The 126,405-nt window shown below is 35.5% G+C and overlaps 2 protein-coding genes across 3 annotated transcripts; both read right to left on the bottom strand.

Moving 5' to 3' along the window:
* Positions 1-56,230: 56,230 nt before the first annotated feature.
* Positions 56,231-88,543, bottom strand: LOC121429274 (dual specificity mitogen-activated protein kinase kinase 7-like). 2 transcript variants are annotated; one of them, XM_041626266.1, is made up of 12 exons: positions 88,376-88,543; positions 81,627-81,735; positions 80,403-80,469; positions 73,706-73,819; positions 71,968-72,087; positions 70,013-70,120; positions 69,163-69,214; positions 66,735-66,862; positions 65,457-65,537; positions 64,410-64,552; positions 63,096-63,141; positions 56,231-62,468 (listed from the first exon to the last, which is right to left on the bottom strand). In XM_041626266.1, exons 1-12 carry the CDS (start codon positions 88,455-88,457, stop codon positions 62,352-62,354), a joined length of 1,167 nt encoding a protein of 388 aa, XP_041482200.1. In that variant the 5' UTR covers positions 88,458-88,543; the 3' UTR covers positions 56,231-62,351. The 2 variants fall into 2 exon arrangements, with proteins under 2 accessions (XP_041482200.1, XP_041482199.1); XM_041626265.1 differs by lacking the exon at positions 88,376-88,543 and adding an exon at positions 84,832-84,999.
* Positions 88,544-98,537: 9,994 nt separating this feature from the next.
* Positions 98,538-125,742, bottom strand: LOC121428480 (probable medium-chain specific acyl-CoA dehydrogenase, mitochondrial). Its single transcript, XM_041625107.1, has 11 exons — positions 125,601-125,742; positions 119,166-119,256; positions 117,632-117,729; positions 112,903-112,972; positions 109,538-109,638; positions 107,822-107,902; positions 107,373-107,612; positions 104,605-104,745; positions 102,033-102,128; positions 101,195-101,443; positions 98,538-99,301 (listed from the first exon to the last, which is right to left on the bottom strand). Exons 1-11 carry the CDS (start codon positions 125,631-125,633, stop codon positions 99,221-99,223), a joined length of 1,281 nt encoding a protein of 426 aa, XP_041481041.1. The 5' UTR covers positions 125,634-125,742; the 3' UTR covers positions 98,538-99,220.
* Positions 125,743-126,405: the final 663 nt, after the last annotated feature.

Genomic DNA, 126,405 nt, shown 5'->3' with positions numbered 1-126,405 from the left:
GCAAACAGACTCCAATGGGGGTAACTTCCTTTTAAAGTATCCTGGCGCCGACTTTATTCTACTCTCGGAGAGTTCCGTACCATCATTATTTTGATTCCTTTATTTTCAGCCGTAAACTAATTTTAGAAAGATATTGATCAAAGTAACGCGTATATACATTGCCAGGTATGATTTATTGAAAAAGTGACTAAACATATAATTATTTTCTTCTAAAAAGCAAGGTTTCTAAAAACTAGGTTTTACTACCGAGTCCATAGCGCTGACTTCTGCGCTGCGCAATAGCCCCCTTTATTTATTCAATAACGTTATATGCCATCAAACACGCTAGTTATTGCTTTTCGCTCGACGAGACTTATTATGACATCATCGACTGCCCTCTTTTACTGCCAGACAGACTCATGGGTAAATGAAATATGAGAAGTCCATTATCTACAAATACAAAACGGTCCGTGAAGCAAAATTAGGTGGGTAGTACCCCCAACTCGATAGCCAAAGGGATTAGATGAGCAAAATGAGCTGACTTGGGGGAGGGGAGTGCGCGTGCAACATATTCTTCGGGAAATTAGGAAAATCAGGGATAGAAATAAAAAAGTATGGACAATATCATTCACCTGAACGCACACCCACGTAATCAATTAGTGCATTGAGAATGTTTAATCTTCGGAATATATTTTCATTTCCACTCATGTACACTCACAGCAAAAATTGTGGTGTTAACCGGTGTACATAGAGGACCACACCAGTTATTTTACACCGATGTTAAAATGGTGGTGTTAGTTTTATACCTATAGGTGCTATCACAACCTTTTTGTTGTTACATTTACACTGTTTGGTGTTATGTTTAATCTCTAGGGTGTAATTTTAACACCTCAGGGTGTGGTCCTCTATCAACACCAATTGGTGTCAGTTTTAACAATGCAGTTTTTACAGTGCTGTAAAAATATGAAGTGCTAATTTAGCACTTACAGTGCATTACGAGTGCTGATTTTCTAGTTTAAATTTGAACTAGAAAATCGGCACTTGTAGTGCAGTCACTATACAAGCACTGTAAGTGCTAAATTAGCACTTCATTTTTTACAGGGTACAACTTGGTCACTAAACATTCAGAGACAACGTTTCATTTGCTTTCCATGCTTCATATTTTTGTTAGATAAGGTATTAACAATTTATATATGAATTCTTCTTTCATACACTTACTTGGACAACTTTTTTACTTTTTCAAAGCATTTTCACAATATTCATTATTTAATTGCAACCGAGAATACGGCACTAACTCCATTACAACTGTTGTAATTTTTTCATTGTGATAACTACCATGGAAACCTTGATTTTGATTGGCTGCTGAGCCCTGTTGCCATGGTAGTTGGCATAATCGCAAAGTTACAACAGTTGTAACTCTTTATGAAACGGGCTCCTGATCTAAATTAGATGTGAACATAGAACACAAGAAATATTATCGTGCAGTCAATCTCCGGCTGGTTGTGACGAAAGACAGCATGATGTGGCTTTACAGTCGAACTGGGGTGGATGGAAAACAGTGCTAAAAACAATATGTCATTTTTGGGCAAAGGGCGTTTTTCTCCGCTGTGTCCCACCTACTAGATCCGCCGCTGCTTCTACAGATAAATTTCAGTCGTTCTTTTGTGTGTGTGTGGTGTTGTTTTTTTAATGTCGCTATTCACTCTCATTCGTGAGAAATCATAATAACATGGATTCCACCTTAATTTTACGAAATTTTGCGGTATCAATTTTTTTTTAAATGATTATCCACTCGTTTTGAGTCAAAATACTTTAGAAGGGTCACTTTGATGGGGGTTGATTCGGAAACAAAATTGACTCGCATTTTAAAGTCATTTCAAGCGAAATAAGAAATTCACTGGTATTTTTTTCTCTTTCATTCATTTTTAATCAAAGGATTAGATCCGACCCCTCACCCTTTTCACAAAATATATACATATAAACATAAACACAACAACCCACACACCCTCACACACTGCGCCGTGCTTTGTGGTCAACTCCAACATCCGATATTCTTGACCTGTTTGAATCTCATCTTTATTGTTCAAAATGGGGAAATGTCTGTAGTTACAGTCGCTTGGTCATGCTGGTTGGGCACTGGCTTTTTTCTGGGCTGCCGTGATATCCGTGCATCTCTGTTACAATTTCCTTGTGTACCTGAGCCCAGTATCATGCATATATATGCAATAATCGCAAAATGTTGAAAGTCACAACACACCATAACATATCGTATGTCTGTCGGTTCAAGCAGTCATGTCTCGCATGAGTCAAGACAAGTTTGTACTTTATTTAAAAAAAGATCATTAATGATTTATGAATAGCGAAGCTATTATCAATATTATCATACAAAGCATATTTCATCGAAAATGGATTTTGTAAGGTGATTGTATGGTATATCTGTCGTGGTCGGAAGAACTTTTTTTACAGAGAATTTAATGAAGGTTTCTCCAAATATGCCTCTTGTAGGGGAAGGCGGGGTAAGTTGAGCATAGGGGCAAGTTGAGCCACCAGCCCCAGGCCAATAATGAATGAGTCAGACATTGTGGTGGTGTCATGTATTGATGACCCATAGCATAACCCTTAACCCCACCACATTGTTTTCTACTTTGAAACAAAAAGTAGTTTTTTAGAGGGAAAAGTATGAATTTCAGACAAAAAAGTAAAAAAGAGTGTGAAATAGATAAGTGCTTTATTAACACACACGTCTTTAAATATAGTAAAGACATGACAACAACATTGTTAGTCCGGGTATGGATCTTCATTCTTGTCATAGTCTTTTATATGATGGATGCATAATAAATGTGTGGATACAAAATTATCGCACTAAGTTCGGACTGGAGTAAGTTGAGCCAAACAGAATGGGGCAAGTTGAGCCATGGTAATTCTTACGGTAATGTATCTTAAAAAACGAACAAACCATAAAAATCGATTGAAATGCAGGCTGAAAGGAGTAAATTTACATGACTGCTTCTTTCCTTTTAAAGGATGTTAGTATTTATAGAGAATTAGCAAGTGAAAAGACTTTAAACAAAAAATTGACATGCTGGTTCCCCCCCCCCCATACATTTTGTACGCAGTTTTTGTAGCTCAACTTACCCCAAACGGTGGCACAACTTACCCCATATATGGGGCAAGTTGAGCCATTTGACATCGGTTTTTTCAAAGGTCACGATGACTTTCAGTGTGGGGGAAGAAAGTTAAATGTAGGTGAAAAACATTTCCCAAGAATCAAATTTAAAGGCAAGGTACTTATTTCTACAATAGTACTAGTCATATCAATTCTAGCATGCAAAATGCAAAAAGTGTCACAACTTACCCCGCCTTCCCCTACAGATTTGGAGACAAGTTTGTCTTTATTACGACATCGCAAATATTCCACCGATTTTTTTTAAGGAATGAACATTCAATGATAATACCATTATGATTTTCTTTTATTATTTTAATGCATTTGATATACAATGGAAATCATTAACCGGAAGTTTGTGAATTTACATGTTTCGATCGGTATTGTCATCTGGGCCCCGTAACTCAAAGATGAGCGATTAGTCGCTAAATAGAATGGTCTATCAAGATCATCGCACATTTTGCTTGTTATACTGGCGAGGAACCAATAAGAATTGCTCTCTCAAATTAGCGATTAGGCCTAATCGCTAACCTTTGTTTTATGCCTGGGGAAAAGATGTCACTTTTCTGTCTCTGTAAACGAAATTGTTTGTCGTCAGTCGACACAGGAATAGAGCTGATCAATTCAGTCAATGCCGAGAACTTTCATGAAATGTTCCTGGTCCCCTGTACATCCAATAAATACATTTCACCGAAACAAAAATCATTTGGGATAAGCGCTCTTCCGTCTGACGCATGAGATAAGATTTAAGATAAAATAATATTTGAAGGTGTAAGCAATGGTTTAGATGTTATCATTTCGTATGTACTTGGTATGATTACGATGATATCACATCACATGTACAATGGCATTAATTTTCAGATCATTATTAGAATACTGATAATGGGAATGGGTTCAATCATTCTGAAGGTAATTGCCAGTCTACTTTCTTTAATCATCTTTGTCAGGTTCACCACTTGTGTTTTATTTTATAAGGGAGAAGGAGAACATACAGATCAAGTAATATGTCCCTCTCGATAATTTCCTCTTTTTTTAAGCGTCTGTTTTTATTCTTAAGCATTGGCTTATACTTGCAAGGTTTTCTTTTAGAATGTTTTATAATATATCATTTTGTAACAGATAATACACATCCCTTTTCATTTCATTTCCTTTTCTTCCTTTTTAAAAACTATATCCTGGGCGGAAATCGGGTCGGAAGGAAGCCATCTAATTGTATGCCATTGAAAACAATATTATCATCGTTATCATCATCACCATCATCATTGTTAGAGTTATACCTAGGTTTTTTACCTGACTGCTAATAAAGCACGAATGCCTGTGGGCAAGCCACCAGGGAACCAACGACTACCGACTGAGCTATCGCGCTTATATCCACCGCGCTCATAACCACTAATGCTAACATCACCACCATCATCACCATCATCATAATATCCAACTCCAAATCAACATCTTCATCATAACCATCACTCTATCAATACCACCATTTGTCACCATTGTTATTGCCATCAAGCTCATCATCGTCTTTGTCAATGGCATCATCATGAACATCATCTTCATTGTTCAATAGCATCAATTAGGGGATGTCATTATGACAGCTGAAAATTTATACCTTTCTGCGTTAGGCTATGACAGTCTATGCTTTCAGTCAGAAATTTGATTAAGAACTGCCTTTAGTTAACAAAACATATATTATTCTTCACATAAATAATTTGAATTCTTTATATTTTATATTTTCAACAGAGGTTATATGCTCCGTTATCATAGCTGATCGCGAGCATAGTGATTCAAATCAATTCAATTCATCTTTATTTCACAAGCCGATTAAGAACTGAATTTTAAGCATTTCCTTACCGGTAATTGGGTCTCTCCATGGTTTTATTTTTTGATATTTTGTCTTGTTGTTTCAGAAGGAAGCCACACAACGGAAAAGGTCAAGACTTAATATATCTTTCGTCCTCTGAAAAACATGACAAATTATTTTCTCGAAATAAATTTGGAACAACCAAGGTTCGGTTATAAACAAAAATCATAACTTTCAAGGAAAAAAAAGTCAGCATTTAATTCTCTGTTTTAAAAAAGTTCTTCTAAGCACGAAAGACATACCACACAATTACCTTAACAAATCCATTTTTGATGAAATAAGCTTTTTATATAGTTGATAATAGTTTTGCTATTCATTAATCATTAATATTTTTTGTTTTAATTAAGTATAAACTTGTCTTGACTCAGCCGAAAGATGACTGCTTGAACCGACAGAAATACGATATGTTATATTGTGTTGTGACTTTCCACATTTTGTGATAATTGCAAATACTTATGACATTGGGCTCAGATAGAGAAGGAAACTGTAACAGAGATGCTCGGATATCATGGCAGCCCAGAAAAAAAAAGCGAGTGCCCAACCAATATGACCAAGAGACTGTCACTATAAACACTTCCCTATTCGAATAATGATGATGAGGCTCAAATAGATCAAGACTAAACGGATGTTGGAGTTGACCACAACAAGCGATGCACTGTATGGGGTTTAAGTGGTTGTTGTGTGTGTGTGTTCCTATGTAAAGGGGAGGGGTTAGACCCAAACCCATGGATTAAGAAAACATAAAAGAGTAAAATTTCTGCGAAATCCCTTTGTTGTTTGAAATTACTTTAAAATGCGAATCAATTTTTTTCCGAATCAATCCCATCAAAGTGACCCTTCTAAACTATTTTGGCTGTAATCGTGCGGATATCGCACAATTCCGTAAAATTAAGGTGGAATCCAAGTTAGCTTGATTTCTCGCGAACGAGCGTGAATAGCGACATCAAACATGCACACACACACAAACAAAAGAATTACTGAAATTTATCAATGAGCAGCAGCTGATCTAGTGGGTGGGACATATAGCGGAACACGCCCCTTTGCCAAAAATGACAGGTTTTCTTGTGCATTGTTCGACTGAGATAAAGCTACATATGCTGTCTTTCGTCACAACTAACCAGCCAATTTCTGCACGAATATTACTTGTGGTCTATGTTCACATCTTCTTTAGATCAGGGGCCGTTTCACAAAGAATTACAACTGTTGTAACCTTGCCATTATGAAAACTACTATGGTAACCCTGATTTTGATTGGCTGATGAGCCATGTTGCCACTGTAGTTGCTATAATGGCAAAGTTACAACAGTTGAACAGTTGTAACGTCTTTATGAAACGGGCCCCCAGATTTAGATTTCTTTCTAATGCAGGTTGTTGAGTTAATTCATTTATTCTAGAATATTTAAACAGGGTGGCCTGATCAGCATTAAAAAAAAACAATTATGTAAAACATAGAAACAGGAAATTATGAGATACAAAAAGAAAGAACAAATAAAAGTAAAAATACGAGAAAATGTTACGAGATACAAACGGCAAGATTTATACATGCGAAATACAAACATTAAAAGCTGGTCTTCCTCAGGGCTCTATATTCCCGATCGCAATTGAATAATGAATTATGTGAACATGCTATGAAAAAAGTCCAAGTAAGTGTACAGAAGAATATGTTAATAAATTGTTGATCTTTAATTTAACAAAAATATGAAGCATGAAAAGCATATGAAACATTGCTCCTGAATGTTTAGTGAACAAGTTGTACATGCGTGGAAATGGAAATAATAATCCGAAGATTAAACATTCTCAATATTATTATTTGGGTTTGTGTTTAGGTGAGTGACATTGTCCATACTTTTCTTATTCCATCCGTGATTTCATCAATTAATGTTACACGCACCCCCCCCCCCCCCGACCCTACCCATTCAGCTCATTCCGCTCATCCATGCATGCATCCCTTTAGCTACAGGGGTGGGGTACTACCCATCTAATCTTGTTTAGATAACAAAATGGCGACCAGTTGTATGGTTATGAATGCATAGACATAAAAGATTCTTTGTAAATTGAGGATCTGTCCCGCAATCGATAAAAACAGTAATAAAAGGTCTGTCTTTTTATGCAAATAATAATGTAAATTATGACCACGCATAAAAATTATGCTTATAATTTTGGTAATTTGATTTTTTTTTTTTTTTTTTTTTTTTTTTTTCAATCTAGCGAAATTGAACTCTGCTTGAACGAATGGTAACTCTTCATAAAACCCTGTTTAATGAACGTTTATTTTGTACTAACTGGCTTCAGTGGATATGTGAGAACATATAGAAGGACATAAAGAGGATTTTGCAACATGGAATTGTGAACAATATCAGAAATATGAAGTTTCTCTCCTGACAGAATTATACCAGATTGCTGTCAACCATTGACTGTGGTCCCATGTATGCAGAATTTGGCTGGATTCCCCTTTAATACTGCACTGTACTGTAACCTGGAGGAGAAAGAAAGACATTGAAGTGGATATACTGAAGTCTGTTACTGCACGTAGTATATATATGGTTCTTCATCATAGTCATGGCTGGGAAAGGTAAAAAGGAAAGGAAAACAAGTGCTGCTACTCCTGTTCAGGATATAGAGAGTGATTTCTGTGAACAGATAAGTGAAGAAGTAAGAGACTACTTCAAAAGTTTGCAATTCAAGAAGTTATTCAAAACTTCCTTGGGAGAGGCTGTACATAATGAAATGATCAAGCTCCAAACTCGACTGGAAGAAGCAGAAGGGAAAGTCTTGGAGATGGAATGTAAAGTGGATGAAAAGTCAGCTATCATTGAGTCACTACAAATACAACATGAGCGTGATTCAGAAGACATTGAAAAGCTGAAAAGAGAAATGAACGATGCAGAGCAGTATTCGCGTCGTAATTGCTTGCGGTTGTATGGAATCACTGAGAAGCAACATGGCATGCATGAGGATACTGACCAAGAGGTGATAGACCTAGCAGAAAAGAAACTGAACATAAAACTTGAACGACATGAGATTGACAGGTCGCACCGAATTGGAGCTCCAAGAAATGCACGAAGTACTGAAGGGAAAGCACCATCACCGAGACCTATCATCGTGAAATTCAGCACATATCGTACAAGAGATGTCATCCTGAAAAGTCGAAAGAAGCTAAAAGGAACTCACATCGGAATAGAAGAGGACTTGACGTTGACGAACCGCAACCTGTTGAACAAAGCAAAAGATGAAGTGAAAGCAAAGGACAGATTAGTCGCTGCCTGGTCTACTGACGGCAAAGTCATCGTACTGATGAAGACGTCGAATGGATCAACTGTAAGGAAAAGAGTATCATCAATAAGTGACCTGAAGAAACTCTAAATGTTAACTGAGAAACTCGAAATGTGAACTTAGAAGTCAAACAATAGGAAAAGCTATGACTATGAATACCAACGTTTAGCTACAATTTCTTGTTGCACCCTCACTATATATTGTGGTATTATTATCTACTGATATTCTACTTGTTTGTAATGTCACGTGAATGTAAATGTTTTTTATGTCGCAGGCATCCAACTTCTACTTGTGAAAATTGTATATTGTGTAAGAGTACATTTCAAGATGATTTCTTGAATGATGACAATGATCATTGTTATGACTATACTCCTTATGATAATTATCGTCCTCAGATACATATTGAGAATGAATACTATACACAAGACGAATTTAAAAGTGATGTTTTAAAACATTACAACCGATCCTTTTTTAAGGCATATCACTTCAATTGTCGTAGCCTAAAATCTAACTTCGATGAATTTGTAAGTACGGTTGATGTCATACAAGACCCAATGACCATAGTAGGAGTGACAGAAATTTGGCTAAGGGACAACGAGACGTTATACTATGGCATACCCAATTTTGAATTTGTTGCAAACTGTCGCCAGGTCAAACGAGGTGGTGGAGTTGGATTGTATATCCACGAGAATATCAAATTTAAAAGGAGACAAGATCTTGATGTTCTTTGTGAGAGTCTGGAAAGCATTTTTATTGAACTATATGCTAAACATAAAAGATGTGTAGTTGGTGTTATGTACCGTCCACCAAATAGTAACTTTCAAGATTTTCTAGAGAAAGTTGTTCAAAACCTTGATACAATTTCAAACGAAAAAAGGGAATGCATTATTATGGGAGATTTTAACGTAGATATAAATAACAGTAACAACCCATTTATGTTTGACTTTCTTAATACATTTATTTCTTACTCCTTTGTTCCACAGATATGCAAACCAACTCGCATTACAAATACATCTTCTACAACTCTGGATAATATTTTTTATAATAATTCTGATATTGCTGTGAAATCTGGAATTATCACAACTGACTTCAGCGATCATTTAACACCCTTCATGGTCACTGAATTTGATAATGTACCAACCAATGACACCCATAGTTACACTAAGCTTGATCTAAGTGAAACAAATATTGCTTTATTTTGTACCAAACTGGATTCAATTAACTGGGAATTCTTGAACTCTATACAAGATGTAAACAGTATGTACGATACCTTTATACTCATATATAAGCAATTGTATGAAGAATGTTTTCCTGTTATTACAGTTCGCAATAGATTGAAGCACTGTAAGAAATTTAAGCCATGGATATCAAAAGAGACTAAATTATTGATAAAGCGTAAAAATAGGATATTTAAGAAGTTTGTAAAAAACCCTTCCCCAGACCTGCATGAAAAATACAAAAGTTGTAGAAATTGTGTGAACAGCAAAATAAGAAGTGAAAAGCGCACTTATTATTGTAATAAATTCGCCACCGCTAAGCGTGATATGAAAGCAACTTGGAAAATAGTCAACGATGTCTTAAACAAAAGAGAAACAAAACAGAACAGTATACGAGAAGTTGAAGTTAATGGGGATAATATTTCAGACAGACTCGACATAGCTAATGCCTTTAACAATTTTTTTGTACGTATTGGACAAACTGTCCAAGATAAACTCAGTACTACGTGTACAGAAACTGAAAATGATACGCATATTAATATTTCACAGTGGTTAAAAGGAAATTATAGATCCTCTGTATTTATCCAACCTGTTGCTACTAATGATGTTATATCAATCATAGATAAGTTAGATCCAAATAAGAGTCCAGGATACGACAATATTCATCCAAAAGTTCTTAAAAAATCAGGCTATGCAATTGTTAAACCTTTGTGCAATATTATCAATCTTGCCATTGAGAAGGGCGTCTTTCCTGACTCGTTAAAGATTGCCAAGGTGATACCTATTTTTAAAAAAGGAAACAGATTACTTTTAACTAATTATCGTCCAATATCAGTTTTATCAGTTTTTAGCAAAATATTTGAAAAAATAATTTACAATAATTTGATATCTTTTATTGATCAAAATGACATTTTATATCGTCGACAATATGGTTTTAGGCAAGGTTATAGTACTTTCCATGCACTTATTGATTTTACTGAAAAAATTGCTCAATCTTTTGAAAGGAAGAAATTTTTAACTGGTATATTTTTAGACCTTTCTAAGGCTTTTGATTGTATTGATCACGGTATTTTAATTAAAAAATTGTATTTTTACGGTATAAGGGGTATTACTTTAGAATTAATTACAGATTACCTAAATAATCGAAAACAGTTTGTAAATATTGATGATTTTAATTCTTCTTCCTTAGACATTTTACTTGGTGTTCCTCAAGGATCAGTACTAGGACCCTTATTGTTTCTTTTATATGTAAATGACTTGCCAAATGTTAGCAATATTTTATCATTCATCTTATTTGCTGACGATACAAGCCTTTTTCTTGCCAGTAATGACCCTTCAAACGTAGGTTTTTTAATCAATTCTGAACTAAGAAAAGTACATTCCTGGTTTCTTGCCAATAGATTATTGATAAATCTTGAAAAAACTAACTATATAATTTTTAAAACAAAAAACAGGAAAATTAACGAAGACTTGATTAAATTGCATATTAATAACAAAGAAATAAATAAGGTAACTTCATTAAAATTTCTTGGTGTTAAGATTGATAATAACCTTACATGGAAAGATCATATTAATGAAATATCATATAAAATGTCATGTGCTGTTGGTGTTATGAGTAGACTAAAGTTCACATTGCCACCTTTTATTCTCACTAATTTATATAATACAATGATCTTGCCTTATATAACCTATTGCAATATAATATGGGGAAGCACCGCATCTTATTTATTACAAAAAATATTTTTAATACAAAAACGTGCAATAAGAATAATCACCAATTCAACATTTCTTGCCCATACAGACCCATTGTTTCGAAAGCTTACAATTTTGAACATATATGATTTACATCGCTATTTTGTTGCTTGTTTTATGTATTCTTATTCTAAAAGAACTTTACCTGATATTTTTAATAATTTTTTCACCCTTAATAGTAGTATAAATATGTATTCAACAAGAAATATCAATGACTTTTATCTGCCAAATTATACATATAATTTTTCTAGAACTGTTATTGGATACAAAGGACCTGTCATCTGGAATGATTTGCCATCTGAAATTAAAACTTGCCCCTCATTATTGACTTTTAAACGGAAATATAAATCATATCTTGCCAATTCACCGTCAGTTTTTATATAAAAGGGAGCCTTGTGTTTTTTTTTTCTTTGTTTGTTTGTTTTTAATGTTTTTTTTTCTCTTTTGTCTGTTTATGTTGATGTTATAACTATTTAATCGCTATTAATTTGTTTTATTTTAACCAACGCGCGGAACCAAGGGGGATTGGCCTCGATAGGTCTCTGGCCTTTGCCAATCCCCCACATCCACCGCATGTTGGTCTTACTTTTTCTATTTTGTAATTATATTGATTTGTTTATGTATTGTTTTTTATTGTTCATATAATATTGTATGCTGTATATTTTTCTTTTAATGGATGTGAATAAATTGAATTGAATTGAATTGAATTGAATTTTAATCTTACATAAATTTCATCTAGGTTGCATCATTTCTTAGTAATAAGGTTCTTAACTCAGGTATAGCCCCAAGATATTTAACACCTTTGTATGAAAATATTCACGATATCGAATACCATGCTTTCAGTTGAACAAAAACACATCATCTCTATTTATAAGACTTTTTTTAATGAAAGGTCACACAGATAAGAGTTGTATTTGGGTTAGCAAAACTGTTTTAGATTGAATGGAAACAACTAATTGTTCGGGTTGCCCAATTCCTAACGCTCACCTTACTAGATACATGGCTTTTGTTTATAGAATGGCTTCCTCTCCCCCCCCCCCCCCCTCCCCCCTCTTTGTCACGCTCTTTCTCTCTCTCTCTCTCTCTCTCTTTCTCTCCCTCTATTTTTTTCCTTTTTTGTCTCCCCGACACACAAACACATCCCTCTTCCAAAAACCTTCTATCGTTCTCTCCCCATGTCTACTTCTATCTTTCCTTTTCTCTCACTTCGTCATTTCACACTTTCTCTTGTATATGAATGCGCCATTCATCACCTTCATCATCGCTGCCGTCGTCGTTATCATCATCAACAACTCCAACATAACGTAGAGTTCGCCTTTCTGGATTTCAAAATTGGCATACTATCTTTGCTATTCGTCCAGCCTACGGCAATGTACTTACCGCGAGTACTTAGTGTACCATCAATAGAAAATCGAATGAAAAACAAGGTCAACCGATGACCTTTTTGAGCTTTAAATTAGTTCACAACTTACTGATGCGAGCATTGCATCCCCTTAGTAATCATGATAAAGTGTTAATCCGTATCACACTTGTATCTTATTTAATAGCGCGTCCTCTTAGCTCATCAAATTGCAGAATTTTGACCTTTCTTAGAAGAATAATAATAAATAAATAAATATACAAACTAACCATCAAAAAGCGATTCGAACTAACATTACGGTCTATAAAGCACTTGGAACCATCAACAAGGCATTTTCCTACATCGCGATATTTGAGATGGGAAAGGGGCTTCAACATAGCAGGAGAATATTATCATGATTACGCATTATACATTTTAAAAAATTGTGTGTGTGTTGGTGCCATACGCGTGTATGTGCTCTGTAAAAAATACTTGCTCTGTTGAAGGAATTCAATTTAAGAACCATGAAATAAAGCAAATTTTGTATGCTGATGATATATCATGGTTTAAACAAATTATACGAAAAAATAAAATACATAATCTATAGAACGTCATCAATACCTACTTGAAGTATTCGAGAAAAACAGTGGTCTAAAGATAAACGAAGGAAAAGTAATATTTTATTGACGGGTAGGGACAATGACAGACCTCGGATTCAGTTGCTTGGGAACTTCGTTCAGTATATTAAAATCCTAGGTGTCTGCTTTTCTCTACGTACTATAATAAAAGAGGACATATGAATTTCAAAGAAACACAGTAAAATAAACAGACTCTTGGGATGATGGAAACAAAGGGACCCCACACTTATGGGGAAATTTCATTTGTTAAAAACATATGCATTGTCAAGGTTAAACTTTGTTTCGTCACTAATAGTGGTTCCTCAGTGGCTGTATACTGAGGTTGAAAAGATCATTTTATTTTGTATGGTCAGGAAAAGATCGGATAAAGAGAAATAAAAGATAAAAGAGAAATAATGTACCAGGAATTACTCACAAGGAGGTTTAAAAATGATGAATTTTAAGTTGTCTGTAAAGTCTCAACGTTTGATGTGGCTTAAGGATTACTTTATGGAGAATGGGATGCAGGATGGAAGTTGAATTTTTATTTTTGTTTTCGACCTGTTGGGTGAGATTTCCGTTTTTATATGACTTTGACACTTTGCCCCAATTTATTCAGAAATGGTGAAGACCTGGCAAGACTTGAGGAAATATCGATATTCTGAAGAGGAGGTTAATCCTAATGTATTTAATATTCAAAATATTTGTATAAGAGGTCAAACGATTTTTTTTACAATGATCTCTCTAATATAATGGAATATTTAGCGTGGATCAATTTTTTTATGATGGACACATGACACCTGTGACTTTTTTAATCAAAATCTTGGTATCACTGCAAATTAACTTCTCCAAATATAAAGATATCTTTCATGCTATACAACCAAGTTGGGAAACTGTTATTAGTTCAATTTGAAAAATCGATTTCGTAGAATTCGGGCTAAGTACATGTATATATGTTGGAAGGCAGGAAACAGTTTTAGGGGTAATTAAATAAAAAACAATCTATAACTTATTTATTATCAATTTTGAATAATTGTTTAGATTAACACTCAAGGATAGTCACCGTGATTTTAATTTTCCTGATGTAGAAATTTGTAAATTGTTTGGATATATCAGAAGCACAATTAAGACAAATGGAATTTCAGTTTAAGCTTTTACATGGAGCAATATGTACAAAAGAACTTTTTTGTAGATTGTTCTTTGGGCCTGATGGTGTTGCCATCATAAAATGATGAAAAGTAGTCCATGACTGCCACGGGAATGTGTTGAAGGGAAGTGAATTCCACAGCAGAGCCGTCCTTGGTATATATGAAGGTTGATGAAAAAAGTGTTTTGTTTTGGGATAGGGGTGGGCAGCTGCAGTAGAGCGCGTCAAACGGGGGCCGGGGGGGGGCGAATTCCAGACTCAAGAGATGGTTCCAGGAATAAGTGGCGGAGGAAGGTACGTACAAAGGTACAAAAAGATGCAACATTTTTCAAGTGCTCGAGTGGATAAAGCGCAACCACGGAATGATCTCCAATTCTCAGGTCGCGGAGTGCTTCCCGCTGCAACCTATCAAGAATTGTGAGTACACTGTTACCAGCCCCAGCCCGATTCGGGCATGAATATTCCTTTAAGGGCCTAATGTACACTTTGTAGATTGTGCCTCTTGCCTTGAATGAAAAGAGATCTCTTGAGAAGCTCAGGATGTACAACCTCTTCGCAACCTATTTGGCGAGGCATACGACGTAGGGAGCCCAGGTCAAAGTGTTGAAGATGGTGACACCAAGTAGGGCGATACCCGGGGGTGACACTCTTTGTTGGTTTTATGGCTGAGTTCATAAAGTAGAGAGGAGGGTGGTTCTGGTTTCGCTTCCTGTTGATGATCATATCTTCTGTCTTGCTTGCATTGAAGGTGATGAACCAATCTGTTGACATTTTTTTCAATTTTCAGCAAGTCACGTTGAAGGCTCTCAGCACAAGTGGTTCTGTCCCGAGAATTTTTTTTATAACAACATGTAGGGTTGAGTCATCAGCAAAGAGGTGAAGACCATTTTCTCATTGAGAAATCAGATCGTCGATGTACATCAGAAAGAGTTGGGGCCATAACACACTTCTCTGTGGCACACCAGCAGATGTTGAAGTGAAGCCTTCTAGAACAGCCTGCTGCCTACTGGCTAAGAAAGAAGAAATCCATCCATATATACGTTGCCACAAATATCAAAGGATGACAGTTTGGACAGAAGACCGAGATGCCAAACACGATCTAGCGCTATGAACCTAACTTCCTGTTGAGAGTCTAAGGAGTCGTTCCACCACTGAGTGATGAAAGTGTGTCAACGGTGGATTTTCTTTCCCCGAACCTATATGTATCGCTCAGTTCTTGACTTTTAAGATGTTTTGGTATTTGGTCGCCAATAATTGCTCTCCATTGCTTTTGAGATAATAGAAAGCAGGGATATTGGTATGTATTTCGATGCATTACGTTTGTGGCAATTTTGCATTGATCATTTTTGTTTGGTTGAATTGAGAACTATGAATTGGAGGGATATATGCTTAGGATCACCTTGAAGTTCTGATAGACATGAATGTTTTAATTCTTTTATTTTGTTTAATGAAATATGTTATTTTTAATTCTAGAGTTGAAGGCCGGGTACCTTCTATCATCAAAATACAGACATTTATCACGGGTTGTATAGAGAAAGAAAGTCGCCTGGTATCAAAGTCAGGCAAGGTTAGTTTACATATACAGAAATGGGATAAACTAAAGGAGAATAGAAATTTGAATGTGAACAGGTAGGATGTGTCTAGTGTGGTGCGAGTGTTTTTTTCAATGGTGTCACTTTTGACGATTGATTTTGTACTATTTATTTTCAATTTCCCCTTCTCTTGTGTCAATGTGATTTGCAGATTCCTTTTTTTTGTCTGTACCCTATGTCAAAATTAAATGTTCATGAACGTATTTGTATGTAAAATGTTTGTCTATGTGTGCGTGTGCATGGGTCTAATGTTAATGTACGTGCTTTTTTATATAAATGTGGAAGCTTAATATGAAATGGATTAGGGAACAATAACTTCTCTTTTTTCTGCAAATCATTTAATATCAATTTCATGTATTATTAAGTTACATAGAGGGTCAGGGCTAAGCTCATTTTTTTAATGTACAAAAACACATTTTTAAGGTATTTCATTTCATCCTTATTTGCTTCAGTATCTTAGTAAATATATTTTGTATATTCAATTTGTGTCACTGTTTTTTTTTTCATTTATCTTGAATTTATTTGAATAAAATCCTTACTAAAAACATGTTGGATAAAAAGCATGTGTGTTTGTGTGTGTGTCTGTGTAGTTGAAAGAGGGGAGAGAGGGAAGGATGGAGGACATGTTGAGATAACAGGTATAGCGAATGGCGGAAAAGGCAGCGCTAAATTACAAATACCTTTGATTCAACTTGTCATTGTCACTTGTATGGACATCCAGCTGAGAGCGGGTTATCACAGTTGAAATTGTGAAAACACCTAAGAATTTAATTGGCATTGTAGCTTGTGTTTGTTTGGTATATTTTTCAAGTATCGCATTTCCAGTATCATTTCATTCAAGTAATGTTTACGTCTGACTGAATATGCCCGAGCCATGTGTTTTAGGCAGAACGAGCGATTGCATCATTTTCTCCGTTTTACATCGAGTAGAATGGGCACTAAAAAATTCAAATTGATTTATCTCCTTTAAGAGAAGTACTACATTGGTTTTCCTGCAGTAAGAATAGCAGTGAAAAACATTTATATTGGTAACATGAGGTTTTTAATCCCATTGCCTTAGTCTTCGCTTTAGAACCTTTTTTCCAATTCAATTATTTTATTTCGTATTTGCATAATAGATAGAATACATACAAATAATAAAGATATACTTGTAATAGGCATGAGATGAATACATACAACTTCGAGGTATGTGAATTTACAAAGACCATGCCTATCAAATGCAAATCTCTAACGATTGATTACAGAAAATAATTTAAACGGCATTAACCTTGACAAAAAATGAACAAAACAATACGGCAAAGTCGGAATTTTATTTATTTAGAAGAACATTTTCATGGTAAAATGATAAAAAAATACTAATAACAACAATGATATAGTAATAATAATAATAATATAATACTTATGTAGTAAATATTCATGATCTGTATGCACTTTCAAATGAATTATTGAAGATCATGATGTGGTGTGTGAATGGCAAGATTGATGGTCTTGGGGGCAACTCTGCCGAAAGCAGATTTGATGGTGGTTCTTGAGAAGTTATATCCAAATCTTGTTAATGAAAATTGTCAGACTGGTAGTGAAATTGATGAGAAATTTCCTTTTCATAAAAAATAAGTCATTATAAAAGGGGGAAGTAATTTGAAGAAATAAGCACTCTACATAAATGTTGCAGTGTGATATTTTTGTTATTAAAAATTTACATAGCAGAACGTGATTAGGTATGTATAGCAATCTAATAAGACATCATCATAATTGTCTCACCCTCTCATTTTGAATTCTAATAAAAATATCAACACACATATAAATAGTTTTGTAAATGAATAACCGTTATAATAAGAATGTATTAATACAAACTTGTATTAATACATACCTGACTTGCCTAAATGGCAGTAATAATAATAATACACAACATTTATCATGCGCCATCTATCTAGTAAACTATTCTGAGGCGCAGAGGGATAGAGGGATTACGATGAGAAAAAGAACACAGTAGTAACAGCTTTGTTTGTTTTTGTTTTTGTATTCTGTCCAAATGAATTATTCAATTTTCGCAATTTGAGATAAATTGTGTTCGATTTTGGGCACATGCTTGCTGATATGTGTGTGGGTGAGTACACACACGTGTGTGTTAATTGTTAATGTACGGCTAATTTATACTTAAAGGTAAATGCTAGTTTTGGTAACGATATCAACATGAGTTCGTACAGATTCTAATGAAATGACCACCAAATTTTCTGTTTGTATAAATAAATTGTATGTGCCAAAGGGTTCTGGAAGAAATTGTGCAAATAAGCACAGGATTCGGGTAGAGCGTCGGGCCCGACATTCAAAGCAATAATTATACACTGTCCCACGTGCGCTTATCTGTGTTGGGGATCTTCAGTCTGAACATTTTTCAGCGTAGATTTCAAGATTTCACAATGTTCAGTTTATGTAACTGTACCAGTTCTAGATCCTCGATGATATACTGACAATTAAGCCTTGTTTTGCAGACTTTCTCATGAAATCAGTGTTTACTGCAACTACTGGAATTTCACAGAGTATGTTTGTAAGTCGCCCTGCGTGGCTGACACTTTTTTACTCTCTGAGCCTTGTGTATATTGTGCAGATATTTTGTATTATTGTGGAATATATACTGTACCATGTTATTTTGTAATAGGCATGGATGCCAGTAGACAACTTTGACCTAAAATTTTGCTCTATTTGGTGAGTTATCTCGATTCAACTTCTTGTTCAAGGTTTGATCAAGTCCATAGTAAAGCACAGAGCCATTTTGTACATTCTCTGTGAATTGGACTGTGTGTAGTATCCTCACCATTCATGTTTGCTCAACTTCAGCAGGTTGTCTTTATTGTAAGAGTGAATAGCTATCTTGAAGCACAATGAGTTCTGTGAAAGTCTTCCTTTGTACTCTACTCATCCTATTAATTTGTACACTTGCAATGTCATGTCCATGTATAGGTAGACTTACATGTAATAGCCTACATAGAGAACCATCTAAGACTGTTCATATCAAGTTCAGTAAATGTAGGATTTTATATAATTCCAACTCATCGGCAACGTTTCAACTGAGATTATTGACATCGGGGGATATCAACCCTAATCCTGGTCCAACATATGAACTATCGTCAAGCATCTATCGTGTTCCACGTCAACACATTAGACAGCCAATTTGTGAGCGAACTGTTTACGACAAGTCTTTTCTTCTACAATGCAACCCTGCATGGCAACATCTCAAGCCTGAAAAATTGCATTTGGACCTGGACAATATTGTAAACAGAACTAACAAGAACAGAGGAAGAGTCAGTGAGGAAACATGGAAAACAATCAAGGATCTTGGTATTCTGAAGTCACTACGTGCAAGGAGGGGAGGAAAGAGAGCACCCATGAACAGAGAACAAGCATCTAAGATATCAGTTGTCATCACGTCTGCAAGGAAGAAAAGTCATAAGGTTCCCGTGGGTATAAATTCTCACAATCTGAACTCTTTGGTTAAATGTAACTGGTCTGTGGCATCTGGTAATAAAGTAAATTTATGTCTCTGGAATGCCCATTCCATTCGCAACAAAACAACTCAGTTAGTTGAGTTCATATTGTTTAAGGATATTGATGTTATGATTTTAACAGAAAGTTGGTTAAATAAGGAAGATGATGTCGTAATAGGGGAGTGCACTCCACCAGGTTACACTTTAATCAATGCACCACGAAATTCTGCCAATCGTGGTGGGGGAATTGCGGTTGTGTTCAAAACACCCCTTAAATTCGTGGTCAAAAAGCTAGAAAATTCAGCACAGTATTCTACATTTGAATGTCTGCATCTTGTAGATAACTCTTGACCATTTTCTGTAATTGAGGTACCAAATTAAAGAGCAGATATTGAACTTTTCAGAAATGTGGTTTTCTTTTTGAAACCCAGATACCCCTCGCCAAATGAGTTTTTGGTATCCTTTCTTCAAATTATTTTTGCTCACTCATGCGTGAATAAGAAATAAGCTAGGTAATATCAGATGAAAGAGGAGATTCTAAGCTTTAAATTGGTAGGTCATTTGTCTATTTTATTTATGATTAAGTAATGATAAATGATCGCTAAATCTCGGTTTCGTTTATTCTGGGACGCACTGTATACAGACCACCACCCTCTGCTGCTAATGGGTTCACTGTACAACAATTCCTAGAAGAATTTGATGAATTGACATATGAAATATCATCATTTCCTGGTAAACTTATGTTGTTAGGAGATTTTAATCTACATTGGGAAAACCCTCTTAGGGGTGATGTACAACATGTCATGAAGACAACCAATGGGGTTGGCTTAGTCCAGCATGTACATGGTTCCACTCATGAATTAGGTCATACTCTATCTAGATTTGGTATTTTGTCGTGAAGATTGTGGGCTTAATGATTTTCAAGTACGTGATACCCACCTATCTGACCATGACATGATATTATTTACCCTTGAAGCAGCGAAACCTGCAGTTATGTATCATACTTTTACTCTTCGAAACTATCGAAAATTAAACAAAGATAAATTTACCAAGTCTCTGCAAGAGTTGGTATCCTCTACACCCAATGATGCAGATTATGATTCAATGTTTGAATATTACAACACGGGGGTCAGGAAATTGATCGATAGATATGTATGTTCCATCTGAAACTAAATCAAAGCCTGTAAAACCCTGAATGCCATGGTTCAATGAGTCTATTTTTGAAGCTCGCCAAGAGCGTCGAAGATTGGAACGGAAGTGGCGTAAAACAAGGGAAGAGTCTGATCGGAAACTTTATATCAAAGCAAATAATCATGTAACAGATGTTGTTCAGTCTGCCAAAGAAGGCTACCTCAAAGACAAGTTAAGCACTAGTTCAGTTAAAGGTGTTTTTACAGTCATTCAGTTTCTTCTAAATAGGAAGGTGGCTCATCTTCCAGTTTCTGATTCGGCACGATTATTGTGCTCCCAATTTTCCTCTTTCTTTGTGGAAAAAATCAAAATGATTAGAACAGAAATTGACTCCCTGGATTCTATTCCTGATCCAAGGTTTGAGGATATAGAAGTTTAGGGAATCAATTTGTTTACTTCGTTTACTTTACTCACACCATCAGAATTGCTCAAAGTGATTAAGTCATGCTCGAGTTCTACTTGCCGTTTTGACCCAATCCCAACTTGGCTCCTGAAAGATAACATTGAAAATCTGCTTCCCTTACTTACAGATGTCGTCAGTAGTTCACTAGCTACTGGCGTTTTTCCTACAGGGGCTCACACAGCTATCATCAAACCATCCTTGAAAATGTCTACTTTAGATAAAAACGAGCTAAAAAGCTATAGACCAATTTCAAATTTAACTTTTGTTGGTAAGCTCATTGAAAAGGTTGTTTGTAATCAAATAATCCAGCATATGGAATCTAACAGTTTACTTGATCCATTCCAGTCAGCATACAGGCCCAAACACAGTGTAGAATCCGCACTTGTTAAAGTAAAGAATGATATTATGTTTGCACTTAATTCTAACAAAGTTGTATTGATGGTCCTTTTGGACCTTTCTGCTGCTTTTGATACCATAGATCATGCTACTTTTTTATCACGCTTGTCCAGTAGAATTGGAGTCAGATCTGTTGCTTTGACCTGGTTTAAGTCATATCTAAGTGGTTGGTCCTCTCAAGTTGAAATATCGGGTGAATTATCCGAACCCCAAATGTCTAACTTTGGACTACCACAAGGCTCGGTTATTGGACCTGTAGGTTATTCGGTATATACACTTCCGGTGAGAGACATAGCAAGACATAATGCTATTAATTATCATCTCTACGCAGATGATACTTAGTTATTCAATATCTTTTGACCCTAAAACTGCAGGAGATCTTGAAAATGCCCTTGATAAACTGCAGAGATGCATACTTGACATCAAACAGTGGATGACCGTAAACAAATTAAAGCTGAACGACACAAAAACTGAATTTTTCATAGCTACCTCCCCACACAATTTGAAGAAATTACCTGATATTCAACTTGAAATTGGTGATCTTCGCATTACTCCTTCGGAAAAAATTAAGAACCTAGGAGTATATTTTGATAAACAGATGACTATGAATGATCATATTTCCACTGTATGTTGTATTGTCACATATCATTCGAGGAACATAACTAGAATTCGTAGGTTTATTGATCAGTCAACTGCTAACCATGCCATACGCTCCCTTATCCTTTCTCGTCTTGATTTTTGTAATGGCCTTCTGTCTTCAATACCATTGTCTCACATTAATCGTCTCCAGCACCTCCAGAATTGGGCTGCCCGTATTATTTTCGAAGTCCGCCGTGACACACCTCCTGAACCCCTGTTAAATAATTTACACTGGCTCCCGATTAGACAACGTATTATTTTAAGTTACTACTCCTTGTATACAAATCACTCTATAACCAAGCCCCAAAATACTTGTCTGATTGTTTAGAAATATATGTCCCAGGTAGAAGAACTAGATCCTCTGAAGACCCACTTAAATTAACATATCCAACAAAAAGAAAACAGACTGGAGATAGAACATTCACTGTTGCATCCTCAATGGAATGGAACAAGCTCCCTCTTGCAATAAGACAATCCCCAACAATCAAGTCTTTTAAGAAGTCACTTAAAACTCTCTTGTTCTAAGCAATTGCCTTCATTTAATACCGGTATGTCATTCTGATTTTTGTTTGTATCTTTTATATGGTAATTGAAATTGTGAGCGCTTTGGGACATTTGGGAAAAGCGCGTTATAAATATTGAGTATTATTAATTTCTCTTTAAGGGTTGTTATCCATCTTGGATCGTATTCTGGCTTTAACCTTCCACTGCTTTGACTTACCTCCATGATACAATCCATGAGACTAGTATCATCTTTCCAAATTCTTCACATGTAGCCGCATCACCATCCCACTTCTTTCATCATGCTCATCATCCATTTTCTTTTTATTTATTCATCTATTATTTCCCTTCTGTTTTTTTTATTATTTCTCTAATTCTATTTCTTTTCTAATGTCATTATTTCCTAGCTGCAAATGTCTACATTCTTCCCCTCTCTCCCCGTCTGACCATCTTTATCTATTCTATCATTCTCTTTGTCTATCTGAATTTTACTCTCTTTACTTGTTTGTAGTTGGGGTTTTTAACTATTTTATCTACAGTAGTTGTCTATTTGTTTGCTCTTTAACTCCTTCTTTATCCTTTTCATCTCTATCTCTTCCCTCTTTTTTATTTGTTTTTTTCGTGTGCTCTCTTTCTTCATCCACCATTTTCAATAACGTATCTATTTCTTATCAATTTATGATTTATCATCCCTTTTCATTCTCGAGCCTATATTGGATATTGCGCCAAAAGGCAAAATGGATTTGTTAACCCTCGATGGGTTGGAACAATCCCTGTTTTAATATTCGTTTTTCTGTTCCTTTCCCAATTTATTTCCTCATATTTTTTTTACACTACATGACAAATCAAAGGGCCGATCGCTGCCCCCCCCCCCCCCCACCTCGTGGTGCAGTCCCGACATGAGCAGGAATAATTTATATACTATACATGTATAACACGTTCGGAAATAAATTAAGAGAACCCATCATATCCTTGCTTTTAGAAAATACTGAAAGCTAGACAATAAACTATGATGGTATGAACCCAGATTTAGACAGGCCAGCTCGGGGCCCAGGAAGGGTCATGTGTTCATGTTTCATCGCCATGTAGTTTTTAAGGCTCTGACAGATACTCGAGAAAAGACTCTTACCCGAAAACTTGACACCACGACAAGGTTAAGAAGAGCCGTTTCTTTTCCAGCACTCAAGTGCCCACTCAACACCACATAATATGCTCAGGGGCAGAACGAGTTATACCCCGGGTGCACTCGATTTTTTCGCATCTTCTTATCTCGAAATTTATTTCTTTTATCCTCCTTTCCTTGTTAATTTTCTCTTTATAGGACAGACCTTCAAATCTCTTTTCTTCTTTTTCTATATTTTTTGTGATTTTCTTTCTTTTTTCCAAAATCCCTACCTCTCTCTCTTTCTTCTTACCATGATATCTCCTCTCATCTCTCATTACTTTACTTCGTAACAAGTCATAAACATTTCGGCTCTCATCATATTGGAAGACTATTAAATAAAACGATCAAACTTGAAAATTATTCTTAAATGTGTCATGCACTATAACTGGTACCAAACCTCCATTTTGTATTAATTGAAATGTTAATTTGTGATTCTCTTAATTTGATTCTACCCATCCCCCCCCCCCCGCCACTTCCCAATGAAAGAAAAAAATCCATTAAGAAGCCAAAGACACACTTTTTTATTCTTATCAATTGACAAGTGATTTTTTGGGGGTGGCATTACAAATCATAATTACAATTTCAACTTGAAAAATATATTTATACGTATATAGTGAACAGCAATGCCTCTATACGCTAGGACATAAGTTTGTACGTATAAATACAGTACATGCAAAATAGCGTGCGATCATTTCTATATCCGTAATATTTTTTTCAGAGTAGGCCATTCAAGATTATTTATCATCTCCAGTGACTTATTGACTCCACCACTGGTTCTTCGATGTCGGGTGTTCATGATTTTACCTCTCTCCCTTTCTCTCTCTCTGTCACACACACTAGCCTTTCGCCAAGGCCCTTGGTGCTCTTATTTCACTAAACACGACCTAAACTCGCCTCAAAACATAGACTAATCGTGTTATGTACGACATGCGGCTTCTTTAGTCTATATATCTTAATTCCCTGTTCGGTAGACCACACACACACACACACATTTTTTTGATAAGTACACACCCAGTTACCAATAATGCATATAGCATTTCTATTTATTTAAAAGCAAAATGAAAGAACATTGTAGATTAAACGCCTAGCTCACGGGCATAGGTGCCATGTAGAGCAGGCGCCTTAGACCACTCGGCCACGGCACCTCCACACACACCTTTTTTTTTTAAACAAGTGCACACCTAGTTATGCCATGGTCACATTTGTTCTACGGCGGTCGTAAGGCGAGTCGAAAACAGCCGTTTCAACATTTTTTGTCCAACTACATATAGGTGGTTTGAATCAAAATTGATAAAACGGCTGTTTTGGACTCGCCGTACGGCCGCCGTAGAACAAATGTGACCATGGTATTACCAATAATGCATATAGCATTTCCATTTATTTGAAAGCAGGATAAAAGAGCATAGTACATTAAATGCCTTGCTCACGGGCATATAGGTGCCGCGGCCGGTGATCGAACTCCGGACTTTCCATGTATAGCCAGGCGCATTAGACCACATGGCCACGGCACCTCCACACACACACACATTCACACACAAACGCACCCCTCCGTAACCCATATAGATACACACAACTGGTCTCAGACGTAAAGAAACAAATACGAAACAGGGGCCTGTTACAGAAAGAGATGCGTTTAAACGCAAGTCAAAATATCAATCGCAAGTTGCGTTTGATTGCAAATCTTTTTGCAACGGGCCCCAGGTCAAACACACACTCTTGCCGCTGCCTCTTACCTTTTCTTCACTTTCCATTTTTTTTTCCTTTACTCCTCTTTTTACTTCTTTTCCTCTGTAGTTTTTATTTCCTTTTGTATTTTTGATAAGGCCGAGCTTCCAAGAAATTCCAGCTATAACTTGTTTTTTCGACATCATTCTGTGAATTCCCGATACTTCCATGGTGCATTTTTACTCCCTTTCCCTCCCCACAATCGTGGCGTGTTTTTACATGAAAGGGAAGTGGTCTTCCAGCGATTCCCTCGAGTGAAACAACTCATACAATCCCTCAAAGATGACGTTTCCACTGCCTCCCATGCCGTAGCTTTATTCCTCCAACCCTATTTTAGGGAGCAAGAAGTAGTTCAACTCAACGACACACGAGTGCGTTTACCGCATTCCCAAGAGGTTTGCATAGAAGATGTCGACATAATAAACCGCTGGTCCTTGGTGCGTGTTTACAACCAGAACACACATGAAAAACAATCATAACCTCCTCAAACATAATTGTATTGCATTTAATTTATAGATATTCATATTTTATGCACCACCATAACATGTAGGTGGATCGTTGATTATGAATTTGTCTCTTTGACGACATTATAATCATCAAATTCCTTTGATCTAGGTATGATCTGGACAAAAAGTAGGTTTGTCAAATTCTATCCAATCTACGCCATTGTCTTTCATGCTGTGGTCCAATGATATCTATCATTCGCATGATCTTACACCTCTCGGTCAGCGGTCTGTTTTATATGTATGACTGTTTGTGAGCTAGCAAAAGACGGCCAACAGCTTTTTTCCTTATAGAGGGACCAGAAAACACCCATAAAAAACATAGGCTGGTGCATTCAATCTTTTTCGAGGCAGGATCGCCTGATTTTAACGCCCCTGTTTTCTAAATCATCGCGCCATTGTAAGCTGATTACCGATCGTAGCTTCTGAAGTGAATGATTCAAGGCATTCCTATTTGATTTCTTTGATTTATTTTATCCATTCTAAAAAAATATCCCGTCAATTATGAGATTCGAGCAGTGTTAAATGTGCATGTTATTCATGTATGCCTTAGCTAACTGATAGTCAACAAACAGGTCGCACACAGGTCGAGGTGCGAAATGGGGAACGCGACCCAGTGGGGACGAACCCTGTCAAGACGAGATGTTACAGGCCACGTCCTCACCGATCAAAGTGGGAAACCCTACCCCAACCGACAATTTGAAAACATTCCTTGCTTCGAGTAACGTCGCGATTGATTTTGATAAGCCTCATAAAGATGGAGATACAAAATGCCCAAGTCCAAGTGCGTCCGTTTGGTCCTCTCACCTTAAGTATGCAGCGTTGAAGTGACCCTGATATCGCCTGACAAAATACATGAAAATTGGCGCCAAAATCCACGTCAACCGGGTTATTAGAGAGAGCCAATGGAGTATGGCATGCATGTGGTTGCGCTTTTGGGGGAAAAAAAACGATGAAACCACATCGTAGTCTTTACCAGGACTGGGTCCAAATCACTGGCAGATCCAGGGGGCACAGCCGGCCAGTGCCCCCCCCCCCCCCTTAAAGGCACAATCAAAATTCGTAATATGAATATGCCGTTATAACACTTTTTTTATTATCATTTATTTTGCTTTTATTTTTTTGCTTGTCAATTTTTTTTCGTGGACAAACTGACCTTTAATATTGGGTAAATGTCTGGGTTTTTTTGGGGGGAGGGGGCTTGTCGAATTTTCCTCCGGAAAAAAAAATGTGCCCCCCTTCCGGAAAATCCTGGATCCGCCTTTGGTCTGAATCATAATAATAATGATAGTAATAACTATTAAGTCTTATATAGCGTTTTCCATGAAATCCATATCAAAGTGCTTTATAATATACAACACAAGAAATCAACAAACAAACGTGAATTAGAAATTATATTTCTAAAAAAAATAAAGTATCAAGGACACTGTAAATGGGGCTATGTTGAATATGCGTTCATAGGTTTAGTAGTCTGAAAGTGAATAGTAAGTACGTATATATATAACTGTCATTTACTAGTGTAATCCATGATTTCAATCAAAGACATGTCCTAAAAAAACATTTCAAATATTGAAAATATCAATGAACTGTTTTGGCTGATCAATTTTGGCCTAGGAAATTCGATCATGTCGATTTTGGTAATTAGCACGATAGCTTCATATCTAATAAAGATAACCATGGCCCCGTAACTTAAAGCTCGTGTATTGATCTGTCAGATTTCAAAGATTAATTGCATTAGTTATTGTAAATAATCTATATAAAAAAAATACCTTCACGATCAATCATTCAGCTTTATGTTACGGTTAAAATAAACAAAAAAGGTTAGAGTTGTGATAGTAGAGGCATTAGTAGTAGTAGTGGTAGTAGTAGTAGTGGTAGTAGTGGTAGTAATAGTAGTAGTAGTAGTAGTAGTAGTAGTAGTAGTAGTGGTAGTAGTAGTAGTAGTAGTAGTAGTAGTAGTAGTAGCAGTAGTAGTGGTAGTAGTAGTAGTAGTAGTAGTAGTAGTAGTAGTAGTAGTAGTAGTAGTAGTAGTAGTAGTAGTTAGTAGTAGTAGTAGTAGAAGTAGTAGTATATAGTATAGTAGAAGTAGTAGTAGTAGTAGAGGTAGGCAGTAGTAGAAATAGCTGTGGTGTAGTAGAAGTAGTAGTAGAAATAGCCGTGGTGTAGTAATTAGCAACAGTAGTAGACGTAGTAGCAGCAGTAGTAGTAGTGGTTGTTGTTGTTGTTGGTGTTGTTGTTTTTGTAGTAGTAGTAGTAGTAGTATAGTACTAGAAGTAGTAGCAGTCACTTTGAAATTCAATTCGGACCTGTCCAGTTTATGACAAGTATCCCTTCTGCTCAAGTGAAAACTGTATCCTTTGTTTGACTGTTTTTTTTCTTCCTTTTTGTAGCTGTAGGGGAGGCCTTTCTTGGACCGAGGACCTCATTTGATTTTGTCGATAAAAAAACTATGCCCCCCCCCCTCATCAATTCCTGTATTTGCCCCTCGGTGTTTGTATCACAATTTTAGCATTGATATTTCTGTTTCCCGGGCATGAACCCTGCCTGTCTAGAACACTCGAGTATTCCGGAATTTTCCCCGAGTAGATGGTAATAAAGATACCTTTGGAAGGAAATCAATCCAGATTCAAACAATGAAGTCGACGCTAAACTAGGTCAAGAAAGAAAGGATGCAGGAAGGTGGCCATCGCAAAGAATAAAAAAAAAACGAGTTTCTCTCAAACCCGAACCCACACTGTGACCACACAGAACACATACACTGTCTCTCACATACATTATTGATGTGTGGGGATATATTTATCTGAAGCTTTTTTCGCATATTATGGAAGCTTAAAAGTGCCACCAAGATGTTCATACAATCATCTCTTCATGTTTACATCTCTAAGGGAAAACGATAAAATAACGAGATCATGTCTACATCCCGTGGGAGAGATGATCTATGACAAGATCTTAGATCTACATCTTTTAGAAGAGATGATCAGATAGAAAGAACTCGAATCTCGTCACGTCTACATCCCATGCGTAGAAGTGGCAGCTACGTTTTCACCCAGATAAATGTACCGTTTTCAAGAAATAAGTCTGACTCTGAGTATCATGTGACAAAAGGTTCGCAATCGGTTGTTCTACGTACATGTGAGAGCGAGGGAGATTTAGGAGTTCAGGTAGACTCGCGTCTTTCTTTCAAGGAGCACATTTCTAAAGTGGTTTCAAAGTCTCATAGACGGTTCGGTATTATAAGAAGAACATTTGTACACTTGGATATGACCTCTATTGAGCTTTTTTAAGGGTATTATTCGTCCAACGTTAAAGTATGGCCAGGCTGCGTGATCACCGTATAAGCTGGGAGAGCAGAGGCAGTTAGAGTGTGTGCAACATAGGGTACTAAATTGATCCCAGGTATTAAGCACCTTTCATGCTCTGAATGTCTTCACCTCCTGAAACTGTCGTCACTCACGGCCAAAAAATAGGTGAAACTATTGATGTGTGCAAAGAACTTAATAATTTGATACAACATTTCATGCAATGATGCATGTCTTTGGTCAATATGGCAGGGCTAATTGGTCCCTCGTCCTCGTTTTCTCTCTTCGCTTGAATTGACTGTATATCTCTTTTGATATAGTAACGTGACTCCATTCATGCGCAGTGTCTTTACTTTACATTTTTAATTTGTTTCCAATCGATTATCTTCGGTATTTATTTTTTTTACACATAAATCTACAGTATAGAGACCCCGATATCTGTAGTCTCGGTCCGCTTGATGGTTGATCGATCTCTTTTGCTTTCTCCCGATCATCTTGGCATAAATCTTGTATTTGGTTACTAGTATACAGTCTTCTAATTTGTACTTATGTATCCTCACTTGATTTAATTATGTCATAATTTTACAGGAGAGACGGATACAGGATGAAGATTTGTTGTCTATATTATTTTCTTATTTTGTTCACTTACGTTTTGCTTCCTTTCTTTCTTGCTCTTTTTCACAATTTTTTGTTTGTTTGTTTTTTCTTGTTTTTTTTTGTTTGTTTGTTTTTGTTTTAACTATTTAAAGGCAGTTAAGTATATGGCATAGTGTATTCTATTCGTTAGGTACTATTGTTTAATTCCTCCCATTTTAATGACCGACTTAACTAAGTTTCCATTTAGTTTCTTGAACAATGATGACTTGTTGTCTCTCTCGGCGCAACGTGGCACTACTCAAATATTAGATAATCATGAAAATTCCAACTACGATACATACATACGTAATTTTATGAATAACAATACCGCTAATCTTAATTACAATTTTGATTCCAATGATCAATGCGGGCAGCTCGTTACATCACAATATTTCACAGAACAACATTTCAGATCATTCGTTTCGTCAGATAAAGCGGAGGAAAACCCCTTTCTTCTCCATTTAAACATTCGCAGTGCAAGCAAAAATTTTGATAAACTTAAGTTATTTCTAGATAACAACCAGTTTCCACAATCATCATTCATTGGTTTAACTGAAACGTGGTTCTCGGACAATCCATGTTCCCTCTTCTCACTCCCCAATTCTAATTTGATTGTTAATAATAGAACAAGAAGACCAGGGGGTGGTGTCGCACTTTACATACCGCAACAATACGATTATACTCCTATAGCTAACATGACAATATCTAACGATGTCTTAGAAACACTTTTTGTTGAAATCATAAATCCGATGGGTAAAAACTTTATGCTAGGTGTATTTTATAGACCTCCACATTCAAATGCCAATGCTTTTTTAGAAACCCTGAATGAAATTCTACTAAATCCTCTTTTGAAAAATAATGATTGTTTTTTTATGGGTGACTTCAATATTAACTTAGTAAATTGCAACTCTAATAGCACCTCGCAAGAATTTCTTGAAATGTTTCTATCACATTCTTTTTTGCCCCTTATTACTAAGCCGACAAGAGTGGCGAATAACTCGGCCACTATAATAGACAACATTTTCAGTAATACAATTCGACAAAATCATAAAGCTGGTATTATTCTTAGTGACATCTCCGATCACTTTCCAATTTTTGCCAAATTATCTACTAATAAAAGTCTCCATAAAGAAAAATTTAATCCTTCATTCCGAAAGATAACTGACGACAACATAACCAATTTGATTAATGATTTAAACATAACAGACTGGTCTACTGTATATGACTCCTCGGACGCTGACGATGCATACAACTGTTTTATTACCTTACTAACATCTTCTCTAGATACACATGTTCCCCTTACAACTAGCAGAAGATCAAATTATAAAAAGATTCCTATCCACCCTTGGATTACTAAATCACTCTTAAGATCCATCAACCGCAAGAACAATTTATATTACAAATACATAACTAAACCAAGTGATACATCTCGCCACAAGTACACTTCATATAAAAACACTCTTACATCTTTACTTCGTATTGCGAAAAAAGAATATTACACTTCTCAACTCAATCTATACAAAAATGATATGAAGAACACATGGAAAATCATCAATGGGGCATTAAACAATAAAAAGAAGAGTTCTACAATTACAAAAATAAAATCAAACAATACTATCACTGATGACAATAACATAATAGCAAGAGAGTTTAATTCATATTTTTCACAAGTTGGCAACAATTTAGCAAGCAAAATTCCTCAAACTAATAAATCTTACAACAATTTTCTCGACAACCCAAACCCAAACTCCATATTTTTTAATCCCACAAGTTCAAGAGAAATTATAAATATTGTTAACAGTCTGCAGTCCAAAAAGTGCCCGGGATTTGACGGTGTTTCCAACTTCCTACTTAAGAAAATTATTTTGGCTATCGTCGATCCTTTGGTGCATATTTTTAATATTTCTTTGAACACAGGAAGGGTACCCAATCTTATGAAAATCGCAAAAGTAGTCCCTCTTTTTAAAAAAGGAGATAACCAGCTCGTCTCCAACTACCGTCCCATATCATTGCTCACCTCTTTATCAAAAATTCTTGAAAAACTTGTCCATACACGAACTAGTTCGTTCTTTAAAAAAAACAATATCTTTTCGGACTTTCAGTTTGGGTTTCGCGAAAATCACAGCACCTCGCATGCAATTTTATCTTTCATTAACAAAATCACTACTTCCACTGATAAAGGTTGTCATACTGTCGGTATTTTCCTGGACTTCTCCAAGGCCTTCGACACCATTAACCACGAAATCCTTTTGCATAAACTATCTCATTACGGTATTAGGGGGAAGGCCTTGGAGTGGTTCAGGAGCTACCTTACAGATAGGACTCAGTTTGTATCAATAAATAATCACAATTCATCCAACCTTCCAATTACATGCGGGGTACCACAGGGTAGCTTACTCGGCCCTCTTCTCTTTATCACATACATCAATGACATCCACAAAACTTCAAATTTACTTTCATTCATACTCTTTGCCGATGATTCCAACATTTTCTTTTCTCATGATAACATAAACCAACTTATTAGGATCGTTAACTCTGAACTCATGAATGTGACTGAATGGATCAAGGCAAATAAACTCTCACTTAACTTACAAAAGACCAATTACATGTTATTTAGTAATAAAATAAATAGTTTGCCCGACAATCTCATTTTTGAAAACACTGTCCTTGAAAATGTTTCTGAAACAAAATTCTTAGGTGTACTTATTGATAATAAATTATCATGGAAACCACACATCGATAATATATGCAAAACAATTTCAAGAAATATTGGAATTATCAACAAGCTCAAATTTTTTCTTCCATCTCGTACACTACTTACACTATATCACACCTTAATATTACCATACATTAATTACGGCATTTTGGCATGGGGTTGTGCAATTCAATCACAATTACATAGGATACTTTTGTTACAGAAAAAAGCACTTAGGATAATATTTCATACACATTTCAGATGTCACACAGATAAATTATTTTTTGAAAACAAAATCCTTAAAGTTAATGATATATATCTGTTCCAACTCGGCCAATTTATGTACAAACTAAATAAAGATGATCTCCCCGCAATTTTTTCAATTATGTTCTGCAAAAACTCATCTGTACACGATTATCCTACAAGACAACGAAACTCTTATCACCTACCTCCAACCCGAACTTTACTTGCAAAAAATTCTTTTGTCTTTTCTGGTCCCGTATATTGGAATTCCTTGCCCAACGCCTTTAAGGAATCCCCAAGCATCACAATTTTTAAACATAACCTTAAAAAGATGCTTATTTGTCAATACTTTACACAAACAAGTCAATCTACCATATAACCAAAACCATATACAAAAAAAACCTTTTTTTTTTTTACCTCCCAGCTTACAACTTGCCTGTTTCCGCACCTGCCATGCTCTTCTTTGCACCTCCAATTGTACTTGCACCCCCTTTCTCTCTCCCTACATTTGCCTCTCTGTTCCTCCCTCATAATCACAATTATTGTAACCATGTTGTTATTTTGTTGTTATTTTTATTGTTATTACTAGTATCATTTATTCTAATTTGGTTCACTCTTTCGTTGTTACCTTCGATATTTTGTATAGCCTCCTTTTAAACTGTCTTCCGTCTCTCCTTTATACTATAATTTGTAATATACGTATTGAAACTAAGTTACGGGGGCTTGCCTCCCATACAAGCTTCGCTTTTCTTGGCAAGCCCCTCCGTTCTGTTTTATATAGTTATTATAGTCAAAGTTACTTTAGTTTGCATTAGTTCTCATTGTTTATACCTTATTTCGATTGATGTTGTACTTTAAATTTGACTATGTATTGTTTGATTTTGTTGTGCTTTGTGAACGGAAAATGAATAAATCTAAATCTAACTGCATGGTTATCATGATACAAATTCTGAGTTTTTCTGTCTGAGAAAAGGTGGTAAAACACGTGGTCATTCCTTAAAGCTAGAGAAAAGATATCCACGTCTTGATGTGCGTAAGTTTTTCTTTGCTAACCGAGTGATAGATGTGTGGAACAGTCTCCCAGATGATATTATACAGTGTGTATAAAAAAAGGTTTACACTTGAAGCTGAAGCTTTTTCCGCATTTAAACATTGGTAAAGATCTCTTTAATTAAATGACGATTTTCTGTCGAAAATCTTTCCGCTTGAGTAAGCCCCACTTAAATTTGAAAAATTCGTAAAAATAATTTGCGCAGAACTTGGAAATAGTTATGTAAATAAAAGTAAACGTTAATCATGAAGAACACATGACTAAAACTCGAAAGATTGATTTGAAAATATGTTTTACCTTTCAGCATATTTCCTTGCCTAAACATCATGATTTCTGCTTTACACGAAGCTGTGATTCACATGAAATGGCTAATGGTTGACTTTAGGTTTCTTTAACTGTGGAACGTCCTTAAACGAACAGCTTTATGAAACGGCCCCAGGACTTTTTCAAAATGTAAACCTTTTTATTGTTACGCACTGTAGTTATTGCTTGTTCAGTGGTTCATGTAAGAATAGACTGGATAAGCATTGGGAGAAGAATGCCTATGATTTTGAGTGATTTTAGTGTGTTTTTCATGGATTTTTTTTTTTTTGCTGTCTACGACAGTCCGCGTATGGGAGTTGCGCGTTGCGCACTGCAGTGCGTATTTCATGACAACGCGCGGTGTTCAGAATACCGCCCCTGTATGCATTAACTGTGTTGTTGTGTGTAATACCTTGGGTCACATTTGCTCTACGGCGGCCGTACGGCGAGTCGGAAACAGCCGTATTAACATATTTTGTACCACTCCAACTACATATTGGTAGTTTAGATCAAAATAAACAAAACGGCTATTTTTCGACTCGCCGTATAGGGTCGCAATAGAGCAAATGTGACCAAGGTATAACTTTAATAACTATACACCAATACGGTTTGGGCGACCATCTACGCAAGCCGCAAGTGGCGCTACAACTGGGGAGCTGCTGCAGGGGGCTTCTGGATAGCAGCTGGATGAGAAAGTTGAATGAGCGAGAGCTGGTTCCTACTGAGGCCCGCATCTACCGGGCGTGTAGCGAGAGTGCCTCCGTACGATCGAACGCTCAACTCCACTGCGTACACCAGCCCTTTGACTTTGTTGTTGTGCACTTGTGCCGTGATCGAAGTTAACTTTTTCGTCAAGGTTCTTTTGTTTGATGAAACAGTTTTGATTTGTACTTTTCTACAATGAAAAAAAAAACAAGGAACAGGAAAACACTGTGCGGTTGTGGGATGTACGAACAATAGCAAGAAACTTTAAAAAATCTAGATGTGCGAAATCCATTCTCCTTTGCGCAACGATGAATGTGTGACATTCAGTCTCCCATTTGATCGCGTACAACAAGCTAAGTAGGCGTTGTACATCAAAGTTCAATAGTTCATAGAGATTAGCGAATAATTTTGACAATAATCCATTAAATGTTAACTTGCTTCGACTCACCCAATGTACGGAATTAAAATATTGATGTGCTAGGACAAAGCAATGTGTATACCATGAAGCAATTTACTTTTATTTGAACATCGTCTGGCTACAGACTGGAAGTGGGATTTACGGAAGAAAGAATGGTCACACCCGGGGTTATACTTACATCTTGAGCCGCATCCAGTGTTTCCACAGCTCAAAAATAAATTTCCCGAAACTGAATCCCAAATTTCCTGAGGTGGTATTCTGAGATCCATTTTATCTCAGATAAAATATTTTATCTCCGTTAAAATCAGTGAGATAAAATACCCTTAAAATCTCTCCGAATTGGTATTCTGAGAACCATTTTATCTTCATTTTATCTCTGTAAGACACACCTATTTTTTAATCAATATCCAATTAGAAACGCGCTTTTATAGCTCTCTCATATCACTCAACCAATTAAAATCCATTCCGCCAGGAGGTGTGGCAAAGGGGTGAGATTGCGTCAATTTATTGACTTCAAATACGCTTGCACTATACGCTTACGCGTCTTTACCGAGATTTCTTTTTAACAAAAAGAACAATACTCTCATCTTTTTCGAAGTCTTTATCGCATCTTTTCAAGCATCATTTCAAAGACAATATTAGTCAAGAAAAGTTTTATGAAATACTCTCTGATTGTACAGGAACAACGTTAAGGTGTTATTCTCAATAAATATATAATTTTTCTTCATTTTCATGTCACCATTTGGGGTTAATTCACGTAGAAATAATGATGAAATCAACGTCGCGGAGATAAAATAGCCCCTACCCTCTTTTAAGTTTATTTTATTTTTTCTTCAAAGTAAGCACATCATCCGCGTTGCAATGGCCAGATACGCGATGAGTATGTCTACGCAGGCATTGTTCTGTTGCGTATCATCTGTAGATACGCAAGATAAAATTTATACGCAAGATAAAATCTAAAATTTTATCTGAGAGATAAAATCTCATCTCAGAATACCAATTTCATTTTAAGAGATAAAATAAAATATTTTAAAGATAAAATGACCTCAGAATACCACCCCTTAAATTCATAGATATTTCCAGGGGCGGTATTCTGAAAACGTTCTTATCTTAATTTTGTTCTTATCTACGTCACTTTCTTAAATTGGTATTCTGAAAACGTTCTTATCTTTTTCTTATCTTTTGTTCTTATCTTTGTTCTTATCTTGCTCTCCACCCCCAATGCTGAGCGCGTAAATTTACAACTCGCGCATATAATACCAAAGCGCGCTAAAAGATAAGAACAGAATGTAGATAAGTGGTATTCTGAAAACGTTCTTATCTTTTTTCTTTCTTATCTTTCACGATATTTAAGATAATATTTAAGATAGCTAGAGGGTTATCACATCTCACGATGTCCGCGTTTTTTCTTGCTCAAAATCGATGGCCTCTAGTAGTAACAAGTACCCACAAGTATTCCTCCCACCATTTGTTTCATTCACCCTTTATTTTGCCCGTCTCTTTTTTCTATCCCTTCTTTCTTTTCCATTTTTTATTCCTTTCTATCTGTCTGTCTTTCTTCCTATCTGTTTCATTCTTCATTTATGTCTTTACTTTTGTTCTGTTTGAATCTTTTAATTTTTTTTTCTTTTGCTTTGTTTCATTTATACTTCATCTTTCTTCTTTTTTATTTTCCCTTTTCGTTTTATCCCTTTTTTTCTTTACTGAGTCTTTTTTCTGCTTTCCCCCCGTTTCTCTTCCTTTTCTTTCTTTTTCTTTTTTCTTTCTTTCTTCCTTCACTTGTTTGTAATCTTTATTTTTCTTCCATTCTTTCGTTTTTATACATGCTTTTCCTTTTTTAATCATTCATTTCATTTTCCCCCTTTTTCTTCCTTCCCTTTAATAATTCTTAAATTTTCTTATTTTTTTATTTCTGCTTTCTGACACTTTTGTGTCTTTTTTTACTTTCTTTCTTTTTTTTCTTTATTTTGCTCATTCTTTTTTCGTTCGTTCTTTATTTACTCTTTTTCTTTACTTTCTTTCTTCTCTCTGTCTTTCTTCTATTAACTTTTTCTTTATTCTTTCCATTGATTTTTTTTTTTCGGTTTTTTTTCCCAACTTTTTATTTTCCCTTTCGTTTTCTCTTTCTTTCTTTCTTTCTTTCTTTCTTTCTTTCCTTATTTCTTTTTTCTATGAATTTACCTTTCTTTCTTTATCTTTTTGTAGTCTTTATATTTGCGTCAAATTTCCTTTCATTTTTTTTCTCTCATCTTTATTTCTTTGTTTAATTTTCTTTTTTTTTCTCTCTTCCTTCACTTTTTACATTTTTATTCCCTTTTTTCTCTTTCTTTTTATTTCTTTCTAACTTTCTTTCAGTCGTTTTTTTTTAGACTTTTTTCTTTTTCGGTTCCTTGTTAATTTATTTTATCTTATATTAGTTTGACCTTTTTCTATTTTTGTGTGTATTCCTTTTAGTTAATTTCTTTTTTTTCTTCATTTTTGTTCCTTCACTTTATCATGGATAATTGTTCTATTTTCTTTCTTCCTTTTCCTTCTTTTATTCATTCTATTTTCTTTCTTTTTTATTTTTGAATTCTTTTTGCTTGCTTTCTTTCGTTTACTCCTTATTTTTTCATTTATTTTCTGCTTTGTCCCTTTCATCTTTTTTTCTGTCTTCTTTCTTTCATACCTACTTACTTTCTTTCTTCATATTTTGTTCTTTATTCGTACCTGCTTTATTTACTTTTCTTACCTTTTTTTGCACGTGGACGTCTCGAAATAATAAAATCAGTCAGTGCGTATAAAATGCCTATTTCGCGCAATGCGCCAGAAACGGTGAACGCGCAGCGCCCATGATATTCTCTTCACATAAGGAACGCTTCTATTGGTTAAACTGCCAATATAAAGCGCATTTTGATTGGTAAAATCTTAAAAATGGGCGTGTTGGAGATAAGAAGGGGGCAGTCCTTACAAAGATAAGAACGCGTTAAGAAGATTTTCAGAATACCGATTTGCAATGATTTTAGCGTCTTCTTATCTCAGTGAGATAAGATAAAAGATAAGAACAAAGATAAGAACGTTTTCAGAATACCACCCCTGGAATTTTCAAAATTGATTTTAAACGAAAATCGGGCAATGATACAGCGAGCCTAAATTCGGCATAGGTGGCCAAAATCAAGGATTTTAGCATTTTTTTTGTTCACGCCCTCTTTAAAAAGGAACAAAATTACAAATGCGAGCGCGGAGCGCGAGCGGAAAATTTTGAGCTACGTATGGCTGTAAAACATTATTAAAATGTAACCTGAATATCATGAATATTGATAGTTTCTGATTTCCCGAAATTTCCTGGAATATTTTCATTTCCCGCACCTTTCCTGGAAAAAGTCCAAATTTCCTGAAATTTCCCGCATCGAACTCCCGCGTCTTCTGAATGAACGCAATTATGATCAAGAAGATCTTTGCTGGTGCATCTCCATAGATATAATTCTAATCCACTGCAGTTTACGTTGTCCAGCACTATCTCTCCGGAACCTTGCCCAAATCCGGCTTGACCGACAGCGTTACCCGGGGGAAAGCCGAGACTCCTATACAGATGATTCCCGGCAAATACATTTTTTCGGCATCACCAATTTTTCCAAAGGGTAGATAGCTCTGGGGAACCTTGATTTAAGCTATATTCTCTTCATCCATTTCTTTACAATATTTAAATAAAAAAGTTGCCAAAAGCTGTTTTACATGTATAACTTTACACACACTCGAAGGTATTTCTTGGGAGCCAAGATGAGTTTTTTGCATTCATTCTTTGTCCGCCGATTTCTTTCTAAAAAGGTGGAAGGGATAATTTTTTGTCACGTTGAAATAAGGCTTCAACGTTTTTCTTGAATTTGAACAGATTTGAGAGATTGGGTGTGAACTTTTCGGATGGGATTCGTGAAAATTGTAGATGTTGAAGTACTCACGTTTGGGCCTAATCTAGAAATTATTATAATAATTTTTAAAACTTTGCAATTTGTATAAAAGCCAACTGAAGGAAACCGCACTAATGATTCAAACGGGTTTGACGCCTCATTTATCAGGCGTAAACAGTGATTGAATACTCTATGAATTTTGCTTCACTTTCTACACTTCATTTGGAAAACTTATCCTCAAGGCTTACCAACCATGTAATGATGATATTCGTTTTTGTCTCACCTGCGAAGCAGAGTGAGACTATAGGCGCCGCTTTTCCGACGGCGGCGGCGTCAACATCAAATCTTAACCTGAGGTTAAGTTTTTGAAATGACATCATAACTTAGAAAGTATATGGACCTAGTTCATGAAACTTGGCCATAAGGTTAATCAAGTATTACTGAACATCCTATTAAAGTTTCATGTCACATGACCAAGGTCAAAGGTCATTTAGGGTCAATGAACTTAGACCATGTTGGAGGAATCAACATCGAAATCTTAACCTGAGGTTAAGTTTTTGAAATGTCATCATAACTTGGAAAATATATGGACCTAGTTCATGAAACTTGGATATAAGGTTAATCAAGTATCACTAAATATCCTGCATGAGTTTCACGTCACATGACCAAGGTCAAGGGTCATTTAGGGTCAATGAACTTTGGCCGAATTGGGGATATCTGTTGAATTCCCATCATAACTTTGAAAGTTTATGGATATGATTCATGAAACTTGGACATAATAGTAATCAAGCATCACTGAATATTTTGTGCAAGTTTCAGGTCTCATGATTAAGGTCAAAGGTCATTTAGGGTCAATGAACTTTGGCCGAATCGGGAGTATCTGTTGAATTACCATCATAACTTTGAAAGTTTATTAGTCTAGTTCATTAAACTTGGACATATGAGTAATCAAATATCACTGAACATCCTGTGCGCGTTTCAGGTCACATGACCAAGGTCAATGAACTTTGGCCGAATTGGGTTTATCTGTTGAATTACCATCAAAACTATGAAAGTTTATGGATTTGATTCATGAAACTTGTACATAAGAGTAATCAAGTATCACTGAACATCCTGTGCGAGTTTCAGGTCACATGATCAAGGTCAAAGGTCATGTATGGTCAATGAACTTTGGCCATGTTGGGGTTTTTTGTTGAATAACCATCATATCTCTGTAAGTTTATTGGTCTCGTTCATAAAAAGTGGACATAAGAGTAACCATGTATCACTGAACATCTTGTGCGAGTTAGAGTAGTATTCAAAGTCAGCACTGCTGCTATATTGAACCGCGTGATGCAGGTGAGACGGCCAGAGGCATTCCACTTGTTTGTTTATTTTTATTCTTTTTCGTTTTGTTTGTGATTTTTTTTTTGAAAAGGTTTGCAGCTTGTTCATAACATTGTATATCATAGCACTTGTGTCCATTAAATGGAGTGCTCAACGTACTATTCAACATGATTACTTGATATTGAGTCTGACTGCACTTGATGGTAACATTATAAAAGGTTGTCAACAACAGAGTCATGTCTGCCCTAGCCTTTACACGAGGGGCAATATGGTTCTCTTTCGGGCAACGTATGTGCTCTAAAGTAAAGCCTCATCATAGAGTGAACATTAATCTATTTATTGAAATATATTTTGTCACGAAAATACGAGATAGGTATTAAATACTGTTTTATATTAATGTCCTAAAGAAAAAAAAACCTTGCATCTCATATATCGAAATTTAAAACAATGATCGGCCAGCATGTGACAAAAATTAGCAAAAGAGGAACTTTGACAAATTAATGAATCATTTGCCAGTTTAACAATGCGCATATTATGTAGTCCTATCTACTTGCAAGCTTTGTCAATCAATAACAATCAAACGATATACATTTTTGGGGTGGGTTTTGTAGGCAATATACCAATTCTTTTGTTTTCAAACTAATGATATACTGTTTCTTCCTCTTTAACCTAAAAATATTACAATAAATCATATACCTAATCAACGAACATAATCATGAATGTCAAACTGTGCATGGATTTTATTTTTGGTTCAATTCAAACACTTAGCATAAAGCAATTAATACAAAATTAATGAAATTATCTTACATCAAATACTAAAACACACACAAGCATCCACCTTCACCCACGCCAGCGTACACGTACCGCACATGCACACACACACACCCTAACACTAAGACACGTATGTATTAATTAACTGAAATGAACATATTTCACCCTTGCTAATGTTCTTTAGTTCCATGATATATTTCGATTCAGAAGAACAATGACAAATTTTAATTTATCATATGAATGACTTTGATAACTGAAGTAAACCATGAACCAATTAAACCCACTTACAAAACTGCTCTCAGATGAATCAATCGTTAAAGTTGTTAAGTTCCGTTCTTGAATAACGATCCACTTTGGCATTATGTTCAAAACTTTGTTACGTCGCACATATTTTTATAAATAAAATAAGAAAAAAATGCTTTTACAGCTGGTTGAATGACAGTTTGACATATCCGTACTCTTGAATGGGAACAAAAAGGGGTGATATCAAAAAATCCATCAAATTGGTTACGAAGATAAATTTCCTTTTTATGACGATCCCCAAATTGGCAATAATACATCTAAATGAGACGTTTAGTACAACAACAAAATATTGGCTTTAAAGTTGCTGCTTGAGTCTATGTGAACATGTTATAATTTTATCGAATCACCACCCCCCCCCCCCCCCCCCCCCCCCCCGCTGCACCGTGAGCTAGGAGAGAGAAAACACTTTGAGTTGTGAAAATAGGGGAAATATGATTTTTTTTTATTGAAGAAAATTGATATTATAGAAAGTTGTAGTGTACTAAATATGTCTCGTTGAAGCAGCATTGTTCGTTTGAGAATCACCATAGAAACCAAATTTAGTCCTTTCACGTAAATTTATATATTTCGAAATCAATTTGTATCAAGCGATTTTTAAAACGCTTCATTTTTTTAAAGAAGGAGATGAATCGCATTGATGACACGTTTTCGTTTATTTATTTTCCCTGATTAAATCTTGCCCTATGTTGTTATGTAAAAACTATTTGACCATATTGTTTCATTAAAAAAAGAAAATGTTATGGTTATACCAAAACCAAAATTTTAATCATTATGATCATTTGCTAAAGTTTTTCAAACCGCTGGTTATTTCAACGCATATATAGGATATTTTGGGAAATTTTGTTCTACAAAACTGGCCATTCTATATAAAACGTCCGTCAGGTTTAGCGATCGATGAATTTGGTTTTGAAACATTTGACTGTCCCACTTACCATATACATTACAATTTTGTACAGTTAAATCCGTATTTTTAATCATAACCAAAATGTGTTTATCTTCAAAGTAATGCGATCCATTGTTTGTAAAAATCTGACACGGGAATTAAAAAAAAAGTTTTTACGAATCCATACCATATAAATCTTTCTTAAAGGACAAGTCTACCCCAGATAAATATTGATTTGAATAAATAGAGAAAAATCAAACAAGCATTATGCTGAAAATTTCATCAAAATCGGATGTAAAATAAAGAAAGTTATGACATTTTAAAGTTTCGCTTATTTTTCACAAAACAGTGATATGCACAACCCAGTGACATGCAAATGAGATTTGTTGGTCATAATAGCAGTAGAACATCAGTTTGTTGCCCATGAAATAGCATGACATTGCAAACGCACACGAAGTCATGATTTTATTTCGTTACCATGCATACACTATTATTGACAATGGTCCGTGTGAAATAACCAGTGCCTTGCTGAATGTGTCAGATTGACAATAATGGCACTTAATTACAGAATTATGGATTATAATTGACCATCTTTATCGGTAGGACCCGTGCCGCACCAGCTTTTTTAAAGGACAAGTCCACCCCAACAAAAACTTGATTTGAATAAAAAGAGAAAAATTCAACAAGCATAACACTGAAAATTTCATCAAAATCGAATGTAAAATAAGAAAGTTATGGCATTATAATGTTTCGCTTATTTTCAACAAAAAAGTTATATGAACGAGCCAGTTACATCCACATCCAAACTCACTATTTCTTTTGTACTTTATCATATGAAATATTTTTATTTTCTCATCATTGTCATGTGAAATGAAGTTTCATTCTTCCCTGAACACGTAGAATTCCATTATTTTAACATTTTGTGCTTCAGGCAATGAGGTCCTAATCATCAAATTCGTAAAAAATTGAAATATTGTATAATTCAAACAATAAAAAACAAAAGAAATAGTGAGTGAGTGACGTCATCGACTCATTCATTTGGATGTAACTGGCTCGTTCACATAACTATTTTGTTGAAAATAAGCGAAACTTTTAAATGTCATAACTTTCTTATTTTACATCCGATTTTGATGAAATTTTCAGCATTGTGCATGTCTGATTTTTCTCTATTGATTTAAATCAACATTTTTTTGAGGTGGATTTGACCTTTAAGGGGGTAAGATGGGGGCAGTGAATGTAGTGATTGACTGCTACTATGTATATACTACATGATCTATAGTAGATATGGATATGGCAACACTGATACTTAAGAACATGTCGTCTTCCTCAACCCCCTACCTCACCCCTACTGACAGACTTTCTGTCTGAAGAGGGGGCATCGACACCCTACCTCCCCCCCCCTCCTCTGACGACGCCCCTGGTATCCATCAACAGATTGCAGGTAACTTTGACCAATCCTTTAAAAGAGTGTCATATTTTACAATCCTTATATTATTCTAATTTTCATTTTCAGTGATGAAAAAATCAGTCTCGAAAATTATTTCATGAACAAAATTTTTGAAAGTAAAAGGTAAAATCCATAAGGAGAGAATTTGCGCCCTTTTAAATGACGGAAATCAAAATGATGGCAGGTTCGAGAAATAGATGACGGTTTCAGCATTAGTACTTACCATGCTGGGCTTTTGTTGCTGCCAGTACCAAGCAGAAAAGAAGACAAAGTTGAAGCATCGTTCTGTAAAATGTGTACTTTTGCACAGGTAATTAGGGTAAATAACGATAAGCATCTCAGGCTGAAATCTGACCAAGGGCCCGTTGCAGAAAGAGTTGCAATCAATCACAACTCTAAAAAAATCATGCGCATTTGGGACTTGCGATTGATTTTTTGACTTGCGTTTAAACGCAACTCTTTCTGCAACGGGCCCAAGACCTCCCAACTCCGTTAAGCAACTTCACTAGATTGTGGTATCAGAGGATACCCGATATTAAATATATTTCTGATACATAGGCTTTGTGCTTTCCCCATACATCATCTTGTGTTTTTTAATATTAATCTTAATCTCAATAACGACCAGCAAAATTCAGATTTTGTATAATAATTTTCCACTAAAACCATCTGTTTCATCTGATTAAAACCATGAAAATCAAGTGTTAATCATGTACTTGCATGACCAAACGCACAAATTTACCGCTGAGGGGCAGAACGCGTAAACTTTTTAAGAAGTTTTCAAAATTTCTGGGGAGGGGCAACTGCCCCTGCCCCAGCTGCGTAAGGCCCGTTCTTAGTTGGGTTTTTTAAACAATTAATCACGTTACATTAACTCTGGTTAAATCAGTCTCTGGAGATGCCTGCTGTCCCTGGGCGATCGCTCCTGGATGATTTTCCCTTGATAATTTAGCTTTTAAAAATCCTGGATGATCGAGGCAAGCATAATAGCGATTTGGGAGTTCCTGACAACTGAGACAACTTTTAAAGCAATTTTGCCTTCAACTCCTGCGACAAATTCAATTACATTTTGGTCCACGTAAAGGGTAATAGTTACATGTCGTTCTGAAACAGGGCCTAATTTGAGCTAGGCATAGGTGGGGGACGTGCCCCCCCCCCTAAATTTGAGGTGGGGGGACGATCCCCCTTTTTTCATTTTTGCTGTTGACCTTTTTTTTCATTGCTTGTTGATTTTGCTTCCTGTGTCCCCCCTCAAATTTTAGGTTGCTAACCTATTTTTTGTCAAAAAATGTTAGTGGTCCCCTCCCCCCTAAAATTTCTGGCTTCCGCTGCCAATGGGGCTAGGAAGTTAAATCAATAATTATAGATAATAAGATTCTCCATTGGCTTGTTTTTTCATTAGCTTTATAACGCCTTTTTTTTAATTTCAACAATTGGCCTGCTATGATTGATTTTTATTAGGTAATCGTGTCGATATGATAACGGAACAAAAGTCTTAAATGCCGATCCTTGAATCTACTAAGTGACTGAAAACTTTTATCTGATCCTGAATGTTGTGTATATAGGCATATGTAAAATTGTGACTTTTTTGTTTTACTGTTTTCACTACTTGACTTCTACTAGGGCTTTTAAAACATCGTTTGGAAAAGACACTTCACTTCTAAACATCGGATATTGCTTGTCCGAGTCTTGCCCTCGATAATATTTTTTTCCATAAAACAACAAGCACGATAGCTGTAATCTACCTCTCTTTATATTTTACAAAACCTAAAACCTAATACATGGAATGATCTTTTAAGTATCACGGTTCTTGTATATCGAATCCTCTTTCTAGAAAGGCCACATCATTCCAATCGTATACAAGTTTAAAAAAAACCTTGCTTCCGTCAATTGCCTTAATCGCTATTTTTTGTAGTCTTGATTTTCTTTTCGTATTTTTTGTTTTTTAGGCTCTTTTTAAACCTTTTTTTCTCCATATTTTACTGTATGTTATATTGTTTTCATGCTTTCTCATATTTTATGTATATATTGTAATATCAAACTTGTGTTGTTTTTATCGTGTCGCAGGGACCCTTTGTAAATCAGTTTTCTAACTGGAAGGGCTACCCTGTTAAAATAAAACCTTAATGAATAAATGAAAAGCTAAATAGTTCATATGACGTTCTGAATAAAGACCTCATTTTGCTAGGAAGTTTTCAAAAATTATTGGGTCTATGCATTGCATTGCACTGGTAGTAGGCATGTTGTTTGACAGATGGTTGGTCGATTTGCAACAAAAAGATCTGATTTTTTTATTAAGAATTTTTGTTGATATGAAAACGGAGTCTTAAATCCCGATTCTTGAATCTCCTACAATAAATAATTACCTCATCTTAAAGGTGCCGTATGTAAAATTATGATCTTACTTTTGTTTACTCTTCACTATTCCGATTTTCATGGAGGTGCTGCGTGTATCATTCTCCTTAGGCAGCACCCCTGGAATTCTAGGTGTGAAAAAGGAGAAATGTACTAAAATGACCTTCATTTTGTAGTGAAACCCTTTTTTTTTTTTTTTTGCTTTTCATATTGCTCTAGACCAAAATTGCCTGCACTTCGAAGTGAAAACACTTTTTTTTTTGCTTTAAATTTACATCAGCACCCCCAGTTTTAAAAACAATCATTCCCAGGGACTGGCCTCTTCCGTACTATTATATTGGATGGCTCAAAATGGACAGTTTTGGTAGTATGGAAGCTTAAAAGTGCCACCGAGATGTTGAGATAATTATCTCGGGAAGTCGACATCTTGATAGCAAAAGATAAGATGACGAGATCCCAGATCTCATCATGTCGACATCTTTTAGAAGAGATGATGAGATGACAAGATCCCGAATCTCATCATGTCAACATCTTTTAGAAGAGATGATGAGATGACAAGATCCCGGATCTCGTCATGTCGTCATCTTTTAGAAGAGATGATGAGATGACAAGATCCCGGATCTCATCATGTCAACATCGTGTAGAAGAGATGATGAGATGACAAGATCCAGGATCTCATCATGTCAACATCGTGTAGAAGAGATGATGAGATGACAAGATCCAGGATCTCATCATGTCAACATCTTGTAGAAGAGATGACCAGATGACAAGATCTTCGATCCATGATCATGTCATCTAATCATCTCTTCTTAAAGATGTAGACATGACGAGATCCAAGATCTTGTCATCTCATCATCTCTTCTAAAAGATGTTAACATGATGAGTTCCGGGATCTTGTCATCTCATCTCTTCTACAAGATGTCAACATGATGAGATCCGGGATCTTGTCATCTCATCATCTCTTCTACAAGATGTCAACATGATGAGATCCGGGATCTTGTCATCTCATCATCTCTTCTACAAGATGTCAACATGATGAGATCCGGGATCTTGTCATCTCATCATCTCTTCTAAAAGATGTCGACATGATGAGATCTGGGATCTCGTCATCTTATCTTTTGCTATCAAGATGTCGACTTCCCGAGATATTTATCTCAACATCTCGGTGGCACTTTTAAGCTTCCATATGGTAGGGCTGGGGAACTGAGATGTCTCGTAATAGGGGGGGGGGGTCTGGCGAGCAGGGCTGTGGGGCGGCTTCTGGAGAGCGTTTCATGAACGGACTTGTCGGACGTATTATCTGACAAGTCCTGATTTACCCGACAGTTACCACAGTAACAGTGCTTCTCATCCAATCAATATCAAGGAAAGTTGTCGGATCTGACAACTTGTCAGACAAAAATGTTGATTAAACGCCCCCCCCCCCCCCAACTATAAATGTTGTCATTCGGAGTATCTCGAGAACTGAAGTAAGGTCTGAAAAAGGTGGTTATCAAAGCGGCACGTCCCCGTACCACCAATGTATGTGAGCGCAGAGTGTCTTTATAACTTCATTCATCAACAACAGCATTAACCTATATTTTTCTCCTATACAAAAACTACATGCTGAACAATCTGAATGATTCCAATATAATGGTCAGGAACACCAAATATTCAATGGATATTAGAAAGACTACCAATAATATCATTGAGAAGGCTGCATGCATGAAGATATTCACAGTGCATCCGTCCAAGGTAGGCCTATTTATTCCGTATGGACAACGAGGAACATTCTCAAGAATTGTCAAAATATTGTATTTCGAAGAGTGGGCAGTTAAGGTATATATCATCTTTTAAAAGACTTTGTAATACAAAAAATGTATTCCAGCCAGGCGATCAGTGCAAAGATGGCTTGCATGGAATAAGTAGTTTTAGTGATCGGTAGTAAAACTCGCTATAAAATGTGAAGTAACTCAAGTGTGGTGACTGAGAAATGAGGCACGTGATGAAGATCTCACGCTCACCTCATCAGAATGAAAACAATAATAAACACAAGTATACTATTTAAGCAGGCCTTGTAGCTAAAGCAGAAACAGGCTAAATGAAGAACTCATCTTCTTGCTGCAGACTCAACATGCCCAAGCGAGAGTAAACTGTATAGCTTGATAAAAGTGAAGATGTTGAAAGAAAATGCAATATCATGCATCATTGCTCTTGATTATTGATTGCAAATATTGCAGTTCAAGAAAGAATAATTTTTAAATAATGAACAAGATGATCGAAAGATAAACTTTTTCAGGAGTCTTTTTTATTTTTGTTAACGTTTTTTTGATAAACTTTGTCGGGTACTTTTGAGATCATAAACAGCATGAAACACATCCATTTAGACCAGCAAAATTAAAATAATCATAGATATATGATTTTTGGTTGAAAACACAATTTGCATTGACGTTGTACACAAAATTATGTTTACTTTTTTACATGCACTTACAAAATGTTGCCTAATTTCGGAACCATTGGTCTCAAAAGATGCGCAAGACATGAAAGTAAAAAAAGTGTGTGGCAAAATTATTTCGCAAATCGTCGAGGGGGGGGGGGTCCTCTGAAGCCTACACCCCGGCCTAGATAGGATTTTTTAAAATCTGCCTGATTCTCTCAGACAGTAGCTGTATTAAGATTCTCAACATCAGTTTTTTGTGTTTTTTGATGACATGACAATAAAAAATAATTGTATTGAAATTAGTAAGCTGGTCAAATTAATCCCTTTCCCTCAACTGCCTAGATAACGATATCAATATTTACAGACAACAGAAAAAAAATAAACAAAGATGACATACATTTATTGACCACATAACTGTCATATTTAATTTATTGTTCAAATGGAATCTCCTCTCCGTATTATATATGAATAAGGTAGAATTTTCACAAACAATATAATCTTCAAGAAAAGTGAAGTGCGCTAAGGTAAATAAACTTAGCCAAGTTGAAGATTTTGCCAGCAGCGGGAAACATTGTCTACTATAGCATCCTTAGTGTAAGTATCACATGTAATACATCTGGGAGTATCAGGTATATTAATATTCTCTTTGTTTGGCAGGAAAAACAAGTTTTGTTACACCCTCAGGTGTGAACACACCTATACCTTCCCAAACAAACTCTATACAGGAAGGTCCATAGTAAGTATCCACATGAATTACAAATTGCCCTTTACACATTTGAAAGTGAACATGAGCAATAAATTACATCAATTTGAGTGAATACGCCCAATATCTCCCTTAATTGCATTTACACTTGAATAACAAAAGTGCCATTAATATTCTAAGTGCGAACAGGGCATATTCATTCAATACATGGTCATTCACACTTAATTATATCGTTCAAGTTGATATTTGACCTAGAACAATACTTAAGCCAGGGTGAGAATGGAAAGTGGTAACTTGAACAAAAGATGAATTTCATACAAACTTTATACTTCCGGGGACATTTCACATAGACTTAACCCTAAATAGACTGGGCTATTTCGACGCCTAAGAAGACGGGGGGGGGGGCTGATTCAGCCCCCCCTTATGATCTCGGCTGTCGATCGCGCAATCGCCACGAAAATTGGCACACGCGTTACCCATGGCATTATCTACAAAACTATAACATCAAATTCTGCAAAAAATCTCATGTCTCATTAATTATGCTAATTTATGCATAAAATCATAAGTTTGCTCCAATTAATAAAAATAATGCCCATGAAATGCTAATTTTTGTTTCACATACTCTAGATAGGCATCTGATCAAATTGATTTTTTTTTTAAAAATTCAAAATCACATTTATTTTCTTATGTATTCTATTGTTTTCTAAATTTCTTATGTATTTCTTTGTTTTTCGACTTTTTGTTTTATTGTTTTTTCAATGGAAATTGTCGGGGACTTTATTTTGACCATAAAAAATATAAAAATAATTGATTTTAAGCAGTAAAAGGAAAAATAATGATACATATATGAATTTTGGCTAAGAACACTATTTGCATTGGATCTGTACACAAATTCACGATTTTGAGTAATTTTGGGTCTGCATGCACTTACGAAATGTTGCGTAATTTTTTAACCGCGTATCCGGGGGTCACAATTTTGGTCTCAAAAGTTGCGCGAGACTTGAAAGTAAAAAGTCAGCGAGCCACACGGTCAAAAAATTTCGCGCGGCGGATTTATTGGGAAAGATGTCGAGGGGGGGCTGAATCAGCCCCCCCCCCCCCGTCTTTTTAGGGTTAAGTCAAAAGATTTGATACTACTGAGAAAAAAAAGATTACACTTAAATTCCAAGGTGCGTGTGGTTACATACAATGCATCATCGAATCGGTTAGATCATGTCCAAAGGACATGTATTCCAGCATATTCATCAAAGAGCTACGATTTTGAATATAGCGTGCATGTGGCGCTTAAGCTCTAGCTCAGGTCACATTAAACTGCTTGTGAAACAGTCCCCAGATACATGATCTATCATTTGTTCTTGATTCGAAACAAAATCTCACTAAGCCTTGGGTAAAGATTACATTGCACAACGCAGATACATCAAGTTCTGATAATTTCAAAGAAGGCCTTCTAAAATATAATATATCAATGATAAATCATGTGATGGATTCATGAACCTTATATTTTGCAAGCCTTTTGGTTAAGAAGATATTTCTATGTCTGTCAAAGGAAAGATAAAGATAGCTCTCTGAAACTGAAAAATCAGTACTTTGGGAAAACAACGACCTACTAATTTACCAATAAACAAAACACCAGAACATGGGAATCTGTTATTTGTTTACCTGTTCATCACTGGAAAATGGGAATAATCTATACGACAATAAACTTAAAAACAACACAAAAGTATGTTCAATGAAATATTTCATAAAAAGCATCCATGATGGGAGCTAAAAAAAAGTAAAGTGTTACTGTTTTAATATCAATCCATACTCACTCTGGCTTTAGACATGAAAACCAATCAAATATTGCATGGATAGATACATATATGCTTAATTCTTGTCAAGTGCTATTAAGTAGACAAAAGATTTATTCAAATAAGCCATCAACAGTTTTTCTTTAGAAGATAGATATTGTACAAACATTTAATGCAAAAATTTAATTCAATTATATCATATTTTACAATATCAAACTTGAATCTTATATTACTAATGAATTGTAAGGATTCTTTAGTATTACATTCTGAGAAAACCTGTTTCAGCAAATATCCAGGTACAATAGATTGTACAATTTTTCTTTTTAAATTTAAGCATTATTACCTTTTCGCATAATACCACTGTGAGTCATTAAACATCCCAATACATATTGAATATAAGGTACTTTCAAGTTTGCTGTGTGCTATAGCAGGCAAAGAATAGTTAACAAACTCTATCCATGCAATATTCAATACTGCTGGCTGCAATTAAATTAAAACACTTTACTTTTTCATAATTTTTTTTTCTCTCTCTTTAGAGGCCTGCTCTCTCCAAGACATAACATAAAAGATTACATAATATTCTAAACAACAAACTTTCTCCACCCCTAGTAATTTCAACACTGATCATCAACTATTCACAGACATACACTGTTGCTTAAACAGACTAAAGCTAGATATTTCACACGAGGGAGAAGAAAGAGGAGAGAAATCAAAATTGATAAAAAGATCAGAAGAGTTGGGAGGGGGTAGCTCCTCAGCTTGGCATGCATATTCCAATCAATTAGCCCGAGTTACTTGAACGAAGAATACTTTGGCCCATATTCTGAAGTCAGGTTTATCTTAAACTCCGGTTTAAAGTTGTGGTTTGAGTATGGGAAGCCAAAAGTATCAAAATTTTTATTAAGTTGTACATTTCTTATGTTTACTCTGCTCTTTCCTGATTCATTGATATACTTCCTAGATAATTATGAAAGATTTAAGAGCCGATTGAGCTGAAATATATCTCTCTTAGTGATTTATGTAACAATTGGCCATCCATATGTAAACCACAACTTTAAACCTGAGTTTAACTTAACCCCGACTTCAGAATACGGGCCTTTATGTTTAACAATGTCAACAACATAAAAATTACAACTGTAAGCTGAATCACACCCTGCTACAGGACTCGATTGGTAGCAAGAATCTTATGCAGTAGTCACAACAACAAAAGAACAAATTCTAAACCTACCAATAACCAATTTGAAATAATGTAACAGAAATGATCTATTTGGAATCAGTTTCGTTGGTGTGACTCATACCCCTTTCATAAACCCAATTATGCGGATAATAGCCGCATAATTTGGTCGTAAAATCGGAGGCGGACCAGAGTTATCCAAATTATTTCAATGCTGCAATTATCCGCATAATAGCAGCATCGGGACCAGATTTTGACCTAAATGAACGCATTTCGAAAGTAATGCGGATAATTGCCATGGAGCGGTCACAAGGTCATCCTTTTCCAACACAACCGCATCGGAGGGGGTGTGTGCGGTTGCCATGACGATTATCCTCCTTTTTCAGGACGGACGCTTGTAAAAATAGTGCAGATTATTTTCGGAGTTTATGAATGCATTTTTTATTGAATTATCTGCATTACTCTTAGGCGGCTAATTGGAGGATAGGTTTATGAAAGGGGTATTAATTACTCGATGCTGAACTGTGTGTTCTAGAGGAACTTATTTGAAATTGATCAACAATATCAAGTGCAAACTTTGATAGTTGGATTTTATCACTAGCAAGTGAATTGGTACTTTTCATTGCAAGAAGCAGGCTAGTAATCAAATACAAGTCTTATGATCGATTTATGGACTGCTGAAAAATATCAATTGCAAACTTGCAACAGATATTAATCTGCAGCAAGTCAACTGCAAACTGGCCAGAAATCACTTGTAAAATTGGCAAATTGATTACACGTTCATGATCGAATTAGGTATATAAAATTGACTTGAAATTGGTTGCAAGTTTCTTGCAAATTTTTTCTAAGACATTCATCCCCCTCATTTGTTGCTAGTCTTAATCTTAAGACATTTTTCAACTTCATCAGATTCAAATACACATGCCATGCCAAGGACCAACCCTCAGACAGAGTAATTGCTCTCGGGTGAATAGTTTGACGATACAATTTGGTACCATGTACAAAACATGTACAAAACAAAAAAATATCTTATGTACAAACGGTATATTCTAAGTAGAATAATATATCTCTGCTACATGATCCACTAAATCTGTCGTCACGATGCATGGCAGAATCTTTAAATAGATAATATCATTTGGAATATATAAAAAAGAAAAAGGTACCAGTGACGTGATAAATGCATCCCTTGCTTGACATATATCATAAAAGAAGACCTATAGAGTATATTAGAAATGATTAAAAATACTGGGTTATGAAGAGTTGCTTGGCAAAATGGGACAGAACATATTAGTGAATACTTTCTATTTAAAAAAAAATGAAAATCATGTTATACCTTATATACCTGTGCTCAAATGGTTTTATGCTTACAATTATATTTCAAAATACAACGATGCACATGAAGACACTTACAACAAGGACTAGCCTTGTCTTTAATACAAAGGTACTGTTTGAAAAGGGCTTTAAACCTAGTGACACCCATACACGAGCAAAGCCTGTTAGTGCAAAGTCAAACGTACTGCATCTTATATTTCCAACTAATTGCTCCAGAATTCTCAGCTTTAAATTAAGAAATTCTCCTGTGGTAGTCACTCCATGACGCATTGCTTGGCTACGTAAATATACACCTAGTAGACGCATAAGAGGATTCCCACACACGAATGCTGGTATCAATTTTCATTTCATAAGCAAATGAAATAATCATACATTCAACATTTGATATTCAAAAATTTCCCAAGGCCATTCAATTTTCCTCGTTAAAGGAGAATGAAACCTTTGGAACAAATAGGCTTGTTTAGAAACAGAAAAATTAAAGAATAAGAATAAAGAAAGTTTGAGAAAAATCAGACAAATAATGAGAAAGTTATGAGCATTTGAATATTGCAATCACTAATGCTATGGAGATCCTCCCATTGGCAATGCGACAAGGATGTGTGATGTCACTGATGAACAACTTTCCCTTTGGTGGACTATAAAATACCCTCAAAATGTCTCTTTTTGCTTTTTCTTATGATACAAACTCTTTATCCACGATGTATTCTTAAAAAATATGTATTACATGCCCTCATGTAGAAAGAACATATGATCTATGGATAGATGTGATAAAAGAGGCAATTTAAGTGAAATATATACTAAAGTAATGGGAGAGTTGTTCACAAGTGACATCACACATCTTTGTCGCATTACCAATTTGCTATCTCCATAGCATTAGTGATCGCAATATTCAAATGCTCATTACTTTCTCATTATTTGTCCAATTTTTCTCAAACTTTTGTTGATCTGTTTCTTTGATTTTTCTGTTTTCACACAAGCTATCTTCTTCCAATGGTTTCATTCTCCTTTAAATATAGCATGGATTTTGTTACATCAGGTTTTAAAAAATAAAAGATAGATCGTTAAGAACAGCATTATTGTAATATCTGGATTCATTTATACACATACACCAAGTTTATCACTAAAAATGTATATGATTGATATACTGTATATCAGCTTCTTACTTTCTCTCTAACTGGCAAATGAACTACTGGGAAAAACCCAGGGAGCATTTCATAGAGAGATTCACCAAGTGATTTACTCTCGTCCAATCAGGTGCAATGATTTTGGTAGCTTATAACATTGGTCAGTGAAAATCACTGACAAGGTATCTCGTGAAACACTCCCCTGGAGCACGTTTCATGAGATGACTCACCGACTTTCACTGATGAATGTTATAAGCTACTGAAATCACTGCATCTGATTGGCCGAGAGTAATTTTCAGCTGACATCAATGACAAGACGGTTCATGCAATGCTACCCTGGTCGGATTCCAGGCTTAATCCTTCAAGCCGAGCCAAATCTCTATTTCCCAAACACCCTTCATGTATGGACGCTTCCACACTACAGCAGGTGTATCGGCTGGGTCAGATTTCAGGCAACACTCAAGGATTACCACTTTGATTGGCCGGCTTTAGTATCGAGGCACTGAAGCCTGCCTTCAGATCAACACAAACAAAATGAAGTCAATGTTACCAGAACTGGATGTCATTAAGACTTGAGATACATTTCTAACTCTACATGAAACTGAGTGAACCTCAAACTGTAAGCATGTATTCACACAAAACACATACTTTAATTTAATAGTTTAATTACGAGTGTTAAACTTTTGGCCTGTATTCTGAAGTCGGGTTTAACTTAAACTCAGGATTAAAGTTGTGGTTTAAGTATGGGAAGCCAAACGTATCAAAATTTTTATTAAGTTGTATGTTTCTTATGTTTACTGTGCTCTTTCCTGATTCATCGATGGTGAAGACAATTATTTATTTATACTTCCTACACAATTATGAATGATTTGACAGCCGGATAAACTGAAGTATGTAACAATTGGCTGTCCATACTAAAACTGCAACTTTAAACCTGAGTTTAAGTTAAATCCGACTTCAGAATACGGGCCTAATAGTTTAATAACAAGCAACAGCCTCATAATGATCACAAGACAGGGTTGTGTGTGAAAAGTAACAATGCATTCGTTTCATTGATACAAACCTGATATTAACCTGTTTAAACATATCAGCTTTCAAGAAATATAAAATCTTTTTTTTTCGTGAAAGTGGGTCTCATAAGTTTCATATTGATCACTACACCACACCCCTCTCCACCCACCTCTCTATAATTCTCTTTGCGAGGCATCGTCCATTATTTTTTCTTCAATATGAATTACTTCATACTGTTTTTTTATGAGAGGGTTTCTGATTGCCTTAGTGGCTGGTTGCCATTTGGATCTTATCTCAAATCAGTATGGACAGATTACCAGAGAACTGATGGCTCAAAATCATCACCAAAGGACTTCATACCAAAGGCTAAGCTCCACAAAAAGAGATTTTTTACAATAATTTTTTTCACCAATTCGATGCTTGCGATATCAATTCCTGAATTCTTTTCACAAATGTCAATAGTCGTATAAAAGCGGGTCGCCAATTTTCGCAGGTGTGAGGTAAATCAAGCCATCCCCGTCTAAATAGGGTAGGATAAGCTAGGATTCTAATCCTTGGATTACGTCTAAATGTCACTGGGATTACAGACTGTCGGTCACTGAATGGCCCTTATCCACCTGACTCATATTGGAAGTAATATGATAGGAAGGAAAAGATTGATGATAAGGGCAAGGTTGATATTAAAGATGTAATACATTATATGTGTCAAGCCAGGTACCTGATTAGAAGTTGAAAGAAGTGAAAAAGTTTGCTTAAATTAAAAAAAAATAAATATGTTCGCCTCTTCATCTATTTCTACATTAGCAATGTCATTGGGAAATAGAAGCTGTTGGAATAGTGAACATAGTAAATATAACTATGTACTGTTTTAAACAAATAAACACACTAATGAATGGATAGCGATGGGCTCTGTAATTACTGTAGTATAAACTTGGTTGAAAATGTAAGAAAATTCACTAGAATTGGCTGTCAATTAAACTCTTCTACCAGAGAAATGTATTCATATCAGGGGATACTATCAGATATGACTTTGACTGAAGTGAAAATTTATCTTGCAAAAAAATTGTATGATAAACTGTGACATCTGAATAGAGATTATACTTAAATTCAGAAGATCGACACAACCAACAAAAAAAAATATGTCAGTGCAACTATATTCATGAGCCTTCAAGTAAGAACTTAACAGGGGCAGAAAAAAGTTGTGTAATTAATTGGTGTATATTTTTTAAAGGCCTAATCCTTCCATACATACCAGTAAAGCCAAGTACCGGTAAGCAAAATCTGAGCCACTACTAGACTTAACTGTATAAGAACTGAAGTATTGTATAAACAAAAGTGAATTACTGTGTAACTGTCTTTTTCAAACAAGGCCTAATCTTCGCATGTGCAGCACCACCAATGCAAAATAAAAAAAAGCAAAACCACTTTTGACAAAAATGTAGATACCTTTAAAATTGGTTTCCAAATGATGGATTAATCTTTGCATAATCAATTGTTTCAGTTAAACAGGGCATAATAATGACATAGACACACAAAAAACCACCAATGCCTTATAGGAACGATTAATAAGCTGTCCGGCTAGAAACCAAATGCATCTGTATTAGCCTTTAAAGTCAGGTTTAACAAGATGGATGGCTGGTAATGAGGTCTCCTGCGACATCTAACACCCTCGATGATGCACCTGGGTGAAACTCGATGCTGCCGCCTCTGCTTCACAGGTATACCTCTCAATGCCGCTAAGCCCCTACTGATCCCGCAATCCCATCCCAGCCACGGTAAATGCGGCATCACTTACCACAGGTAGCAGACAGACTGCTGGCATCACAAATTACCCAACCCTGGTAGGTGTTTCATAAAGCTGTTCGTAAAGTTACGAACGACTTCACGCACGACTGGAACATGTTCTTAGGTCATAAATCCATTACATAGAGATATCACATAGCATAAGAAAGGATCACCAGTCGTGCGTAAAGTCATTCGTATCTTACGAACAGCTTTATGAAACACCCACCAGGAATCACCGAGTGTAACTGTTTGAAACTTTTAATAACTCGGACAAGACATCAAATGGGCAGATCAAAAGCAGGAATTTCCCTGGCAAGCTACATACAGTTATTTCTGATTTACGATTTCTATTTTTTTTTAAATTAACATTGGAATCGAAGCGGTGGTTACAAGAACCGGGTTTAAAGTGATTTACATTTGTTCCTTAATATTGCTCAAGATTTCCCAACATGATACTACCAAGGATATCACAATATGAGATGTTCAGAAATTACATTTTTTAACATCACATGTGCTTGTTCTACTTTCAAGTATCAAAATGAGGCCCCCCTCCCCTCAAGAAATAACCAATAACCCATGCACGTAGCTTCATAGCAGAGACTTGCAATGGAAAAGTGTAGTAGGGCATAGCAGTCATTTTCTCTAATTGCTTACATTCAACTCTACTTAAGAGCAATCACTTATTCTTCTGATCTTCCTATATCTGCGTTCAAAAGTCGATAAATCCCTCTGAACTACATATAAGCTTCTCTTCTTTATCACAATGCATTAGAAACACATCAAACAGTGTACCCTCTTCTCTATACTCAATCAATAAGCTCTCTATGACATTCAATATGCTGTCTTACAAAACCCATTGGAGGGATTAAACATGCCAAAGAAAAAATTGCAAATTCAACTGGTTTTGCACTTCGAAATTTTTTGATCACATAAATTTTACGATATTTGCAATCAGTTAAGGTTGATCTATAAAAGGTCATCAGAAATAGAAGCACATAAAGATAATTTTAAATCTTATTCAGATTTAAACACAAATAGCTATGAAGTAGAGAATGTGTCTTTCTAAGTAATTACAAGGGGAGCAATTCCAAAATACATTTATGAGGCAATCAGCAATGTTTTTGTTTCACACAATCTGGGTAGAAAACTGAGTTAGGGATAAAGAGATCTTTTTTGCCTTTGTATCAAAGTTCAGACTATTACTTGAAAACAACCCGATTCCCTGACCTTTTATTCTACAAAATGTAATTCAAAAAAACAACAAAACAAGTTTTATCCAAAGATCCAGTTTTAGGGCATCCTTAGTCAAATGTGATACCATGATTGTGAATTTCTTGATTTTAGCTTTACTTTTTTTTCTTCAGAAAAGCTCTTTAGTTCATGTTACTAATTTTCCTGGGAAACAAAACCTATTGATGGGTTGGCAATAAAGGTCTTCAATCCTGGTGAAGCTGCTTTTACGGAAAATTAAGAGTGAGTAGGCAGCTGGTTTGCAAAACTGTTAAAATTCTTATGGTAACATGGACAGAAAAAAAATACCTTGATAAGGGTTTAATTACCCCCCCAGAGATTGTCTGAATACATTTAAGTATTCAATTTCAAACCTTTACATTTGAAAAAAAAACAACGGGCGAAAAAAGAGAGAGAAGTTTGCTTGTGCCTCTCTAGGGGTTTTTTTTTTTTTAGATTCTCTTTTAAGAAGTGTGTTCTTATTTGTCGGTGTAAAATGGGCTTCAAATGACATTGGCTTCTGTAACAGCATGTTGACTACTGACTTCTGTGACTCAAATAAGTTTTGCAAAGGGACCACCCGGTTCCAGTAGGTAATTGGTTCAATTGGTTCAAATGTTGGTAAAACATTAAGTAGATATACCTGTATCAGAAGCTAACAAAAATGATTTAAAGTATGAATGGAGCCTTGTGCAATATTAGCACGACTAATCAAGTGATGATCCAACATGGAACATTCTTCAGACCCTACTCAAGCATGAGTAGTCACAACTGGAGATACGGCAGAATAAAAATGCGCAGTAAGACAATTTAGCAAGGAGTTCCATTCAAAATCGCAGACATGTTCACACTGTCTTGCGTGACATTCATACAGGGAAACATAAGTACAGGACATTAGTGTAAACAGGGCCTGACACATTACACATGAGACAATGTACAATAAGTCATGATCCCACTTTAGAATTCCCCATGCACTGCATTTCTTTTGGAAGTCATGCAATACCCTGCACAGTGCCAGGGGCAAAACCAATCTCCCACGAGTGGTAACATTACGCCCTCTTTGAAAATGAATAAGTGCATTGTTCATTTTGATATAATACCTCCCCAAAACCGCAGTGGGGGAAAAAATCGGAGGAGATAATCCAATTTGCTCTTTCTCTAATGGGTGCATCCATTTCTCTACCAATCTAATAGGAAATTGAGCCAAGCGGAAAAAACTAACAAGCGTTATACAATATCTGCCACCAGGGGAAGAGCTTCCAGCACCCCGAGGCAACTGTTGATACTACTCATACAAATAACATAGAGAACATGTTGCAAACATGCTATTAAAGATATAAAAGTGTGCGGTTCTCGTGGGAGAATTTGAAGCCATTCAGGGTTTTTTTTTATCACAGATGATGTCATTCACCAGCATTAGCCTTTATCATTGTGGGCAATGACCACCCATCGCCCTCCGATGAAAAAGGAACCTCCCAACTCTTTCTTCTCCTAAAAAGTAGATTCCAGTTTCATTTTTTTAATGAAATGTATGAGACATAGAACAAAGCGATTTGAAATCGCAAGAAGATGTGACTCGGACTGGTTTGATTGAGAATATGCTGCTGAGGGGATTTGTTACATTGGATTTAACTTTGTTGATTAATGTTGCAAAGAACTTCCAAACAATGGACAATAAAATGAATATAGATGTAATTGAATTGCATTTTTGCAAATTTTTCATAAAAATTTTGGTCTTGACATACAAGCAAAGCCACTACTGCCTCCCATTAAGATTCTTTCTGGTGAATGAGAGGAAAAGAAAGTAAAAGTTAAGCTGTACAGCTTTATAAGTGAGTAAATGATCCAGAATTTTGCTTTTACTTTTATTAAAGATTATTATTATTAGTCACAAATCACTAATCTCAGGACATACTTTCTTTTCCATCACAAACTCTTCTTCATTTCTATGAATTGCATTGCAGAAAGGCTGCTAATTTTTTTTAGAATTTGGGGTAGTAATATTTTTTTTGTGAACTTGGAATGCATACCAAACATCCTTTGACTCTAAATAAACTAGGAAAAAAATTCAATTGGTTCTATGTAGTGTGTGTGGGTACATGTACACTCATACAATGTACTGTAAGTGTACTAGATTTGGACCTGGGCAGTTGATTTGAAAACATGTAAAAGAAATTTAACAGCAATATGACAACACTTAACACTGTGGTCTTTGAAAGAAATTGAGAGCCAATAGCCTGTCAATTGCAGGTCCTAAAATCACTGCTTGGTGTAACAGAAACTAGCACTTGACTTTCTTTGGTTAAAACTGATCCATCAATAGCAAATATCCAATTGATACTTCCAATCACTCACCTCCAGAAGACAAATGTTGGTTAATATGGTATATGAATCATACATCAGATATGGATTGCTACGTACAATGTCATGTTGATCTGAAGGCATTATAAAAGGGTTTCATAAATGTATGAGAAGCTGAATTTCCATACATTCTTAATGTATGGAACGTTCCATAAAACATCAGTTTCTTCACAAGAATGATATTTCATTGTACCACTAGAACTAAAAGTTATTTGGGATCTTGGCAATGTATGCTCATTAAATCTATGGTGTACATATATATATCCCCTTGAGAAATAGTAAGAATGAGCACATCTTGTGCAGTTGTATGCAGTACATGCTTACAGACGTTGCCTTTGGAATAGACATGTACAAAGAATATAATTTACTAGTCTGATAGGAACAATAATGGAGAAAAAAGTTCGTTTTTATCTAAAAAGTGTTGCCAATAGTGGAAAAAACATTTTCATTTACAAAAACACACAAAATTTGCACCTACAAGAGATCCATTGAAATGTCTTCAGGCTAAATATCAAGATTATCACTAGGTCTATTGTTACGGACAGAGCACATGCTTAATTTAAGAATATAAATTACGAAGCATAATGATTGATTAAAAAGGAGCACTGGATACGGAACAGAGACAAAAATGATGCAGAAATATAAATCATCTCTAGAATTTGCATCCAAATGTCTTACAAGTCATGACTTTTCAGGGGGGTGATAATATTCCTCTTCTTTTGTACAATTAGGAGATATGGCTAGATTTCTACCAATGCAATCATTCAATGAGGTTTGTCAGAGTACATAAACCAGTATAGTGGTCTCAGTGACGACGCTAACACACAAAAAAACACAAAGTATTCAACGTCATGGAATTGTCCACCTCGGGTTATGCAGCATGCCACTCAGCGCACGCGCACGAGGTTGTCAAAAAAGTATACTCATGGTAAAACAGAGCCGGTCACGTGCACCTGAACTGTGAAAAAAGTGCCTTACTCCAGCGCCATGGTGACGGCCACGTCCATGCAGAGATCCACGGATCTTGAAGAGTTCTTGGAACGGTGCTAAACGCACAGTGAACGGACGCTGGTTTAAAAAAGTTCAAAGAGAGTGCAGGGTTTGTTGCACTTTTGTCACAGAGGTGTGATGGGTGAACGCTGAGCTTGGCCGGTCATTACGGGGTATGCCTATCCTGCCGGCTTGATTGCGTCCTAACCTTGTGCATGACCGATGCAAACCAGGATGCTACGTCCACCCTGGCTACCAGGTACCTCTTGAAAAAGCTGTGCTCCTGTAGCAAGGGGAATGGAATCACAAGCATATCACAGTACCTCCACTTAAACTGCATGATATAAAACAGTAGATGGCGACATTTCTACGCACAGATAACCCAATTTGAGGTGCTGTGGTTGAGTGGTGAAAGGCACCCAACTACACCATGAAAACCTGGGGGTTTGATTCCAACACAACCCTTAAGTAGGGTATATCATCTTCAATGCTCTTTTATGTTACCTCAAACATATCAAAATGATTAATGATATTGACAACATGTGCAAGTGCTTTAAAAAAAATATTGACATTATTTCTTCCAGTGTGGATTTTGTGGGCAGGCAAAATATATCTTGCTGACCTGTTTTATATTACTCTCTTGATAAATTCTTTTGATCTATTTTGGTTAGAGTTGCAATTGGATGCAGCAGGGCCCTGTATATTAAAGACTACAGATCCATTCAAATTAGATATCTATTTCAATTGTGTGGTTAAATCCTATTTGAAGCTCCAGTAATTCCTCTTGTGTCTCTTATTGTTCCATTTTATTTCTACATAATGTGAACATCCTAGAACAATTATGGTTCGGATGATATGAGCCCAGTCAATGTCTGGTAAAAAAAAAAAGCCTTATACTGTGTGTACTTACCATGAGTTGCTTGTATTTAGGTCTTTTATTATAATCTTTTGTCAAACTGTAGAAAAATATAAAGTTTGGGAAAAAGAGAATGACTTGCACAATGTTATCGAGAACTTAATCAGCAGGTGTGAAGAGTAGTAATGGTTAACATAAAACCATGATAATGACTCAAGATGTTATCTCGCTCCCTGCCATGTTCTTTGCTAATCATTTTGTATGAATTTCCTTCCTTTAATATTTGCTTCATATCTGTACACTTTTCCTTCTCTTTTTCCTATTTAAGCAATCGCTTACATAGGTAAAAATGTCATAATTTGAAGAAAAAAAAAATTCTTATAACAATCACTTCTGCCATTTAACTATTAATTCCCAAAGCAGTATCACTTATCATGTTGGCTACTGAATTCTGTGTTTCTCAGACTACTTAGAGGCCGTTCTCATTACGCTTTCTAAAACTAGTTTACTGGAAACCGGTTCAGGAAACCACTTTGGAAGATCGCTTTGCTAGCGTTCTCACTTGATCGCATAAAAGTGGTTTTCAAAATCACTTCACGTAAAGCGTTCTTGTTGCTATGGAAACGCTCTCAGTGGGGCGAGACGTTTCGCGCGAAATTCGAAACCGCAGCGTAGGCATTCTACACCTGTTGTGTGGAGTAGCGCGCTCAAAATGTGCGAAGATCGCTTCCCGAAGATCGGTTGTGTCCTCACTTACGCTAAAACCACTTTAACGAGGCAAAGTGATCTTGAAAACTACATCGCGAGGTGGTTTTCCAAACTGGTTTGGAAGATCGCTTCCAAGACCGCTTTGACCGTTCTCACTACGCGTTAAACTAGTTTCCACTAAACTAGTTTCCAGTTAACTAGTTTTAGGAACGTAGTGAGAACAGCCTCTTAGTTCCAATATGAAATAGCTTACATAAAAAGCTTAATCTAGCATCAGATAATTATCAAATAAAGACAGAGAACAGAATTATGCCTATCATCTTGGTCAAAAAAATTTTAAGCAAAAGTTAAAACAATGTTCTTACAGAAGCTGTATTTCAAAATTATTCTTATTAATCACATACTTATGAGGGAAGCACTAACACATAACTATGAGGGGTGTACTCATTTCTATTGGATATTGTATACATATATGTAGCACAACTAATAATCAAGTTCCAGAGTCTGTGGACCTCACGAGAGGAAATTCTTAATTAAAACAAAACTTAAGAATCATTTAAGTGGAATTCTCATTTAAGTGGAATTCATTTCACAAAAATAAATGCCAAAAATCATGATCAACGACAACTACAAGATCCAAAGACGATACTGCAGACTCACCAGCACTGAATGAAAGAGTGAAAGTCAACTGAGAAGCCTCTCTTCATAGGAAGCCTCGGGGGATCTTCAGACAACACTCTGGCTAGTACCTCAAAGTCATTTGTACAATTCTTGTAAGGGAATTCCCCTGTTGCTATTTCCACCTAGAAATCAATGACAACACAGCCCATGTGCGGTTATTGTTAACACGCCTCAATACAATTGCTCCAGATTGGATATCAATCCAGAAATAAAATCCATAATCGATGGTCAATGCGGAAAATGTGGTATTACTTCACCTTCTAAAAGAAGCCACTCCTTTGTTCTGGAATACATGTATACAACATAAAATAATTTGAAACATTATCTTGCCACAGGCATTTTTGAAACATGCATGAATATCTATTTGAACGTCACCTGAATTACGGCTGACAGAGAATGTCGAACAAAAACATGAATGTTTTTAATGCGATAGGATTACCAACGAACCAAAGTTGTCTTTCACTATTTTCCTTTTCATATTCCCCATGGCTATTACAAAACTAGAACAGGTTCATCACTATTCATGAAGGGGGAGGGGGGGTCATGAAGCCATTTGCAAGACTGTAAATAACTGAAATATGGCAAGCCAAAGATTGCAAATCTCCTTCAAGATCATTACGTTCCTCCACTTCCAGTTCTCGTTATCCCCAAAGTTTCCAAAATCTGGGAGGACGGACCATGTGTCCGCTCATCCTCTAAGTTACGGAAAAGTCTTCCTGAAGACATTATAAAATGTTCAACTTTTGAAACTTTCAAACAACACCTACAAAACATTTCTGTTCAATTATTCATAATTTTCGTTAAAAAATTCTTGACAAGCACCTTGAACACTCTTCAGAGTGGATTTTGCATGAACAGCCCAAGTCATTATCATTATTAGCTTATATGACAACAAATTGGTATCTCAATTATACATGTATTCTAACTCTTACCATATTTTTAGTGTTTTGTTTTCTTTTAATTGCACATCAAAAACTTGTATACTTCCCCTAAATTTAATTCAAATGATTGCAATGTGATTCTTACCAGTGAAATTCCTAAACTCCAAACATCGGCTCTGACATCATAATCTGGATTGTTTGGATCGGGTGGGTCTATCCGCTCCGGCTGATGGAATGAGAAACAAAAATTTAGCAATTAAGGTACAAATTATAAATGAGCTTACACTTCCATATTGTAAATTTATCATTCAATATTGGTGTTTAAAGAAGCATTTATTGTTTTCTCTTGGAAAAGTACAATTTTACAAAATTTATCTATGATTTTTGTATACTAAATGATAATAAATATGACTTATAATGTGCTATAGCTATCCTATAGAGTGCGAAGGTGCAATTTAAAAAAAAAAAAAAAAAAAATTGGGAAATATATAAAACATTAAGAAAATACATCAGGTCAGAATTGCCAAGTATAGAGGATATTTATATCGTAAACATAAATTCAGCTCTGCTAGAGGTCAGTTGTTTTATGAAAAACCATACACATCACTTGTTCACTAATTACAAATATAATCAATCAGGAATTTGTTTGTGCCCCCCCCCCTCCTAAGCGAGGCTGCTTTGAATACTCTTTTGTGATGGACTCTTTCACACTTTTAACAGTAGGGTAAGACATGGGCAAATCTGCCTTGTAGGCCAACTTGAATAAGTAGTAGCTTTGAGTGATGTGTCCGCGACATAGGGGCGGGGGCTAGCAACAACTGGGTTCATCACTTCAGTAGTTGTTTAATGATTTATTTTATTAGTTTTAATTCAATTTCATTAATTAATGTCAAATACGAATTCAATTATCATTGTTCACTTAGTTACAAAACCATTTTGCTGTTATGATTGGATGTACATGTTTTGATTATAATCAAACTATTGTTCGGTATACCTTGTATTAGTATTCATATTTTTGTTAATAATCAGTGAAAAATGAATTTCCATTCATGGGACAATAAATGAATTCAATTCAATTCAATTTGAATTAACAGAAGTGCAGTTTCCTATTACAAGCATATAATTCCAGAGAGCTGGGCAAGTATATGCATGAGCCTATTCTCCTTGAGCACTTTGAAAAAACTGGAGAGCTATAGTTGGCTGACCATAAAAATCTGACAGGAGTGTATTATCGGTAGCAAGTAAAGCTTCATAAATCTTCATAAATTTAAAGTGTCTTGATGATAATCAATACTCGAAGTGAAGACAGGAAATCTACAGAAGTCCTTCAATTCTGCACCCGATGTGATGGTGTGCGACGGATAATAAGTTTCAATAAATAGTGCCTTGAGGGCGCTTTTCAAGGCTGATAGATATTACTCACCGCCATGTATGCTGCACATCCGGCACTCCTCGTCCTGGCCTTACTGTCGACTAGTCTGCCACTGATACCAAAGTCACATAGTTTGACCACTCCCTTTTCATCAAGGAGCATGTTTGATGGTTTGACGTCTACATTGATAAATGGAAAAACAAGTGGAACAGAAACATTAGCAGGGTGCTACATCACTTTTTAGAAGAACTTGTCCAGTCGGGCAAGTAAATTTTCAAAATTTGAAATATACTTGCCCCAAAATCTATATCACTTGCCCGAAAAAATCCTTTTAAAATTTTTTTTAGCTCTTTAAAAGAAAGTTTTGCGGTTTTATAAACCATTGACCTTTTTTTCTCTCTTTTGACATGAACTGATCTACTAGCCTGTGCCATGACCAAAATCAAGGTCAATATCATCATATCGACCCTAATTTTGGTCATTCTACTGTGAGAATTTTGCGTGCCCAATTCGGGCAAGTAGTTTTGGTCTTTACTTAAAAAAACTTGCCCGACTCTAATTTTACTTGCCCCGGGCGATCGGGCATGTGCTTATGTAGCACCCTGACATTCGATATGAATGGAAGGAAGACAAATGGCAAGGATGGGACGCTAAATTTATCAGCAAGAATCTTGAGTAGTGAAGAGGTAGGTAGAGTAGTCAGAAAAAAACAACTTAAGCAACATGACTGAATTGACTGAATGTTCAGACACTAGATCAGGGTAGCTGTGCTAAAACCATTGTAATAGTATGCAGCGCTTAAAAATATTGTATGAAGTGCTAGATATGTATAAGATGGAATTCAAATGTTGCTTATTATTGTTTTCATTATCAATTTCCAAGTTTCTATACTGTTATCATCTATCTAAATGATTTTAGGCAATCAATTTGAAGATTTCCAGGAGCTATATTATTTTTCAGCATCTTTTTTTATTCTGCAGCATATTATGAAAAACAAGTGGAATGCCTCTGGCCGTCTCACCTGCATCACGCGGTTCAATATAGCAGCAGTGCTGACTTTGAAAACTACTCTAACTCGCACAAGATGTTCAGTGATACATGGTTACTCTTATGTCCACTTTTTATGAACTAGACTAATAAACTTACAGAGATATGATGGTTATTCAACAAAAAAACCCAACATGGCCAAAGTTCATTGGCCTTACATGACCTTTGACCTTGATCATGTGACTTGAAACTCGCACAGGTATTCAGTGATTCTTGATTACTCTTATGTCCAAGATTCATGAATCAGATCCATAAACTTTCAAAGTTATGATGGTAATTCAACAGATACACCCAATTCGGCCAAAGTTCATTGACCTTTGACCTTGGTCATGTGACCTGAAATGCGCACAGAATTTTCAGTGATACTTGATTACTCTAATGTCCAAGTTTAACGAACAAGACCAATAAACTTTCGAAGTTATGATGGTAATTCAACAGATACCCCCAAATCGGCCAAAGTTCATTGACCCTAAATGACCTTTGACCTTAATCATGAGACCTGAAACTTGCACAAAATGTTCAGTGATGCTTGATTACTATTATGTCCATGTTTCATGAATCAGATCCATAAACTTTCAAAGTTATGATGGGAATTCAACAGATACCCCCAATTCGGCCAAAGTTCATTGACCCTAAATGACCTTTGACCTTGGTCATGTGACATAAAACTCACGCAGGATGTTCAGTGATAATTGATTAACCTTATGTCCAAGTTTCATGAACTAGGTCCATATATTTTCTAAGTTATGATGACATTTCAAAAACTTAACCTCAGGTTAAGATTTCGATGTTGATTCCTCCAACATGGTCTAAGTTCATTGACCCTAAATGACCTTTGACCTTGGTCATGTGACATGAAACTCTAATAGGATGTTCAGTAATACTTGATTAACCTTATGGCCAAGTTTCATGAACTAGGTCCATATACTTTCTAAGTTATGATGTCATTTCAAAAACTTAACCTCAGGTTAAGATTTGATGTTGACGCCGCCGCCGCCGTCGCCGCCGCCGCCGCAATCGCCGCCGCCGTCGGAAAAGCGGCGCCTATAGTCTCACTCTGCTATGCAGGTGAGACAACAAAATCATATGAGAATGATAAGGGCTGTTTAAATTTTCAGAGGCTGTTTTATCCATTTCGTGGACTGAATCATTCCATCTTTTGTAACCTTGTGACCCTTGGAAAATGAAAAACAAACCACCAAACTACACTTCAGTTTCACTGTTAGCATCATAATACACTGGTTCTCTGACTCTTGCCTTTCAGTAGGAGCAGCACAATTTTGAAACCTGCTTCCTTCAGCTAGAAATTACGTTTGTCAGATTTATTCCTTGAAAGTTTTAGCAACTTCAAGACAGCTCAGGTCCAGCCGGAGAAAAATAACACTGTGAAATAAGCAAATAGATGAATATAAATAATGCCATCATTACTCACCTCTGTGCATTACACCATGTTTTTCTTTCAGGTAGTTCAGTGCATTCACGATCTGTAATGGACAAAAATAAAGTTTCAAAAAATGATAGTGAAATCCGAATAGAGTCAAGTCTTCTATAACAATTCTTTCCCTTATCAATCTACACAGAATTCATGATGTCTTGGGAGCCTGTCGATCTCACAATAATCTAATACTACTTCAAAGTCAAAGTTAAAAGAAACAACCCTGAAAGCCTATAATTGCTATTTTGGTTGATTAGACATTTTGATATCACTATCACGAAATATAGATTGTACTATTATTCATCATTTCCAAATCAAATTCATTTTTTCAATTATATTTGTTTGTATTCAATAAAGAAAACTATGTGAAAGGGCTATAAAAAAATGCAATCTTTCATTCTTTTTTTTTCATTAAGTTGCCAGTTGCAGAAGAAGCTACAGTTCGAAGCAATTGGCCCTTGTGACCGATTGAACGTCAAGTTGCATTTGAATATGGCGGTTGTGATCAATTTAAAAGCTTTCTGCAATGGGGACCAAGCAGATATTACCTCATAATCAATATCTGTGAGGAAGATTTCTAACCATCTAAAACCCATCCAAATATAAAGATATATTTGGGGGGACAAATCTTTATGAAATGTTTTGAAAATGAAGGTATTCTGAAAGATTTTCCTGTTCCTGAAAACAAGTGTCCTAATCAATATGGACTTGAGGTATATCAGTAGTCATCAACAAGATAACAAACCTCCCATCATTATACTAAAATATGAGTGTCCTAAACAACACAAAGATTCAGTCACCAACAAGTGATCTAAATCCCTCAATAAGTTGTAGACTGTAAACTTACTGCTACAACCATCTTGCCGATGATCTGTTCCGGGACCGGTTCTCTGAGTTTCTTGATAAGTTTGTCTAAGCAGGTAGCCATCTGCTCCATGCAGATCCAAACTTCACTCTGAAATTGATAACATCATTTACATTGATAACAACTTAATGTCAGTACATGTGTCCTTTCACATAGACATACAGTTACAATCAATTTTAAAATTGATAACATCTTTAACCCTGCAGGGGCAAAGTCCAGCCAAAAGTCATTGATCCAATTTGCTGACAATACAACAAATCATGACAGAACATCTCTTTTGCATTAGGTACATATTTCACTTTCCAAAGTCACAAGGGTTGAAATACACATTGGGCTTTGGCCAAGGTCTTTCATTGAGAGGATATCCTTTCCAACAAAAAAAACTGGCGGAATCGAACTTTTAACCTTTTAATCCATGTGTTCTACCCTCCCCGCTGTACAAGACAATTATATTATGCTGTAACTATCAAATCCACTGAATGGCTGGTATGAGCATTTTTTTAGGGCGGACCTAGACTAACTACCAATACAGACCTGAACCAGAAAGGGACAGACCAAGGGACCATTTTATAAAGGTCTTGCAACTGTTGTAACTTTGCCATTATGGCGACTACCATGGAAACCTTGATTATGATTGGCTGCTGAGCGATGTTACCATGGTAGTTGCCATAATGGCAAAAATACAACAGGTCCTTTATGAGAAAGAGTTACAACTGATCCCATCCCATGAAGTACATGGACATCCATCAACATCATAATATTTTCTCCAGGAAGTTTGCACAATACTTAATTTAATCCAAGAAAATTATGAATGTATGAACAGACATCTAGAAAACATGAACAAACATGAATTTCAGACGTTGACATTTACTGGTCCATAGTTGTGGTTGATTTGATCTATCATAATTCTTCGTATGACAGGGCCCAGATCCCCTTTAATCTTGCCTGACAATATACTTTATGTGAGACACAATGGCACGTATTCTGAAGTCAGGTTTAATTTTGTAACTCAGGTTTAAAGTTGTGGTTTAACTATGGGAAGCCAGTTGTGGCATAATTCTGTAACAGTAGAGGTTGAATGTATCAGGTCATTTTAGTCTCAAATAATTCTTAATTATCTGGGAAGAATGAATATGATAGTTGTCTTCACCATGAAAAAATGGGAAATAGCACAGTCAACATTTGGGCCATTCAATGAAAACATAATTTTGACATATTTGGCTTGCCATAATTTTGGCACTAAGTTAGACCATGGTCTAAGTTAAACCTGACTTCAGATTAAGGGCCTTTGGGTTCTCCTTCTGCATTGATATTTGTTGTCATGAATACAAGAATCAGATGTCTAACTTTCTTTGATCTCACTCCACTATGTGTTCTTTTTTACAGAGAGAGAGATTTCCAGTTTTATTTATAATTCTGTGGTCACCAAATTATAATCCTCTTTCCATGCAAGCCTACAATAGCAGGTGGGTGTTTCATAAAGCTGTTCGTAAGATACAAATGACTTTACGCATGACTAGTGATCCTTTCTTGTTCTATGTGATATTCCTAGATGTAATTGAGTTATGACCTAAGAACATGTTCCATGAATACTTTACTCTGAAGTGCTGCAAATTATGACAAATATGACCTCAAGTTTTGGTAGAGTAATTTTTCCTCACATAGATACAAAGCCTTTGATGCATTTTTGGTGTTTATAGCACACTTCTCCAACAAAAGTGCTGAGAGTTTGAAAACAAGCACATGAACCCGTTTTTTTTTTCCACCGCTTAAGTGCACCTTCCTCTAAAAGCTTGCCAATTTTAGTTAAATGACATGAATTTCATTTTAACTGTAGAACATCCTCAACTTGTTGAATGCTCAATTCTGCTTTTTCCTTAGACGTTGTACAGGGATCATCTGGTTATTGCTACATGTACATGTATGGATATACTTACAGGTGTTACTATAGCCCCTAAGCATTGCACAATAAAAGGGCTATTGTGACTTTTGAGTACCACATCCAAGTCCATTAGAATTCTCTTGTTCTCTTCTTTGTTACCTGATCTTCTCATTTGCTGCAAGAAAATAAAAGAAACATAATAACTCATTTTTTTTTACCTTGAAATTGTGTCTAAAAAATTGCATTAAATGAACGTAATTTTATTTCCTACATCTATCTAACTGTCCACTCAAAAACTTGATATTATCAAAATCATTGTTTCCTACCAAGTTGAAAAACAGAACCTTCGCTTAAAATGATATGCCTTGTGTAACGTATTTATCTTATCGAGTATATCTCATGAAGTAGTTTGATATTAATTTCAGGAGGGCATTAAGGAAAAATATTAAAATCAAGGTTTGAAGTCTGACATTCACTCAAAATGAAGTGTGTTTTTATTGCTCGTGTCTTGCATTTAGTTGAATTTCTTGGTTTGATATTGTACAGTAGTCATTTAAAAATTTTCTGAATATCAATATTTTAACGCAAAATAACTATTTTTTATGAGAGCTGCGTTGGGGCTGAGTAGTCATACATACCATACAACATACTTGTACATATATATATTACAATAAAAATCAAGAACTTAGTTAATTACTCCGACGGCAGTGAACAAAGCAATTATTGAGCGCATATTGGGCACATATTGGCCTACTGGTTCTCTCTCGTCTTTCAGAGGATCATGGGTTCAAATCCCAGCAAATCACATTTTCAATAGACAAGGAATTTGCCACATAGTGCTGCGTTCGACCCGGGTAAAATAAATGGGTACCTACATGTAGCAAGATTTATTCCTTGAATACTCTGAATGCTAAAGACAGCAGGTCAAGCTAAAGAATGGAATACATCATTAACCCTTAATAAACTGGGGGGTCAATTTGACACCCTCCTCAACAAATTTCTTGACTACGCCGTCGCGCTAATTTTTTTTTTACTGTGCCGCTCGCTGACTTTTTACTTTTAAGTCTTGCGCATCTTTTAAGACCAAAATTGCAAAGCCCGGGTACGCGGTTTCGAAATTATGCAACATTTTGTAAGTGCATGTCAGACCTGAAATTGCTCAAAAATGTGATTCCATGTACAAAGTCAATGCAAATTGTGTTTTCAACCAAATATCATATAGGTATGATTGTTTTTACTTTTGTTGGTTAAAATGGATTTATTTCATGCTATTTATGATCGCAAAAGGTTCCCCTACAAAGTTCACTGGAAAAAACAATAAAAAACAAAGGTGAGAAAAAAAAGAAATACATAAGAATTCAAAAAACAATAGAATGCATAAAAAATAATCTTATACAATTTTTTGTAGATATTTTTTAGAAATGTAATAATTGATACTCCCACCAAAAATTAGCATTCTACTAGCTAATTAAGTTAAAGGCAAAAACATACATGAAAAAAATAAATTTAGGGCAAATTTCATATGCTTATTTGCATAATTAATTAGTAAAGAAATATAAAAATTAATTTTTAGAAAATTTTACTACACGGTCTTGTAGTTTACATCCAGCTCTACGCGCGTGCTTATTTTCGTGGCAATCGCACAATCAGCGACCAAGATCCCCCTCCTCCCTCCCCGGTATATTCTGGTCCAAAATAGCCCAGTTTAGATCTAGGGTTAATATTGGGGTATAGCACTTTATACATATAGATGCCTATTTCTATTGGTCGATCCTTTAAAAGGTGGCACTTACCTTTACCGCTAGTATTGTATTACTTTCCTTGTGTCTCATGCGAATCACATGACCACAGCTTCCAAACCCAAGTTCCCCTATTGATTCCAGGCTGTCGACATTGATGTGATAGCGCTACAGAGGAAATTCAAAACAAACAACAAAAGTCAGTGCAGACAAACTACAGTATTGTAAAAAAGGCCATCTCATTAGAACTAAATAAATTACATACATTACGACTGGCCAAAATCTGATTATGGAACAAATCACATTTTCCTTACTTTTAGAAAATATAAACGCATAGAATATTTTCATTTGAGGTTGAATTAATTAAAGTATAAAAATACAATTTTTTCTTGATAACTGCAAGCCCTTATTAATTATTAGGTCAAACATGTACATGTTGCCTATCATATTGCTGTGACGTCATTGCAATTTGATACTGAATTCACTTTTATTCTACTAAAAATAAGGGTACAATTGTCATAGATTTGAACATAAGTATACTACATGCATTATGATGATATAGAACTTTGCAGAGTAAGATGTTCCATATATACATGTATTTAGAGATCTGGGACAAACACTATGATGCTTTATTACAAAATCCAGTCGCAAACCAACTGTAACGTGTACATGTAGGTGACCTACAACTCAGGATTATTTTTATTTATAATCACTGAGAAAGAAAAACATCTATTTAAATAAGATGCAAGACAAAAAGTAAACATTACAGCAAGGCCATGTGTCGACATTAGCGGTGGCCCGGTGGCCCGGGGCCACCAAAAATTCATCTCGGGCAACCATTATTGAAAAAATGTTAAGTTTTGGTGGCCCGAATCGGGCAACCAATAATTTTCATAGTAGCGCAATTTTTCTCCCGATTTTGCATGCATTTATCAACCTTCTACAGTTAAAATTGCAAGCCAATTCGTCATGCGCCTTTTTTGTTAATCTACACACAAATACACACACACAAAGAGTGCATAGTCATGACAGTATGTAGGCCTACCGCTAGCATACAGTAACTATTATTCAGCCGGCCGCGCCGGCTGTCTGGCTGAGCTTTGCATGCATGAAACCAATGCAGCTAGCTGTGCACGAGCAGACTATTCAGACCCACGGAGCTGCGATACAAAATGTTACTGCTAAGAAATCTTCCCCAGAACTTTGGAAATCTACGTCAAAGTCACATTTTACACCAATGAAATGCCCTTCTACAGTCCATATTACTGAAACCTGATTAATTGCAAGCATTAAAAGGAGGAATTATGACCTCTCTTTTGACTCAAAAAGACCGATTTCCAAATGCATTAAGACACATAGGTGAGTACATCACAGTCCCATATGTGCATTTGTATGTATGTTGATATTTGGTTTATTTCGAAGCTGTCTCTCTTTGACATGTTTGAGCCAAAAATAAATAGGCCGCTCTTTCTTTCTTGTTTACAAATGACTTCTTAAACCACTCTTAAGGAAGTAAATACTTTGGGAAGGCATTTCATTGATATGACATGTGATTTTTTTTCCATCATTTTGTCAAATATAGGGAAGGAATTGTCTCCTGTTTTTTCCAGATAACTTTTGCCATTTTATTTTTTTCTTTCATTTTTTTCAGTGATTAAACCATTTATACCCCTTCCCATTGAAAATACCTGATTAAAGAACATGTTTCTACTGAATAATAATAATTTTCCCCATTTTTTGATAATTTTGTTTTATTTATTTTTCTTAAATTTTCTCTTGTTTTTCTCAAAAATTTTTTTATGACCTGTCCTTTGTTTTTTTCTTTCTTCATTTTTTCTTTTGTTTTATGCAAAGTAAAATAACAGCAAGCACGATTTATATACAAGATGTACAAAGAATAGTGGTAGTGATTGCAGAATATTTCAGTTTGTTTTATTCATTTTTAATTAATGTTTTTCTTTATATTTTTCGGGCCACCAAACTTTATTAGTGGGCCACCAAAAAAAATTATTTGAAGGTTTTGGTGGCCCGAACGGGCCACCACCAAAAAAAGTTAATGTGGAGCCTTGATTACAGGCTCATCAGAAGGGAAAAAAACTTATATTTTACATGTATACATGTATGTTGGAAAATTAATTTGTAATTTTCAGGGGCTACTTTTCATTTCGTACATGTACAATGTACTTCCTGAATCTGGATAAGCTTTGACATTGCAACAGATGGGAATTTCCAGGGCTCCTTTTTTTTTTAGTTTCCAGTGGGGTGTTTCACAAAGATTTAAGTATGACTTAGAGTCGCACTTAAATGTCTAGTTGCGCGCAGTATAAAAGGCATGACAGCATTGGTCAGATCATGCCAAGAGGACGCGCACTACTGCGTATTGATCAATAAGATTGCACGTTACATATCATGTACGCGTCAACATTTAAGTGCGACCTAAGTCATACTTAAATCTTTGTGAAACACCCCCTAGGACTCTTACATATATAAGCATTTCTGGCGAAATCTCCCCGAGCCCGTCATTTTTTTTCTCTCATTCAGCACCCTGCTTTAGTGCTGAATGCTCTTGCTATTGATGTAATGATTAAGTTTGTAACGTTTAGGGACACGTCAAATTCGATTGGCTGGTACATTGGCTAGTACCATCTACATGTACAACATGATGTACTGTACCATGCTACATACATGTAGATGTACATGTTAACAGTGGCTGTAACATTAACAATTGTTTTTTTTTAATGGAAAGTATATTACAGTAGATTATGAACAAAATAATTGAACATTTAGCACAGTTCAGCATAAATGTGTGTACACGTACAGTACATGGATACAAACAACTTTGCACAGATTGAATGACTGAATGAAACATTCATTATATAAAAGTCAATAACTCTTGAAAAGCAAATATCAAATGGGTTCTGACCCATGAACCATAACTTCTTGGGACATGTAATGTATGGCACATTCACCACATGACATGTATTTCATTATCAAATATCCATGTTACATACTGTATGTACATGTACAGTACATGTACGTTTTTCACAATTTTACTGTACACAAAGGCAAGAACATGAATAAACTGTATAATCCCAAGAAACAATCTACATGAATGTACAGTTGTACATGTATGCAGTACGTAGATGTATGAATGTGTACTTTCATATTGTTCGTAAAAAAGAATGAAAAACAAATCTAGTGTGTACTTTAATATCATGTCACAAAATATTCAAACATACAAATCACTTTTCTACTTCTATCATTACAATGAAAATGGTACATTTTTCAAGATGCTGTATATGTTCTGAATTATAATCTTAGTAGGATGCAGATTTAACTCACTTCTATCACTCTTTTTTTTTAATTAATACTGTAGGCTAAGAATTATGACAGTTTCATATGCATGCATGTTGGCATTACAGGCAAGTGCAATGACATTGCCTAGTTGTGTTTTTGTGTCACGAGGCTGCCACAGGCATGGTGAAAAAAATTGACACGTGTAGCAGATTAAAGGTTTCCCCTCTGAAAACAAATAATGGATTAATAGGGGATTCCCGAGAACTTTGAAGGAGTCGCTCCAGGAAGACATGACGCAAGACGTACCTTCAAAACTTTCAACACCTAAGCAGTTTCCCATTGTGCATCCTTGATCACATTTGATAGTGCAAGGTATTTTGAGAAAGTTTCAATAGCCCAACATGAAATCAAATGTATAGTACATACATGCATAAACAGGTGTTAAACCTGTTGATCTGCATGTACATGTAACCAGCTCAGGGTTCGAATAATTGAATTCTACTGATTAGATTTCATGTACTGTATACTTTCTTCTTACAGAGAAAACTAAAAAGAAAACTACAAATATCACTGATGATCATTGTTAGCCCCAATCTTACACAACAGCCTAATGAGGACACTGGGAAAATGGGCCATTACCATGGCAATACAATGCCCCCCAAAACACATGTATGTCTTTCATGTCGTCAGTCCAAGACCAATACATGTAAGGGTCGAGTCTCATGAGTATTGAACTGAAGAATTTGTTAGCTCAGGCTGTGGATCTCTGTGTATTTCTGGCTGCTCTTGGGTATGCTTGCTAATGTTTCAGGTGGTCATCCGGTACCCAAAATGTATCAAAACCTTCTGTCGAAGGTCAGGAGCTACATGTAAATGCAAGCAGGAATAGTCTAAAGTACGCTTCAGACTGTGTATTATCATTTCTATCTACAGTAGGCTCTCCTCTAACCTTAAATTCCCCACTACTTTTTGTTAAACATGTACAGTACATGTACTTTCAAGGGGGTGACACAAAATTTTCTCCTGCAACAATTGCTCCGGGCTTAATTTCGTCTACATGTAAGATCTAGGGTTAGGGTTAGAGTTGCAATAGGGTTTTATATTTTGTTAGGTAGGGTTGAAGTTTATCATTCGATTAGTGTGTAGAAGTTAGAACGGGGCAATGGTAGCCGGAGCAAATGTTATCGAACAGTAAAGAAGTGCATGCATGTAGTTGTCAAGGAATAAAACTCGTATTTCTTTCTCTAACAAATCAGGATATAATCATAAAGATGCCTGTATATGATACACATCCTTTCAAACATTTTTAGTGTCCATGCTAGTCATTGATCCACACCTACATTGTAAACTGTGGATACACATGTGACACTTTTGTAATTATCAAAAAGCCTTTGAGTAGCTACAACACGATACATGCAATACACATTTCCATTTCAAGGAAAATAAGTCACAAGATGTAATGTATATGTACATGTACTGTAATCATGCACTTAGACTCTTTGGGCACATTCTTGACATTAAACATCCAAGGAGAATGACAGGAAGAGTGCTCGTCTAACAAGCTCTACAGCTGTATCCCTTGTGCCATAGTTTTATTGAACATATCCTTTGCAATTGAAGCACGAAAGTGTGAAGATACACGAAAAGCATGATTCCCGAAGACCATACTACAGCCAAGCGCCCAACTTACAGGCCGGTCTCCGGCTGCATTACGGCAAGAGCCACTCTCAGGCACTAGCTAAACTTAGCAGCTTACTGGAGGAGAGTTTTGACATGTCCGATAACTGACATCGCCATGGCAACCAAACCAGGCCCCCTTGGGGACAGGAAGTGTTGTGCTTCTCTGTGTTGGCAATTCAGGTAATTGAAATTAATGCTCAATTTCCTGAAGAGGGACTTGCAGGGTCTCGCGTGTACATCCCTGACCTGCACTTCCACCGAAAATTGGGAGATATTTCTAGGACTGGCAGGGCGTCATAAAACCTTAATGTTTATGTTTACAATTTCAGCATATCATTCATGTTTACTTCATAATGACTTCTTAAAACTTACACTGACATACATGTACATGTACAGATATACTCCTCAAAGTCATTAAGATCACATTCACAAACAGAGGATTCTTTCTTCTTGAGGGAATGATTTTATACTCGTAACTTAAAGTATCATCTTAAGTAGTATAATTATCATCATCATTTTGCGTCATGGAGTGGAAGGGGATGATATCAATTATTCACACCTCATGAACTTAAACTTTTATAAGAAGAGCTTATTTTCATACTTTTTTCTCAGCTTTATCAAAGTAGATCGCTGCTCTGTATGATTTTGCATGACTTTACAAACAACTGAAATATGAAAGATGAATGAAGTTCATCGTTCTTCATGCTAATTTGCATTTCATGGCTTAAATCGAAAAAATACAGATGTCGAATCGCATTCCTACTGTGAATCTAGATATTTCAGAGCAAAACTTCATTCTTTCCCATTTCATTTTTTTTATTTCAGTAAAAACTATCAGCCCACAACATGGCACTTCATACATTCCAGTTGTTCACCAATTTATACACAACTTTACAGTTTCATGAACCCCCCTCTGCTTTACACTACATGTATGTCAGACCTTCATTTATGAGAAGCGCGATCGCGCTGGTGCTCCTACCGCGCTCCTAAAAAAATAAGAACAAAATATCGCACTCATTATTTTTTTTAACCTTCACCAAAAGTTGTTGAAATTTCACATTTTACATCTTCATGATCATGAAATAGGCATCTACATTGTATTTTCCATAATTCCTTTAAATTATTTCTATTTAGTTGCAAACTACCGAAAAAATAAAGAATATTCACCTCTTTCTTGACTCTGATTTATGATGTTCAACTTGGTAAATATTGTAGTCCCATATGTAGATTTTCATGGTGTTGACCAAGTGTAAAGCGATAAATAAAGTTCAAAACAATCAAACGTTCAATGATCATTTTCAGTATGTTGCAACACCATGGAAGTCTACATGTGGGAATTCAATAGTTACCGATTGTAACATCATCAGAGTCAAGAAAGAGCTGAATATTCTTCATTTTTCTGATAGTTTTCAACTAAATCAAAATAATTTCAAGGAATTATGGAAAATAGAGGGCCATTCCATGGATTTAATAATGCAAATGAAATTTTAGCCATTTTTTGTAGTTTTTTTTTAAAGGAGCGCAATATTTTGTAAACGTGACCCAGGCCTAGTTTCGCCACAGATTAACAGCTACACAGCTATTGCATTTACAATTTTAAGAAAAATCTACAATTCAGCATATATGTATTGTATCAAATTAAGCTCATCTAGGAGAGCAATTCTGAGGAGCTCAATTGAGCTCTTCAAAAAAATGAGAGCGATTTACTGAGCTCCATCAAATTATAAACAAGAAGGACTGGTATGTAATAAACTTTCAAAAATATTATTCTCACCTTGCCTTCTGTTGTCAAAAGCCCCGTCTGTTTCATTATTTCCTGAAGCTTCCTGTCTATTTCAGGCCTGTTGTAAAGAACATACATTGTAAACAATCAGTTTCAAATCACACTGTTAATGATTTTGGTATAGCTTCACTAAAGAATTGCGGTCATTTTATGTTATTTTGATCAAATATTTTACCACTCTTCTATTTTTCAACTTTTTAAATATCTTGTCTCTCTTAGATAATTCAATGAAAAGCATGATGAATAATTTTTTTAAGATTGCATTTGCAATATGATTTCAGGCATAATGCCAATGACAGTTCTTCCTTTGCAATTGAGCATTTCCTAATGGATGATCTTTTTTCTTGATTATAAGGATACTTAAAAACTGCCCAATATGTTCTGTAAGAATTTATTACTTTGCACAGACTCTCATTAAGTCTTGACAACATACATGTACATGTAGTGATAATCAAGGGGAAAAATATTCCATTTCACTCTTTACCTGTACGTTGTGTTTCTAAAATTGCTTTAGATATTTGTTTTACTATTGGTTGTCAACATTTATACATTATATGTAGGAATATATAACATGAATGCATTAAAAAATTGACATAAATAATACAAATGACACAAACATTTTTGCTTCAGACAATCCAAAGACATGAGGTTTGGGGGTAACATACAGTGTATATTTGCTAAACCCTTGTTGCTACACCCTTTCAACGTTGTTGCTACATGTAGTACAAAATGATTCCTGGAAAAACATGATTTATCAATACAAACGGTGCATGTACAGTGTACATGTATTCAATTCTAAAAATTCACACCTGGAACATATGAATATCATCAAACTATCATATTGTGTAACCTTTAATGTAGGTACATCTGAAGTTAACAAAATTTAGGGTGAGAATAATGGATGACTTGTAATTATCTTTGTAACTCATTAACTCTTTGCCCGCCACGTACACTATCCCCCCCTGCGCCACATTAATTTAGGGGTGCCGTATGCATTGTGTGTGAACTGTGACTTGAGTCGTCTTTGGCAGTCCGCTGTATGTGCCGCGAGTCGTCCGTGGCGGGCAAAGAGTTAAAAAGTACTGCATTGTTGCAAGTTCCAAGAATGTTTTACAGGTTCTGAACTACCAAAAAGCTGTGATTTATATGATTTAAAAAAAACAAAATGTTTAATTTTTAAAACATTACAGTACTTCAATTTGGAACTCTACTTACCCATCTATTGTACTTCTGTTAATAGGTCCACACGATAGCGGCATTTGTACATGTTTCTTGTCCCGTCTTGCATGTGGTGATAACCCTCCATTGTGATTTAATTGAAGAGCTGAGTAAAACAAAGAATATGGCAGTTATAAAGACTTATTTTTCATTAACATACACTGCAGTCTGCAATTATTATTAGGGCTGTTTCAGAGAGCTGTTTCTTAATAGAGAACTTTTGTAATCCTTTCATAATGGACTGTGTGTCATGAGCTGGTACCTAAAAAAGGGTGGCAGGGTTACATTTTTCAAAATTTTAGTTTATACCAGAACCTTGATAGGACAAGCTTGTCCTATCATCCCAGTTGAGCTGAGAACTTGATTTAAAAAAAAAGCAACTAATATTTTACAATTAAACAAAGCTTACACTGGGTACACTAAAAAAATGGCAACAGAATGTATTTATGAGGTTGGGGTGACAGAGCAAGTGGAGCAAGAAAAAATTACTTGAGTCATTTTTAAGGGATTTTTTTTGTTACACTTAAATTGTATTAAGAATAAGTTCTGAAAAAAATTAAACTTCACAGCACTTGTCTGATTTTACACATGTTTGTTCAAAAATATCATTCTGAGAATATTGTTATTGACATTGCTGTTTATTCAAAGTGGGTTAAAATTAATGACCTAATAATCCTAAATCTAGGGTAATATTTGGTGTGAAAACATTTTAGAATTAAGAGGTTTATTTTTAACAAAATATGGTGTTGCTAATTCTGACAAGTTAACCTAATTACACCACCTTTAATATAAATGAAATTTATGACCAATATCTATAAAAAGGTAGGTTAGGGTTGGAAGGAACTGTTGTGGATCGGAAGCGGTAAAGAGTAGCAGTGGTTGTGGTTTGAGGGTGGGTTACATATTGAGGACGGGAGATGATGATGAGCTTGTGAACACACCATGGGATCTAGAAGTAGACGACATAAAGAGAAAAAAGATCAAAGATTAGATATAAATATACATGGAAGGATATCATAATGTGAAGAAAAGAAATAAAGCCTAGTTCACACTTTGAAATTTTAGCAACAACAACAAGATATTAAGAATCCAAACTGAGCTAAAGCTAAATTCATTTTGTCTTTCAATTTGATTTACTTTCTATTTAAAACAAAACATAGACATGTAAATGCCAGATAGTAAAAGGTTGATAGTGCTAATGCACTTTGCACTGCCCAACATAATCTAATCAAGTTTCACAACCCACTGGATCAATGAAACAGCTAGCGCAGCTTGAGACTGTCAGCTCATTGCACCGGGACGGATGCAGGAATGATTTTCATGTTTTTGCAGTTTCTTGGGCAAAATAAAGTCTAAAGAGTGCAAGCTCAGGCTTGAGCAGTACTCATTGATTTGTGACGCAAGCTGCACTAAGGGCACTACATTTTGCGGTAGGCCTACAGTAGATCTAAGTCCAAGATCCAGAATATTCCAGGGGTTAAATCCAGGGGTAAAATCCCTGATTTTGACTTCCAGAGATTCTTATGACCCTCGCTTATTATGGACTCCAAAAGATCAATAACCAAAAAAAAACTTGTAAGGGTACAAATTGGTAAATTTGCGCAGCTAAGATAAATCATATATCAATAATTAAGCAATTATTTTGGGGTCTTGAGCGCGATTTAATTCATCGAAATTGATCGCAGCACACAACTATACGCGTCTGATATTTGGAACTGCATCCAATTTTCAGTAAAAAACAAACTTCTGTTAGTAAGTAAATAATTTCTGTTTACAATAATTTTCTCAATTCTATTTTTTATGACATTAATATTCAACATTTGTACTAACAAAATAAGCATGATTTTATTTGACTCAATTAATTTTTTTGTTTTGGTCCAATTATGCTTTAGTGTACGATATTTACTCTGAATTATTCAAGAGTTTTGGCAACCAATTGATATCATTTCCGTAAAAAAGGCCTACAATTTGCACTGACAGCAGTGAAATACTGTCTGTGTGCGCCCAATACAATAGATTATGTGTACCGACCTTTGGGGAAGCAGCCGTGTGTATTTAATATTGGGTCTCCCAGAATGGTGTTGGTCCCAAAATTAAAATAATGTCCGGATAAGACAGAGACTGAGAGAGGTCGGACTGTAAAATAAAGCAAATGCGGTCAGGTACCGCACATGGCGCCATACTTTTACCAAATGCACGTTGGTTCTCAATTTACCTCAATAATTAATTCTTAATTCATCAACAAAATTAAAAATGCAACAGGGGAAAAATGTTACCTCAGCATAAAAACATTACTCATTAGTCATGTTAGTTGTTATACTATATATAGTGAGACCACCACATATCAACCACCTCTTTTGACACAGACCACCTTGTGCGCATTGAAATTCATGCGTATTACAAACGATATGTGCAGGAGAGTAGGTGCAGTGTCCATAGGAACGTTAAGAATCAATGTTACGAGAGAAAAAGAAGGGAAAAGGTAAAAATTTAGTAGAATTTATCAAAATTGTTTTGACTAGACCGAACCTGCCCAGTTTCCGATAGGAAACGGCTTTAGACATGTTACTGTTAGAACAAATATCTGTCGTCAATCGTCTAATCATGTGCCGGAGCTCGCAGTGGAAGTAGTAGCATGTTGACATTGACATCATACTTCATAGAACTGATTTGGAAGAGTCAAAATATTTCGCCACCCCAAACAAGAATCGGCCGTAAACTAACGTTAAGTGCATCGCGGGTGGTTGGTTTCAAAAGATGGGTGCAAATGAGCAAATGCTCTAGGCCTAGAATTTTTTGTAGAAACGTTGTAGGGCCTATTCGTTATTCGCCGATTATGAATCCGAGTCACTGATCAAAAGATGGAATCTGATCTGCACAAATGGAACGAAAACTAGATAAAACTGATAAATATTTTCGCAGATACGATGCTTAGATAGGTGGTCGATGAGGGGTAGTTCCAACTAAATCCGACCTAGGCAAGTTACGCAGAAGCGCAGTCGCTTAGCTTAGTCGCGCCGCATCGCAGGGCTTGCAGCGCGGCGTTGAGTGCATTGGCATCCATTCGACACACTGCATTGCCACCAGATTGCATAGTGCAATGACTAGTGTATTGTTGATGTCTTTTCATCTTCTCATTGCATAAGCCATAAACGCTCTAAAAATCAAAAAGTGATGATCAAGCTTGAGAATTTGATCTTACCTGGCCTCTGCCGAGGCATCTTAGGTGATTCTAAATTAAAATCAATAGAAGGCCTCTCTTTTCTCGCTCTGTTTTCATCTTGAATGCTAATTTGGAGTTGATTCAATTTTTGTCGTAGGTCCAAGGAAGAAGACATCTTGGAAATTATGACGCATGCGCACAATAATTTGGTATCTCGTTCGGCGATCTATTTATATTTCTATTGATCTCTTTGTTTACATTCTTTTGAGAATGATATATAAACAATTTCTTTGGACTTAGGGGAGTATTTATTCATGCGCTCACAAAGTAATAGGTGCAAGTGTATAAATTCCGTATAGATTATAACCGAAATTTCTTTCAATTGGTTAACTATAGGCTCTGTTCGACTCGGTGTGATTTATTTTCAGAATCCATAGAAGGAATGTTTATCACACTTAAATTGTTTGTCAACCTCATAATGGTAGCCCAAAAGATGTTTTTCATATTCACATTGAAAATTTAGGTATAAAAACTATTTTTCACAATAAGGGCCGCTCGATTCCCCCCCCCCCCCCCCCCCCCCCCTCCCTTCCTTTCTTCCGCATCATTTGTTTAACCTCGTTTATATGGAATATGTGTTCTTTTGGAGCAATAAGAGGAGGGGTGGTTAAAAAAAAATAGAAGGGCACTATATACGTCATGCTTCATCGATCAAATTTAGAATAAATCAATATCCCATCTTTTTATTGTTTAGTCATTTCATGTACTAGACTCATAGAGGTGGATTAAAGTAAACTTCGATTCTCCTCTATGAGACTTCAACCAAAATTTAATAAAATGGCAATTTAAGGAGCTTTTCAAATAAAATGACTTTTTGTTTAGAATCAAGTGCGCCGATCCTGTGGGGCCGGGGCACAGTGCCCCCCCCCACTTTTTGAAACACCGAAAAGTGCCCTTATTACGCTAGAACTCACGAATGTGTACAGTGAGGAGCACAGTGTTTTAGGTGTTACTAAGTGCCCTTTCTTGTATAAATAAGTGCCATTTTTTTACAAAAAATGCCCCCTCTCCAACGTGCAGGTTCTGTGCCCTTTTCACCTGAGAAGGAACCCTTTTATGTGTGAGCAAGTGCCCCCATAGCTTCTTGTACAGTGCCCTTTCTCGAATCAGTGCCCCTTTTTACTCATTGTCCCTTTACCTGAAAAGGACCCATTTTATGTTTGAACAAGCGCCCCTTGCCTTCTTGTCCCGTGCCTTTTCTCGTATGTGCCCCTTTAGAAAGTTACCCCTTGAACGTGTTCTGTGCCCCTTTCAAACTGGAGAAGGAGGCGTCCTATGCCATTTTCAAGTGCCCCTTTGCCTTCTTATACAGTAGTTGCCATTTCTCGTATTTTCGCCTGAAGGACCCAATTTATGTGTATCTGTATTACTCAATAAATAGAGTAAAACTCACAGAGCTTAATGCTGAAAACTTGATCATATTCGGATAACAAATAACAAAGTTATTGAATTTCAAATCCTTTGCATTATTCCGGTGAAACAGTTATAGGAAAGTCGTTATGAATATTCATTAGGTGGCCTAATGATGTCATATCCCCACTAGTTCTTTTGTATTTTTTGTATATGAAAAAGGGTTTATTCAAAATTGACAACTGATTAAGTGCATTATTTTGTTTTGCATCACTTTATTGTGCGAAAAGCAATAAAGGAACAGTGTAAGAATGACAATACATATACATTTACAGAACAGAAGAGAGCCCAGGACATGGTCACATAACTGACACAAGCAGGGCAGATTAACATAATGTTGCATAGTTACCAAATAAGATGGAACATTCGGTGAAGGTATAATAAACTGTTAATCATCAAGTTAATTTGTAATTAAAGTAATTATAGGCCTATAAATAAAATCTTTCAGATAAAAACCAAACATTTCTCGCTGCAACTTATTTCTTAATGGAGACACATCATTTACACATTTATGAAATAATAAAACAATTATGATTTCATGTAATAACATTAAACAAAGAAAAGTGGGGATGTGACATCATGTACTTTTTACATAAATTATGTTGAATCTTATTTGTCTTCTTAATTCCGCGCTTCGCAATATTTGAAGAAAAAAAAACATTGAATAATTAACTTTTTGTTTCCCTTCGTTAAAAAGGGATAGAATCAGCTTTTGACGGTCTGAACCTTGACGATTTTGTTATGCTCTCGTTTTTCTATTTTTAAAACACCCAGATGAAATATGCGAAAGCTTCCGCACTTCACGAGGAAGGGGAAATTGGGAGAACGCTCCGGGCGGTCGGTTAGCATAATGCCCAATTGCGATTCGTAAACTCATCCTCCCCTTCCCCAATTTTATCGATAGGCCTATATGTAATTGCACACGAAAAATCAAAGTGATACTCAATCACGGTGCTCGGTTAAATGCGATAAACTAATCAAAAAGGATGAAAAATTGTAATTGTTGCAGTTTGCACACAATATACTTTCCATTGAACTATTATTATGCCTTTTATGTAAATGGCAATAAAGATGTATGCATATTTTCAAACATAATTTTGGAAGAAGTTTATTACACCCAGGAAATTCAAAGAAATGTTATGAAATATTTGTGCTTTCATGACGAATTTGATATCACATAAATGAGTATGACCTGCCCCTTCATCACATTGCTTTGTCATCAGGAGCTGAAAACATATTTAGGTGTCATTTTTCCCCCAACATCTTCATATTTTATACAAATTAAAAATGAAAACTTGACAAAAACATTTCACATTTGTGCTTGTTTCTTTTCAACACAAACATTTCAGATCGCATTTTTTTGTTCAGTGGTGACATATCATGATAGAAAATGCAATATAATTCATAAATTTTACATTTATATATTTCTATGAAGCGATGTTTGAAAATGTAATAATATACAATAGAATATATTTAGCACGGATATTACTTTTTGTCTTTCAAAGAAAATTTAACCTGAAAGATACTTTAATCCCATGAGCTTAATACGCGCTTTCATTTGATACCAAATTAGTCATGGTAGTAAGATATAGTTAATTTAGGATGTTTGGCAAGCGAACGAATTTCACTGAAGTCAATGGGTTAATTTAAACTATATATATATATATATATATATATATATATATAAATGTACTCCTATGTTTTAAGAAGTTTACAAGCACACGAACACACGCACATACCCCCATATACTCAAACAAAAATATATCAGGTCTATAGGACTTATACCGTTTTATGTTAGCAAATCTGTTAAAAGGATATAAGAGCAAAAGGTTATAATAGATTATCAAAAAAATCGAGGATTATTTTCTCGTTAGAACATATTTTGCACCTCAAGCATGCCAAGCAAATTCATTTATCTCATTTTGATGATTATTAAAACATTAAAAAAAGCGTGACCAAAACACTGAGCCATGACCTGTCAGCGCAGTGCGTACGCACATCATCAGCTTGACAATAATACTTTGCTTGATGTGAGGCAAAGTAAAACTTAATAATCAAAGACAGGATTTGACTGATGTGTTATCTCTTTAATTAAAAATAGAGGCCAACTTACGAAGTGGTTGGAGTCCCCGCTGGCCATATCTTGGAGCAGCCCGGCAAAACGACACATAAAATCTCTGCTCTCGACGATTCATGACTGTCTCGTCTTAGTTACAGGTCTCCATGTATGTGTTATATGGACTTGAACGAGAAAATTTGTGGCATTATACGATCGACACACAATTTCGCAGCCAGGAACGGGGCAAGTTCACTATAATTAGCAAGCAAGTCGGGTCGGATGCAAACTTTTAAGGCGTTGAGCCAGCCAGAGTCGTACGCCTGCCATTACCAAAAGTTTTCTTTAAAGCTGCACTCCGGGAATTCATATTGTATCTATATAGTTTTATACATCGGTTTCGAATGAGTGCGCAAAGAAAAAAAAATTGACAATTACTTGACTTTTTAAAGAAATAAATTTATGTCTTGTGTAACCATCACTGGCGTGTAGGATGTAGCGTGTATAGGGTCCGCAACAGTTTTGTTTTACTTTGGGTGACTATCAATTTCAACCAATCTCTGGATTGTATTTTTCAACTAATATTTTGCATCTGGCCAATTTAAAGTAAGTTTGTCTTCCACTTCCCCTATATCCCTACCTTTTCATTGATAAAGAATAGAATATGATGAATACGGTATGATATTCCATAAGCAAATTTATGGTAAAAGAAAGAAAGTCATTTTTACTTGCTCGCTTTGCTCCATCACATTTTTCTGATATTGAGCACTTTCAGTAGACTTAACCCCTCAATATGGTGTTGCTCATTACATTGCACTAGGGACAGCTCTATGCACCCCCCCCCCCCCTCCTCATCAGGGAGACTCACCCTTCATCTTCTTTGATTTTTGCATCATTTCAATTTTTTCAATTTATTTCATTTCATTTTCAACAGAACAAAGTAATGTGGTCGAAATAATTACAATAAACTTATATAGACAAAATAGATTGAGGCATGTATAATATATGATATTTATTTATAAGTAAAAGTAAAACAAAGCAGAGTATTATATATAAGCAAATATCATAAACATTATGAAATAAAATTCTGAGAAAATGGAGGGATCCACTGAAAAGCAGTGCTTCATTATATGGACCCCTCTAAATAATCACTTAGAATTGCTTACGAAGACAGACACGGAGGTGACAAAACAGAGAACAGCAGAACAAAGAAACAAAGAACAAGAAGAAAAAAAGAACAAGAAACAAGAAAAAAATGGAAACACGGACAGGGATATGGAGATTATAAAAGGGAAAAGAGAACAAGAAAAATAATAGAGCAGGACTTCAACGCGCGGATAAAATTCTCATCCCACCCTCATGAATATCTGTTTATAAAGACCTCTAATGAAGAAACAGTCAAACCGATTCTTTAAATATCATTTTTATTCATTTCATATACAAACAGATAATGTTTGTAGCATCATTTATTAGCTTTGTGGCAGTTTAGTGAATGAACGTTTACTTAATAGTCTACATCGATTTCTGTACTATGATCTGATTTTGTTAGTAATAATCATTATGATTTGCATGAAAGTCGTCAGCACTCGGCACTGACAGGTTTCTCAGACAGTTGTCATAGTAACAGTCTGACACCTGTACTTCTCAGCTAATCAATGCAATGGAAAGTTGTCTGATCTGAAAACTTGTCAGACAATGAAATAATGTTGATGAATTGCCCCTGATAAAAACCGCCCCATGATCTGGATCTTTATTTGGATACAGCTCCCTTTGAAGTGCGTACCAGGGGTTTTCACCGGGGTTTTCACAATAATTATTGCTCGTGCGATCGTTTGCGATCATAATTATGTTGCACAGAATAGCAAAGGCAAGTCGCACCACCAATTGTGAAAGGGGCTTTACTCTACACTCCTTTTCCCATTCCTTTCATTTTCACTTTCCGTAAATAAATTAAAGCCTAACTCTTATACGCCTCTTCTCAATATTAACCCCATTTTTCTAAAACTTTTCTTTGTCGCGCAGTCTATTCCTTCACTTCCATTTCTCCCATTTTCTTGATAAAAACTCCCCTGTTTTTATTCTGGTAAAGGTCAACTTATCCATGATTAAATCACAATTTTTTAGTGCTTGTCACCTCCCTTCAGCTTAAATAATTCACATGCATGGTGCTCTTATTCTTCAGCCTCGAATTTCCTGTCTATACGAGAAATAGAAAATGTCATTTTTAATTTCGTCCTTGGATGGTATTCTCCAATTCACTTATCATTATGATAGCAGAAGAGTTGATTTGAATTATGGAGCACTAAAATGCATAGAAATCGTGGTTTAGTTTTAATAATGTCCGGACGATCTATAAAACTTAAAATAATATGGAAAAAATACTTTATATTGAACCTTAAATATCAAAATTGTACAAAGAAAAATCGTAATTTAACAAATTATTATCAATTTGATGACTTATTTTGATCTTAATGCGTGTATTCTTTGTTCACGCGGCATATACGCTATAAAAAGGGTCTATGATGATGATGATTACTTTACTACTACTGCTAATAATAATAATAATAATAATAATAATGATACTACTAATAATAATGATAATAATAAAAATGATAATAATGATGATGATAATGATAACAATAAAAAACAATAATAATGGTAATAATAGAAATGATAATGATAGTCGCACTTTAACAATGATGACAACAAAATGATAGTTTACTAATAATTAACAACAATACAATATTAAGAAAGTATTTAGATCTTGTTCGATCATGCCTTTAAGGATTTTTTCTTCTTTCGAGCGCCATGTAGCCTAAGTGAAATTTCCTGCAGCGGGACTAGGTCACGGGATATACTTTGAGCGTGTTGTTACCGTACCAATTTTGTCAATTCACTGGTAGGATGTACGATATTTATTCGTTAAAGATATAACTCTGTGTTTTTCCTCACACCCCGATAATCATAATAGGCCTATATACAGACAGAGGGTATTGACATCAAGAGCTGAACTGATTTTAAAATTTAAAAAATCCAGGCGAAATTTATAGGCCTATATTACTTATACATTATTCGTTTTTCCAATGTAATGAAGGATAGTTGATATACTAATCAGAATTTGTGTAGACTATTATAGCATACTTTAGAATCACAACATTAGACATGGTGCTCACTTAACTACTATATTCATTACTAATGTTACTACTATTTTTCATTACTACTACTACTACTACTACTACTACTACTACTACTACTACTACTACTACTACTACTACTACTACTACTACTATACTACTACTACTACTACTACTACTACTACTACTACTACTACTACTAGTACTACTACTATACTTCTACTACTGCTGCTGCTGCTGCTACTACTACTACTATATGGGCCTTTATTATTGGAACCCAGTTGGCCGAACCCCGTTTGGAAGAAGGAAATGTCAGTTACTTTATGAAAACAGCCTCATGATATACCCATTTTGGGATTTTGGTGATTGTTATTTCCATCCTTATAGAATATCAAAGAAGTGTATGAAAAACCACTCTCACGAAATCTTGCGTCAACAGTAGGAACGTCACATGACTTTGGTCATGTGATTATGCTACCATAACTATATACCGCAACTACTGTATTCAAAGAAATTAGACGGAAAAGGCGTCTGTTAAAGTATTTTTTTTACAGATCACAAACAATTAAAATATACCTCGAAGTCATTATAGTCCCTTATAAAAAAAACACACATACGTATTTTATAATAATAGACTTAAACTAGAATGCAAGTTAATGTGTTCGGACTATCATGCATTAACTACCCGGATGCAAGCCGGGAGGCATGCCAGACATGACAACACCAGGCACAGACAACGCGGTGTACATAAACACTGTATCACTGACTTCGGGGAAAGGGTTGTTAACTTGCTTTACTATGTATTTTTAAATTCGGTATATATATATATATATATATGTGTGTGTAAAGCTTTACATGTACAACAGCTTTTTGGCAACTCTTTTTTATTTAAATATTGTAAAGAAATGGATGAAGAGAACAATGGTAGGCGTAGCTTAAATCTGGGGAACCTTGATTTAAGCTACGCCTACCATTGTTCTCTTCATCCATTTCTTTACAATATATATATATATATATATATATATATATATATATATATATATAGACCTTGTAAATACCTTGTCCTCCACACACTTAAGTTTCCCAATCATTTCTATTGTATTCCACCGTCTCGTTTAAGCCATTACCCCCTCTGTTGTTAATTTTGTTATTTAGTTATCTTAGTGTAATCATTCTGTTCTGTACCCTTGATTACCCATTATTTACTTTGTTGGTATTACGATTTTATTTGTATGGTTTTGTTCCACTCAATGCATTATAGGCCTGATGAAGGCCCTAATTCTGGCCGAAAGCTAGCCCAATAAAAGAGATACTTGAAGCTACGTCTTGCATCAATGCTTGAGTCATTTACGTCTGTACATAGAACATGATGCGCTGCAATACACGTTATGCGAAGGGCCCTCTTCCTTTATATATATATATATATATATATATATATATATATATATATATATATATATATATATATATATATATATATATATATATATATATATATATATATATATACATAATATATTTTCGATGATGAAAGTCCTATCGTCTTTCTCAAGTGACTGCAGACGATTGCTAGGGCATCGATCGTCGAAAATTTGTGCATCATAATAAAGTATGTTGGAACAAAGCATGAACGTGTCAACCTTGTTTTTATATTTATTATTATTATTATTACTACTATTATTGCTGTTGTTGTTGTTGTTATTGATCCAACAGGTTGACTACATAATATATATATAAAATCTCCTGTCAATGGCTGTTTATTCATACATTTATTTTCATTTCATTTTTTTTGCAAGAAGTTCCTTATTGCGTATTTTGAGCAAATGGTCATAATTATGAGTACGTTCATTGCTTAGAATAATTTTCTCGCCGATGATCATCGTTGACTAGTGGTGTAATGATAAAATCAACTGAAGAGGTCGAATGTGGACTGTTAGGAAAATATTTCCTGTTTTTATTTTAAAGTCACAAGCGAGCGAAAGTTTTCAAACTTTTTAAAGCCCAAAACTAATTTTGTGTTAGATTTTGATAACAATTTAATGTTCAGGAAATAATGTCTAACAATTTCCTTATCATTTTCTCTTTTTTTTCTTGGTTGCTGAGCTACTGGGTCCAGGGGAGGGGGCTAAGGTAACCTAACCGCCCCCTTCTATACTTTATTTATAAGTGTTGCTGATGTATTATACCTACTTGAATGCACATGTCAAATGAAATTCGCAACTTTGGCAACAGCAGAATAATGGGCCCATAATGGGTTGTTGCAGGTTGATCAGCAACACATCCTGCAGGCCTCCACCCCACCCCCTCCCCTCGCCACACATACACAAAAACATGAAATAATGTACCCTATCTTTTGGATTCCCACATAGTTTTTTTATGGGCCACCGCAACTAAAAATTCGAAATAGTTTGCCAATCTTCCAAAAGAATAGTGACTTTGCCAAAGAGGGCGCTAGTTATATTATCACAAAGAGGCGTGAATCTCACCTCAGCACCACGATGGTAGACAAAAATAATTTCTAGATATTGTTTAGATTCATGGCCCAAGGAAAATATTCCTTGGGGTGCTTCGTGTAATATTATCCATAGGCAGCACCCCCATGTATTCTGGAAGATGTGTAAAAACTGAAAATGCAACCAAAATGGCATCATTTTGTATTAAAACCTTTTTTTTTTTGCTTTTTAAATTTCTGTGGACCAAATTAGATCTCCTTTTTGTATTGAAACCTTTTTTGTTTTATTTTTTGCCTTTTAAATTTACATCAACATCCCCATTAAAAAAAGAAAACATTTCCCAAGGTCCTGCTTATATTGTATGTATTTTTTTAAAGTTCTCCCCCACCCCATGCATTAACAACAAAGAAAACTTATTTATTCATCACTTCCAGAAAGGCTAAACCAATGTAATGCAATACCGGCTTCATCTTCATCAAAGAAAAATCAGACCAGTATAATGCTGAAAATTTCATCAAAATCGGACGTAACATAACAAAGTTATATTTTAAAGTTTCGCTTATTTTTCACAAGATAGCTAGTCACATGCAAATGAGAGAATCGATAACATCCCCCACTCACTATTTCTTTTGTTTTTTGTTTAAATTTGACAATATTTAAAGATTTGACAATAAGGACCAACTTGACTGAACCACATAATGTTAAACAATGGTAATTCCACACGTTTGTTTCTCAGGACAATGAGGAAAAAATAGAATATTTCATATTTCTTATAATAAAATACAAAAAAAATAAGTGAGTGATGTCATAAGTTCACTCATTTGCATACCGACCGGGGGGTGCATATCACTTATGTGAAATTAAGCAAAACTTTAAAATGTCAGAACTTTCTTATTTTACATCCGATTTTGATAAAAGTTTCACTGTTATACTCGTTGGATTTTTCTCTTTTTATTCATATAAACTTTTTGATGGGGTGGACTTGTCCTTTAAACAGGAAGTATACCTTCAACTGTTTTATCATTTGAACCGGGGTATAAATGGGCATGGGGAATTAAGTTTTTTTTCTTATTCTGAAAACAATAGGGGAAAACAGGAGAAAAAGAAAGAAAATTAAATTTAAAGACTGATGATTATCATTTCTGAATATTATGCCAATATCTATCACAAAATTTTCATTTTCAAAAAGGTCAAAATGTTAGCTCGCACATTTAGCTTTCTCTCAACTTTTAGCAGAAAATTTGCCCAATAGGTCATGTTTGGCCTCCTTAAAATGTTTGGCTCATGAGGCCACCTGTTGCCACAAGTTGTTTGCATTTTTTTTTCTAATTTTTATCTCGCACGTTTTGCTTGCTCACGATATTTAGTAGAAAATTTGCCCCATAGGTAATGTTTTGCCTCCTAAAAATGTTTGGCTCATGAGGCCACCTGTGACCTCTGTGATAAGATCTGGAAAAGTGAACTAAATCATTGTTTTTAATCATTGGCCTGTGTACTATATTTCAACAATTTTGTGGACCTCAGAGAAACACTGAAAAAACAGGGGCCTGTAACACATAGTTTTGCAATCATTGTAGAAAATTTCTTTACAATTGATTGCATTGCATACAATGCACAATCAATCGTAAAAATCAAACATACAATTAATCACTATCCTTTGAGTTAACAGGCCCAGGTACTAGACACTTCTCCAAGCAGAGTCTGAGTTCAATACAACAATCATCAAATTCAAACAAAGGGGTGCATAAGCTAACTTACACAAACTTCATTTTACATTCTTCAAAAAAGTTTATTAGACATTTGTCACAAGAACAAACCGTGCCTTACAATCCTGACATACGAGTTGGAGTCAACCCAAAATAAGTAAATCAAAGCATTAACACGTGACTAGCATACTCACTCTTTATTGGCTATATATCCTTGAACCCGTTCTCATGAAGTCAATTATACACACAATATTTATATGTTTCAATGATCTGTTCTAGCTCTGGTGAATTCATCATACAAGGCCTTATCACAAGAAGTTGCATTACCATACTTTAATTTCTCTTTCTTTAAGTGAATTCATTACAGGACAAGAATTTGGAATGTAAAATGGCAAATTTATATCAAAAGCACAATGCATTTGTGTCTTTTGAAATGCATATCTATCAATTCACAACATAGCTTCATGCTATTGTACTTGAAAAAGGCAGATGGAATTGACAGTGAAAGGTGAAAATGAATTTAAAAACAAAATGTTCATAGGAATCAAAAAAATAAATTTGAAATAAGAAATTTGAGATTTAAAACTTGACATTGGAGATTTGAAATTGAAAACGGAAATAGAAAATAGAATGGAAAACATACACTGAAATGACCTTTTCAAGACTCAGCACAGATAGCTATGTTTTTAATTTTGTTTTCTTGTCATTCTGTAGATTACTTATTATGTATATGATTCTAATAGAATATTTCTTTTTGTACACAGTGCTTTGAAACTTTTGTGTAAAGCACTTTATAGATATTATTAGTATTATTACTATTATCATTAAATGAAAATGAAAATTTTTCAATATTTGAAGAAAAAAAATACTTTTAATTTTTTTAGGTATATAAATCAGTGATAAGGTATCTTTCATTGCATCATTACATACCATCTCCTGAACACTCAGAACCCAAAATATCATACAACTCTACCATAAATGAACGACTGTGCAGAAAAACACCAGAATATCACATGCCAATCACCTCAATATAAAGCGACAGAAGAAAAAAGCCCTCGTATAATAAAACATACAGAACATACCTAACAAAAATACTATTATAGCTTTGCTATAGAAATATATTCATTATATACAATTTTGGTTAACTTAGTGACGTTGTTGTAGAGGCAGGATATATGTCTTATTGCAATCTGTTTGTATGGTGTTCCTGAAATAATCTTACCCTGTCTCACAAGATATATCTTGAATGACTTTTCAAGAAAGAGATTCTGAGAGAGAATGATGATAGATATGTTTCATTGTTAGTAGTATCAAGTCTAATTTATTTTCACAAATCCATTTTCTACCAGTAGCATAATATGATAATACAGATTCAACTACACCTCCAGCATATATATTGGGTTTAACATTTTCATTTTGACTGGAGCCTACAAACACATTTGCTTAAAGATTACAGGCTACTTCAAATATCATTTGTAACAAAAACCTAAAAAAAAAAAAAGAAATCAAAATGCAAATTTGGCTTGATCAGATTTTAAAATGTAGGGAGGGGCATATTCATAGAACTTGCTCCCCTTGAACCTGAATCTATACTGCGAATGGTGCCGAACCAAGAGAAGTTGATAATTGTGCATACTTTTGCATGCTCTAATATTTGAATCTTCAGAAAAAGCCCCATAAGGACAAATCTCCAGGATAATTTTTGTGTCATGTCAATTTTGATTGAAAAAAATTCAGATGCAAGCATATCTGAAGTTTAAAATATTTGATATTATATTTATTCATGTTGAAAATTATATGGCTTTATGAACAATATTCAAATGATATTCCACGGTGGTAAACTTTTAAATATAAACTTTTCCAAGTTTATATCACTTGCAATAGTGAAAATATCATATGGATTGATTTAAACAAATGAAGATCCCAATGAGAAATACTGCATAAATAAATCTATATTTCATCACCTCTTTATGTTTACACTAATTACCAGTTATCTGTTATTTCCTTGCTATTTCATTTATTTATTTGTTGTTATATGTGATTGGCATTAATTACCTCTTAATATTGTACACTTTAATTCATATCTTATTTCTATTTAAATTTGTTATATTGTACTTGTTTTATTCATTCTGTTTAAATTGTTAAGTGCTTAGAAACTGAATTGTATTAAGCACCGTATAAAAGCTCCATATTATTATTATTATTATATCTATAGAAACTACAGCTGCAAAGATAACACAGAATAATGATAACATGAAATATTTATATAGCAAATATCACAATAATGTTTCATTTTACTTTTAGAGAAAGAATGAGATATGGATATGGAGTAACATAAGGGAATAACTAGGCATGCTCAATACTACTTCAAGTAAACAATGAAAAGTATTTTTATAAAAATATATTTTCAGGTGAATCTCAAAGCTGTAGGGGAGACCGGGGTTAGTTGGAACATGGGTAAGTTGAAACATTGTAATTTTCTTTAACGCCTGTAAAATAAATTTATGCAATACTGCCCTCAGTTAATTGTTATTGATAATACAACTGTTCTATTATCAATAACAATAAATTGAGGGCAGTATTGCATGAATTTATTTTACAGGCATTAAAGAAAATTACAATGTTTCAACTTACCCCATGTTCCAACTAACCCCGGTCTCCCCTACTCTGAATCACAATCATTTAAATTTTCTGGGATTCCTTCCATTTTTCTGCTGATATAAACCAGAAGGATCAAGATTCTTGGAATTAAGTATTCGCTTTTTGCAATGATGAGAAGAGGTAAAATGAAATAAATAACACAAAAAGATAACGAAGCAAAACAAAAAATAATTCAAAACACAAATGTATATAGATTATATATATATGAGATAAAGAAGTTTTGGCCATATAATTTATTTTTGTTTCCACATCTTTTTGGGAAGAGTTCTAAAACACAAGGAAATAATGCTGCAATGACTGTTCAAATATCTTTACTTGTATTTACCAAATGCAGATGAAAACAACCTTCACAGAATGAATGTGATTACTCAGCAATGTGATTTTATCAGTGCACTATGTTTGGAAATAAACCAAAACTATACAGAATTTAATTTTAGGATGTGCTGAAATTACTTGAAGGGATATAACCATTTGCCAAAGAATAAAATTGGTGAAAAGTTGTAATGAAATTACAGAGATTTTCAAATATATACAAACACTGTAAAGTTTTAATATTAGAAAAAAAATCATATTCATATTAGTACATGCATTATCAAATACATTTTTCCAATATCACATTCATATTTGTGCATGCACATCAATATAGTATACTCACAATCTTCAAATACCTTGTGATTGTTTTCCAACATTTCTCCTCCTTATTTCATACTTCCAGTATCTTATTCTGAAACCATTTCTTCTTAATGCCACAAACAAATACAGAGGTTTTCCCATACGACAATACACCATAAATGCTTATTACTTGCATGTATGTGTTTCTTCATATACAATGTGCCAACCTACTACCTGACCATTTACAATGAAAATATATTCCATGGTCCTGTAATGGTTTTACAGGAAATTTTCACTTAAAGTGCGAAAGAGACTATAGGTTTATGATGGCTGCATTCACATGGTGGTTTGGCTAGCCCGCGTAAGCAACTCTCGGGAGATGATGACCCTCTGGATCTGAGCTGTACCTTCGTAAATCTGGAGAAGAAAAACAAAGATGAAAGAGAATTACATCACAGTCTGACCTGGGGAAAGACAGGGTGAATTGTGAACGAAAGGAATAAAATAATTTTTATATGGAGCTACTAATTTAATTATTCATCTTTACAACAGGATGGAGGAGCTGTGGTGTAGTGGTTCTGACTCTCGCCTTGTAAACAGAGGGTCGTGTGTTCGAATCCCATGCGTTAATCCACACTTTGCCACTCTCGACCCAGGTGCTAAATGGGTACCCGGTAGGATGTGAAAGTCATTGTAGCTTCTCCAGTACTGTGTGCGCCTCACAGGCGACTGACTGGAACACTCCCCAGGAAGTGGAGGATGTGCACACATTGTGTGCGGGAATGACTGATTGAATCCAATGAGCGGGGTAATAATATACCTGTCAAGCGCTTAGACACGTCGTTCCGATGTATTAAGTGCTACATAAAAAAGCGGATTATTATTTAACAATGAATAAAAGAGATATTTCTCAATTGTAAATCCAAAGGAGGTCATTAATGTCTGAGTTCAGTTAAAGCTAGATCATGAGTTATCAATAAGTAATCAAACAATCAGTAATTATTCATTTTATTCAAAACTAAAATCATTCACTATTCAAAAGCCTCCCGAAATCTCTCTCCAGTAGGATAAGACAGCTCTGCTTAAAGAAACTTAAAATTGTTTTCAAAATAACACTATTATATTGACCAAGCAATAACAGGCTTGCGTTTTTGATAAAATTGACTGATTAATAACTTGTACCCTCTTTCATAATAGACAAGATCGAAACATGGCCGCATCAAATGTCTTTTGATGTTCAGACAGTTCCATGATATTTGCTTCAACAACAATTGCTCTGCTGTTTATTCCACATACTAATGGAATCGCCAACTTCAATTCTGGATTTATCACTATACCGTATCCTAAACCTAACATTAAACCCTATTGCAACCCTAACCCTACAATTTAGATGAAATAAAGCCTGGAGCAAATATCATGTCACCATACAGACAGGGGTTGTATGACTGTCCATCATCCTCAAGACGGACAGTCAAGCTGCCCAGAATATTGAATCTTCTCATCCCTCGAACTCTGGCCATGTCATTACCAAATTTCATCTCTTCAAATCAAATGCATGGATCCCAGTGACTTGTAACTGACGAAATACACTCCCTTGGGGAATATCTCATGAAACAAGTATCCACTGATTTTAAAGGTCAAGTCCACCCCAGAAAAATGTTGATTTGAATAAATAGGGAAAAATCAAACTAGTATAACACTGAAAATTTCTTCAAAATTGGATGTAAAATAAGAAAGTTATGACATTTTAAAGTTTCGCTTATTTTTCACAAAATAGTGGTATGCACAACTCAGTGACATGCAAATGAGACAGACGATAAAATCCCTCACTCACTATTTCTTTTGTTTTTTATTGTTTGAATTATACAATATTTCAATTTTTACGGATTTTGACAACTAGGACCAACTTGACTAAACCATATGTTCAGGGAGAATTAATTGTTGTTTCCCTTGAAAATAAGAAAGTTAGAATATTTCATATATCATATGATAAAATACAAAACAAATATTGAGTGGATGACATCATCAGTCTCATTTGCATACCAACCAGGATGTGCATATAACTGTTTTGTGAAATTAAACGAAACTTTGAAATGTAATAACTTTCTTATCTGACATCCAATTTTGAGGAAATTTTCAGCGTTATGCTGGTTTGATTTTTGTCTTTTTATCAAAATCATCTTTTTCTTGGGGTGGACTTGTCCTTTAATGTTATAAGCTACTGAAAATTATTGCCTCTGGTTGGCTGAGAGCAAAGTAGTCCGTAAAAATCACTGACAGAACTTTCCATGACACACTCCCACCCCTTACCTGGAAGATCTTAGCATCTCTCATCAGCTTCTCAACGGGGTACTCGCTGTTGAACCCGTTTCCACCAAAGACTTGGACGGCATCGGTGGCATTCTTGTTGGCCACATCGGCAGCGTAGCACTTGGCCAGAGATGCATAGTAGGTGTTCCTCCTACCCTGGTCAATTTCCCAGGCTGACCGGTGGGTCAGTAGCCGTGCTGCCTCCACTCCAACGGCCATGTCAGCTAGGATAAAGGACACTGCTTGGTGCTACACAAAGTGAAAAACAAGTGAAAAATTATATGTTTGCAGAGGTGTAGTTTCACAAATCAGGTTATGGCAGGGGAAGGCTTGCCTTCTTGAAGTTATTCTTTTTCTTCAAAACTTTTTCATTTCTGTTTTTGGATTTGTTGTATTCATTATTTACTGAATGAAATCCTAATAATAACAAATATCGCAATAACATTAACAATAAAAAGACAAAAGAGCATAAGAAGGGGAACAGAATACAGCGATGTGCTGCTCTCTTATTTTCTGTTGTTGTAAAGTTCCTGGAACAGGCACTTTTGTTCTAATTTTGTTGATCCAAATGGAATATTCAATTCAGAGGTGCATGTTTTTTTGGTTCATCTGTAACTTTGTAACACTCTCAAATTAACATGGCTTAGTTTGCAAAGTAAGATAAAGCAAAATGGGGTCAGACATACAAAATGGTGGATTAGTTTATACTGAAAGGCCCATGGCAAATTCTAACGTTCGAATGGCCCCCAAAATAGAAAATTGTTTGGAGGCTTAACCGACACACCACTCTCCAATCCAAATACCCTCCTTTGAGTTTAGAGCTTTCTACACTACTCACATTTGCAATGGTCCTGCCAAATGTCTGTCTCTCCATTGAATACTTGGTAGCCTCATCCAAGGCTCTCCTTGCAAGACCAGTAGCCCCAGCAGCAACCTGTCATTCAAGTATAAACAACATAAAGTTAACACATAATGCCTTATCAAAGGCTAGGTCATCTGAAAGATCAAGACATCACTTAAAGGCCCAGGTGGCCCATTGACAAGGCTGTCACAACCTTGAAGTCAGATATGTGTGCAGGAGCAAGAAATTTTTCCAACACATTTTTATTTCCAACTAAATACCTATTTACTACTGAATAAATATAAATTCACCTGTTAATTCTTATGTACTTCAATGCCTGGTTGAAATTAACCCTCTAAGTTCCCTCCCATCATTTTTTCCATCCAAATGAGAAAAATGCAAGTGGTACAACAACTTAAATATTTTATTACCATAACTTTCTAAAATACGTCAAGAGCAAATAAAAAGACCCGATGCAGTAAGACTGCTTTATAGGTGTGTGTGTGCTATCATCATCATCCAACATGTATCAGGTTTGCATTTGAATTAATCATATCAATAATTTTCAAAGTAAATAATGATCTCTGTGTGACATTTGACCTTCGACCTTTGATCCTGATGCCTCAAAACTAGTCAGATCACTGTCACTCCTGTCCGAGTACCTGGACCAAGTTTGAAATAGATCCCTTTAAAAGTGACATTTTTCCGGCTGTGAGGATTTTAATCTAAATCTAGTGCCCTCTCTCAGTAAATCTTTTTATTTCAATTTCAATCAGCCACTTGAGCACTTACTAGAAATATTGTAACTGGATATTAGAGAGCTACTGACAAAAATAATATCTTGAATTTTTTTTTTAGCCCATTTCATGTTTGAGAAGGTGTTTTTATATAAACAACACAAAAGTAAGCACGAATTCTGCTTTGATCCGACACCCAATCGAATAAAATTTACATTAAAGGACGAGTCCACCCCAACAAAAATTTGATTTGAATAAAAAGAGAAAAATTCAACACGCACAACCCAAACTTTCATCAAAATCGGATGTAAAATAAGAAAGTTATGGCATTTTAAAGTTTCGCTTATTTTCAATGAAATAGTTATATGAACGAGCAAGTTACATCCAAATGAGAGAGTTGATGACATCACTCATTCACTATTTCTTTTGTATTATATGAAATACATGTATGAAATATTTTTATTTTCTGGTCATTGTCATGTAAAATGAAGTTTAATTCCTCCCTAAACACGTGGAATTCCATTATTTCAACATTTTGTGCTTCAGGCAAGGAGGTCCTAATTGTCAAATTCATAAAAATTGAAATATTGTATAATTCAAACAATAAAAAACAAAAGAAATAGTGAGTGAGTGACATCATCGACTCTCTCATTTGGATTTAACTGGCTCATTCATATAACTATTTTGTTGAAAATATGCGAAACTTTGAAATGTCATAACTTTCTTATTTTCCATCCGATTTTGATGAAATTTTCAGCATTAAGCTTGTCTGATTTTTCTCTATTGATTCAAATCAACATTTTTCTGAGGTGGACTTGACCTTTAAGAATCTGTGTATTCAACCAATGAAACACATTATTAGTTTTACCTTCACACCACAACTGTCTTGGGGCACATGCTTTGATTTATTCTATTAATAAAATGGAATGACATTCACTTTTGGATGATATACCAAAACAAAAGATAAGTTTCAAACTTTGAACTGTGTTGGATTTGTAATTCTTAAAATTTGAATAATATTAATTATGAGCCCCAGGAAGTTTTAAAGATAGGGATCAAGGATTATACACAATTCTGACCTTGAAATGTGTTATTGAAATACGACTCCTCGAACATCAAAATAATAAACTTGATTATCGCAACAACTTCGATCAATCCATGAGTTTTCTTCTATACAAACAAAATTAAAGACTCCATTATCATTCAAACAAACAATGCTTAGACCATAGAGCAAATAATCCACTTTGCCTGTCGAGTGATAAGACGTAGAATTGACGTCAAGGTCTCATCAAGATAGGAGGATGTAAATAAATGTCCGAAGGGAACCTCTCAACAGAATTTTTTCAATTCTTTAGGTAATCCCCAGGCATTGGCTGGTAATCAATTTCGTAATTCTATTGTAGTGTTTCTATTGTTTGTTATTATCTTGCCTGGAAAGAAAAAACAAGGCATAAGCGGATCTGTGTCTCGCCCACTTATGAAAAGAACCAGAAATATCATGATTTGTATCAAAACTTAATTGTAATAACTCAAATGGAATAACATTTGTCATAAGAGTCTTGCAAGTAAACTTTAATGTTGACCTCAAAATTGACTTTAACGTTGACCTGAAAATGACCTTTGACCTTACCATGTGACCTCCGACTGCAGCATAACATGTAGGTCCCCTAAGTACATCTACCATCCAAGTTTGGTTGAAAAGTGACTTCCGGTTGCGGAGTTATGTGTCATAATGTTTGTGACGGACGACATATGGATCCCTAAGTCTCGCCTTCACCTCTGGTGGGCGAGACAAAAATGAAATAAAAATAATTAGATAAAGGTCATCTTACCGGCGGTCTGGTCTTGTCGAAGGCACCCATGGCGATCTTGAACCCTTGACCTTCTCCTATCAGGACGTTCTCTTTTGGGACAACTACATCTTCAAAGTTGACTGCTCTGGTATCAGATGCTCTCTGACCCATATTCCATTCCTTCAAAACAAGAACAAATATAAAATGCAATATTTCTTTGCCAGTCTCAGCTGACCCACAGACTTGATACAATTAAATTATATCATACTAATAATCAAATTCATTTCTAACTAACCGCATGCGTTTCATTTTTGAAACTTAAAAAGCTGTAACTGTGAATGACATTACGATTGGGGGTATTCAGTCATAGACCACTACTCATGAATATTCATATATACAAGACAGGGATATACATAAAAAGTTTCAGGCAACTTATTATGTGAAACGGTCATGAATATTCATAAATACAAATGGCAATGATATAAAAAAAAGATTTTTGGCAGTTTATTCTGTGACACACTAAAGACCAGCGTGACTGTGCCAGTCATGCTGAATGTGGACTATCCACCGTATATAATTATGCTTTTCATACAGAAATAAATATTACTACTACTACTACTACTACAATACACTGATGCAAATCATAAGCACAAGACTAATCCCGGGTTCTACTTCCAGACAGTACATAGGAGTAAATTGTTCTATTTTCTTAAACTAAAAGTGACACTATAATGAGATACAACACTAAAGCTTAAAGTCTATTTCAAATCTTCAGATCAAGAGTTGTGAGAATGCTTTGTTACGAAAGAATAAGACAAAGACTGAAGAATAGTGACAATTTGTCTATCCAGTATTGTCTATCAACCGAAGTCAAAATAAATCAATATCATCATCATCATCATCAGAAAAGTCAACAGGCACCTTGCCAAGGGGTTCCGATCAAGGGCTGAAAACTAGTAAATTTTATCTTTTTTTACATATACATGTAATTTTGGGGGGTTAGTGAGGAAATTAGTACCAATCAGGTAGGTACGATTTTGCACTTTAGTGCCGTTCAGAAATATGATCAGCACCCACCGAGGTACTGAGAACACTGATCGTCTTATGTGCATGTCAAGTATCCAATTACCATTATCTTAGGTATTGTCCTACCGTTGACACAACATATGCTTTGGTCTTTAAATATCTCAGGGTCATAGGATTAGAGTTAAGATTGAAATAGAATTTTTTGGTTCAGAATAATGTAAACATAAGGAAATGGGGTGTACCGTAAGTAACGGTGTATTAACCGCACCCGTGTATTAACCGCACCCCCAACTTTGGACTAAAAAAAAAAAAAAAAAATCTTCTCACATTTACATGCATATTTGAGGTACGAAGAAACAAAATCTAAGTTTTTAAGATTTCAAAGTATCCAAAGAGATTACCGGTATGCAGAAATATGCTGTTCTTGATCAATTCATCTACAAATGTTAGAAAGAAAGAACGGTCCCGACAATATTGGCAACTTACACACTCGCTCACCTCACAGTCACAGTGTCCACACACAGCACTGCCATTACATTGCAAACTACGATACAGTACAAGTCATGCCAGTACATCTCATCAAATTATGATATGTGTCTTTCCCAGTGTAGGAGGAAGAAACATTCACATTTCTTGCATCACAATCTCACAATCACTTTCAGAAATTTTATGTCTTAGCATGAATTTTTGATACGGGATTATAGGAAGCTTTAAGAAACAAAGAAATTGGCATTTTTTCCAGTTGTTTTTTACGGCTTCGTGCCGTCTCTCTCGTGCATGGTTTACATGGTATCTTATGAAAAGCAAACAGGAAGGAAAAAAAACAAGCTGGCGCGAAACGGGACTTTGAATAGCGCCAGCTTAAGTCGCACTATAACCACATTACAACGCAATCTCTAAGCTCACTCAACTCTCGCTCAGCGGTGACAAAATATTACCGAGTATGCTGTGCGTCTCTTTTAAATTAGCCAGGGAACTTCACTACTTTGAATCGAGAATAAAGTCAAAATTAGTGTCATGAAGGTGGGTGCGTTTGTTATGGACAACATTTAATTAATATTGTAATAATCGCTTCCCATTACCCGCGGCTCATACCCCTCTAAACGACATTGCCTGGGCAGCTACGCCCGGCCACTCGATGTGTTGTGAACTGGCAGACATCGTACATGTACGGGAGGGGTTACGGCGGGCTGGCTCAGACCCGTCACCGTGTATAAACCGCACCCCCGACTTTTGCTTCTACCCCGCAGAGAAAAAGGTGCGGTTAATACACCGTTACTTACGGTATTTAGTTTTGGACGTTAGGTTTTAGGTTTGGCTTAACATGCAGTTTTTCCATTGGAGCAATAAGCCAGTTCGTAGTTCCTTTCTGCGCATGATCAGAGGAAGGTCATTTGTACTACAGTGACATGGTGGTTTAAAATCTAACGAGATGAGCACCAACACTGATGTCTTGATTATTCATATATTCTTTTGAATTGTGGTTTTCATTTACATCCACAGTTTCAGTTTGCCAAGTACATTGTGCAACATGCTATGATATGCATTCAAAGTGAGAATGCAACAAATACCTTCATGAAGTGTTCATTGGTGTGCTATTCTAGTCACCTGGTCTATTCAATTTCTTCATCATGCTATGTAAGACAAGCTTACGCAAGATCTTGCTTTGAAATATGCCTATCATAATGAAAGAATTGAAAGGTCATTTGACCACAATTGTCCATGAAGTAACTACAAACTGGTCTAATGTCGCCAAAGCAAATGTCAACGAACCATCCCACCTTTCTTCCAAGAGTGAGGCCCTCCGAGTCCCTGTCAACAATGAACCCTGTGAATGCCTTGCTTGCTGGTGCCTTGGGGTCAGGGTCGGTTCTTGCGAGCACGAAGTACCAGCTGGCATGGCCCCCATTGGTGATCCACATCTTAGAGCCATTAAGAACGTAGTTATCACCCTTACGGACAGCCTTTGTCTTGATTCCAGCGACGTCGGACCCAGCTCCCGGTTCAGTTACGCAGTATGCCTAAAATCAAACATAAACCATGCACTATTACCATTAATAGATAAATAAGCTGCATGGAGTTCGAACAGACCTGAAGATGGCTCGAATTAATTAGGATTTCTATGGTGTAATCTACACCTTTCCTAAGCGATCATCTTTCTCAAGAGTATATATCATGACATTATGATTTATTATCATAAGATCAAATTAATGTAAAAGAAGATGCTTACACAGACTATGGGTTCCTCGACCAGCCAGCCAAGATACTTCTTCTTCTGTTCAGCGTTGCCTCCAATTAACACTGGTGCTGACTGCAGAAAATGGGGGAAAAAAAACAACTTTAGTTCTGGAAAAAAAAAATTATTTGTTGTGGATTAAAAAAACATCACTGACAAATTTGATAATACTCATATGTAGCAATATGCATCTTACATTTAAAGAGGAAAATCAATGTATCTTTCTTGTCATATCAGTTGTCAAATTGCGGTCAGTAAACCACAATTTCAAGTTTAATTTCACCAAACTGATGAAATGAGGTATTTCCTGTAGACCCCTTTGGTGAATAAGTATATTAGCCCATATTCTGAAGTCGGGTTTAACTTAAACTAAAGTTTAAAGTTGTGGTTTAAGTATGGACAGCCAAAAGTATCAAAATTTTTATTAAGTTGTCTGTTTCTTATGCTTACTGTGCTCTTTCCTGATTCATTGATGGTGAAGACAATCATCTATTTATACTTCCTACACAATTATGAATGATTTGAGAGCCGAATGAGCTGACGTTTGATATCTCTACTGTTAGTGATTATGTAACAATTGGCTGTCCATACTTGAACCATAACTTTAAACCTGAGTTTAATGTAAACCCGACTTCAGAATATGGGCCATTGTGTTCACTTTCAATGACCTTATCCACTTGGTCTACTAGCAGATGGTCTAATTCTCAGATCATCAAACACTTTCATGGCTTGACCCACTTGGTCTAATTAGCATTTGGTCCTTCATCAATTGGTCTAATACTAATTTAGTCTAATGCCAAGATGCAGCATTTTCCACTATGTCTACATATCACTTTGCAAACAATAAATTAAAAATATTCATTATAAACAGTTCATCTAGCATATAGACTAAATGGTATTAGACCAAATGAATATTATAGCTCTAATGGAAATTAGACAAAATGGTAAATGACAATTGGAATAAATGGTCAGTAAATGAATTAGTTGTATTCAAGCCAAGAAGGATTATATTATGTGAGATGAGACCAAATAGACCAGTATAGACCAAACAAGGCAAAAGCAATTTTGTGTCTCGCCCACTTATGAAATTAAGCAGAAATATCGTGATTTGCGAGGGCACGCAAGAGAATTATATCGAAACTTCATTGTGAAATGACTGGGATGGAATAACACTTGTCATAAGAGCCTTGCATGTAAACTTTAATGTGACCTGAAAATGACCTTTGACCTTACCATGTGACCTCCAACTGCAACATAATATGCAGGTTGCATAAGTACATCTACCATCCAAGTTTTGTTGAAAAGTAACTAAGGGTTGCGGAGTTGGGTGTCATAAGAGTCTTGCATGTAAACTTTAACGTTGACCTGAAAATGACCTTTGACCTTACCATGTGACCTCAGACAGCAGCATAACATGCAGGTCCCCCAAGTTCATCTACCATCCAAGTTTGATTGAAAAGCGACTTACGGTTGTGGAGTTATGTGTCATTACAAGTTTGTGACGGACGGACGCCGGACGACATTTGGATCCCTAAGTCTCGCCTTCACCTCTGGTGGGCGAGACAAAAAGCAATTTCTATGCAAGATACCTAAATATTTAAGTGGATTGTTTTTTTCAAAGTATGAATGTAATCGATAGTAAAGGAGATATAGGTGATCACTCGTGGTCCCATTTCACTTGAATGGTATGACCTTTAACCCCTTACTCACCCCTAATGAGCATGCTTCGATGGCTGTCTGGATACCAGTGCAGCCATAGGCCAGTTCCTCTGTGATGATACATGTATCCAAGATCCCAAGACCGGGTCCACCTGTTTAATAGGGTAAATCATAATAGGTTACAAATCCACTAGGGCCCTTTGCGTAATAAGTGGAAAGCTACTCGCAGACTCACCTGCATTCATTCATTTTTGCTCAGCATTGACGACTTTAATAACAACTAATATGAATGATCATTCACAAAAAGCACCATTAATGTAATAATTAAATACGAGGTTCATTGACCCTATAACTTTGGACCTTGATCATATGACCTAAAGGGGAATTCATACTAATCCATTATGGCCCATTGCATAAAAATTCATTATTAGACCTAAAATAAAACATGTTTGCTGCAACCGAGGAAAAAATAGGGCATTACAGTCAGTATTTTTTATCACTTGGAGGGGGCATAAAAAAGAGCTTCTAGATTTATCTTATTTGGGGATTCAGGATTAATAAAAGGTTACCAATCCATCTTGGCCCACTGCTTAAAAATTCATTATTAGGCATTAAAACATGTTTGTTTGCTGTAACTGAGAAGAAAAAAACATAGGTAAGACAGTCACTAATCTTTTTTTATTCATTTAAATCTAGTAGGAATATATACATGTAATTAAGGGTGTTAGTGGCTTCTGCTTTTCATTTGCTAATGTTTATCAACATTACATTATTTGTATTTTATTTACGGTATGAAAATTAAGGTCTGTGAACACATTTTGAATTTTGGGGGTCAAATTTAAGTAAAAAGAAAAGAAATTTTCAGGGGTTTTTTTTATACAGTAGGGTCAGTTGGGCCACAGCAAATATATCTTTGTAGGCTAATAATAACTCTACCATCCCATGGTAACTCTCATGGTAACAATGCTGAACAGATCAAAATCATTCATCCATTCATGATTTTGATTCATTCACAACCTGCTATGCTAATAAGGATAGAGTAAAGTAGGCACAATGGGATGTCATAAAACACTCCACTGTGAACTTAGAAATGAATATGCACCGAGTATTTAAGAGGTATGTATGTCTGAAAGAAATAAGGGTCATAATCAACTCTAGCCAACAATGAACTGGTGATTATATTTAACTTACACAGGTAGGTGAACAGCTTCTCAAATACCAGCAAACATGAAAAATTTTAGACAACGAATTAAAATAATCAACATTTATGCTTCCTTCACATATGGTAAGACAGAGTTCAGCATCACTTTTTATCGTGTTCAGGCATCATGAAATATAAAGTATCACCTCCTGCATACATCACTGTACACTGTACATAATGTATGAAATCGTGACACAAACTCATTATATTACGATGTAGAAATACGTAATTTCAAAAACATAGCATGGGTTTGCCTGTAGAGCCTGCATAAATTTGACAAAGTTTAGTTTTTTACATAGAAGTGCTTACGTTTACTGATTGGACAACAGCTGGGGCATCAAAATGTAATACAACTAGATGTCATATTTAGTAGTTCCTTTACAATTACATCCCATTGAATTTGTATGCAAGGTTGCTGAGTTTTTACTGTCTGAATGAGATTTTACTGGAGTGTATGTTAAGGCCAGTATGAACCAGCAGCTTAGCACCATCTGAAGTCCCTACTACTTATATCTGGCCAGGTTCTTCACCCATGATGCAACATTCTGGGCAGTGTAGTATACATTCCAGTTTCAGTGATAACTCACAGTGTCACTACTCCAAGCATTTATACATGTTACCAAGTAGTAAAACAGGTACTCTCCCACTGAAATAGCGTAGTTCCCCTATATAGCTTATTATTTTCATTATTAACAGTTACCTAAAAACGTACATGTATGTTTTGAGACTAGCTGTTTATAAGACACTTTACTATAGAGAGATCACACACTCTGTTGGTCAGTTCACCCCCCCCCCCCCCCCTCCCACCCCCGTTTAATAGGTAATGAAACAAATTAATGAGCTGGCAAAATCATCATTACAATCTAGGAAAATAGCAGAATTTTTGATGTTTCTGGTGAATTCTGATATGATCTACAATATGCACCAAGAAAAGCAATGGTTGATATTAAATTAAGCTGTCTAGAAAGCTCCATATTAAGTGGATTTTTTTTTTGGGGGGGGTCATGATACTGCAGATAATTCTTGCCGGCTCTGGCACTTAGTCACAGTGACATTACATTTCTCCTGTCTTAATATCTCACAGGACATAGGGATAGAGTTAGGATTGTAATATGGTTTTTGGTACAGAATAAGCTAAAGATAAGGATTAGGGTTTATTTCGTTTTGGAGGTTAGGTTTGATGGTTGGCTTAACATGCAGATTTTCCATCGGAGCAATTGCTGCTGGAGCAAATGCCATGGAACCCTTACAGGTCAAGTCCACCTCAGAAAAATGTTGATTTGAATCAATAGAGAAAAATCAGACAAGCACAATGCTGAAAATTTCATCAAAATCAGATGTAAAATAAGAAAGTTATGACATTTCAAAGTTTCGCTTATTTTCAACAAAATAGTTATATGAACGAGCCAGTTACATCCAAATGAGAGAGTCGATGACGTCACTCACTCACTATTTCTTTTGTTTTTTATTGTTTGAATTATACAATATTTCAATTTTTACGATTTTGATGATTGGGACCTCATTGCCTGAAGCACAAAATGTTAAAATAATGGAATTCCACGTGTTCAGGGAGGAATGAAACTTCATTTCACATGACAATGACGAGAAAATAAAAATATTTCATGTTTTATATAATAAAATACAAAAGAAATAGTGAGTGAGTGATGTCATCAACTCTCTCATTTGGATGTAACTGGCTCGTTCATATAACTATTTTGTTGAAAATAAGCAAAAACTTCAAAATGCCATAACTTTCTTATTTTACATCCGATTTTGATGAAATTTTCAGTGTTATGCTTGTTAAATTTATTAAAATCAAGTTTTAGTTGGGGTGGACTTGTCCTTTAATCACAAACAGAACTATGGAATATACAGTGCGTCCCAGAAAAAACGAAACCGAGATTAAGCGATGATTTATCATAACTTAATCACAAATACAATAGACAAATGACCTACCAATGTAAAACTTAGAATCTCCTCTTTCATCTGATATTACTTCGATTATTCCCCAATCACGCATGAGTGAGCAAAGACAATTTGAAGGATACCAAAAGCTCATTTGGCGGGGGTATCTGAATTTCAAAAAAAATTCAAAATCTGCCCTTTTATTTGATACCTTAATCACAGAACATGGTCAAGAAATAACAAAGTTCTGGTTATTTGACGCACTGTACAAATAACAAAATAAAAATCTTTCAAAAATTGGCATACTCACCAATTTCTTGTGGGATATGTGTGTTCATCAGACCCAGTTCCCAAGCCTTTTTGATGATTTCCCATGGGTACTAAACAAATGGGAATACAAAAAGTCACATTTTTTCTTCAACAATTACAGACCTACATGTAGTGGGCGCGTCGTGGTCTAGTGGTTCTGACTCTCGCCTTTCAAACAGAGGGTCGTGGGTTAGAATCCTAGCCATGGCGTGTTTTCCTTCAGCAAGAAATTTATCCACACTGTGCTGCACTCGACCCAGGTGAGGTGAATGGGTACCCAGCAGGATTAATTCCTTGAATGCACTAAGTGCCTTTAGCAGCTGGAGCTACAGCCTGGGTAATATATAGAGCGCCACTGAATAGGCAGCTAGAGATGTTATTATTATTACATGTACTTCATTTAAAAAAGGAAACAACCTGTTTTACATGTAGCTACTCTGATTCCCTAAATTGATATTGTGATCATGTCAATCTATCATAAATATTGTGATCTGATGGGGTAGGGTTCAAGGTGCTAGACCAAGATTTACCAAACCATTGAGACTCAGTCTTCGGGCTAGTCACCATCCACTCAACAACCTCCGACAGGTGTAGGCCTAGACGGGTGTGGTGATGTAGGCAAACTAAACTTGACAGGCTTCCCTCACAAGTCATTCTATCATATCCAAGAAACGTAATTCTTTGTTTGTATTACAGATATTATTCAAACACTTGTTGAGAAAGACACTTTCAAGAAAGAGCAAATACAATTATTAAATTTCCAACTATACTTTTATTTAATTATTTGACTACATGTACATGTAGGTAGATTATTATTTGAGTCTGTTATCAGCTATTGGGTCAATAACAGTAGGTTAAATCATGTGACAAGGTACTAGTTGGCAGTTTGATTCATACCAATAGCGTAATGAGCCTAAAATTTTGAACGGGCGAGATAATGGATTATCAGACAAAAAGTTGCGAGGGAGCAAGCAAACAAAATTTTGGACACTTTTTAATGCAAAAATCGATTTTGGCTTAATATTCAGAAAATAATGTACCGTATTTCACCCTTCTCTCTTTATTTTCTTAGGGGTGAAAATTCTGGGGAGCAAGAGCCCCCCCCCCTCCCATGCCATGTATATGCCACTGATTCATACAATTATCCAAATCAGTGTATCTGATAATTCCTATAATTAGTAACATCCAAAGTCAATCGGCTGCATGTTATACAAGTGCATTGCAATATCCGACAATCACATCATTTTTAAAAATAACGTGAATTCTACTAGCTTGAACTTAGAGTCACGCATCAAAATCCACTGTTAATCCTGAATGTCATTCAGGAATCTTGAATGTGACTTGCAGGGAACAACTTCTGCTCTCTGACCTCCCTGCAAACTTTAAGGAGGTCCGCATACAATCCTGATTAACTGCACGCTCAAAATTAATGAACTCCCTGTGAGATAAAGGGACTTCATGAAGAAGTTCATGCAGTACACCAGTTGGAGGCCTGTAGCAGACAATGCAAATCATTGGGGGCGGTATCCTGAAAATTTTCCTAATGCTTTTGATCTCAATATTAGTACATTTTAGCATCCACTTCGCAGACGCCTTCTGCAACATTCAGAATCTATTGAAATGCCCGTCAAATCACAATGGACGGATTGGAGGTCATTGTCGGAAGTTGGTGGACTGAGACAGTATATCTTCTTTAAGATTCAGTCCTGACAAGAACTTGCAAATATGTTGTTTGTCCAGAGTCCAGGACAACACCGAATGTTTTGATTCACTGATTTTCACCAAAGGCTGCTTTGTAATGAAGGGCTTTTGACAAAACCTGTGCATTATAGACAGCATTTGCAAACTGATTTCTAAAATCTTGCGCACAGATAAATCTATGCACTGGTTTTTAGCTTAAGGCATATTTTAGCTAATATCATGCATGTTCAGTGATAGTTACAGTACAACAAATGAAAAAATACTTTTCAGAATACAAATTGTTTTGTACATGTAACTCTGAAGATACAAACATATTTGTGTAAAGACCATTTTTCAGGATACCGCCCAAGTATGAGGCTTGTAGCTGCTGCAGGTCATACCTGTAGGCAGTTAATAACATGTTAATACCATACTTTTCGGAATATAAACCGCGACCGTGTATTAACCGCACCCCAAAATCGGGAGGAAAAAAAAAAAAATTGGTTTCCCGAGTTTGGGAATTATTTGAAAGAACAAATTTTACAACCAACGTGTGTGTGTGTATTTTAGTTTTGTCAGACGTGTATCAATCAGATATGATTATTTACGTCTGGGACCGACCTTTAACGTCACCATCCGAAAGACGTGATCAGGGCTCGAACCTCGAACCTCTGCATCAATTTGTAACTTCCCCACAGCTTGGATTACAGGCGCACGCCACAACGCCCAACATATGACAAACCAAATGATATTACTAATTTTTGGTATTTTTAAAAATGCTTACTTTATTCTTTAACTTTATTTTTCAAAGAATATAAATTATTTCTTTGTAGAATAAAGAAAAAAGACCATGAAATGGCAGTATTGTATATCAAACTTATTGTCTGAAAAGGGGATAAGAAAACAAAAATGTTGAGAGAAAGTGAGGGGGAAAAAATGAATAGAGGACATTTTTATTGCCTAATTTCTAAACGATTACGATCGATTACGATTACATGCCTATTGTAAAGCATTTTCAATGCACTTTTTAGGTGTAAAAAAATAAGTTTTCATTACAAAAAAACAGGGGTTTTTTTTTAAGGAAAAGGTGACCATAAAATGGCATTTTTTAATATCAAAATTATGGTAGAAAAAGGGAAAGTTTTTTTTAATATTGAGAAAAAAACAAGAGAAATAAAGGACATTATTTATTGCCTTTTTAATAACCGATTACCATTACGATCGATTATGATTACATGCCTATTAAAGAGCATTTCCCATGCAATTTTAGTTGAAAAAAAAAGTTTTCATCACAAAACAATCAGGTTTTTTTTTTGGAAAACATTTTTAAATTGATAGTAGTTAAATAAATAATATAAACCAATCTTTACAAAGAAGATTTTTCAAAGAAAACTTCGCAAAATATACTCCCTATTTTTAGTAACCAACAAATAATCATACATTAAATATTCTATATAATTGTTGGTTTATATTCAAATGATACTACCGACAAAACATAGCCAATTTTCTGACGAAATTTTTTTGTTTCTGTGTATAAACCGCACCCAATATTTCAAGATTATAAAGCGGGAAAAAAGGCGCGGTTTATACACCGGAAAATACAGTAATAATTTTAGGTGACACATGGATCTATGGCTGAAGTGTGACAGGGCCTGTAAAATCTTCAAATGTATTCCTTTAAAGAATGTACATTTAAGATTTACATGTACATGTACTCAATATGCATTAGGACAATTTGAAAAAAACATTATTTGTAGATTAATGTATGTAATACACATAGGGATAACGCAAGTAACCTGCATAACAACCTTTGAAAATTTCATTTTGGAACTCGACTAACTACATTGTAGCCCCCCCCCCTCCCCTCCAGCTTCCCCTTGCATTGATGCCTCAATCAATCTTAAATTGTATAATTCTGGGAAATACATTATTCCCAGTTAACAAGTCTAGCTTTGCTGGTTTTATATCAAAGTTTATCTTATGTCATATGGACAGACATTGTTTCTAAAACATTGAACAGTGATAGTATTGAAGGTCAATACCACACACAAGATGTAATGAGCAGAGCTTTGTTATCTCAAATTAAATATTTGATAATACTACATATAACTCCTCAAGTGTGTTTGCATTGAAGCTAAGTGTCAACTGAAATTCACCTTGATACTTTTAAAAGTAAATAGATATCATATGTTATTATTTTTCTCGCTCCGAACAGCCCCTGCCCCTTCCATTTCCCACTACGGTCCTCTGCCCGGGGAGGCCAGTCAAATATATTGCTGTACACACGAGAGACCAAAATCACACGTTTAAAGGGGTGGGGTTTTTTTTCAGATTTGGACGTGAGCTGCACCTGCACACGTTAAGGGTATCAAAAACACTGATTTTTAAAAAAAGGGGCAGTTTTAAAAGACTGGTCAATGGTCAATCGCAGAGACAAACGTATTTAGGGCATTTTTTTCCAACGCTTTTTTTTTAAGACTAGCCAAACGTGTTAAGGGTATGTTTTTTTTCCCAAAGCTTTTTCACTGGGTCATATTCTGGCGACAACTTGTTAGGGGCCAAAATGTGTAAATAAAGCCCACAAAAAAACTTGTTCAGGGGGTTATTTTGCTCACAGAGAAAAACTTGTTAAAGGATGTTTGGAAATAATTTGGCCACGCGTGTGTACAGCAATACATTTGACTGGCGCCCCCCCCCCCCCCCCCCCCCCGGCTCCTCTGCATAAACCCCTTTTAAAGTATGCCTTAACATAAGCCCTAAGCCATCAGCTGCTAAAAACACAGAGAAAAATGCATGTCAAGGACAACACATCCATATTTTCTCAAACAAACATTACAGCTGTGTGGGATTTGGTTTTTAGTTTTTTTTCGTCATATTGATACTAGGGTATATGATACGCCTTCCTTTCAGTGAATAATTTTGAATCAAAATATTCTCTGAAATAATATGATCTTGGATGAAGAGTTTGTCCTAAATCATAAGACCGAGCAAAAAAATAAAAGATATCATAAAAATATTTCCCTATTTTAGCAATTTTAAGACTGAATTACCTCTCCTGATTTGTCATGTTCAGCGGCCTTTGGGATAATCTCTTCAGCAGTGAACTTCCTTGCAAGATCCTGATACTGTTGCTGTTCCTCAGACAAGGCTGTTTATTGAATACCAAGTATCCATGGTAACATAAAAAATAATAATACTGATGATGATGATACTAATAATAATAAAAATAATAATACCTTTAATTTATACACTCTTTCATAACTCTTTTTAAGATGCAATGTGCCCTGAAAAATGAAAGAAAATAGGGGAAAAATGGGCGAACTACATGCAGGACTTGAACAAAACATGAGCGTAATGATATTGAACGGGCAGGTTTTTAGACATTTATTGTACGAGATATATTCATTTCTTAAAGGTCAAGTCCACCTCAGAAAAATGTTGGTTTGAATCAATAGAGAAAAATCAGACAAGCACAATGCTGAAAATTTCATCAAAATCGGATGTAAAATAAGAAAGTTATGACATTTCAAAGTTTTGCTTATTTTCAACAAAATAGTTATATGAACGAGCCAGTTACATCCAAATGAGAGAGTCGATGTCACTCACTCACTCACTATTTCTTTTGTTTTTTATTGTTTGAATTATACAATATTTCAATTTTTACGAATTTGACGATTAGGACCTCCTTGCCTGAAGCACAAAATGTTAAAATAATGGAATTCCATGTGTTCAGGGAGGAATGAAACTTCATTTCACTTGACAATGACGAGAAAATAAAAATATTTCATATTTCATATAATAAAATACAAAAGAAATAGTGAGTGAGTGATGTCATCAACTCTCTCATTTGGATGTAACTGGCTCGTTCATATAACTATTTTGTTGAAAATAAGCGAAACTTTAAAATGTCATAACTTTCTTATTTTACATCCGATTTTGATGAAATTTTCAGTGTTATGCTTGTTTAATTTTTCTCTTTTTATTCAAATCAAGTTTTTGTTGGGGTGGACTTGTCCTTTAAGATAGAGGATGGTATTCTTGATATATAACTCCAAGTGGGTGTTTCATGAAGTTGTTCGTAACTTACGAGCGACTTCACACATGACTGGCGATCCTACCTTGTGGTAAATTATGTACACCAGAGTTTCATTGGTGTTGGTTAAGCACCAAAGAGAGGATCACCAGTTGTTCGTCTTATGAAGAGCTTTATGAAACACACAACAGAACATAAAATAAGGAATACTGTAGTAGGGATTTACATCACAACTTGCTTGTTGCATTAATTTATAAGGACAGGTATACATATAAAACTGCTTCACCAAATAGTGCAATAATGCAGTCACTCTATTCATCTGATATCATGGTAATTATCAGGTATACATTTAGAACAAATAGTGCAATAATGCAGTCACTCTATTCATCTAATAACATAGTAATTATCAGTGCTTTACTTGTTTGATTATATTTACTCCATTTATTCTAACCTCATTATTTTTATTCCCAAGTACCACTGACTGTTTTTTTTTTCAGTGATGGATCATTTAATTGCAATTCTTTGCTGGATGAGGCCTTTACAGTACTCACCAAAAGAAAGGCCAGATGATTTGGCATCCGATACATCCTCTGCAGGACTGCTGACAGTAGAACGACCTCTTACACCACATAGACCAAGGCCCTGGACAATCAAAACGATAATAAACAGATTGAGATGAGACAGCAAAAGAGAGAGAGAGGGGGAGGAATATTCCTATGGTGCTAATTTGCTAGGTTGTATGTACATGTATTTGCATAGCTGTCACATGTCCATGCTTGATGATGAAGATGTACAGCATTTGTATAGCGCCATATATCTGTCAAAGACATTCAAAGGAGTATTGGAGAAGGCAGCAAATCTAGGTCGCCTACAAGGGCGCGCATACAAAACTGTGACCCGCAGGTCTCTCCTCCCGATAACTGGTTGGGGGAATGCAGGTGGACCATTACACTGGCGTTTTCCCCTACTCTTATTCGAACAGTGCAGTGGGTTCTTAACGTGCAAAGGTGGTGATTCTTCTTTACATGGGGCCTCCATTTAACGTCCTATCCAAGGGACAGAGTGTTTTCCACTGTAACATAGCCTGCATCTATGAAACAGGGGAGAGACGTTTACATTGTACACACAACGCACTGGCTTCAGTCATCCGCCCGGTGTGGTCTTGAAACCTGATCTTTGGTTCGACGGGTAGACGCTTTACCGACTGAGCCAACTTCGCTCTCTCGCTCCCCCTTGGTCATGTTGACAATGGCCCAACATCAAATTCAAATCACTGGTATTCTACCCTAAAACAGCTGAAGCCTTAAGAACATCAAATTGATGTGGGTTTTCATCTGGTTTGACATTGTAAACCGCTTGGGGAATATCCCTACAAGTTACTAAAATTTTATATTTTGTATGTACATGTATCTTTACTAGGATGCATGAAAGTCCCGTAATTTATTGTCCATTGATTGCATATTTAGTTTTGTTGGAAATAACCAAGAGAATGAATAATACTCTCTTCTTTCTTGACACTGAAAGATTGTTTTTTTGAAATTTCAGATGGTGTAAGATTACCATGTATACTGACAATCAATGTCTACAGAACCTATGAGCATAAAAAATAACTTCATGCCAATTGGTAATAACAAAATAATGCTTTTGGATTCTTTTCTTGACTTGAGCAATAAAAGTGGCATTAGTTTAAAGATAGATGTAAAAAAAATCATCACCGCTCGCTACCGTTCACCATTTACAATTTCGATTGTTTTTTTCTGTTTTCCATTTTTTTCCCCAATTTTGTGAGCGAAATTCGACCCTCTCTCCCTACCGCTCCAACAATGCTCGGGCGGTGTGACCAGGCCTTTAAACCTTTTTTTTAATACCATGACTGGTGTCTAATAAAAACACGTATATTTATTTTGTTAGTGGATAATTGATGTCTTAACGTGGTAAAGTGGTTTTGAAGAGAAAAGAGGAGTTGATGGAAAAGTTAATTTTGTTTTACTAGAAAGAATAAAGTAAACAAGCATGAAGAACATTGTTGACCTTGATATTTGTTTATAAAGAAAAAAATAGTAAAAAAAAATACAACAATGCCAGACATTCTATGTTCGGTTGACCTACTATGTACAAGTAGATACTAATAGAATGAATGTATTATTAGGGTGGCGCTGAGTTTCTGGTAAAAATCTGAACATTGAATTATTTCCTATCATGGTTAAAGTTTGTTTAGTCAGAGGTCAGATTGAGTGAAAAAATTGAAAGAAATCACTATTACTTAGTGTACAAATGTATAAAAAAAAAGGGGGGGAGTGTTCCTGAAACCTGAATATTGACTGATTTTGTAATCAATAGACATGCAATAAAGATCCTCATCATCACACATGTGATAAATGATGTACATATTACCCAAGGATCATTTGTAAACATTCCTTAATCAGTCCGGCATGGGTATTCAAATTCTTTCTAATACCCGTCTTTATTTCTTTTACTGTATCTTGCCTGGCGTTACATACTTTTTAGAATGTTTGTCAATGTGTTTTATTTGAATTTTAATAATGTGCAATTTTATATATCGAATGTGCAATATTCTCTCAACGGTTTTTCCATGAGGGCTCGCATGCCTCTGGGCAATATAGTCCAGTCATTTTAAATTTTCACTTGGAACAAATTGCAACAGAATTTATTCCAATGCAGAACGTTTCTTTGAGGTCCATAGAAGACCATACTAAAAGTCCCAGAAAATCCGAATAGGGGAAAGTGTTCTAATTTGCATAAACATAATGGTTAATTTTGGTCATATTCGCTCATTAAGTTTACGTAGCAGACGACGCCAGTGTATACTATGTACTCAGACCCTATTACAAATCATATCAATTCCGGCCTCGATATACTATAAACATTGACTTCCTCAAACTATCGCTGTATCATACATATCAGTAAGCAAAGATTTGTACTACAAGAACATTGTTACTATTAACATTAAATACATAAATTCGATTCTGTTTGGACTGTATTAATTGTTTAACATGAAAGGGTCTAGGCACGGAAACTATCATATGCTAGTCACGTGACATTGTACACCAAAATAATGACAGTTTCTGCTTGCTCGATCTCAAAGTTCAAGAGAAAAATAAGATGTAGCTATTAGACCTGCCACATCCTATTATACTACTATTTAACTGTATACCAAAGTAGCACTTTTTCCGTATTTTGCCAATTTATGGGAAAAATCTGTCAATTTGGAGCCCCTGAAGAGGGAAGGGGTCGATGCGCCGTATTTTGCCAAATTATGGGAAAATCTGTCAATTTGGAGTCCCTGAAGAGGGAAGGGTCGATGCGCTGATAGACTAAACCTACTCATCTTTAAGTTTCAAATAATAAAAGTGACTTAACCATATAGCAGAAATGCCTTTTGCCCGATTGGGGGGGGGTCAAAAACTGCAATTTTGAGACTTCGGGAACCCCTAAGGGAGGTAGGCTTTGCTGAGCCAGCACTTCTTTATTGTAGTTGATAGAGGAAAATCTACTTTTTTTATCTCCAAGTGGTTACGAAATAATGAAAGAAGTTTGCTATAGAGCCTTAATAGGGGCTCCAAATTGGCAGATTTTCCCCATAAATTATAAATAAAATAAGGAGGGGAAAATAGGCAAAAAAAGGTGGGGAGACTTAGGGAACCCCTGAGGAGGTAGGCTTTGCTGAGCCAGAACTTCTTTATATGTAGCTGATATAAAGGCTTTTTCTTAATCTCCAAGTGGTTACGAAACAATGAAAGTGGTTTGCTATATATAAATATAAAAAACATTTTGCATCAATGAGGGAGCCGAATTGATAGATTTTTCCATAAATATGCAAAATATGGAAAAGGGATGGTTGACTTTGGCAAACCCCTGAGAGGTAGGGTTTGCTGTGCCAGCACTTCTTCGTATGTAGCTGATGGAGGAAAATCTAATTTTGTTATCTCCAAGTGGATCCAAAGAATAAAAGTGGTCTACTGCAAATGGGGAAACGCCTTTTACCTCATTGGGGCTCCAAAATTTTACAAGAAATGGGTAAAATACGCTTAAGGGGTGGGGTGATTTCAGCAGCTCCTTAAAGGATGTAGGCTTTGATGTGACAGCACTTCTTTATACGTAGCACATAGACGAAAGTCTACTCTTTTGTTTCCAAGTGGTTTTAAAACAATAAAAGTGGCTTACACTGTAGCAGAAACATCTTTTGGCCTCATTGAGGGCTCCGGATTTATAGATTTTTCCATAAATTGGCAAAATATGGAAAAGGGGTGATTGACTTTAGCGAACCCCGTAGGGGATAGACTTTGCTGTGCCAGCACTTCTTTAAATTTAGCTGATAGAAGAAAATCTATTTTTTCATCCCCAAGTGCTTACAAAACAATTAAATCGGTTTACTGCAAAGGGGAAACGCCTATTGCCTCAATGGAGCTAAAAATTGTGCGAATTTTCCAAGAAATGAGCAAAATACAAAAAGGGGTTGGTGACTTCAGAAGACCCCTGAAAGGGTAGGCTTTGATGTGCCATCACTTCTTTATATGTAACTCAAAGAGAAAAGCCTACTCTTTTGCCTCCAAGTGATTTCTAGACAACAAAAGTTTTTTTTTCTTTGTAGCAGAACACCGCGTTGTCACATTGGGGGCTCCAAAAAGCACGATATTTTTAATAGTTGAGCTACGGATAAGGGGGTAACTTTGACAAGCTATTGCGGGACTATGCTGTGATGTTCTTGAACGTAATTGCATACAGCATGCAGATCAATTATGCATCCTCTAACTTTTTCTAAGAAATTTCATTAACATAAAAGTTACTTTCAAATGAAGAAAAAGCCCTTTGCCCACATATCAATTTAAGTAATATACACCTTTGTATCGCTAGACGTCATTGTATTTACGCGTGTTAGTCACACCAACAAAGGCGAGGCAAGACCGATTTAGTATATTGTACTATCTTCAAAGGCATCCAAGCGATCGCGTTGTAGTCGATATAAAAGAGTGACTGGACACGGAGGTTGGTTTTTCGTGTCACTTTATCGCAATATCGCATAATACATTCGAATGTATTTGCCCTTAATCTAAGCAAGTTAAGACATTAATACTGTTATGAAGCATATCAATTTTTTCGTTGATATATCCCCTTTCTTGTCGAATGCTGATATTTTACATTAGTCATGTTAGTTGTTGATGCTATTGTTAAAACAGAAAGATTTCAATGCACATGCAAATTTTTGACCGAAAACACGAAAATTTTGGCATAATTTCTCACATTTTTCGAAAAATATGAACCGGACAGTCCCGGAAACGATTGCAACCGATTTATGATATCTTAATCATAGTGAATTGCGTATTAATTTCAAGATTTTTCCATTATCTGTACAAAAAATATTAAGGATAAGGCATATCAATTAATTTTGGCAGCCATCTTGGATTTATGCAAATTAGATGCCTTTCCCCTTTTCGGAAAGTTTGGGACTTTTAGTATGTTGTACTAGGGACCTTACAGAAATGCATTGTGATAAAAAAAATTCTGTTGCAATTTGTTCCAAGTTTGGTCAAAATTTGGGCTAAAATGACTGGGCTAATAGTACTGAATTTTACTTTTGCGAGCCCTGGCCCACGGAAAAACCGTTTCCTTACTCTTTTCTTTTTCATTTCTACTATATCTATATTTAATTTTTCAATTTCAAATTGTATTTATGTAATTGCATTGTACAATTTTTGTATGTTTTAATGGCCAAATAAATAATAATAATAATAAAATAATAATAATAATAATAATCATCACAATTAATGCAGAAATAAAGACGTGGGAGCCAGTTGAACAAAAACTTGAAAGGGTGATGGATATGGCCTCATAACATTTGACCTTTTAAGTTTTAACCCCATCATCGGATCATCCTCATATAAGCACATATCGCATTCGCCAAGGATTTATTTTGTAAAAAGAATGAACGCAATCTACATGTATGCAGACATAAAGAAATGGGAGCAATTTGAACAAAAAAATGATGCACATGGCCTCATATCATTTGACTTTTTGACCCATAGATGACCTTTGACCCTATCATCCTCATGAAAACACATGTGGAATTACCCAATATGTCATTTATACAAAGTGTGAACACGACTGATGCAGAAATTAAAAAATGAGAGTAAATTGAACAAAAATATTTTTTTGAATGTAATCCAGCTACATGTAGTTCAATTCAATAACATTTTGAAAAGGCTATAATTTATCCACATTAGGACATAATAATGGAGGTAACAACTCTAGTAAAAGCACAGCTAAGTGCACCATAGGCATAGGCATAGAAACACAAAGACATTAGTCATTAATAAACTGGGGATACTGAAAAAAAGTACGAGGAAAACATATTAAACAAATCTTCCAAACATTTAACAAAAACATTAAATAACATAAAAACAAACCAAACAAATACAAAAACTGGGCAACTTGCTTGAAAAGAACCTGGAACAAACAGAAATTCAGAATGCTTTTTAAACAGTTAATAGTCACAGACCTCAGTCATCATGACCATGGTCATGTAAAGTTAGCAAACTTTTTACAACTCAAAATATTAGCAATAATGCAATGCACAGTTGAGACATGTTTGAAAATACCAAAAATGCAGATGAATGATTTTTCTTAACATTGATTTATTTTTAGATGGCTACATTTATGATTTTAATGAACTTAGTGTTAGCATTTTTTTACGAAATCAGCGATTGTCAAAGTCACGTCAAAGACACCGAGCCAGTCTGAGCGAGCGTCTAGCGCTACACTGGCATGACTGGCTAAGGCAGCTCTCGCACAAAGTCAAGGATACCCAACGTTCCAAACCCACAGCTCTCGGCGGCGCTCCCGGCTGCGGCGCCTCCCGGCTCGAGCACACTCGACTCTCGTTCACTTTCCAATTTCAATTTACAGGCTTACATTACTAGTACGGCCTCTGACCGGTGGATGTATGTGTTTAAAATAAAAACACTTACACGAAATTGTCTAGAGAGTAACCGAAGCGCCATACTAATCGAATGTTGTCTTCCTACAGGCCCAAGTTCGAACTTAAAAAAAGATAATTTCGGGTCCTTCTCAGGTTCAGGCGCTGGCTGATGTAAAAGTTTACGTAATAGCAAATGCTGCAACTACCGGTAGATGGCGCTCTTAACATTGATACAGAGTTATAGTCTATTGATAACTCTACATTGATAGTTTCGAACTTGTCATTGTGCCTGTCCACAGACTCATTTTTATAAGTTACCCTCATTCCCCCATAATATTCCCTTCTTTTTCCTTCTCAGCTTTGACAATAATACAGTAATACACTAAATATACCATTTGTTCTTCACCTAATACTTTATGCAATGCAAGTATCTATTTTTTATCTAAAACCCTGATAATAAAAGTGCAACATCACTTGCAAGAGATCATCCCAAACGATTATGCAGTTCTACCTGCATTCTAATTGTTTCAATCCCGGGTTTCAATCATCTCAAACAATAACATAGAGATGTATCTTCCTTGTATTCAATTTATAATTTGAGTTTGAAATGTAACTTGCCGTCTTTGGAGTACAGAAGAAAGAGAGGTGACATGATTCAAGCTTAACCCAGACCACTATGATACTACGAGAGGTCGTGGTTTCTAGCCTGTAAAGCCAAGATGCACAACAAATGTGAAAAAAAATAAGCTTTTAGTCACCCAGTAGTCATGACTGGAACTTTCTCCCAGCTGAGGTAGTTGAAACTCCCACAGTAGTTTCAAAATCAGGCTAGACCGACACTGGGAAAAGGGTTT

This window comes from Lytechinus variegatus, chromosome 15, assembly GCF_018143015.1.
Source record: "Lytechinus variegatus isolate NC3 chromosome 15, Lvar_3.0, whole genome shotgun sequence".
In the NCBI taxonomy this organism is placed as follows: domain Eukaryota; kingdom Metazoa; phylum Echinodermata; class Echinoidea; order Temnopleuroida; family Toxopneustidae; genus Lytechinus; species Lytechinus variegatus.
The sequence above is the reverse complement of the archived record's forward strand: the minus strand, read 5'-3'. Positions and strand labels throughout refer to the sequence as shown.

Coding starts and splice junctions, on each gene's coding strand:
- LOC121429274 (XM_041626265.1), bottom strand. CDS start 84,967: ATGTCTTCTTCCTTGGACCTACGACAAAAATTGAATCAACTCCAAATT. Junction 73,820..80,402: donor TTTTGACAACAGAAGGCAAG/GTGAGAATAATA, acceptor TTTCCTCTGTAG/CGCTATCACATCAATGTCGA. Junction 63,142..64,409: donor CACTCTTTCATTCAGTGCTG/GTGAGTCTGCAG, acceptor ATTTTTCTACAG/TTTGACAAAAGATTATAATA.
- LOC121428480 (XM_041625107.1), bottom strand. CDS start 125,633: ATGGCGCTTCGGTTACTCTCTAGACAATTTCGT. Junction 107,903..109,537: donor TCGAAGCATGCTCATTAGGG/GTGAGTAAGGGG, acceptor CATTTTCTGCAG/TCAGCACCAGTGTTAATTGG. Junction 104,746..107,372: donor GCCTCACTCTTGGAAGAAAG/GTGGGATGGTTC, acceptor CTTGTTTTGAAG/GAATGGAATATGGGTCAGAG.